At 53.0% G+C, this 141,057-nt stretch overlaps 1 protein-coding gene and 1 long non-coding RNA gene across 17 annotated transcripts; one reads left to right on the top strand and one right to left on the bottom strand.

Moving 5' to 3' along the window:
• Positions 1–21,716: 21,716 nt before the first annotated feature.
• On the bottom strand, positions 21,717–70,260 carry TLE3 (TLE family member 3, transcriptional corepressor). Of its 16 annotated transcripts, none has more exons than XM_082736548.1 (20): positions 69,918–70,260; positions 67,474–69,071; positions 66,808–66,908; positions 66,229–66,292; positions 65,114–65,158; positions 47,550–47,612; positions 45,970–46,044; positions 37,778–37,987; positions 32,700–32,819; positions 31,888–31,938; positions 31,072–31,224; positions 30,541–30,673; positions 29,774–29,958; positions 28,929–29,005; positions 27,921–28,170; positions 27,413–27,660; positions 26,784–26,931; positions 25,642–25,792; positions 24,720–24,796; positions 21,717–23,754 (listed from the first exon to the last, which is right to left on the bottom strand). In XM_082736548.1, exons 2-20 carry the CDS (start codon positions 67,495–67,497, stop codon positions 23,647–23,649), a joined length of 2,283 nt encoding a protein of 760 aa, XP_082592674.1. In that variant the 5' UTR covers positions 67,498–69,071; positions 69,918–70,260; the 3' UTR covers positions 21,717–23,646. The 16 variants fall into 16 exon arrangements, with proteins under 16 accessions (XP_082592674.1, XP_082592667.1, XP_082592677.1 ...); XM_082736541.1 differs by lacking the exon at positions 69,918–70,260 and adding an exon at positions 36,372–36,388 and having other exon boundaries at positions 29,759–29,958; positions 30,532–30,673; positions 37,783–37,987; positions 45,940–46,044; positions 67,474–68,562; XM_082736551.1 differs by lacking the exon at positions 69,918–70,260 and adding an exon at positions 36,372–36,388 and having other exon boundaries at positions 30,532–30,673; positions 37,783–37,987; positions 45,940–46,044; positions 67,474–68,562.
• A 25,145-nt stretch (positions 70,261–95,405) lies between these two features.
• LOC309867978 lies at positions 95,406–113,114 on the top strand. The gene is made up of 3 exons (XR_014313433.1): positions 95,406–95,591; positions 112,445–112,594; positions 112,750–113,114. It is a non-coding gene; the product is annotated as an uncharacterized lncRNA (long non-coding RNA).
• Positions 113,115–141,057: the final 27,943 nt, after the last annotated feature.

Below are 141,057 nucleotides of genomic sequence, written 5' to 3'. Positions count from 1 at the left end.
GTACAGCCCTGCCCTATGGGAAGGACCAGGATCTGGAGCCAGGCACATTGGGACTTGAGTACACATTTCAGTGGCACATTTCTTGGCCTTTCTGAATATCATGCTGCCCTTTATAAAATGGAGATGAAAAACAGTTCCCTTTTGAAGTCATTTAATGATTAAAATAGTATATATAGAAGCAGAATGGTTATTATTTGCAATTCGATTGGGGCCTTAGCACAGGAAGACTATGCATGTTTTCCCCCATATTAGGGTACTTTGTCCTTGCCACATCTCCTCCTTCCAGGCCGGAATGGGGTGCATTAGAAAGGACACGGGACCAGGGTCTGGGGCCTAGATTCTAATCCTGTCCTCACACTTACTGCCTGAAGGACTATTGACAAGTCCCCTCGCCACTCAGAGCCCCATGTTCGATGGTAGAGGAGCAGAGGGGGTAAAAATCGCTAACCTGTGGGGCTGCATGAGAACCATGTAAACAATATGCCAGCAATAGCTCCTGTGTGTCCAGCACTGACTGTGTTCCAGTCATGATCAAGGGCTGAGCATTATTTCCAGGGATCCCCCACAGCAGCCTTAAAATCATCTCTACTCCTAGAGATGTAAAGACTGAGGCTCGAGAGGTTAAGCAATGTGGCCAAAAGCCACACGGCGTGCAAGGGTCGAGATATTCTCGTTTGAACTCGGGCAGCCACTACTTCACTGCTTTACTGGGCAGGTGCCAAGCACATCAACGCTGGAAAAAGCCCTCAAACACCCCTTGTCCAGTCCCCTTGCTGGCAGTGGAGCAGTCAATCTCCCACTCACCTCCCGCTGGGTCAGAACTTCCCAGGGGAGGCCCTGAACCTGGCAGGTTGTCACTAGCCACGTGGCATCCTAGGGAGCCTGGATTGCAGTCCCCTTCTGAAGGATCTTTGCTGCAAAGCCATGTGTCCTGTGCTCTTGGCGGCATTAGAGCCTTTGTTGCTGGAACATGGTGGGGAGGTAGGGTTCCTGAAAGGTTCTGCTTTTCTGAAAGCATCCAGAAATGACCCTTGATACTTTGTGGTCTAGGTTCTAAGGAGACATGGCCAGCGCTTCCTCCTTCTATCCCAAGACCTGTCCCTGTCCTGTTATGGCTGCATTCCCACTGTGCCCCACGCCGGTGGCAGGGACGGCCTGGGTGGCTTAGGGGTGGCATGCACTGCTGGTCGCCTGCTCAATATTCATGCAGATTTCTGTTTGGATGCCCAGCCCAAGTGGAGAAATGTGGTTGGTCTAAGTCAGTTGTGGTAATTCTTTTCTTCTCTGCTAGTGATTAGGCCAGATGGTGGCCAAATGACCCAGTTCCAACCAACATGAGGGGAGGGGGAAATTCCCCTCCTTGAATAAAGAGACTTTTGAGAAAAGAGCCCTTTGGCTTTCGCTCTCTCACCTCCACCTTCCTTCCTGCTGACGACGCTCTTGGGTGAAGATATGATTCCTGGAACCATGGCAACTGCTTTGTGTCCATGAGGCAACATCTGCTCAGGAGGGCAGAGCAGGAAGGTAAAGAGAACCTGGGCCTTCACTGATGCTGTTGAGTCGCTGCTCCATCCTTGGAACTGACCATCTGATCAGGAAACACATGTATGTGTTGGTGATGCCATTATCTGGGATTATGTTATGTGTAGGCAGGATCGTTAGAACTGATAATAATAATAATAATCATAGGATGTACTTCATGAAGTAGATGTTCTCACATCTGTTTTATATGTAAAAAAGCTGAGGTTTAGAAATGATACTGAATTGGCCCACTTTATACAACAGTCCCTGGCTAGTAGTGGGAATGAAATTTACACCCAGGTCCAGCAGATTCCCACATCTGTGCCCCCAACCATCACACAACCCTGCTCTCAGGGATTGCTGGGTTCGACTGGAAGGATGTCAGAGGAAAAAAAGTGATTTCTCCTCCTGTCTTCCATCTGTCTCTAAATTACCCCATTTCTAACTATTCACCGAATGCCTGTGTTGACATGTGTCCTGTCAGACAGATGATGTATTTTAGAGCTGAAAGACAGAGACAACAGGACCAGGCCTGTGTGGGATGAAACCAGTCCTGACCTTCACAGTTGTATGCTTGTCATTAAGGATCCAGGATGGTCACCCCAGAAGTGGCAGAGAACGTCACCAGAAAGAACACGTCTTCTGCTTCCTCTCCTCTGGATCCTTCCGGGCCAGTTTAAATGTGTCTTCTTCCAGGAAACCTGCTCTGATTGTCCCCAGCAGAAGTAGGCCCCCAAACTCTATGGTTTCCCACTTATCAAAGACAATATTTTGAGCTACTTGTGTGCATATTCCATCCGACTGTGAGTGCCTGGAGGGCCAAACTGTGTCTTGGACTCTGGGCCCTCTGGTGCCCAGCCCAGTTCTGAGGGCCAAGGAAGAGTTGAGGAAACGCTTCCTAGCTTGGCATGACATTCAGAGCTAAGCACACACTACATAAGAACAGCTCGCCCTTGTTGGGATCTTCCCCCATTGCCACACACACCCCCAGAGCTCAACATAGGTTCTTGTTCACCAAAGGGAGTGTCTTCCACTAAAATTTGGGGTACTTGTCAGGAGGCAGGTGGAGCAGCAGAGTAATCATGGGAACCAGAGAAGGAACCCAGAACTCAGTCACACTGGGAGGAGTCAGGACTTGAACTAGCCTGGAAGTATGAGCAAGGGTAAGTGGGGAGCCCCACATGAACAAAGGGACAGTAGGGGCTGGTTTCAGAGAGCCATCAAGCAGTGTGAACACGGCAGCTTTCTTCCAGGCTCCAGCTAGGTGACGCCCCCTCAACCCAGGCCTGAGGAATATTCTAGAAACTAGGGATGATGCCCTTTCCCTCTGGCTTTACTCTTCCCTGGAACATCATGGCTGGTGGTTGAAGAGCTTGGGGGTTAGAATTCGAGTAGTAAAGCCAAGGAATCAAGAGCTTCTGGGGGCTGCCCTTAAGCAGTTCCTCTCCATGGGTATTTTTAGTCACATTTAATTTGGCAGCACGGAGCCCTTTTGATTTCCCATGATTAGTTAGAGCTTGTGTGTGCACTGTTTTTCTTCTTCCCGCCTGCCTGTCTCCCCCAAGGGGACTGGGTGTTGTTTTGACTTTTATGTGCTACAATAAAAACTTTCATTGTAGCAAAATGTTTGCTCGTCAAAATTAGCTTGGTTAATTCCAAAGAATTGTTTCATCTTGGCTCCACAGGCACCGGGGATCTTTTCTACAAGACGAATTGGCCACCAGCCAGCTATCTCCGGGACAATTCCTCCGTAGTGTTCCTCCCCCTGGAATTTACCTTTCAGGAGGAAAGATCTGCCTCCGCTTTCCAGCGCCTCCTCCCATGAATCCACCGCTGGGTTCCTGCACCACCAGCAGGGGCTGGGGGTGGGGGGCGGGGGGACGGGGAGGGTGGGCTCTGCGATGTGCATTTTGGACTGCAGGGACCCACCTGAGTCAGCAAGGGAAGTAGTCAGTTATCCTGGGGACCTGGCTCAAATGCCCCCCCCCCCAAAGGAGCCCTGACTGATGCTCTTGAGCCCGGAACCTGGGCCTGCAGCTCTCCCACCTGGGCCTCTCTCCTCCCTGAGCTGAGATCTCTTAGCCAAGGAGGCGGAGGAAGCCCACAGAAGCCTGTGAGGCCAGCAGACCACTGTTGGGTGGGAGTCTACTCAAATGATCAGAGAGACCCCCAAAGCCGCGAGAGGAGCCAGCACACAGCCTGAGGCAGCTTGGAGGCAAAGAGCAGGGTGGCACCGGGAAAGAGGTTCTCAGGGATGCTGGTCTGGTGCACCATTTGGCTTTGGCTCTGGGCCAGATCCTCAGGGCGGGCTTTCTGGGCTATTACATGATGAAAACGCTGTTCCTCCTACCCTCCCTTTGCAGCCTCCTCTTCCTCCTTAGTCTTCTCTCTACAGTGAGTGGGTTTACAGCTGGACAATTCTGGGGAAGACCCAACGGGAATATTCTCTGAGCGTCCCCTCTGTGCCAGGCCCTGCCTAGCATTTCGAATGCTTCAGTCCCATTAACTCAGTCATGTGAGGTCAATGTCTTTCTCCCCTCTTGGCAGGTAGTAAAGGTAGCTGTAATAGCACTCAGCGTGGGCCCAGGAATAGCTACTTTCTCTCCTGCATCTGACGGATGGATGCAAGGCCCAGAAAGGTTCAGAAACACACTCAAGGCCACACAGCTCCTACTGAGGGGGCATGATCTGAGCTCAGGATGGCTCCAAAGCCGGTTCGTTGGCAGGTGTCTTGGAACCACCGCTCTGGGGACAAGGTGGCGTGAGATAGGTGGCAGGGTATGGGGGCAGACTCTGGGCTGCAGGGTGGCCCGGGCTGGGAGCCTGCCCCAGGGATGCTGCGTCTGCAAGGGTGGGAGGGACAGGCAGAGTGGCATTTGGTCGGCCAGCTGGCCGATATGTCTACACAGCTCTGACACAAAGGGTACCAGAGAGGGACCCCTACTACTGCAAAGAGAATCCCTGGTAAGGTCATTCTTATGGAATGCCTGGGTGGCTCAGTCTGCTAAGCATCTGCCTTCGGCTCAGGTCAAGATCTCAGAGTCCTGGGACTGAGTCCCACATCAGGTTCCTTGCTCAGCAGGGAGCCTGCTTCTTTCTCTGACTGCCACTTCCCCTGCTTATGGCCTCTCTCTCTTTAGGAAATAAAATCTTAATAAAAATAAATGCTGCTCTTTTGCTCTCCCTGCCTGCCTGTGCATATCCCCCTAAAAGAAAACTCTCCCCCACCCCCCACACCCTCTCCTCGGAGAAAAGGCATAGCCAACATCTTAAGGGGAAATGGGCCTTTGGGCGATGGATTCATTTGGTAAATTTTCATTAGCTGCCCACCCTGCTCCAGGCCCTGCCGATAGAACAGAGAACAGAGCAGAGCTCCTGCCCTCTCACGGGGCAGTAAGACAACAGTGATAGGAACAGTGATGTCCCGCAATGAGGACAGTAAGGGAGAAGATACACAAAGCCCGCGGGGTGACAGGAAGTGGGCAGAGGGCGACCGTCGTGCAGGGAGGGCTGGAAGGGACCCAGGGTGCAGCGACTGCAGGGCTGTAAGCAGGGAGCCCAGCGGTTGTCTGGGAAGGATGAGGCCAGACCCAGCCATTGGGGTGGATGGAAGCCTGATGGAGAAGGAGGCTCAGTGGGAGCGAGCAGAGTGGTGGGAAGAGCCACCAGAGGCTGGGGCTCCGCCGTGTCAGCCTTCATCTGTAAGCACCGGGGGCCACCAGGAAGGAAGTCAACAGCATCGAATCAGGCCATCTTTAGCTGCTGGTGCTGTTCAACCTAGAGTTTCTGTGGCCAGAACTTTCCGTTCCCTGGCTTAGAGACGAAACCCTCTTTCTCCGTCCCCATGAGGTAAGGGGCTTGCAGAAGCTGCCAGAAAACCCTTCCTACTCTGCTGTGCCAGCCAGGGCTGAGGTCCCAGACGAGAGCTCGGCCCCAGGCCCCAGCTGGGTCAAGGGCAAGAGCAAGACTCCCCGGGATGGAATCCCATGGCTTCCTCTGCCCAACTGCGTGGCCTTGAGTGAAGCGCTGGCCCTTTCTGAGCACCCCAGCTCGCTCTAGTGTCAAACAGAGACGTTCTACCACAGACCCACGGGGTCAAATAAGTAACAGGAGTCTAAGTGCATCATAATACGTAAGAATTCTGCACCTCTGCAAGTTTTTACTTAAAATTATTTCTCCCGTGTTGGGGATGATAGGCAGGCAATGGAGAAGGCTTCTCTGGAAGGCGCTCAGGCCTCCCTCCCTGTCCCTATCTCCTCATTCTCCCCGCGCTCTGGTCAGGCCTCATCCAGGATCCTTCCTCCTGAATGACTAGAAGGCTTTCCCCAAACTGCCAGGTCCAGCCCACTGGCATCCGGTTTCTGACCAGGTTCAAAGCCGCAGCTGAAGAGCAAACCCATTGTGCTCTCTGAGTGGCACGGGAAGGGCTCCCAGGAACCCAGGCAAGACCCTCCCAGGCCTCTTCCTGTCCCCCCCAGCAGCTTCACCTCCCCCACACACCCCGATTCCAGCTTTGGCCAGTCATCCCCCCGCCCCCGCATTCACAGATTACTTTTTTAAAAAGTCAAATGGCATTGGGGAGGGTATGTGCTTTGGTGAGTGCTGTGAAGTGTGTAAACCTGGTGATTCACAGACCTGTACCCCTGGGGATAAAAATATATGTTTATAAAAAATAAAAAATTAAAAAAAAATAAAAAGTCACATGGTTTTTAGGCTTGGGATTGCGGACTCTCCTCGTTTTTCAGATCCTAACGGTGCTTATCCATATGTAAAAGAATAAATGACAAGCAAACACGAAGGCAATGGCTGATGGAAGAACATCAAGGAATTCTAAGGACCTAAAATGCATTTCTCTCCAATAAGACAAAAAGACCCACTGGTGAGTCTGGGCGTGGGGACAGTCACACGCGGGGACCCAGGGCTGGGCCCACAGAACAGACCTTTGCTTCAGAAGGGGGTTACCACCCACTGAGGGCCCCCACCTGCTACCTGGCCTCCTCCTGCCTCCCCACCGGGGACCCTCCCACGCTCGCTGGTGCTTTCTCCCGTCTTCCATTCCCGGAGGCCCTGGTGCAGACAGGCGTGGACAGGGTCCAGCGGAGGTGAGCGGTGCACATTGGCTCCCCTCTCTGGGCCTCTTCTGCAAGGGGAGCAGAAAACAATGCCTTGGCAGGGCTGATCAGAGAAGTCGGGCTGGAACGTCACATCCCCAACCAGGGCGGTGTCCCCGATGACAGCTCAGTGGTCCTCACGTCCCATTCCTGCCCAGCCTGTGTCCTGCGCTGGGCACCGGGGACACGAGATGGAGACCCAATCCTTACCTCTGAGAAGGTCACTGTTCTGTCCCTGGTCTAGGGGCTGGAGGCTGGGGAGAGAATGAGACTCTGTCATGGCGGAAAGGAGCCATGACAGAGGGAGGCTCTTGTCCCCAGGCCCTGAAGGACTCGGGGCTCTTTACGCACAGCCAGAAAGTCCTTTTAGGGCCCTGCAGGGCTGCTCAGAGGCTGCTCAGAGACTAGGACTCAGATAAAGCAGCCGCCTCCATGTTTACTCTTCTTTGTCATCATTGATTAAGCATGTAATAGACCGTCAGTCCGCTAAGGGCTTTACATGTATTAATTCATTTAATCCTCCCGCTGACCCTCTGGGGTGAGTGTTACCGTTGACTTCTGTGGTGTGGGGGAGGACGCTGAGGCACAGAGAGGCCAAGCGTGTTCCCTGAGGTCTCCCAGGTGAGCACTGGGAAAACTGCCCTTTGAATCCCAGCAATCTGGCTACGGAGTCTGTCCATGCTCAGAACCCCTCTACTCTGCTGCCCAGAACTGGAAGGGGAGGCAGGTGTCCGACTCTCCAGGGGCCACACAGCTTTCCTAATGAGAGGGAGGAGAAGTCCATCCCTTCAGCTCAGGCCCTGGGCCTGGCCCTGGGCCATGGGCATGAAGACAGAAGCTGCCAACCTAGAGGGGACAGCAGGGTGGGGGGTTACCGACTTGCTGGCACATGTGGGAGGGGGTGGGTGCTTGGCTATCAGTGGGCGCCCTCAACTAGGCTGGGGATCTGGCCCTGTGACTGTTTCTGGAGGACAGGGGCTATGTGTGTCTTGTTCATCCCCTGATGCCTATCAGAGGACACCTAGCTGTGTGGCCTTGGACAAGTTACTCAACCTCTCTGTGCTTCCTAGTCATCTTCTGTGAAAGGGAGCTGGGCCTAGAGCTGTGGGAGAAGCCAATGACACAGGGAAAGGACCTGGTAGGCTGTCTGTGCCGGCATCCCTGGTGCCTGCGGAGCATCCAGAAACACAGAGACTGGCACCTGGGGACCTTCTGGCTCACCGCCACTAGCAGATGGGACTTTCGATCCTAGAAACCGGAGCAGTCATCAAAAGAGGTTAAAGGAACTGGAAACCCTGAAACCTGGGGAATGTTGTTTACGGAGAACACTTCACGAAAGTAATCATTGTTTTCTGAGAGAAGCGGCTCTCTAAAGGGTACTTGAAATTCCTTACTGAGAAATCCTCCAAGAACAATCACAGTGACTTGCTCTGCAGGCTGCCTGAGATAAGAGGACCCCCAAACTTCGCTCCATCTGGATCTGGAGAGGGGGACGGGGGTCCAAGGCCAAGGACGGTGGCAGCCCCTCCCACAGAGCTTGGCTTTGAGGCACTAAAGCTTCTATTTGTGAACGGATGTTAGTATGTTGGTGTAAAAAAGTACCACAGTCTGTCAGGGAAGAAAAGAAACAGCATAGACACATAGTGTTTAACATATGCTAAGTCTCAAGATATGTTACCTGTAATTATTTCTGGGGCACCTGGGTAGCCCCAGTAGGTTAAGCATCTGCCTTTGGCTCAGGTCAGGATCCCAGGTTCCTGGGATTGAGTCCTGCTTCTGGAACCCTGCTCAGCAGGAATCTGCTTCTCCCTCAGCCTCCTCCCCTCCCCCTAGTCACGTGTGTTCTCTCTCTCTCTCTCTCAGATGAATAAATGAAATCTTAAAAAAATAATTAGGTATGTGTTATAAGTATTATTCATTTATAAATCTAGAAATTCAAAGACTAGTTATTTACAATAATATTATCATGCAGTAAAATTTAGAGCGATGTCCCCAGAAGAGGGCAAGCAGCGATCGGCTGACCCCCACGTTGGTCATCTTTGGGGCGAGATCAGAGCCTCAGAAGGGGAATGCGACGAGGTAAGACTTGCCCAAGTTATGCAAAAAGTCAGCCACAGAGCTAGCTCTGTCCCCTGGGAGGGACCCCGAGGCCACTAGAACAGCAGAACATTCCCTGGGGTCAGGGCTGCCTCTCTTCTCCCCTCATACCCCCGGGGGCAGCAATTTCCCCAAGGCCTCCATCTCAGAAGGTGCAGCAGCCCGCAGGACCATGCGAATCAGGGAGGGTCTCTGGTCCCAAAGCACCCGCACAGGAACTTGGTGGCTGTGTTCCCAGAAGAGGTCTGGTCCCAGCACTTGCTTTCCCTGGACGAACACTATCAGGTTGAAATGCGAAAGAAGAATGTTCAAGTTCTGGAGCCAGTTCTGCTTTTCTGTTGGGCTCAAGGCCTCTGTGGAAAGTGTAGACAGAAGGGTGTTTAAAATCTATTTTATTTGCATCCCGAAGAAGGGGCCAACAGACTCAGACACTGCTGGGTTTGAAACAGGGGAACTCACAGCTAGCTGCTTGAGCTTGGGAGATCCTACAAGCTCTCTGAACCTCAGTTGCCTCCTCTGTACAATGGGGTGATTGCACGCTAGGGATGGAGTTGCTTGTGGAGGTCCCTGAGCTCAGGCTTCCTACCCATGCACTTAGCACAGACTTGAAAGTAGGGACAGTGATGGGGGGAGGGGCAGCTCCTGTAAGCATTTGCCTGGTGAAACTCTGAAAGAATATTCCCCCAAAATGGAAGTGGCGTGGTGGTGTTTATCACCAAAGGGCAGGATTTCAGCCCCTCAAGCCCTGTTCTTTGCTTTTTCTTTCTGCTTATCTGGGTTTTCCAATATTCCACCATGTTCCTGAATTCGTAGTCCTTTGAAAATGTAATTAAGTGCAAAGCAAAAGGGCCAGCCCTGAGGCAGGGTGGGGCTGGGAGCCTGGGGAGCAGCGCCCCCCACCTCCACCCGCCTCCGCGGGGCTCGGTGGGGGGCGACGCCCCCTCCCTGGCGGCATGAACCCCCCACCCTGGCAGGGCCGGCCGGCTGCTCGCTCACCGGGCTCTCGCCTGGCGCAGACAATGCGAGCACACAATCATTCATTATAACTCAATTACAGTGATTAAAGCTGGTGGCATGCAGAGGCAGGAGGGAGTGTTGCCAACAAAATTTACACTCCGTGTCATCAGCGAGAGATAACAGCAGCTGACGCGGCCGCTCGCCTCCCCTGCCATCTGCTCAGCGCGGGGCCGCGGAGGGCCCAGGGCCACGCGCAAAAGGCCACCGCGTACCACTGAGCTGCAGCCACGCTGCCCCCCGCAGAGCGTGACCCAGCCACACGGCGGCCCAGAGACATCCCGTCCCCCCAGTCTGGACAGTCTGGAAGGGGTGAGGGGAGGCAATGGTTCCAGCTGTTCTGGGCTGTCTGGGTTTTGCCCCCGTGTTCCAGATGATAAACTGAGGCACAGACGCTGGAGGGGTCCCGCACAGTAAGCCTGGGATAGAACTGAAACTCAGCCCTGCCCTAGCTCTCCTGGGGAGGATGCTGGGAAGTTGGGGGTCACTCAGGACTGCCGACAGATGGGAGGGGCCAGACTGAGGATTGAGAGACCCTGAGGGACCCCAGAAGGAGGCAAAGAGGGTGACAAGAGGGCCATGGAGACAGTACAGGGGACAATGGGCACAGGGCAGTGTCTCGGGGAGTGGGGGGAGGGCAAGAGATGATCACTGATCAGCAGTCAGCAGATTGGGACATGATGAGCTCAGGACAAGGTGACCAGGAGGGACAAGAGGGAAGAGGGAGATAAACGTCCATGACTGTGGTCTGTGCCACCATGAGGTAGAGGGGTGGGGAGGACGGAGCCACCTTTCAACAGGCAGCAATGACACCAGTCATCCCAGAACACAGCCACCTTTTTAGCCAGAGGGAACCGGACACCAGTGCATTGGCCCAGCACGTGTGTTGGTCCCTGATCTGGAAGTGTCTCCCTTCTGAGCCCCTGTTGACTGGTGGTGGGGTGAGGGGAATGAGGAATGTGGGAGGTAAAGAGAGGCTCTGGTCTCCCTTCCCCTGCTTATTCCTTACTCTCTCATTAAATACGTTTTTCTGGGGATGCCCACCTCTGAGCCAGCAGTCACCGTTGTGGCACCCATGCTGCTCCCTGTCTGACTTTCCCTCCCCCCGAGCCCTGCCCAGTGCTCCAACTAGAGTTCATTTCCCAGTGCTCAAATTCCACCGTAAGTGTCCCTTGTTAAATTGCCAGGGGCTCCTTGGCTTCCTCAGGACACTACTTGACCCCTCAGGGGCTTTCCCTTGAGACTCTGTCACGTGTACCCCAGGGCATTTGCACCTGCTAGTCCACAGACGGACTGCCCCTCCTCCTCTAGGCCCTTATCCCACTTGTCCTTCAGTGCCCAGCTGACACATCCTCCTCCCCAGGAAGCCATGCCTACCTCAAGGCCAGGTGGGGGCCCTCCCTCTGGGCTCCCATCCCCGCATGCTAGAGCCTTTGGAGCTCTGAACATGGAATATTGGGGTTATCTGGGGACAGGTCTGTTCCCCACCTACAACCCTGACAGCAACTTGGGGTCAAGGCTTGAGTCCTATTCCTTTCTGAAATCTTGGGGCTGACTGGCTAGATGCTGGATGTGGGCGGTGGGTGCAAGGCCAGTGGGGCCAGAGACCAGCATCCTCAGAGTGGAGAGCAAGGGAGGGAAGGAGAAGGGACACAAGCTACACCCCTAGCAAGGCCTTTCCCATATGCCCTGGCTCCACCACCCTGCAAGTCCAGACCTGAGCAGCTCACTATCCACTCCTTAGCCGTGGCTCCAGAAGGCTCAGATGTGGCAGGGCTGATGGCCCCCAGTCGGCCTTTGTGATGCTGACCGGGGAGGTCAGAGCGGGCGGAGATGGGGCTGCTGTCTTCTCCCTCCTGCACATCACCTGCCAGGCCACCTAGAGAGTGGGCTGTGACCAACCCCAGAACACTGTGGGGCACTGTAGGAGAGCGTGGTTCAGGGATGGCCACGCCCCCCTGCCCTAGAAACACGGTCCCTGGAATTCCCCGGTGAAGAACCAGTGAAGAACGAAAGAGGAAGCTGAGGAGAGGTGTCTGAAGCCTGGCCTGATGGGGGACTCAGCCATGCAAAAGAGGCTCAAAGTCCACAAGCTGGTTTTAGTTTCACTCCTGGCTCGGGCTGTGTGAGGTCATTCATTCGTCTATTCAGCAAACAGCTTAAGGACCTGGGGAACGCAAGGCTGTGGGACTTCATTACAAGTCACTTGTCCTTGCTGGGCCTCAGTTTCCCCATCTGCAGTGGAGGTGTTAAACTAGCTCGGGTTTCCCAAAGTTGGGTATAGGGGAGGATTTTTTTTTTAAGTGACAAAAGGAGGCATTAACAATCATTGACTCACAGCAGGAAAGTTACGCCTTTTCTTCTTCTCTGTCATTCTTTTTTTATTCAAAAACTTTTTTATTTATTTATGACAGAGAGAGACAGGGAGAGAGGGAACACAAGCAGGGGGAGCTGCTGGCTGGAGAGGCAGCCAAGCAGGGAGCTCCATGTGAGGCTCGATCCCAGGACCCTGGGAGTGTGATCTGAGCCGAATGCAGACCCTTAATGACTGAGCCACCCAGGTGCCCCTCCGTCAAACCTTCTGATGAGATCCGGCAGTGAGTTTCATTTCTGTGCTGAGGAGTCCTCACACCGCTCAAAGGTCCTCAAAAGTCCGCACACCTCCCCTCCCCTTTGGTAACAAAGAGGTACTAAGAAGGGCTTGAGGCATAGCTAGCAAGGTTTGTTCTCGTATTAGGAGCATGGAGATGTTTTTTAAAGCTGGGCAATATCCATTTCAGATGATGATATTGAGTTTCCTTTTAAAATACTTACGTTCAGTCTTAAAAACTTTTTATTTAAAGAGAAACTACAAAGTCACTCAACAGGCTGGTGGGTTAAACAGGACAAATCTCCCTAGACAATCATTTACAAATAACTGATTTTTTTTGCTCCTTGGGTCCAGGGGCTGCTGCCTTGCAAAGGCAGCCGTGTTCTTGTTGGGAGACAGGACTCCGACCTGACAGCTGTGGCTCCTGAAACTGGACCAGCAGGGTCAGGGGAGGGATCCCCACCCTGATAAAAAGGTGATGGCAAGTCAACTGGTAGAATCTTGGGTAACATGGATGCTTGGGGCTTCCTGGGGACTAGGGAGTGTGTCCCCATACATGCCTGAATGCAAATTACTTTCGTTGACAAACAAGCTGATCTTAGTAGTGCATGCAAAGCAGTTGACAGTCCCTGTTGGGAACAGCCCTCTGCGCTCAGAGGCAGCCTCTCTGTTTCCTGAAAGCTGACTCGGGCCCACCGCTCCCAGCCTCCTCCCTTCTCCTCTCACTCTTAGTGCCTGCCCTCCTGCACACCCTTCAGGGAAGACACCTAAGGGTTCTCCAAGGAGTAGTCTCCAGCCCCAGCACAAAGATTTGCAAGATCTTCAGCCATCCAGGAGCAAACTAGCTCAGCACTAGAGAGAGGCAGGCAACTCAGGGGCTAATGTGTCTAAAACACCTTTTCTTTTCTCAACCTGCAAATCCCATGCATCCTTAAATAGCCAGGACAAACCTGATTTCTGAAAGCCTTCATGGGCTTTTACCCTTGTAAAAGTTGCCCCATCCAACCTTCTCATAACCCTTGAAATCTGCTCTCCAGGCCACTATTTATTAATTGCATTGTTTTATCATTTTCTGATCATTTGAGTTTATTTTCCCTACTTGGGTGCATTGCTTGAGGGCATGGACGGTTCATCTCTATATCCCTTGTCTTGTATATGGCCATACCACCCTGAACACACCTGATCTTGTCTGATCTATATCCTTTGTCCCTGGCCTCCAACAGTGGGGATGCTCTATTTCTGTTGAATTCATAGATGGGTGAATAGTTTCCGCTTCAATTTGGGAGCTAGTTTTCAGATTCCTTGTTTTTCTTGAAAGCCTCATTCTTTTAGGTATTCAGTAGTTATTTATTAAGCACCTAGCAGGTGACAGTTATTCTTTTAGGAGCCAGGAATGCAGAATGAATCAAATTTGATCTCTTCCCTCAGGAAGTTCACTGTCAGGTTGGAGAATAAGGCAAACAGCAAATGGATAACAACAAGAGAAACTTTTGAACGTCATTGTCACTTAGCTGTAAGCCACTCAGAATTTAACCCACTTTGTAAGAAAATTCAGATAGAGGATCAAAGAGGTGATGTGGAAACATGCAACCCTGAATTTGAATTAGAAGTGTCAATAGATTTCATGATGTGTTTTATCTTTAATAAATGCGTGCGCGCGCGCGCACGCACACACACACACACACACACACACACACACACACTTCTTAGCTCGCTACTGAAGGGATCTAAAAACAATGACCAAGCACTCCTCGCCCCCAGATTATGGTCTCTAAATACCACTTCCCACTAAAAGGACTTGGAGACATGGCTGACTCCAGGTCCAGGACAGAAAATGTACAAGAGGAGTCAGGAACGTTGTCTTATATCAGAAAGCAATGAAGCTATCAATGACTACCAAGATCATATAAAAAATCTTCAGGAGGCATCTTGAAGAGGATGATTTGAGAAACGATTAGGATATGCTTCCATGCTTGACTGGAGCATGTAAAATATGCCTAAATCCACAATTTCATAATCTTGCCTTTAAAAAAGAAAACCCCATATCGGTCAGCTGTTGAAGATACTAACTTACACTTTAAAAATTGCCAAATAAAGCAAATGAACCAAACATTAATCCTGCATTTAAACTATACATTAAGATTTTCCTATGGTTGAGGAGGAGCAGTTTCTCTTTACAGAAGCATTCAAGCAAGTAGACGGAGGAGTGCCAGAAATAAAATGTCACCATTTTGTAGCCCTTAATGAATTCATGAATCTAAATTTTATCATCAGTGACAGCTAATACACAAATGGAGAAACATCAGTATAGCATGTGTTTCCTCATGGATCCATGAAGTATTCTTGACCCCCCAAGCCCCCAAAATCAAGCCTTGAGTTAATCAAGCTCCAAGATCTAAAAATTTAGCAATCAGCCAAATTCAGTCTGTGAGATGCTCTAAGACCAAATAATTTTTTTTTCTTAATAAATGTGTGTGTGTGTGTGTGTGTGAGAGAGAGAGAGAGGAGGGGGGGGGAAATAAGACATGAAAGAGGAACCTAAAAGATGTAACAACTATACTTGCCCTGTATGGACCTTATTTGGATCCTAATTCAAATAAACAATTTTTTAAAAAATTATGAGACAATTGCAAAAAGTTGAGTACTGATTAGATACTGGATGGCATTGGAAATTATTGTTTTTTAGAGGGGGATCATAGTATTGGTTATATTTTTAAAATAGATCTTAAGATCTTATATAACTTAATAAGATCTTAACTGGAGATACTTAAATATTTACTAATTAAATGTTGAGCTATCTGGGATTTGCTACGTGATACCCCACTGGCGGTGGTGGCCAGTAGAAATGGGTGGGGTAAGATCAAACAAGATGGGCCCTGAGTTGGTAACTACTGAAGCTTGATTAATGAGCACAGGGAGATTTGCTATACTATTCTCTCTCTGTTCAGCATGTCTCACAATGAGAAGCTAAACTAATTTAATTCATGTTGTCTCTGTGTGACATAGTTGCCCTTGCATCCCTACAAAATCATTAGAATCACAAACATCTAGGCTGGAAAGGAGCCAAGGATGGCTTATCTAACCCTTCAAGCATCAGTCCGTAGATGGGAAGACCAAGTTCTGGAGAGGCCCAGTGATCCTGCTGAGATGATGTGGTGACCCGAAGGCTTTGCTCCTCTGTCACTGGGCATGCGCACCCCCAGCCCCAACCCCCCCACTTTTGCCCTATGAATGGTGGTTTCTTATCAGATCCTGAGTGGTCTGGCTTTCCTCATTTGATCCTTAATTATGAAATATTCCAAACACATGGAAAAGATCAGAAAATAATACGACACTACTGAAAAGTCACTACACAGATTTTTAAAATGTGAACATTTTAACTTTTCTCCATGTTTTTTAAAGGTAATAAAATGTGCTAGGTATAGCTAGACTCGCAGCTGACCCTCAGTTTCCTTCCTCCCTTCCTTCTTCTCCCACAGATAACCACTGTCCTGGGGGGCAAGCTGTGTTCTTTTCACTCATGTTTTTATATTTTGATATATATATACTTGAAATTTTGATATATATATACTTGAAATTTAGAAGTGTTTTATATTTATATTTGACATAAGTAGTATCATATCATCTATTTCCTTTTGCAACTTGCTCTTTTCACACAACATTGTGTTTTTGAGATTTATCCAAGCTGATACATAAAGATCTAGCTCATGTATTTTAATGCCCACATATAATTTCATTATAGGGAAGTGCATAGATTATTTTTCTTTATCCATTCCCCTGATAATGGACAGGCTATTTCCAGTTATTTCTGCTACTTCAAATAGTGGGGCGATGAAAACCTCCATGTACATCTCTTTGTACTTGTGTTTAAGAACTTCTCCAGGGTATACACCTGGACGTCGAATTACCAGGTCATAGGGTTGTGTTGCTTCTACTTTGACAAGATTGCCCAGTGTTCTCAAACTGGGTGACTCGAGTACGCTCCACTAGCTGTAATAGATGGGGCTGCTCATTCCCCATCCTGGTGCAAGTTTCGTATTAGGAAACTCATCAAAGACCTGCCCATCCAATGGGAATGAATTGCTTGTTTCCCTCTCTCTCTCTCTCTTTTTTTTTCCCCCAAGATTTATTTATTTGAGAGAGATAGAGAGTGAACAAACACGGGGAGTGGCAGAGGGAGAAAGAGAAGTAGGAGCCCGATGTGGGGCTCGATCCCAGGACGTGAGATCGTGACCCGAGTCTAAGGCAGAGGCTTAGCCCACTGAGCCACCCAGGCGCCCCTGAGAATTGCTCGTTTCTGTCCTCTACTCATTTCGCTGAGTTGTTTGCTCTCATGTACTGACTTGGGAGAACTTATTATGTATTCCAAATATCACTTGTCAGTTGTGCATCCTACATGCATATCTTTTCATGTCTTGTTTTTCCTCTCTTGCTATTGCAGATGTTTAAAATTTTAATGTAATCAAGCCGATCTTTCTTTTTTTTTTTCGTTACAGCTTTCTCTTCTTGTGTCCTGTTCCATAATCCTTTCCTTCTTCACACCACTGAGGTTGTTCTCCAATATTTTATCCTGCAAGTTTAAAGACTTTAATCCCACTAGAGTTTATTTTTGTGTAGTGCGTGAGGTAGGGATCCATCTTCCCTTCATAACGGTGGCCTACTGTCCTCGAACTATCTGCTGAAACACATAATGCCACATGGGTCATAGTCGGATTCTTATTTACACGGGGGTCTCTTCGTGGACCTCATTCTGTCCCACTGGTCTGTTTGACTGCGTAGCTTCACAGTAAGCCTTGGCTTCTGGAGGACAAGGCCTCCTTTCTCACTCCTCTTCAAAATTATACTTGCTATTTTTTGGTCCTTTACTGTTCTGATAAATTTTAGTGTCCGCATATCAAATTAAATAGGAAACATTCCAGCTGGATTTTGTTTACATTCCATTACAGGTTTCTGGAAAAGACAGCATTTGAAATATAATTGGATTTTCTCATCAATGTGTATATATATATATATATATATATATATATATATATATCATATTTATATGCGTGTGTGTGTATAATATATATGAATAATGTATGTATACCTATGTAAAATATAGGATCCATGTAGGTCTTTTAAAAATATTTCCTTCAATAAAATTTTGTATTTTTCTTCATAAAGGTCTTGTGTAGCTTTGCTAAGATCTATTTGTGGGTAGGTTTTCTTGCTATGTAAATGCATTTTTTTCTTTATTTTATTTAATGCATTTATTTATTATTTTTTCTAATTGGTTATTGTTTATGAATAGGAATGTTGTTGATTGAAAAATGTTGAACTTAGATCCAGCAACTTGACTAAACTCTATTTGTTTTGTTTTTGTATTTTCTATGTACACAGCCATATTATCTGCAACAAATAATTACAACTTTTTTTTTTCATTTCACTCATTGTACCTTGTTTATTCTTTTGTCTTTTTACATTGGCTTAAGTCCCCAGAACTATGGTGAATAGAAGCGGTAATAATGATCACTCTTGGTTTTTTGCTGACTTTAAACCAATACTCTTGAAACTTAACCACTATCTATTATCAGGCCACTGGTCTGGTTTAGTTATCCATTATCAGATTAAAGACATTTTCTTTTATTCCTAGTTTGGTACTTTAGGAAGAATCCTGACTGGGGATTGAATTTTGTAAAATGCCTCATCTGCTCCTTTGATTGGTAAAACTAAGTGTTTCGGGTGTTTTGGAAAATAACCTCTGTTCTTCAGTAGTTGGTTGTAGGGTTCAATGGCTCAAGCTTGCAAGTTATGCTACTCACATCTTCTACATCCTTACACATTACTCTTGGCTTGCTCTACCAGTTCCTGTTAGTGGGATGTTAAAGACTCCTGCTCCTCCTTGTAATTTTGTCAATTTTTGCTCTATGTAGTTTGGGATATTATTCTGAGTTTGGGAGCTCCCTATTCTGCCTTTAAAGTTTTAAAATCTATATTAAAGGATTCCCCTTCCTTCCTGCCTTCCTTCCTCCTTCCCTCCCTCCCTTTCTTTTTTTTTTTTCTAGGTAAGCTACTAAAAATGTTCTAGCTTAATTTTATCCATCATGTCTCAGTATCCACATAGTTAAAGGGAAATCTTACTAGCCTGCTATTTCATTTGCCAGAATTAAAAATTCCAGACCTGCTTTTTTCAAACCATGAAAACCTATTTTCAAACATGTAACGCTTGCACTGGACAGCTACAGTATCAAGGCTAGAGAAACGCCCCAGCCCCATCTGACTTTCATCCCGCCTCCACAGTCCGGGAGGTCCCGAGAGCCTACTTTTGAGCCATCAACCCTGCCCTCTCTGATCTGCCTGGGAGAGAGCTGAGTTGGGGTCAGGGCAAGCACATTGGAGTTTTCTGGGTGCTGACACACGGAAGGCCTGAGCTGGGCAGGGTTGGAATTGGGAAGGGGGCTTCTTTTCTTTCACTTTCCCTTCTACGCTCTTCACTTCGAGATCACTGATCTCCCCTGTCTGGGATCAGCTCTTTCCTACCTCTGGCTGAGAAAGTTCTGTAGGCATAAGCATTATGTCTTATTGATCTTTGCATTCCCTAGAACCATGCGTATCATATTAATGCTCATTACATAAATGTTGGTTGGGTGGATACAAGGATAGTTCGACAGATGGGTGGCTGGATGAGTGGGGTGGGGGAGGGATGGTTGAGTGGGTGAGTTCTAGGTTCTCAAAGGAGGCGGCTGGTTTCCATGACTTTTCCTGCCTATCTATTTCCATGAGGAATTTTTTCACCTGCACTGTTTGTTGAAGGGGCAGGAGCCCTCATACTCTGGATTCGAATCCTCCAAACATCAGTCCTGGCCTCCCTGAAAAGGAACTGAGGAAAGGGAGATGTGATTTGGTTGACTCAGTGAGTCTCTTGACCTAACTGTCCCATTCTTAAAATCAAGGGCTCAGTCGAGCTACCTCTTCAAACACAAAAGGTCCAATTTTAGTGTAAGGTTTAAAAATGCTGCCCCGGAACTGGCATCGACTGTGTTTTCTATTGCTATCGTGAAGAAAAATAAAATGGTGCAGAACCGCACAAATTTTTTAAAGATGAATCATGTTTGTTAGCCGTACTTTACATTAAAAATAATGTTCATTTTCAAGCACTGTGTTCTGGGGCGGGGGGAAGTATACTCTATCATCATGAAATATTCGATGGCCAGGTTCTACCATTTGGCAGTCTTGCTAAGGATCTGTCCGGCTGCTGTATCCAGAGATGCGTGTCTCTGTACCTTCTCACAGATGCTAAAATTAGAGGAGTCTCTGCCTGGGTTGGGGTTGAATAGCTGAGGGGTGGGGAGAGGGGATGAGCAGTGACTCAGAGAGAGGCCAGCAGGCGTGCGGCCTGGTCGGCTGTGGCTTGGGATGGCCCAGACACTTGCACATGACCCGATGTGGACTAAAAGCAGGAAAGCAGCCTTCTCACAGCCGTGCCCTCCCCATTTTTAAAAACAGATCTGCTAGCCTTGAGCAATGGAAGAGTTGAAAGATTCCGGAAGGCAGGCCACTTCTCTGCTTCATTTCCAAGCATCCACATGCCTGGCTTCCCAAAGAGATAGGATAACCTCCAGCGGGGGAAGGTTCAACATTTCTTGACCAGGACCGTCCTTAAGTCCTGTATGCTGCCCTCTGGGGAAGCTCGTCTAGCTGGGCAGACAGACAGGTGCGATGATAGGTGGCCAATGCCAGGGTTGACTGGGTCTGGGTTTCGGCAGGGAAAGGTTAGGGGTGACTTTGAAAATAGTGTCAAGGTCTTCTGCCCCCATTGGGGAGGAGGCAGGAATGACCTGGGGGTACTGAGGGAGGCAGGCGTATCATTCATTGCGAGTAGGCCCCTCGCCTTGGACTATTAGACAAACGTACAGAGGCCGTGGGATCACAGAGGGGCCATTAAAATGCGGAGTCAGCTGCAGCAGGACTGGGGTTCCAGGTTTCTAACAAGCTGGGTGGGGAGCAGAGCAGAGTGCTGGGAGAGAGGCCGAGGAAGAGGCAGGAGATGGGACTATCTGCATGGAGGCTTGGCGAGCCCGTGTAAGGGACAGTGGCCGTGACAACAGGTGGGAGGCAAGGCGATTGCGGCTGGGGCCTGGGCGGTGTTGCCAGCAGCACGTACACAGTCAAACCCAGGGCTGTATAAGCTCACCACCATTGACTGTGAGCGTCCATGGTCAGCTCTGCACCCTGGACAGCGCCCAAGACATCAGGTTACAACAGCCTTCCGCGCGTTGCTTCCTCGCCTGAGACAGGTGCGCTGCTTGTCCTCTTGAGGCCTGCAAGCCCAATCCTATCTTAGCACTGGTGGACAAGCCCCAGGTAGGTCCTGGGCATACGCAGACTCTTAGAATCTTCTGGCCAGAGCCATCTGGCCCTCTGCTTCGGTGCGTCAACACAGTGTGCCGGTCTACTCAAGTCCATGAGATCAATACAGAGCTGTTGGCCACAGGTGGCCTCGGCATTCCTCCTCCGACCTGCTCTACCTGCTGGAAGCTTCTCCTCTAGAAGCCTCTCCAGCCGGACAAGCCCTGCGCATGCAGTCCTGCCGTCCTTTCTAGGCTAATAAAGACTGTGCTTTATACTAACTGTAACCCCTTTTTAAAAACGTTACCGTTACTCCCTTTTTGTGTAAAACGACAGTGCGCACCTGTGATTTAAAAGGCCTTGGACCAAGTAAGGAGTTGGAAACCACGTTAGTCCCCAGCTTTAGGACAGGTTTCTCTACTGGGTGGAGGAAATCCCAGAGCCTCAGAAGTAGCCTTAGCCCTGCTTCCCTCCCAGCACTGGCCTGCATTTCCTACCCTGCTCCCCCTTCTGCAAAATACCCCCTCTGAAAGCCTTCACGCGCAGCTTTGTGAACTAGAGACTGAAGTCCCCCGTGTGACATCTAACTTGAAACTTAAGATGGTGAAGGCTTTCAGAGCCCAGACGTTCACAGACACTTTACACCTGAAGTTCTTTGAGTCATTTTTTGCCAAAACGTTTAGCACGGACGGCTGTTTAGTTAGACTCTGGTATCAATCTGCGGTCCTCCCTTCCGGGAACTTGATCCTGAGCAGGCACCTGGAGGAAATCCCGGCTCCCACCCACCGTTCCCTGGCCTGCTGGAAGACGGCCTGGGCAAGTCAGGGAAGAGCACCCACCCCTCACTGTCCCGCGAGATCAGACTTTTAGGGTTTGGGGGCAGTGCGGGGAAGTGCTTTGAGATGCGAAGAGCTTCTGCTGAGGGATGACAAGGGAAATCACCCAGAATCCAGGGCGTACGGACGACAGCGGTCCCCCTCTCTTCTGGGGGGAGGTCTGACAAACAGGTGGGAGGGACAGGTACAGGCAATTAAGACACAACAATCAAGCCAACCTTTAAATAGCAACTTTTAAAAATATAAAAACAGCTCATTACAATGACTTTTCATTTTCTTTTTTTCTTCAGGAATCAACTTTCTTCTACCCTCACCCTCCCTTGTGGCTGGAGCCTTTAACAAGACATGGCAGAGGCATACCTGGGACCCAGAGAGAGAGAGAGAGAAATTCTCCAGACGGCCCCTCCCCACCCTCCGAAAGGTACAGGGCACCCAGCCCGTCTCCACAGTCTCTGGGTCACATCACGGGAGCTGCTCGCCTGGAGCAAGATCACTGAAGACCGGCAGTTTCCACTGGGGCCCCTTCCTTCCTTCTCACCAGACAGAATCACACATTATAAAATAATCCATAAAAATGCAGTATCAAAATTATCTTCCATATGCTACATCCACGGAGAGCCCATCACCAGGACTCACATCGGCCTTTAGCTTTTCCTTAAAAGAAAAAAAAAAAAAAGACCAAGAAGGGAGGAAAAAACAGAAACAAAAACAAAAACAAAACCCAAATCCTAATACCTCAGAACATTTTGGTACCAAAGAGTGGCACCTACAGGAGACGATATTTCTACCTGTAAACTGTTTGGGCTCCAAGGAAAGACTGAAAGCTACAAGAAATCACCACAGTGCCAGGACCGGTGTCCCCACCCAACCCCAGGTCCCTTCAGCCCTGCTGTGCCCCCTGGGGTGGGCCCGGGTTGGGGAGGGGGTGGGGGGGAGAGTATCCCTTCGGACTCCCAACTCTTATATAGGTTGATTACGCTTTTCCCCTCTAGGGAGAGAGGGGGTCAGAAGCAGGAAAGGGGGGAGAAGGCATTTTATAAAGGACATCGATTCTAACTCTTTTTATTCAAATTAAAAAAAAAAAAAAAAAGCACCCACATCAGTTTTGCTATTTTTCTCTGGTAGCTCCCTGAGCTGAGTTGCTATGCTTTCCTCTTTCTGTCCTTTGAAGGTTGTGTCCGAAGATCAAGAAGGTCCAGAGATGGAGTTCCTTTATGCCTCCACCTCTCCTCACCATAACTGAGTGTGCACCAAAGAGAGAGAGAGAGAGAGAGAGGGAGGGAGGCAAGAAGGAAAGAGAGAGCAAGTCAGACCCCTGAGACAGAGGGAGGCAAGCGGAGGCGGCCACAGGAAGTCTGACCTTCGTCAGCCCAGCTGGCCACCAAGCAAGCCTTGCCAGGGTCCTGACAGGACTCGGGCTGTTCCCAAGTCCACGGGGAGGTGCGCTCGTCCCAGGGACCCCCACTTCCTAGTCAGTCTGGTCACGGGCTGCAGCTCCCTTCCTCTGCCCTCTCCACGCCCTCTCCATTTGGCTCCCCCTCCCGGCCTCCCCTTCCCAGGTGGGGATGTCCCTTTTAAAAAAAAAAAAAAAAGCCACCACCACGAGTGGGTTACAAATACAGCAGGCGAAGTACACGGCTAGCGTTTTCGGTAGGAAGGAGCCTCCTCCCCCACTGACCAGTCCGAGATAGAGGAGTCTGTTATTTACATTTTTCACAAACATTGTGCGCTGCACAATCGGGAAAATGAGATTCCCCCCCTCCCCCAGCACAAGCACGTGGTCCACTCCGGCATCCCCGACCCCGGGCAGGGGGACAGAGCAAAAAGAGGGGAAGGAAAGATGGAGAGTCACGAGGGCGTCTGTTGGGGGGTTGGAGCCCCAACCCTCCAAAGAGATCTACTTGTAGCATCTGCCAGGGTTGTGGACGGGGAGGAGGAGAGATATCCACCGGAGTCCTCGAGACACAGGGGTCCATGCCCAGGGGTCTGGACTGTGGCGGGCGCGCCCTCTCGGCCTGCCGGAGCGCAGCCCTGGACCACTCGGCTGCCCGCCGCCAGCCTCTGCCAGCCTCGGGGCCCCTCGCGGGGTCGCCCTGTCACCGCCGAGTCTGTCTCTCCCAGAGTCTGACAGCCCAGTTAGAGTCCTTGTTTAGTAGATGACCTCATAAACCGTGGCCTTCTTGTCACCAGAGCCTGTTACAATATATTTGTCATCCGCCGAAATGTCACAACTCAAGACAGATGAGGATTCCTTGGACTGCAGGAGGAAGGCGAGGGCAGGCAGGAGGGTGGGGGGAGAAAAAAAGGCAGACACTCACTTTCCTGGTACTCAGCATGACTACTGTGCTGTGTGTGTCATGTCCCACCTGCCAGCCCCTGGAGCTCCAACCCTGAGCACACCCAGCACCACCTGCAGAGGCACTTTTGGGTATAGATGTCCTGTCCTCTGGCTTTCCCACCGGGAAAGGCTCACGAGCAGGGTCCAGGGGGATCCTGGAGTTGTATTGGCCGAAAGAGCATGGAAGCACGAGCTTCTCCCCGGAGTTTACAGACAGGAGTGAGCACTTCTGATCAGGGTGTGGGCAGCCACGGGGCCGAGCTAGGAAGGGGACCTACGCCCGACCCGAGGTGTCCCGTGTGACTAGGGAGACTCTGGGGGTTACACGTGGGACACTCTGGATGCCATACAGTCCCAACACAGGTCCCGAAAGCGTCTTGTAGGCTGGGAGCACACTGTGTGTGTATGCATACATGTGCGTGTGTGTGGTCAAGACTGTGTGTGAGTGAGAGCTGTATGTCGGGACCCAGATCTTAAAAAATCACCAAAAGCCTCTCCCCGCTCTCCCATCTCTTTCCAGACCATTTTCTCCTGCCTCACCTCACTCCTCACACTGAAGTGTCGAAACACAAACTTAACTTGAATATCAGGTAACACTTCTCTGGAAAGAGCTGCCCAGTGCACCTCCCGTGAGTGCTCAGGGCACCGGCCAGAACCAAGAACATGACTTAACTCCCTGTTCTAGAAATCCTGTAGAATCTCCACTTAAAAGCCCTCACCCCATGGGTCAGAGGCCACGAGCAGTAGTGTGTGGCCCGCTGATGTGTCCCAGGACTTGGCTCCAGGGGACCCATCCCAGACCCCCAGCACGTAAGGGCTGGAAGGGGCCATCCCCATCCCCGGAAGAGACCTGGGGCAGGAGCCGGGGCTCCCCCGGGCGGTACCTGGAATATGCTGGCTCCGTACGGCGTCCTCCAGGCATTGAGGAGATTGTCTTTCCCAGTGCTCACGAACCACTTGCCTGCAGGCGGGTGGCAAAGGGAACGTTAACATCAGCTCATGGCTCGCTGCCTTGGAAAGCAAGACCCACCCCAGACATGGCTGGCTGCCATGGAGAGGTGGTGTGGGCCACAGCTGGACTCTCGGCTGGTAGGGGGCATTTTGTAAGTGAGACCTGTAATGGACTCACAGACCCTCCCAGAACGAACTCTCGGCAGTCCTGGGCGGAGGCGGGGGGTGGTGGGCACAGCTGGGACGGAGAACAGTAGGATTTGCACTTCATCACAGTCATTGCTCTTCCCCAAAAGATTCTTTGTAAAGCCACCAGCTGAGTGACCCTTCTCAGTTTTACAACTAGAAGGCAGCAGAAAGTGCTAGAAATGGCAGAGCCCTGAGGTCTGGAGACCCAGCCAGCTGCAGGCGGAGATGGGCCGGTGCTCAGGCTCTGCAGGGCTCTGCCTGTGCTAATGCGCTCCTGCTCCCCAAAGTCGCACGGGGGCCCCGGGCCGCTCCGGAGAAAGAACCCCCGGCAGGCGGAGAGGATGGGGGTAGCTGAGGTTTTGCAGCCAGACCAGGGAGAAGGAGCTCCAATCTGGGGCTGTCTGCCACCACAGCCTGCAGTCTTAGCCTGCTGCCATGAGTGCCTGGTACCCTGTGGCCATATCTGCATCCAAGGGACAAGGATGGCGGGGGGGAGGGGGCAGGGGGGCACACGGACGCTGAACATGAATGACAGCAGTCGGGATCGGGAGGCTGGATTCCAGGACGTGGCTGGCACAGAGGCTCTGCCCTGCTCTCAGCTTTGGGCCCCCCTCTGCGCAGAGGGCAGGCCAGGCTGCCCGGAGTTCCCGGCCCCCTGACGCTCACCACAGTAGGCAAACTTCAGTGACAGCACGCAGCTCTCGTGCAAGTGCAGCTGGTACTTGTCCGGCTTGGTGTGGTGCAGGACCTCCACGTTGCTGCTCTCCATGCCCACAGCCAGCCACTCCCCAGTGGGGCAGTAGCCCAGTGAGAAGATCTGCAGGGGGTGGCAGACCAGACTCAGCTCCTCTATCCCCCCACACTCCACCTGGGGCCCCAGGGGCTCCTCAAAGGCCCCGCTCAGGGACCCCAGGCCCACTGCTCCCCTTCCCATCACATCCCCACCTGCAAGGCAAAGCCCCTCTCCTCTCCCTCAGCCCCTTATAGGGGCCAGGATGTAGGGGCTCAGAGAGGTCGCTGACTCTAAAAAGTAAGTGGTAGGGGCACCTGGGTGGCTCAGTGGGTTAAAGCCTCTGTTTTCAGCTCAGGTCATGGACCCAGGGTCCCAGGGTCCTGGGATTGAGCCCCGCATCGGGCTCTCTGCTCAGCAGGGAGCTGCTTCCTCCTCTCTGCCTGCCTCTCTGCCTGCTAGTGATCTCTGTCTATCAAATAAATAAAATCTTTTAAAAAAATAAAAAGTAAGTGGTAGAGCCAGCATTCCAACTCAGAGGTGGCACAGGCGTTTCACTTTCAAAGTTACTCTGTCCCTGGGACTTTAGCCTTTCCTTAAGGAAAAAAGTGAATAGAAATGCTAAAATACTAAATACATATGGTTAAAACATTTCAATAAGTAACACAAACAACAACGAAAAATAAGGCTACCCGATGTCCACACAACATCCTCTACGAGTCGGACTATGGCGAAGGCTTTTAGAGGGACCACTTCAAGGCTCACACCACACCTACAACATAGCTACTACCGTGTCCATCCCACGAGGGAAGAAAAAACTGGAGCCAAAGTGCTCAACAACAAAGGAGCTAAGAATCCAATCACAGCAGCTGGGTCAAGTACATCCAAGTCCAGGGCCTTCCTTCTCCATTCTATTCTATTGCTGCCTCCTCCAGGAAGCCCTCCGAGGTGGCTCAAGTTGGTCACAGTCCATTTGCAATGACCACCTGTGAGGGCTCCCTTGTCCCCTGACCCAGCCACTGGGACCCCCAAAGGGAAGGGCGCACGCTGTCCTGGGGGAGGGGAGGAGCGCACACACCTGGGAGGTGAAGTCATGCTGTTGCAGCTGCCGGCCCTCGCGCAGGTCCCAGGAGCGCACGGTGTTGTCCAGGCCTCCGGTCCACAGCTTGGTGCCATCGTGGGAGATGTCTATGCAGCTGGCGCCGTCTGTGTGACCCTGGAACTGCCTACGGAGGCCAAGAAGGGAGAGGGAATGAGCCCTCCGGACCCACTGACCGCCAAGGCCAGCTGTGTCTGAGCAGAAGAGGAAACTCAGGCTGAGAAGGGGGTGGACCGTGCACCCACGGCCCTTCGGTGAGCTTGCAGTAGAGCTGGGTCTCCTCCCCCGGGACGGGGTCATAATGGAGGCAGGATTCGCATGGGACCGCCACTCCTGAGGCCCCACAACAACCACCAAGTGACACTGCTCCGAACGCCCGGGAGCCCATGCCCTCCTTCCTCAGTTCCCTCCCTCTGCTCGTCTCCAATGCTCTGGATTCTACGCTCCCCTCTCCTCGGAGCCTTCTGCAGAGGTGCCCTCCGTCCCCCACCCACACCGATCACTCGGATGTGACCACCCCACAGCCAAAGCACCCCGGGCGGGACGCTGTTAGGACCAGCGCGACCTTCCCGAGAACGAAGCTCCCCGGCCCCCTGGTGCAGCCGCACCTGACCAGGGTCTGGTTGTGCAGGTCCCACACGGCGATGTTGCCGTCGCTGCAGCAGGAGAAGCAGACTTTGGCGTCAGGGCTGATGGCCAGGGCGTAGCAGGCAGGGGCTGAGGACGTCAGCTCGGCCTTGATGCGGGGCGTGGGCGAGGCCAGGTCCCAGATGGTGAGCGTGCTGGCCTCGCCACCCACAATGAGCGTGCGCCCGTCGGGGAGCAGCTTGCACGAGCGGATGTAGTTGTCCCTGTTCTGGAGGGAGAGGGGCAACGTTGAGCTCTGGCCACCCCTCCTCCCAGGAACCAGAAGAATCCCACCCAGTGACACTGAGTGTCCTCTGGAAGCCGTTCCCTCCCCCCACCCACAACCCTTCAATCTTTTGTGCACGTCTTCACCAACCCTGGCAAGCTCAGTATCATCTCCACTTAAGGATGGTAAACCCAGGGCTCAAGGGTCCACCAGCCAGTTCACTGCCCAGCCAGAGGAAGTATCTGCGGTCCTGGGCCTCTCACCAAGCAGTCCAGCTGGGAGATCGGGCTCTTGCTGCCCGGCTGGCTGATGTCCCAGATCTTCACGCAGCCCTTGCCCCCCGTGTAGACGTGCCGCGTGGGGTTGCTGATGGTCACAGCACACACCACCTCCCCGTGGCTCAGCGTGTTGATCTGCCGGGCGTGGCGGGGGATGCCAGGACCGGCCAAGGCGTCGTGGGGGAAGGGCACGGGCTGCATCTGCCCGTCAGCACTCACGTGGAAAGAGTACGCCCTAAAAGGGAGAACCCGTCCCTTCCGTCATCCCCAATCCTCTCAGTTCCCATGAGTCCAACCCAGGTCAGATGGCACCACCCTGACTGGTCCACCTCTGTACCCCACTCCCCAAATCTTAGGGAACCCGGGCACCCCAACCTCCTTGGGTAGGGTAGGGGGTTGCTTAACAACCCAGCCTGGACTTCAGCTCCTGCCCCCAGATCCTTGGCTCTAGATCTCGTCATCGACCCCACATGGGCCGCGGAATGCCCTTTCCTACCACCTTTAAATCCCTGTGGAAAGGGTTCGGCTTGAAGGTCACCTCTTCCTTTGCAAGCCCAGGGGTTAACAGGGAGGGAAAGAGGTGTGCCCCCCACGATGAATCATGGAGTGCATGTCAGAGCCAGAGGTAAGCCAGCGTAGGTTGTCTGCTGTTTTAGGCCACTGTGGGTGCTAGCTAGGGGTCCTTCCTGCAGCTCAAATCCAGAGGAGCTCCTGAGGCTGAAGTGCTCACATCATTTAGCTAGGGAGGCCCCATCAATGGAGGTGTTCCCCAGCCCCCTCTCAGTTCCCCACTCAGCAGGAACCCCAGGGCCAATCAGGGGTGTGGCCAGGCAGCGGTTTCCTGCGGCTCCAATCTGGTCTCTGCGTACCTCTAGGGGGTAGACACCTTCTCAAGGCCAAGGCCAAGGCCAAGGTCAGGGGCAGGGCCAGGGAGAGGGGTAGGGGTTTGTGTGCCTTCCCCAACGAGCATGCAGTAAGCCAGCCAGAACTTACGGTTTTCCACCAGGAATGGAGGCAAGGCTTGAGGGAAGGCCGGTGGCCCGCATGGGAGGGTGAGGGTCAAAACCAACCTGTAAGGCAAGACAAGGCCAGCCCTTAGTGAGGGAGGCCGCCTCGCAGTCCCTACCCCCAGCCTCTTCCTTCACCATTTCCTACGTCCTGCCCATAGTGCTCCCTCTTGAAAACCCAGAAGACAGAGAACAGCCTATGGTCTCAGAGGAAAAACAGGCCCAGCAGGCCAGGTATCTTGCCCAGGACAGTGGGAGGACAGGGTGACAGTCCAGAACCACCAACTGTGAGCCAGTACCCTTGAGCCCCACACCCCCAGCGCTCCCTGTCCCACCAGGCAGAGCTGACCCGGCCCCACTTCCTTCTCTCCCCTGGCATCCGGTGGGCCCGTCACAGGGAGAGGAGGCCACCTAGGAGAGAAACCGTCTCCTGAGAAAGAACCCCTCTCTGCCGACCCAAATCCAAACCCATTCTTGGTATAGCAAGCAGCCTCATTTACCAAACCCAAGCTATGTGGAAGTGATGGGACTCCTTTTGGGATTCCCATCCCCACGGAGCCCAGAAAGAGAGCAGCCCCACTTTCCAGATGGAAAAAGATGGCCTGGACATGGGGAGGGGCGAGCCTGAGTTACATGAGGTCTTTTGACGACTAACAAGCCAAATGGGGGTAGGTCTGCTGACACCAAAGCTTATGTTCCTTTCTTTTTCTAATAAACACTCTGCCTCAGAGGCAGCTGCCTGACAACCCCCACCAAGTCCCCACTCCTTTCCCAGTCCCCTCCCCGCCAACAAAAGGAGCCAAAAGGTCTACGTACAGCTCCAAAGCTCACCATTGGCGATCGGCCATAGGCAGCGGCGGCGGCAGCCGCCGCCGCGCTCATCTGCGGTGGGATGTTATGGAGGCTGGCGTAGGCGCTCGGGCTGGTGAGCGAGCCGTTCATCTCGTGGTGGCTCATCATGGCAAAGGGGGCCGCGTAGGAGCTGGTAATGGAGATGGGCGTGCGCAAGGCCGAGGCTGCAAGGAGGCGGGCGTCAGATGGGGGGTGGGGGGCACCAGGGGGGAGCGGGCCCACCCCTCCTTCCGGGACAAAGCTCAGGCCACCAGGATGCCTCCCAGCCCCGCAGCAATCCTTCCTGCACTCAAAAGCTGCCTGCTCCAGGCCGTCCTCTTGGACTGAAACCATTTAACTAGGAATCTGGTCCTCGCAGTCCAAAAGGTTCAAGCCGAGAGACGTGCCCGCTTCTTCTTACAGAGCAGGACATGGAGGCCCAGAGAAGGGAGTTGCTGGGAGTGTCACAGAACTAATGACACAATTGGGAATAGACTACAGGTGTCCTGACCTATCTGAAGTGCCTTGCACACGCCGAGTCCAACAGTGGCCTCAGTGAGCCATTGACATCAGTGTTGACCCACCAGGTGTCCATGTCCTCTTGAAACCTGACTGTGGAGTCCCCCTGGAGGCAGGTCCCGGGAGAGCCCCAACTCCCACATAGTGCTCAGAGCTCTGGCCTAGCTGTGCAGCTCCAGCCCTGGCCCGGGGAAAACCCCAACCCTCCAGCGCGGTCGCCCCAGCCCCAGCGTGCCTACCCATTATACCTATCGGGTCCATGCCTGGAGGTTTGCCCGGCATCGACCGGAGCCCTGGGGTCGTGCTGGTGCCTGGAGTCGGGGCATCGTTCCTTGGAGTAGGCGTGTTGGACTTGAGCCCAGGGGTAGAGGACTTGTCGTTCTGAACAGGGAAGACACCAAGATTCCTTTCTCTCAAGAGGCGGGCATCTGGAACCGGCCACACTACCCAGTGCCGACCCCAGTTCTAAATTTTCTGCCCAACAGCCCCTCAATTCTTGCCCAACCTTATTGGGCCAGGACTGTGGCAATCGTTCCCATTTTACAGATGCAGTAACCAAGGCTCGGGAACATTTCACTGGTAGCACAGGGCCCAGCCAGTAAGTGGGAAAGCCAGTGTTTGAACTGGGGCCAAACCCCAATCCACGTTCTTCATACTCCACCCCTCTCCCCTCCAATTATGACCACTCCAGCTTGTCCCTTTTCCAGAACCTTCTCCCTCCACCCCAACCTGCCCCCAGCCCTCCGCTTCTGTGGCACCAGCGGACAGACCCCACATACATGACCAAGGTCTTTGGTCTTGGAGGAAGGTGTGCTGCTGGAGGAGGCTACTGAGGCGGGGCTAGTGGGGGCGTCCTTTTTCAGGCCGCGGGCCTTGTCCAGCCCATTTTCAGGAGGGGAGTGTGCCGGGCTGACCCGGGGCGTCGCGGGGTCCTAAAAGCACAAGGGACGCAGAGATGCACTGACAGTCACAACCAGCCAGGAGTCTTCCCTGTGCCAGGGACGGGGAGGGAGCGCAACGGCTGCCGGGGAGGGGAGCTGGGCTGAGAGAGACCAGAGCCCCCGAAGTGGGGATCTGGTCTCACCCCTTTATCCCACAGATGGGGAGACTGGGGCCTGGTGGGAGGTGGGGGACAGTGACCAGCCCAGGACCAGACACAAGTTCAGGACTCAAATCTGGGGAGTGGGGCCTCTCGGCCTCGTGCAGGAAGGTCCTCCTTCCCTGCTGAGGCAGGTCCCAAGGGGCTCATGACCTCTATCCTCAAGATGCCACGGTTGGGGGATGGGAGGGAAAAACAGAGCTGACCTGGAAGACCATGGGGAACAGGAGCCGGCCCTTGCCTGGGACCTCTGAGGCATGCTTGCGCTCCCTCCCCTGGGCTCCCCGTCCTAAGAACCCAGGCAACCATGCAAGCCAAGCCCTGTCCTCCTCCTCCTGAGCAGCCCAAGGCACCAACACCAGAGGCCTCGCTGCCCTGCTCAGGCTGCCAGCCACACTGGAGCAGCAGCCGAGACACACAGCTCCCAGCCAGGGGATGGGCTGCCTAGAACCACCCCAAGCAGAGCATGCTGCAACCCAGGCCTGTCTGTGCTCACCTCGTTGGAAACATCCACCACCAGATCGTCACTCTTGTCCCCGTCACTGTCCTGCAAGCAAGAAAGAAGCCCGTCGGGGGGCCACTCCCAACCATGCCGAGCCTGAAGCACCCCCTGCTTCTAGCACTGGAGTCTGAACCCGGGGCCAAACCCCACCGTCCGCGCATTCTCCCCTCTGGCCCACCGATGTCAGCGGTCTGCTTGCCCAGCCCCTGGCTCCTGTTGGGATCACTGCGCTCCACGCCCACTGGCAGCCTCACCCACACCTGCCCCATTACACCTGGCTCCTTCCAGCGGCTTTATGGCCACCACCACAGACGAGGAAGCGTGCTAGCCTCATGTCATCGCTTCCACCACTCTCTGTGGGAGGGGTGACCTGCCTCGTCTCCCAGAAACGCAGCCGAGGCCCTCGGGTGACACGCCCAGAGCCGCAAACAGCAAAGCATGGCCTTCCCCCCTGGTCTCAGTTCTCATCCTAACAGCCCAACCACAGCAGATCCTGTGACCACACGGTAGGCTCAAAGCACGGGGGCACTGGAGACAGCCCCCTGGGGCAGACCAGGATTGTGGGAAGGCTACCATGGCAGCATGGGGCACCCTGCTCTGTGTTGGGGGGGCACCCACAGCTCCCCTCAGTTCTCCCCGTCCTGGCCATGGCCCATGTGCTCACAGCGTGTGTTTATGATCCTGACCCCCTGACCAGGCAACCCAGCAACCACCCCCCATGCCTCTGACTCACCCATGAGTCAGGCCTGCAGGTGCTCCCACGCCCCAGCCCCCAGCCCCAGCCGCATGGCGCCCACTAGACGTACGTATCGGCTCAGACTATCCTTCTCCTCGGCTTTCCGCTTCTTGGCTTCCATGCTGTAGTCCGCGGAGCCCCGGTGCTTTTCACTGGCCCGGAGGCTTTCTGAGGGTGACACGGAGTTATTCTGGAAACCAAGAGGAGATTCGGTGTAAACATTTCGTGCACCCTGAGACACAGGTAGGCGCAGGGGTCTCGAGGTCAGCGGAGGTGTGGTGTGTGTCCTCTCATCCTCCCCCCGCGGGATCTTCGCCAGGGAAGCCTTCCCAGCTCTCCAGACAGGGTCTCCATGGTGGGGGGAGCCCTGGGGGCACCATTCTCTTTTGTAGCCATGACGCAGCTGTTCCATAAACAGGCTTGCGCTGAGCTCTCTGCTTCCCAGCCTGTGGAATCTTCCATTTTTTTGGGGGGGGGGTCTTCCATTCTGAGAGCTGGATCACCCCTCCTTCACTCCCCACCTTGGGCCGGCCCTGTGTCTTTGCTCAAAGAAGGGACAAGAGAAATTTGTACTGAGTCTTGAAAGATGGGTCTCAGTGGACACACGGGGGACCGCGTCCAACCCTGCCTAGCTCAACTGGAATGGGGGGACGGACAGGGAGGGAGGATGTCGGGTTGCCAATAAGCCTTCTCTACCCATGGGGGGGCAACTTGGCATTTTGTGTGAACATGCTACCCCCCCCCCCCACCCATGCCAGGCCTTGAGCCACTTCAGAGAAAGTGTTAGAAAGAAACAAGAATTCCAACTTCGTGAAGCCTTTCCCTCTGAAAGCCAGGGAAAGGTGAAAGGGCAGATGGAATCGTGTCCTGAGAGGTTGGGAGACGCGCCCAAAGCCCCCCATGGGGGGCAACATGAAGGAAACCTGAGCGGGGCCTGGAAGGGCTTAATGAGTTCCCCCTTCAAACTCCAAAGCAAGCAAGTGCAGCAACAGTTTGGAATCCAAGGCCTGGGAAGAGCGGGTCAGGGCCAGCAGACCAAGCTGGACCAGCACAGGTAGGTGGAGAGCATCCCATGGAGGATGGAGTCCAGCTGGCTTGGGGCCCCGATGGGGGCCAGGAACGGCCCACATGGTGTGGCCGGCAGCACCGGGCTGGGGAGCAGAGAGGGAGGAGCTACTGGCCACAGTACCTGCCAGGCGGCCTGTGCCCTCCAGACCCGGGCCAGGACGGTATCAGAACCGATGCCCCTCCAGGGGGCCGCTGAGATCTACTCCTTTCTAGGAAACCAAACTACCCCTTCCTTCATCACTCACCACTCATCCCCTGCCTCTCCTAAGTACCCACCCTAGATCAGGCCTGAGGCTGGGTGCCAGGGCTGGAGGAAGGAGCCAGACACAGCCCCTGCTCTCCTGGGGCACACAGCTGGACTGCAGGACCGGGCAAGGCAGGTCTGGCCATGTTCCCCCGGCAGTGTGGACGTGCTGGACACGGCCATGCAGGAAACTCAAGAGAGACATGGGCAGAGGAGGACAGCGAAAGGCCGGGGGCCGTGGGGGTGCGGGTAGGGAATGAGCCTCTACCTCCCATCTCCCCCACTCTCCTGGAGACCAGCGCTGGTGTTTGGAGGGGAGGGACGGTGTGGGAACCGCAGAACTTCATTTCCTTTCCTAAGCCGGTTCCTGGGCAGCCCTTCCCTGCCAAGTTTCTGCCTGAAGCAAATCAAAATGGCAGAGTTATCAAGCCTTGAAGAAAAAATGGAGGTCCTAATGGCAGTGCAGCTCAGCCTTCCCCAGCGCCGGGCGGGAGCAGTGGCGAGGCGCGCACACCGCAATTCAATTAGCTGCTGCGAGCCCGGCCCAGAAATCAGCGGCATTTCATTTCCTCCCACGGCAGCGGCCACCCCGCGCTGGGCAGCTAGGCTCCCGGGCGGGCGGGGAGCGGGGCAGAGGGGGCGCGCGGCTGCTCGGCTTTCTCCCTGCGACCCGGTCTGTGGCTCGGGGAACAGCAAGCCCTTTCTTCTCCTGCAGTCAGGCTGAAAACCCTCGCCGCTACTGGAGAGAGTCATGTCAAGCATTTAGCGGCATCGATCCAGCCCGCCTCTGGCTGGCAGGCGGCCAAAAAACTAAGTATTTTTTATTGCTTCGGCGAGGCAAGGAAATATGAATGAAGCTACCTCTAATTGGACTCCAGACTAACCCCTCCGGGACAGCTTCCAGCCCGCCCAGCCGTCCCCCTCCCGCTCGGCCGCAGCCCTGTCCTTCCTGCGGGGGCCTCATCTGTTGACAACCTGCTTTTGCAAAGGGCTGCTCGCGACAGGCTGCAGGGCCGAGGCCACCACCGCCCCAGGATGGATGGCAGTTTGACTCCTCACCCCCCCCAACCCTGCTCCCGATAGTCTGGGGGCTCGAGGGGGCCCCCCTCTCTTGGAGTCTGCCGAGCACGGGTGTGGACCAGCACTGCGGAGTGAGGAGCTCAGCTCTTGGGGGGGTTCCCCAGGGGATTCTTGGAGCAGAAAGCTTTCACAGACAGGGGCACAAAGCCAAATGCAAACAGCAGTGGGGAGGAGGACGTGAAGACAGAGGGCGTCAGGCGTCAAACCCTCATGTCACTCGGCAGCAGGTCGTGTTAACCGGGTCACCTCCCGGAGGCTGGGCGCGGCTGTGGGGGGGTCTCCTAAGCAGAGAGGCTTGGCTGCACAGGAATATGCCCGTGGCACAGACAAAGAAGCTGCAGCTCAAGGAGGCCGAGAGAGTCACCCGGTGTCCATGAAACCGGGACCAGACCCAGGACTGGAGGGGTCCAGTCCAGCCCCCGACTCCTATCTAGGCCAGCCCAACTCTCCAAAAATGCCACTTTCTGAGGATCAACGCTCAAGCAATCAAAATGGACTTTCAGCTTCGGTTTTCCCTTTCAGATATACCCTAGCCGTTGCTGGGCCCCAACGTGCACCCGGATTTCTGAGCACATTGGCAAGTCGAGAGGGGACGAGAGCGCCACTGCTAACTGGAAGGTTTAAAAAGTCAGCCTGGTGGAGGGCCGGGAGGAGGGAAGGGGGTCGGGAGGGAGCTGCCCGAGGAAGCTGCCGTCTAGATGGTTAGTTAACTGCCTGACCTTCCAAGTCCTACTTAACACGAGGTAATAACCAAAGCCATCCTTGCAGATTAGATGGCCCCAGATACAAGGACAGCGATGAGGAATAAAATAGCTTTGCTAATCGCTGGAGGATTTTTTTTTTATCCAGACTCCACTGCGCTTATTCAGAAGGCTTATTCACTTGAAACAGAACCTCTGAGCCTCAGTGTGATCAGGAAGATTTACGACAAATCTCAGAGCTGGCAGACGCACAGAATGCCTGGCCCTGATGCTCGCTCGCTAGCACTTTCTTAAACCGAGTTTAAGCCCAGAACATGGAGAAACCTCAGGCACTGGGAGGAAGGGAGGAGGATACAGGATCAGACAGGGGCAGCCAACTTGGGAGAAGGGAAGCAACCCTGCCTGGGACACCAGACCCCCAGGCTGCTTGTGGGGGCCCGGGGACTCCACGAACTGGCCAGCTGACCTCTCTGGTTAATCACCACTCATAAACAAGAGGGTTAGGGCTCACTTAAAGCTACTCGTTGGCCAAATGATGGGTGGAAAGCCTGCAAGACCCCCCCCCATAACCCCTGGATCCCACATGGTCCCCCTTCCTTCTCCCCCCCAGCACCCCACACTCCATAGGTTCCAGAGTGCTGACACTTACCGCACTGGATTCTCTTTCTTTGGGGATGGAAGGCCCGGACAGGAGGAGGGTCAGGCGCCCCAAGAGAAAAAGACAAAAAAAAAAAAAAAAAAAAAGGTCAGTCTTATGCAGCTGGCTTTTATGCTTTGCTAGTTGATGGGTTTTAAAATGGGCAGCAGGCCTAGCTCTCTGAGTCACTGTGGGTCAGCCAAGGCAGGGTCAGTAGGTGACACTTCCCACTTTGCAAGTTAACCGCCTCCATTCCCCATGCTCTCTCCCTGGCCACCAGTCCCGGGTGGGGCAGGGGCCGTGGTCCTGCTCTCCCTGACATGCCAACAAGGGGACCCAGATCCCTGGTCAGCACTTTTTAAAGCCACCTATTTGTAAAGGATCTGGGTATTGAGCATGTTATTGTTTCAAAGAAACAAACAAATAAAGGAACTGTGGGATTGTTTTTTTTTGTTTTTTTGTTTTTTTTTTTTTTTAAACTAACACCACATTGTGTGTCTTTGCAGAGAAGCTTCTATCATTCTGCGTGGCCAAGCATAAGCTCCCTAACTCTCCTCTCTGCTGTAAGGACACCCTCTCCTCTGCCTAGTGTGCCAGCCCTCTGCAGCGACACACAACTCCGTCTCTGTTTCCCATACTCCGCTGCTGCTCTGGTGCTCTGGCCTGGGCCAGATGCCCTGGGCAATAGCCAAGGGCCAATACAATTCTGGTGCAAGCCTTCCACTCACACAATTCTGCAGGTCAATTCTATCTCAATAAAACGGGGAAAAAAATGTCTAAGGGCAGACCACACGACATGACAACTTTTGGAAAAGGGCCTGCCAGGGAGCCATGACCGTTCCTTCCCCAGCAATCACGATCTCTGCTTAAAGACAGTCGACTTGTCAGTCTTTACTTGAGTGCCAACGGTGTACCTTTTCCAAGGCACCTGCGTTGGTGAGACACATATGCTAAGTTAAAAGCCTGGAACGTGGCCCCTGTTCTTGAAGGACTGATGCTCTTGGGTGAGGACAAAACACTCTGTAGGGGAGGCTAGAAGGGGACAGCAAGCAAGGGCTCCCTCTTGGGGCCCCAGCTCTTTAACTCTCCTGGAAAAAAGCTGCCAGCACAGACTAGAAGGCATCTTAAAGGAATGGGCCCTTTAAAGATGGGCAGCGGGTAGCTGGGATGATGGAGGCTGCACGAGAGGCATTCCAGGCCAGAGAAGTCCAGGTCCACAGCAGGGATGGAGGGGTAGTCACGGAGCGTGGGGCTCTGGCTTCCGTGTACCAGAAATCTGACAGACGGCCCCCCATCTTTTGCTAACTCTCTCACTCCTGGCCCCAGGGTGACAACACCTGCTGTCCCCCCTCGCCGTGGGACCTACCTACAGGACCCCCACCCCCAGCCCAGCCCTGCCCTCTGCCCCAGCTCTGGGCCGCACCTCTGTGGTCCAGCTCATGGTGGTTCTTCTCGTCCTTCACAGTCAGGTGGGCCTGGCTGCCCAGGGCGCCGAGCGCCAGCAGCCCCGAGCTGCTCCCCGTCACCGGGGGGATCCCTGGAGGCTGCAGGCCTGATGGGTGGGGAGGCAACTGGACCGGGGGGCCATGCGTAGCGTGGGAGAGGTGCTGGGCCTGGAGCTGCTGTTGCTGCAATGAAGTGGGTGGTGAGCACAGCTGAGCGGGGACGGCGGGGGAGGCCGCTGGAGGGCGGGGAGGATGCCCTCCAAAACCCTTACCCACCCCCAGCTCATTCCACATGCTGTCTGGCTGAAGGAAGCCTGTTAACCGATGGCAGTTTAGGCACCAGACTTTTGTCTCCAAACTCTCCACCCATCCCCCCACCCCCGTTTTGGGACACAATTCCTCAGTGTCCATTTCCAAGCCCCAGATAAATAAAGCATGCATCTCAGGACCAAAGAATCATCGGGGCTCCCCCTCGGTTGAGGAGGGCCCATTTTTAAGCCAGCAGTCACACTTGCTCATGCTTGCATGCCTTCAAACATTCGCAGCCGGTGGTTCCCACCCTGAGCCCATATCCTGGGAAGCCTCCCTAATTCTCAGAACTCCAGGCTGGCTGGCTGAGCCAGGGCCAGGCCACAGAAGAAAACTCCCAAGATCAAGAGGACCTTGGGGCCAGTGGAATGAGAGCTGACGTTGCTGGACCTCAGAGTGGAGAACAGAGTGGAGACCAGAGTAACAGGAGTGGAGTCTGGAACTACATGGACCAGTATTCCAATCCTGGCTATGGTGCTTCCTAGCTGTATGACCTCAGGCAGCTGACTCATTAAGTGATCTCACAACAACAGCTAACAAGGGACCCCTACCCAGATTAGCCCCAGAATGTTCTCTTTCCCTGCCACACCCTACACCCTCTGGACAGCCAGGTCCTCTCCCCAGCAGCCACTACAAAATAGCCTTTATCTTACCATTCCTAACTTTGTGCCAAGAACCACAGGAATTGTGGGGTGTACTACACCCCCGCCAAATACCTCTGAGGAGTGGCCAAGGCCTTGGGTATGCTGACATCTTCTCCAGGAACACAAGAGAAGGGGACCGACATTTACTGAAAGCCCAAATGTACGCATGCCACTTTCCAAATATTCTCTCTGACGCTTCCGGCCCGGGTGGCAAAGGAGGGTTTGTGCCCATTTTACAGATGGCAAACTGACACTTAGGGGGCTGGAATGGGTGGCCAGTAATTAGCCGGGTCCAACCACTAGTAGGTGAGACCTGGATTCAAATCTGTCAACCATCGATCTTATCTAACGAGTGTCCCTAAAGAGAGCCCCCCCACCCCGCCATGACTCCTCAAGTCTGAAGAGCTTGGTGGGGGTGACAAGCTTGCCTACTGATGTAAACTTGGCTTTTGGGCCAGGCTGGCAGACAACACAGGGGGAACACAGGGGGAAAGTCTACAGTCTGGTGGGAGGTGAGGCTCTCAGAGGCAGGAAGTATTTGCAATTGGGGTGAAGGGCCCTGCTCTCCCACAACCACGACACAGCAAACTGCAAATCTGGCTCATCTGGAAGCCAATGGGGGAACCCCAGCCACCCCCACACTCCTGCCCCCAACTCAAAAGGGGAGGTGCTTTTTTATCAGCTCTGGGTCAAAGGCTGGGACCAGTGACCATTACTCAGAGCTGAAACATCTACTGTTGGATGATTCAGGGAAATTACTGGTGGGCACTGGTCCCTGATCCGGAACAAAACCCCAGCAGGGGGCCCCATGCAGAAACCCCACCCAACCCAGCCTGCACTCCGGCTCTTCCTGGAACACAGGAGCTTAGAGCAGAGCTCCCCTATTCTTTCTTTTCAAATAAATTATAATTGTTAGGTCTTATTACAAGAAAAAAAAAAAAAAACATGCAGTCAGAAGACACGTAAAATAAGTATGGATTAAAAAGTTATTCTTAAAAAATTACTCTTCAATCCCACGCTCTAGAAGATTCCACTGTTCCTCTCTCTAGAATTTTCCTTTATGAAAATCTACATATTGTAAATGTGTTCCTGAATCAATAGGCTCTTGCCAACCTCACCACAACTGCTACTACTACACAACTGGGTTTTAGTTGAAGACTATTCTGTACCAACCAACACATCCTTTCCAAGGGCTACCCATCACTCCTCGGTGCGGGCCAACCATCCAACTGCACCTACATGAGCGGCCTTCAAATGCGTCTCCGCCAGCAGCCCTGCGGTTTTAGACTGGTTGCTGGCAGGCCGTTTAATTCTGCCAGTGTTAACTATTTAGTAAAATCCCAGAAAGCAAGGAGTGGGGATTTAATCTACTTTTTCACAGGGCACAGCCAGTGAGATCGCTGCAGGGAGAGGGAGGAGAGGCGAGGGGAGGACAGGAGAAGGGCTTCTGGGAAGCAGCTGCATGCGTCCAAGGCTGGCTCCCTCCATGAACAATTCTTTTGCTAGAGAAAGAGCTGACTGCAGATTCCTGCCCAGGGAGAGACACAGCTGAGTAAGTCCAAATACCCCAATTCTTACCTTTCTGCGTAAGCTCTGTCCTCTTTACCCAACCTTTTCGGCTCCCGGCCCACTTTCAAATGCCTCCTCCTCCAGGAGCCCTCCCCACCAGCCTGGTCAGCACAGAGGTCTCCTTTCTGACACTGGGGCCACCAGACAGGCTAAGGCAGACGTGCAGCTCTACCCTTTATCAGCCCTGAGACCTTAGAGGAGTCAGTGGACCTCTCCGGGCCTCTGTTTTCTCCCTGTGCAAGGACCACACACGTGATACTACATATCAAGCAGAGCAAATGCGCAGTTCATGTTAGCAAAAGCTATGAATGGATCACAGCTATAACCATTTCCTTCATCTCTATGGGATGCTTGCCGACCTGTGAGTTTCAGGAAGACAGGACCTTGCTCTATCCATCCCAGCACCTCTAATGGTGCCTGGTTTGTTTGCTCAGTGTGCACTTGCTGGGTAAGTAAGTGATAATGTTGCAAAAGGCAGACATGGAGAGGCTGGAAAGTCAGGCCACACAGTGACTCTGTCTGAAAAGGGCCATCCACCTCCTAGATCCGCGCCTCCTCTCCGAGGCCCACTGAAATACAGCTAGAACAGTTCATGGGGACAAGGAGCTTCCGTGGAGCGTGTCCTGCTTCCTGGAAACGTGAACCCGTGAGCAAGCATCAGAAATCTGGAACAAAGGCTGTGGTAGCTGTTCGGAGAACAGAGGCTTTTCAAAGCTACTGCGCATCCAAGCCTGGGAGGGTGATTTCCTGCCACAGCGAGTTGGACATCAGTGTCCTCTTTGCAACAGAGGAAAGGAAATTTCCCTATACTTCTCATCTTCAAGTACAAAAGCACCCCCTGTGCAGCCAGAAAGTCCCCTGAGGTGTCCTTTGCCCAGTTTGAAGGCAGAGTTGGGAGTGGCCCTGCAGGCTTCAGGAAGTAAGGATGGAAGCCCTGGCCTCCAAGGCTTATCTCTTGGGGCGAGGGCAGATGCTAGCGCTTACTGGGCGTGGGTGGGGTGGGGTCTGCTCATCACAGTCTTGGTTGCAAAAAAGAGATTGAAACAAAAGTTTCTCCCCAGCAGGGCAGGGGTTGCTGGCTGGCAACGATGCACCTGCCTTGCCATTCCGTGTCACCGACCCAGCCCCTCCACAGGCAGACAGGGCAAGGCCAGCTGGCCTCAGGCTGCACTTCAATCCCCTATGGCCCGCCCTGACCTCAGAGGACTTTGTGCTGCAATACACTGCCGTGTGTGTGTGTGTGGGGGGGGGGGTGACAAGCGGGGAGACATGGAATTGAGTCCGCCATCCAAGAAGGGATGGAGCTCACCACTTCGCTTTAGCCTGTTTCCAGTTGCTACTACTTCCAATACCGGGATGGGAGAGGAAGTCACCAGCACCCCCCAACCACCACCAACCTCCAAATACCGGCTAAGTGCCTGGAACCAAGCCCGCTCTGGAGGACTCCTCCCTCCTGTAATATTTCACGCCAGAACACAAGCATGTCGAAGCAGGCGGCCCACGGGCCCTAAGTGTGTGCCTTTCTTCACGTGTGTCAAGTGCCAATGCCCTGGGCTCAGAAGCTAGGGCCGCTTACAGGAGAGGCTGACGGGGCTTCCTCCCCGAGTACGGGTAATTGGATTATGCACATCATGCTGTAATGCCTTTGCTGGCTGATTTAATGCTTCACTTCTCAGGTTCATGATTTGGGTTAAACTTAGTGAAGTTGTCCAAGCATTTCCAAAGCCCAGACCCACTAAGGATACCCACCAGAAGAAACCCAGAGGTCTGTCTGCATAAAATGGACACTTACGGCCTCCCCAGGATGTGGGGGAGCATCCCTGGGCCCTCCCTGTTCCTGCTACTTGCATGGCTGGGGGCCCCCCCACAGATCCGCACTGGACCGCGCTTCCGTGCTGAGATAGCTTTGAGAGCTCCCAACAATGCCTGCTATCCTATTTCGGAGATGGGGACTGGCTCGGGGAGGCAAGCACAGCCCGGACTGAGAGCCAGCACGCCCTCTCCCCTCCACGCCGCCGGCCTGAAAACAAACTGATACATTCTGAAGCATGCCCTTCGCTACCTTCTTCCTCCTGGAAAACTCAGTCAAGTGAATCCTGCCCATCTACATCCCGGAGTGAATGCAAAACCCTCAGGAAGGGCTTTAGAATACCGAGTGTCTGCGACAAGCTGTGATCTCCCTCTTCCTCCCCCTGACCCCCAGCCCCGCCCCATCAAATCAACACTTTAGAACATGTCTTCCCCTAATGAATCTCCAAGGGAATACAGACCAAACTGTCAGTGGGCGGATGGGGTAAAGGCCACGCCGCCCGTCAGGTTCAATGATCTTGGGCCAGCACAGAGCGATGGAAAAGGAGGATTCTGGAAATGGTTGCTAGGGCAGCTCACAGGGTCTATAATCGGCCTAGGGATGCCTTCCGCTAGATGCTGCTCCAGGGACAAGGCTCCCCATGCCCCGCCCCCATGCATAGGGACCTTGACTCTTTGAGGACCCCTGTCATAATAATGTGGATCCAAGACACAGGGCCCTAGCACAGTACGGGGTCGACAGTAACAGATCATTGGGCCCATGGGGAATACCTGAGTTCCCCAGAGAGGGGGTGTGCTGGGCCAGCAAGCCTGAGCTCCCCCCATCTGCCCCTTTGTCCCCCGCTCCCTTCACACCAGCCTGATGGCGGTTCCGAGTCTTCCACCCCAGGAGACCCTAGAAATACTCTACTTCGTGTGATAAATAAGCCAGGACAGGTGCCCACACCAGATACACTGCACTATGGAACCAAGACATGACCTCAGTCTCCTTCAACCCCATGCCCAAGACAGCCAGAAACACCCGACTGAAGCAGGCACACTCTAGGACACTTACCCAGCCCGCCTCCGTCTGGTCACAACTGGAGAAACTGAGGCCTGGAGGAACTCTGGATGGCCTTGCCCAAAGCCATCCTAGTTCCCGGACCAGGAGGCCAGACTACTTCTCCTTCTGGATGGGCAAATCCAACACCACCATGGGGTGAGGGGAGAAGCCACCAGTTGCTATTGAGAGCCTCCTGGGCCCGTCCCTGCACCGCACTTTACCAATGGGGCCAGAACCCCGGCCCTGAGGTGCACCCCCCGCCCCCCACCTCCACCCCACCTTCCCCGGTCAGCTCACAGCAGCCAGCCCCCTCGCCCCACTCCTCCCAGGGAGCAGAGCCGCCCCTTCTTCCCAGAGTGCAGTCAGGCCCGGCTCCCCGGTGCGAGCAGGCCTCAGCTGTCCGTAATTTCTGCCTTGTGAGGCTCTGTCAGGCGCGGCGATGAGACGGCCTCCTGCTTAATGACAGGCCGACGGCTGCATTCACTCAGAGCCGGAGAAGCAATTACCTTGGAAATGGGGGTCACAGGCCCCACTCGTTGGCTTTAATTGAATTCCAATATCTGCCTCAAGCTGCCTTGACCTAACTTGTAGCTTCCTAAATACTACTTAAAGGAAGTGGAGCTAATCCAAGCTGCACTTCCTCCCCAATCTCACTCTTTTCTTAGAATTTAGAAAAAAGTTATTTTCATAAGAGGATTTTAATTCCAAAGAGGGAGGCAGGAGTGGGAGAGGGGGCACCTACCGGGGCCACTGCACAGGCGGGAGGGCTTGGCCTGGAAAGGGGACTGGGACGAGGACCTGGAAGAGGAGGAATTTCGGAGGACAGAACCCACGGCGCACTTCCCGCCCTGGGGCCTCTTTCCACCGCTGCTGGAGAGCCACCAAACCACCACCACGCCAGCCAGCCGTGAACTGGTCCTTGAGACCAAGGCCCCCAGGGGCTGCAGGCGGGCTGACCAGTGAGTGGAGCAGGGAGGGAGCCCAGGGCTGGGAGTCAGCCCTCAGGCCTCTGGCTGACTTTGTGCCCATCCTCGAATCACTGCCCCTCTGTGAAATATGGGCATTGGCAAGATCCGTGAACCAGGGAGGCCCCACCCCTCAGGGACATTTGGCTGACATCTGGAGACATTTTTGGGTTCCAGTGGCATCCAGTGGGTAGAAGCCAGCATTGCTGCTAGACATCCTACATCCTACAGTGCACAGAACAGGCCCCACAACAAAGCATCCGGCCCCAAACTTGACAGTGTCAAGGCTGAAGAGGCTCAGGCTGGCTGATCTCAGGGACAATAAACTTTACGAAAGCACAGTTTCCCCATCAGGGTGCCGCCTCCCAGCCTAATGGCTAAAGGCACAAACCACTTACTCACAGTCCTCTTTCTGGACTCTGCTCTGCTCCCCCCAAACATTGCCAGGCTTTGGACCAGGCGAATGCTCCCATGCCCTCTCGCGGCAGCGTTCAGCGGCCACCACGGGGCTGAGACCAGGACAGAAACTGGTCACCGTCACAGGTCCCCACAGCAGGACAAGAGAGCAGCAGAAGCCACCAGCATCCCTCTGTTCCTCTGCCCCCAGCCTCCCTGCACATGTGGCCCCAGAAGATGGTCCACTCCCTCCTTGAACAGATGCAGAAACTGAGGCCTGGGAAGAGACAGAACCTGCCGAGGTCATACAGGAAAGAACCGTAACTAGAATGTATGTTTCGGGGTTTCTGCCCCAGACCGAAAACCTAAGAGTTATTCTTTATCCCACCAAGCAGAACATTCTGGGACTATCGGGTCCACCTTGAAATCATGACCTCACACAAGAACAAAAGAGAAATGAGGACCAAGCAGGGTCCCAGAAGTCAGTCATTTGGGCCACTGCTTCACAAAAATCTGGAAAACTTCAGAAACACACATTCCCAGCCCCACCCCCAGACCCATGGAAAAGAGCTCCAGGGTGCGTGTCCTGGAGTTTGTATCGCTCAGAAGCCCCCTGACCCTCTTTCACTTTAGGGACAAAAGGTGGAGGAAACACCTGAGGCTAAGAGTTTTGCTCAGAGGGACATGCAAAAACTGTTTGTCCTCAGCTGCTTCTCTTAAATATCCCTAGCCTCACACCAAAGCAGGAGAGAGATGCTCTGTGAATCCACGAAATGCATTCAAGATGCAAGCCAGAAAGGGGTCCAGAAGAGGAGAGATCCGGCTTCCTTCTTCCACGGAGGGGTCCAACCAGAAGTGGACCTCACAAAGCGGTCTTGGGTATTTTTCCCACTCCCGGTGAGACAGGACTCCCAGAATATCCCGGCTGGAATTCACAAGGGCGCACCAATCACACAGTCAGGCAGCTCAGTGCATGGCACAGGAAGGCCCCAACCCAAATTCCACAGCACATTTCAGATCCACAGTACAACAGAGATAATTCTGATCTCAGCTGGCCAAAGAAGGGCAGACCTTTGCCAGAGAGGGGGACACAGGGCAGACAGGGCCCCCCGGGGAGGCCCTGAGGAGCAGCTAGGTCTGACGGTTATCTCAGAGCCTGCCCCCCCAACCACGGGGTGAGGGGACACCAAAAGCTGGGGGAGGTTAGGGCTGGAGAGTTTAGAGGTGGATTTGAGGCATGTCAAACAAGCCGTCCACTTGGGGAGATCATGGGGTGAGAGCCCCAGATGGGTCTAAGCCATGGGAAGCTGAAGCCCTGGGCCCGCCATCCTTTGAGGCCAGCTAAGGTCAGGGTCGATCTCTGGTTATGGTAAATGAAAGGAATAAAAGGGCTATACACACGGTGAGAGGCAGATTGGGGAGTCCACGTACCCCGATGATGGCGTTTAGCTCCGTCATGGTGACCTGCTTGGCACGCTCCACCGCCTGGGCCACCTGCTGCTGGTGCTGGAGGGAACAGGGAGGGGTGAGCTGCACTGTCTTCCCGACCGAAGGGGGCACCGGGGACCGTTGGGGCCAGGCAGGGACGGGGCCCCCACATGAGGCAGAGGAGGCCCCTGAAACAGGTGGGGCCTTTCTACCTTCTGTTTTTAAACACTTTTCAAAGAGCGCGTGTTCAAGCCCCACTTCCCGCACATTGTTTTAAGTTTCAACAGAAATGAGCCCAAACATGCCCGTCAGTCACCCGTCTCCTCTCACCACACGTACAAAAAAAAGTCCTTCCGCGCCTTCAAATGGGAGCCGAGTGGGAGAGGCTAGCCCCCATTAATGTTCTAAATGCGGGAACAGCATCGTCACATAGAAGGGTGTTCCCATGTTTTAGGAGACGCAGCTAGAGTGCGTGCCGAGTCAGGAGAGTGGCACTCTACAGTCAAGGAGTTCAGAAGTGAGGTATGTGATTTTACAGATATACAATCCCTAGCCACGTAAAGAGGAAAACGAAGATGTGTCTGGAGAGAGAGAAAGAAAAAAGTGGCATGGTGAACCCTTAAATCAAGCAGGGACTGGGAATGGTCACAATGGGTCCATGCGGGTTCATCAAGAGTAATAAATACAATGCTCTGGGGCGGGATGTTGGGAACAGCTCTGGACCTTCCACCCGTGGGCTGCTGTGAACCTAAAACCACTCTGAAAAATACATATTTTTTTTGGTGCATTCATTCCCTTCGGCCTTGGGGTAACATCCGCTTCATGTGCACCTGTCTCCCCTACTGGGCTGTGAGCTCTAGGACATCAGTGGGTCGTGTTTTGGACGCCATCATTTATGGGTTGCTGCTCTGACTCAAGAAACCTAGAATTCTGGAAGGGAGCTGGCGGGGTGGCTGGGGCCTGCCCCAGCTGGAGTGAGCTATGCTGGAAAGACAGCTCACCTGTCTGACCTGCCCCAAGGGGACTCCTTGGAGACGCTTCCCTTGTCTCACCCATTAGCCCCGTCCAGGCCTCAGGTGGCGGTCTCTTGGAAGGCATGCTTAGAAGGTAATATGACTGACTGATCATGCCTCCAGGGAGGACCCTCTGTCCTAGGGGCTGGAGTCCCCCTTGGGTACGCATTCCCTTTATAGCGTGTGCCCCTTCGCACTATGTGGCCAGGCGTCTTGCTCCTAGATGTTTTCAGGTGTTGGAGATGGGACAGAGAGATGCAGAGGCATTTAGGAATGCCCATTTGGATGGGGGGGGGGCGGGAGGCAAAGAGGGCACCCACTGCCCATTGCTAGTCCCATCACAGGCTGGGATCCTCCTCCTTAGTCTCAGGAAGTGGCAGAGAACCAACCAGTTCTACCAGAAGAACGAGCAAACACTCCCTCTGATGTGCTGGAGTATTTTCTCTAAAACCCCAGGTTGCTAACTTCAGTCCCTATGAACGAATAGGGGCTGGGGCTCCAGGGGGACCCAGGCGACACCGGGAGGCATTGCACTCAAAAGACGAGAAAGATGCAGAGCAAAGGTCTTACCTCTTGTGACAGAAAAGGCATGATCTGTGCTAAAATCGTGTTCAATCTCTTCGCAATCTCTGTCTGCAAAAGAAGAGAGACGGTGTGAAGTACAAGCAGATACATCGAGTTGCCGAAATGTTGCACAGGGGTCAATGCACACTCCCCTGAAGCCACAGACCCCCCCATCAGGCCCCCTGCCAGGAGACCTTGCTGAATCCGTGGCCCTCCCCCAGCCGGGCTGCCTGGGCTTTGGGGAGCTCCAATTTCCTCAGAGGGGAGTCTACATGTGTGGCTCACACCAGAGAATCTGCCAGCTCTGGATGGAAGCCCTAATTAAAAACAAATACAAATAAATAAATAAAACAAGAACCACTTCCACCCCCCGGTGCCCTCCGCCGTACACCCCAGTAAAACCTATTATCCGAGTTCAGCGCACAGTGGTGAGGACTTGGTTATGCCCAATGGCAACAGCTAGACAGGTTGTCCAGCTCAGATGAAGCAGGTGACCGGAAGTCCCCAGGGCCACAGGTGCCTTCGAGGGCCTCCTTCAGCCCACTCCACTCCTCTCTCGGCCTCTCCCCGACCAGACAGATCCCTCCCCCATGCAGCCTGAAATCCTACCATGAGTGCCTCCCCATCTTAAGGTTACAACACTGCCTTCTTGTAGCAGCTGCTCATGGGTAAGTCGTTGGAACCCCAATCCTTCCTAGAAGTAGATCGTGAGCTGAGCCCTTCTCTGCTCCACCCCCATCATGCCAGCCAAGATCATATTTAGGTAAGTACCAACTGCTTCTCCCACTCCTGTCCTATGTGAACCCCCGATCTCAGATCCAGAGTGGTTTGGGAAAAAAAAAAAAAAAAAAATAGAGCCCAATGGTTAACTTTGTCCAGACAGGAAGGAATAGCCTGACAGACAGGGCTCAGGACAGACTGCCTTCCTCAGCTCCTGCTGAATCCCGAGGCCCCCAGGACCGGGGTCCCAGCGCAGGCTTCAAAGCTCTCATCAGCACACAGCAATCTTCCAGAAACAAAACCATGACAACAGCCTTTAAAAATCTCTGATCATCTGCATGTCAAATGGCTCTCAATGAGAAATCCGGTGCACTTAAAATAAAAACAACACTGTCTGAAGGCTTACAAACAGAGTACGGACCTTGGGAGAATTCCTGGGGCTAGCACCCCCCACCTCTCTCTAGCCCCCCGCCACTAAGGAGGACCTGTCTGGTTGGGGAAGTGCCAAGAGAGGGAATGGGCTAGGGTGGCCCTACATCCTGGGGCTGCCGGCCACAGCAGGCAGGTTCCAACACGGGGACAGTCTGTCTACCCCATGGGGGAGTCCTGGGTGGGGTCCAGGGACTGGTCCTCTCCTGGAACACTCCGATCCTCAGGACAGGGCCAGAGTTGCCCACTGTGGGCATCTGGGGTGGAACAATTCTTTGTTACAAAGGACCGAATGACCCACTGAATCCAGTAATGGGTCCCACTTCCAAATTCCAGGGTGGAGAGAGAGCGTTCCCCTAGCTATGCCCTCTGGGCCTTACCACCCCATTTGCCGTTTGGGTACGCTCCAGTAAGGACACTGGACACCAGGGCTTCTCTGCCTCACTGCTGTTGACATTGAGGCCAGATACTTCTTTGCTGTACGGAGCTGTTCTGTGCACCATCTCTGGGCTTGACCCACTAGATACCCATCATTTATATTGTAAGGAATCTAGGAAGATGACTAAGTAATTACTGTATAAATTATTAATCTAAGTAAGTGGGAAGAGTTCTTCTCTCAAACAGTATCTTCTCTTCCAAACAGGATCCTTCCTCATTTCTGTTCCTCCCTCTCTTGATTGACAGTGGGGAAGGGGAAGGAAACAGGATCAAGGTTGTATCTGGCAGGAGTTCTAGAACAATCCCCTACACCTCAGTCCAAAATTGCAAAGGGTAACACGGTCCTTCAACTGTCAGATGTTCATGTGCCCCATCAGAACAGAAGGACGTATCAAAAACGGGAAACAGACATAAATTAGACCACCCAGGCTCACTGGTCCAAAGGCCTCTTACCACCAACAACCAGCACAGCAGTGCCCGGCACACAGTAGGTGTATAGTATCACTAGCCACCCTGCACTGATTTTCCAAGGCCCCCCTGGGTGCAGATCTGGGCCTGGCCCATGGTGGGCGACATCTGTGGCCAGGGTGGCAGTGGACGGAATGCTGACGTACATACAAGTGGGAGGCGGGGCAGACAGGCACCCTTCACCAACAGGGTGAGGCATGGCCATCCCCATGGGTCTCTGGCTGCTGCCCTCCCAAACCCTGAGCCAGGAAGGCGGGCAGCAGGCAGGATCTGAACCTTCCCAGTTACTCTGGCCTACACAGCAGCTCCAGCTCTCACACAACCTCTGGGGCAGGTGGTTATAAATGGGCTCCCATCTGTTGCTTACTTCCACTAGCAAATAGGTCAAGTGTCAGTCAGGGTCTTGGAAGTTCCAGGCAAAATATGAAAAGGAGCTGGACTTCCCCTTCCCCATACCCTTTAGCCAACATGTGGCCACAGCTTCTGTCCAGGTGGGATCTTCCTGCAGGGTGTGGTCGGGAGTCCAGCATCTTCCAGTTATAAGGAAAAGGGACCTGCTGAGATTTCCTGTAGCTGTGCCCAGCTCCAGCCTTGGCCTCCCAGGCCACCAGGTGGCTCTGAGCAAGTTCCCAGTGTCACCCTTCCACCCCCACTAGAAGCAGTTCCTGCCTCCTTCGCCCACCTCCCAAGACCACAAACATCAGAACCGCTCCACACAGACAGGGAACCTTCTGGAGCCCTGGGATACGGGCATTCGGGCCCTTTCCTGAGCCCAAATTCCAGGAAGGCCTAACTGCATAAGACAGAATGAAACAGGGTTGGGAAGTGAGCAGAGAGTGGGTGGGTTGGGGTAGAGGAAGCATACTTGGCCAGTGTTTATAGTAAACTAGGGCTTCCCTGTCTCTGGGTCCGGGCCTGGGGTGGGCTTTCCACACCCATTCAGTCCCTCCCAGCTGTCACTGCAGGGTGATTCCCCTGCCTTGGGAGTGACACTCCCCTGCTGGCCTCCCCAAACAGCAGAAGCAGGGAGTAAACCTTACCCATCTCTCTGTGACTGTGTGTGGAATGGGCTCCGCACACCAGTGCACGAAGAATGGACGGGACTATCCCCCTCAAGGACTTTTCCTTAACACTGATTTTTTGGAGGGTGGTGATCCCAGAGGGGAAGCTCCTAAAAATGTAAGCTGGACAGACAGAGCCACTCTTCACAACAACAACCATCATGACCGTTACCATGCACCACCCCAGCTGCCCCCAAGCACTTCCCACATGAGAGCTCCTAACACCCTCCAGGGAAGGCCCTTCCAATGAGCAGCTCCACGTTTCAGATGGGGAAACTGAGGCCCGCCCAGCAATGAAGCAACCACACTAAACAACTTCCTACCAAGAAGCCCGATTTGGACATTTTGAGAGAGCTTGGAGAAGTAATTTTGAAAGAAAAACTACTGTCAGGGTTAATCATTGACAGCATTTCCGATTAGAACAGCTGTTAAAACAGCATTTGGTCCAACACAAATAAGCCCTAAACATTCAGTTCCAAGAAAGGGGGGAAAAGAAATTAAGACATGTGACTTCCACAATTAGGACAGGTCACAAATCACAAACTGGAACCAGACCACACACTGGAAAACTCCTCCTGGCAACCCAGGGCACCATGTTATCAATAAGGCAGCTGCATGTGGTCCACATGGGTCGCCCAAAGCCATCGCCTTTGAGTGAGGTCCCTCAGATGCGGACCTAGGAGAAGGTAGGTGCCGGAGGCGGGGAGACCGCTGCCTTTGGAAAGAGGCGTTTGGGGAGGCGGGCACAGACTTTGAATGTTTCTTTTCAAGTGTGGTTCAAAGAAGGCAGCTTGGCTGGTGGGAAAACACTGCTCCTTAGAAGGAGCTAATCTAGCAGACACAGACAGAAGCAGCTCGGAGACATGTGCCCAGAGACCCTGCGAGATTCAGAATCTGTGCTCCCAACTGGGCACAAGGAGTAACATCTGCCCAGCGTCTCCGGTGAAATGGTTAGGCTAATAAATGATGAAAAACAAGATGGGGCGGGGGGCAAGTGACTTTCCCGAGGAGCAATCTGCTCAGTGCGCCTGCCTAGCTCCTGGGCACGCCGTGATCGTCTCAGGAAAGCAGGACCTGCAACCATCTTGCTGGAAACAGAGGGTCCTTCAGCACCCCCAGGCCCTGCCTCTCCTCCCATCACGCTCCAGCCACAGCCCCCAGACCCAGGACGCCAAAAGACGCCAGCCTCAATCTGGTCTTGGTTCTCACCCCCCAGTCTCCTGCTCCTGGGCTTCCACAGCCGGCCAGGCTTTGGCCGCACCCTCCATCTTTCTTTTTCTTGAAAATGTAGCTGACATGCTCAACCTAGTCCACAGCCCCCTCCCTGCACCCAACAGTCTCCCTGCTATTTATTTCAAACTGCCCTGTTGTCTGTCCCGCCGGCTTTGGGGAATACATACATCATTGTAACCTCAGCTCCATAAAAACAAGGTGAGGAAGAACCCTGGCACTTTAAAGAGCATGTTATGACCCACAGCCATGAAGAAGCAAGCTGGCTCCCACCCCCCAAACCCCAGCCCTGCCTCCATCTAGCTGTGTGGCTTTGGGCAAATCACTACCCTCCTCCGGGGTCCCACTGCATTGTCTGCGACACAGGGCGGCAGAGAGGTAACTTGGAAGATCCGGGAGTTGTCCCTGCGTCTCAGCCTGCTAACGGTTCCTGAAGGGCGCTGTGACATGTCCTTCCTCAATACAGCGTAGGAATCGAGAGCACGGCAAGAATTTAAAGGGTGATGAGGAAGGCGAGAGAGGCACTTCACGATGTGGCTGGGCTGCTGCTGCCTGGAGTTCAGTCCCCAGGACCAGGCTTCATAGCACAGAGGGGTCGACAGCAGCGACACGCCATCTGTCAGTCCCGAGCAGCCCCGGTAGGAAGGGCTCATCCTGCTCGCCCGGGACCTTCTCCTCCAGAAACATGCATGTTTGGGGTGGGGGGTGGGACTCCACGGTTCTTGGATTTTAATCAGGTATTACCAGGTTCTCTGACTGAAGCTCTGGGGTATTCCAGATGAGTCTGCTTCATCTCAAATTAAACTGAGAGGGGCACGAGGGGTGGGAGGCGGCGGCCGCGGCAGCCGGGTGCCATAACCACGAAGCAATCAAATGTTCAAAGATTCTGGAACAATGTGCCTGAGTGTTTTTAACTTAAAATATCCCATCGCATGTCCCAGACAATTCTAAATTGATAGGCCCTCAATTATTGGACTAGACCATGAAATTCCTTGCCAGGCAGTTTCTCCCCAGTCAGGGCTTAGACAACTCTGAAAGAAAGCAAGTGGCTGTTTTATCACCAGCGGGAGGGAAGTCCAGGGACAAAGTGGGGTGACACCTCCAGGAAACACCAGGACGGGGTTCCCCAGCCCTGCTCCAGCCCCGCCACAGGCTCTATGGGAAAGGAGCATCCAGGGTCTTAAAGAAGGGGGCAAATAAATGATCCACTCAGCAGCCCAGGGAGATAATGGCCCCTGCTTCTGGAGGGGCCGGGAGGGTTTCCATCACGAATCACTCAATGATAGGTGAGCCTCCATAAAGGCCCTTTTAGCACTGACATATTGATCAAATTATATATAACTACAATGCCATTAAATATTTATGCCTTCTGTGGAAGCCTGCTGAATTCTTTATGCCAGGAGGGCTGGATATAAGAAAAGGCCCAGCCCCGTGTGACCCTGAGGATCTGCCTCCTGAGGGAGGGAACGGGACAGGACACTGGCTGTGGCCAGCCTGGACCTGGCACTTGGCGATAGCCCCCATGCCCCTCACGCAGGTAAGGATGGCAAGGAACATTCGACACACTTGCCCCCACCCAGCTAAGACAGATGAAAGGCAAGAGACTCCAGGGTGCCCGGCTTGGGACATGACCCTCCACGTGCCACCCTGGACGGAATCCCACCTTCCCTTCCTCTGTCTACCAGAAATCTCTGGCACTTTCTTCCAAGAGTCTAGGGAGTAAGGGAACTGGGAATGGTGAAGTCAAGCAAGGAAGGGGAAAGAGCTTGTGGGGAGAGGGGCGGGAGAAGAGGCATCTAGGCCACTGACCCCAGAAGAGTTGGCAAGGCAAAGTCCCAGGTCTGTCCGGTACTCAGGCCTCAGTTCCCACTGCATGAAAGAGGCAGATCGGGGTGCAGTAGTCATCAGAGCTCTCAAAAATGAATTAGGTGTGTGTGAGAGCGAACATCCTGTCCTTAGGAGCATTCAATGGCCACCTAACAGGGACAAGGGTTAGACACCACTCCCTGGGAGGGAACTGGGCTGAGGTGACAGCCCAGTCCCTCCCTGGCTCTCAGACTCCACGACTTTCATTTCTCAGACTCTCAATTTCCATCCACCGGGTTTCCTGTTAACAAGATCCAATAATCTTTAAATATTTGTTCACTTTAATTTCTTGGTTCCCAAACACATTAAACTCTGCTTGCTTCCCACCCCCACTCCAGGGGATGGCCCTCAAAGAGCTTGCTTGTGTAGACAGAACAGGGAAAGCCTTTGCCGATTAGACCTTCCCCCAACACCGCCCATTCATTCCAGGCGCCACCAACCGCCACCCCCCATCCCTAGAGCCCTGGTCCCCTCCCTCCCCTCAGATAACCCTCTGCCTCCCTCCCCCACCTTCCCAGACTCCATTGGCCAACTCCTGCCAGGAGGAAAAATTCTCAATTCATCCCTGTGGGGTTGCCATGGCAACCCCCAGCCACCTAATCCCCCCTTGGAACATTATGCAAATCTCCCTTTGCCCCTCAACAGGCTGTAAAAGTCACATTACCCTTGCAGAGGCAGCTCGTTAAATTTTGGGGGTCTCCCCGTAAGGTCAGCACTACAAATGGAACATTGGCTAGGACTTTGTAAGGACAGAGGCTCACGGGGAAATCCGGGTGGCAGGAAAGGAAAATGAGGTGTCGGGGGAGGGGACAGGTGGACTGTGGGCAGACACAGAGCCCCATTCTAGCCACCCACCACCAAGTTCACAGCCAATAAGCAAGACCATCCCTCTTAGACTGAAAGGGTCTCTCCCCCCAGACAAGGATGGCAGGATCACAGGCCGAAAAGATCAAGATGGTTACTTAGAAATTTGTTCATGGGTCAGATGGGACCGCCTCCCAAACCTCCACCCCTGCATTCAACATCTCGGTTCACAGACAAGGAAAGCTGGGCCCAGAGAAGGCAAGAAACTGCCCTAAGTCACAAAGCTAGACAGTGGCAACCAACTCTCCCAGCTCTCCAGCCAGACTTCTTCCCCTGACACCAAGGGTTCACACCTGGGGAGTGATTTTGCCTCCCAAGGGACCCTTGGCGATGTCTAGAGAACAGTTAAGGGTGTCACAAGGAGAGCAGTGCTCCTGAGAACTAGTGGGCGGAGGCCAGAGGTGCTGCTAACCTTGGGGAACACAGGACAGCCTCACGGCAAAGAATTATCCAGCTTCACATGTCAATAATGCCCATACTGAGACAGCCCAATCTGTGCACGGGGGGCCCCAAAACCTACCCAATTCTTCAAGGCCTTGTCTGGGGTCTTTCCAGGCCCAGAATCTAAGTCCTGAAGCACATTCAGGTGCGTGTCCTGAAGGCAGCCATGTGGGGAGACCATGCCTTGATATGGCCTGGGAGACAAGCGGTCCGGCCAGGAGTGAAACAGACTGAGTTTCTGGTTCTGAACCTGCTCCCGGTCTACTGGGAACCACGAGCCAGTGCCTGACCCTCTGCAGACATCTGTGCTCACGGCTGCATGCAGGGCCAGCCAGCTGCACATGGCAGGGTTCTAGGAAGCCCCAAGGATCTCAGCCTCACACTTGGAGGTCTTCGCAACTTGTGGCACTACGTCCTGCTGAGAGAGGACACTGCCGAGGCCTTCCTACACGCTGGGGACTGTGCGAAACAGTCACTGTATATCCATCACACGACACACACTCCTCCTAGCGCTGCCTGTAACTGAGGGGTCAGACAGAGGAGGTGGGGCTAGTGGTTACTTAAAAATTTGTAACTAACTAAGTCGTTAGTTACGACTCCATGTCAAACTCAGTTCCTCAGGCATGGTAGCCATATCTCGGTTGGCACTGTTCTGGCAGGCAGGGGTTCCCATTCTCCCCCCAATACGAACTGAAGTTCACAGAGGTCCCATGGTCAGCCCCAGGTCACATGGCCAGGGGGTCTTGATGGGGGACTCAAATCCAAGGCTGTCTGACTCCTACGCCTGTTGCTTTGCCACCAGGACTGACCACCTCCTGGCAGCTGGTGCTCAGCACAGGACTGCCAGGACACCCCTCTGAACACCAGTGGCTTCTGATGGACAAACTCGGAATTCAGCACCGGCACAAAGATGTCAGGAGAAAGTCTTAACAGGGACAGGCACCAGTCCCCACTGCGGAGCCTGGGCAGGGGGAAAATGAGGGAACGTCAAGTAGAGGAGGTCCCTGTGGAAATGTGGTCTGACACAGGTGAGAGAACAGAGAAACTCAAACAGTGTGAGAGAGAATGGTATCTAGAAAGCACTGTACCCACTCCCTTTAAGTAGTCCCTACAGGCTGTATACTGCGCACGAGAGGCTGGCATCAAGCCAACACTAAGAGGACTCCAGCAGGAGCAGACCTGCTCTCCAAGGGCCTCAGGGTTGAGGAGGGTGGGACACAGGACACTGGGGGGCAACACCAACCACCAACCTCAACCGCTCTGTTAGGATTTCTGCCCTGAGGCAAAGCCAGGTAAGTACTGGACTGCTGCCCTCTCCAGGAGTGAGGGGGCTCGGAGGAAGGCACGGCTTCCAGGTAAAGCAACGGGGAAGGGTTTAAGGAGATGCTAAAGCTCCTTTGGGCCCATCAGTCCTGGCCCACTCACGGCCTCCACCTGCTGGGTCTCGTGCTCACTCTGTTCCCATAGGCCACCGAGCCCCTCGCTCCAGACCACTTGGGACCACCTATGCTCCGGGGCTCGCCAAGTCTGCCCTACCTCTTCCTGCACAGGAAGTTGGAGACTTCCTGCCCCCCACCCTAGACCAAGGACTGACTCCCATCCTTCACCCACTGGTCTCCCCCAGACTGCCCGGCTCTTCCTAGCAGAAATTGCCACCGGTTCACCAAGCATACCCTTGACCCGACAATCAGTTTGACACTCGGGGTCCGGACGGACCTGTTGAGGGCTCTCCCTAGGCAAGTATTTGGGTACCGGGTAGAAGGCCTCCTCCCTCCTCCTCCAACCTTCCGGTCAGAGACTAGCTGGGTGGTGTAGGAGTCCAGAACCAAAGCCTTCACAACCAACCAGGAGGAGACCCCTTCCCTGCCCCTCCCCTGTCCCCAAGGCGCTCCTGGCACCCCCAGTGCTGCAGGACTGTGGGAAGGACTCTTGCTCGTTTGAGTCTCCTTGCAAGGGAAGATGTCACTTTTGGGGGCAAACAAAAAAGGAACTTCTACCACTGGGCTAGACTAGATGTCGTTCCGTTTTTTAAAAGAATGACAATAACAACAACAAACAGTTGAAGCGTGTGAACAGTGCTCAGCAAGGATTTAAAGGGCAGTAGGATAAGGCTGTGGCACATGGAACTCCCCGGCCAAAGAGATGTCCAAGGCAGGCCAGGCACAGTTTACCAATTTACCTCCGAGCCACTGACTCTCGCCTTCCTGCTACTCGGTTCCTTCTCGGAATCCCAATTCAGCATGTTTTCTCTTCCTCATTCCTTCCTCCCCCATCTCTGCTTTATCATCTTCTTCCCCACTATCTCTTTCCTCACCACCTCCTATCTTCCCTTTGTACAACTGAACTGCCCACAGACCAAGACAAAACACAAAAACAAGACAAAACCCTTAAACTGTATTAAAGACGCATTAACACAAAAGCTCAACAGGACACTTTCATGCTTCTTTTCTCCAATCACAACTTTGCAGCCAACAGATCTCTCTTAGAAGCTGGAGAAAACCTATATCCTTCCCAGAAAGTCCATAATGCTCTACAGAGTCAGGGGAGAACCTCAAACTAGAATGTTGCCCTCCACGAGTCCCCGCAAAACTTACATTGTGCACCCAGTATGGGCCCAGAATCATGCAGGGCTCAGGAGCCCCAATGAATACAAAATGGTCCTACCCCTCAGGGAACTCACAAAGACAGCATTCCACACACACACATACACCCCCCGCCCCGCCAGTCCCTGCTGCCCCATCCAGTTATGAACACAGCCCTCTAGTGCCCCGAATATACCCAGGTCCTCACACCCCATACTCTGATGCTCTCCTCTTGGTGTGTGTTTGTCCTGCTCCCGAATGCCTCTTATCTGGGGTCTCTAAGATGAAAAGGTCTACTCTGCTTTGCAAATGACCAAGTGCAACAGAAATACCAAGAGTCAACAGTATCACAATATTTGGAAGATCACAACGTTCAAACTCTCAGTCCTCCACAAACGCCCTCGGCTGGAATTACTTGGTAGTGGTGGTGGCAAGCTGCTGCAGGACCCCAGGCCCCTGGTGGTGTCACTCACATGGTGGGTGAAAGGAGGACGCCCCTTTGGACACACACGCCAAGCCCATCCACACACAGTCCTGGCCTTTGCCACAGCCGGACTCCAGGCCCCACCCCTGGGAACCTGGTTCTTTCTTCACCCGCCAAGGATGCCACTGGTGAAGGGGAGCTTTGGGGTGAGGGGGATTTCAGCCCAAAGGGCTGAGTGGCATCTTCACAGTTATGAAGTTGGCTGGGGTGGAGAGGAGGGAGATTTTGTTCTCAGGCAAAATCCCCAGGGCTGAGAAGATGGGACCCCTGGTTAAGCCCCCAAGCCCTGCAATGAACCTCCACTTAAGAGCGAGTCCCTGCCCTACGGACCTTCGAGCTTTCTAGAGGGGCCTCTGCACAATGAACAGCCTCCCAGAATCTGATTTGAAAGGGGCCAAGGCCTCCACGGTCCCTGATGTGCTTCTCCAATGAGTGGAGCCTGCCCCCACAGAGGTTCCCCCCCCCAATCCTAGGGACACAGAGGGCCCCTTGGAAGCCTAACCCCACCTCCTGAGGCTGTGACATCCTTAGCCAACAAAAGAACTCCATATCCACACACAGGGGAGAACAGCCCTTCCGAAAAAACCTCCTTCCCCAAGTTTCTCCTCAGCCCCCAACCTGAGGGGGAACATGCCGTGTGAAAGGCGAGAGAGAGGAAAGAAAAAGCCAGGGGACAGGAGAGGCGTGCGAAGAGGAGCCAGCATCTTGGCCCGGAGTCTGCGAGAGCATTTGTTGAAAACAAGATATTGTCCCTTGAAGCATATAAAAACAAGGCCCTCGAGCACGCAGTTCTCACTCTGGTACACAATTATGGGTGCTTTCAGCTGTCTAGCACTACTTCAAGTGCTCTCTTAAACCAGACTGTCAATGGCATGTTGAAAGCTATTTCGCTGGCTGCTATCATTAATAGCAAAGTGGAGAGAGCCGGCTGATGAGAATTAAATATGGGGGAGGGGCGGGTCAGAACCAGTCATTACAGAATTACCCACACGAGGGAAGGAGGCAATGCCACTTTGGGGAAGAAAGGTCAAAGCGGCAGGCGGGGGTGGAGAAGCAGGGCCCAGAGGCCTCCGCCAGCCCCAGGCGTCTGCCCCCCACCGCCTCCACCGCCTCCACCGCCTCCCCCCCTCCTAGTTAGCCCTAGGCAGATGGACATGGGCCAGCCCTGCAGAGCCATATGGGGACAGAGGGAGCCGCTGAGGCGGGAGTGTGAGAGCAGAGAGGCCTGGGAGATCACTTTGCTGCAAAATGTCACCACCTCACCTCACTCCCCAAGTGGAGCCCCACGCCCACCGCCATTCCCAACTTGTGGACTGTGCTTCCGCTGGCCTTTCCAAGAGCTGCTGTCACCAAGAGAGACAGAGAGAGAGAGAGAGAGAGAGAGAGAAGCCGAGAAGCCTCCTCCTCCTCCTAACTCCTGCCCCCCTTTAAGGCTCAGGTAACAGCCCTTCGGTCTAGTCTTCCTGGACCCGAGCTGACTCCCCTTTCCGGGGATGAATAAGCAGTTCTGTCCCGATCCTGTCCTGGGTGCTCCTCGCTCCTGTCCTGGGTGCTCCTCGGGGAGACTGGGCCATATTAGTAGCACTTCCCTCACTGTGCTCCATGACTTCCTGAGATGCCGACTCCCCAGGCGAGGGGATGGTGTCTTATTCGGCTGTGTAACGGGCCCCAGCCCACACCCGGCACATCCCAGCCCCTAATAACTGCTCTGGCAGGCATCCAACCCCCTCATTTTCCTGATGAAGAAGCTGGATGCTGAGCTGTAGGAGGAAGCCTGCAGAGCTGGGGGGCCAACCCGCAATTAAAACCCTCACTTCCTCCCGCTGGGGCTCAGGGAATCTGGAATCCCACCCTCTGAAAAGCTGAGGAATTCGGAGTAAAGGAAAACCAACGTGTTTCCTGAGCACCTATTTCGTGCTAAGTGCGCGTAACAGACCCCAGCCCAGGAGTTTCCTCCATGGCTACAGAAACAAGATGATGAAGTGTGAGAAAGGCAGCCAGAGTGTGCCACAGCAGAGGGGGAAACCCCACTGAGATTTGGCCTTGACCACCTTCTCGCCCCACGTGTCCCAGTATATTGTACAAACAGATTTGGATTAAAAACACTTCCCTGTGCAGGAGGGAAAAGGGAATTCATTCCTTGACCAGCACACTCCTAGGATAAAATGGAAATGAAGGGCCTTCCACACAGACCAGGCCCTTCCTATACTAAGTGGAGGAGGAAGAATCCAAAGAGAGAAAGAAGAGCTCTGTGCCCTGCGGGGGCCACTGGCCTAGAAGAGTTCACTGAAGGAATCTTATTAAGAAGCCAGGTTTCTAACCCAGGCTCAGTGTCCTTGAGTAAGGGGGGAGCCATCCATGTGCCCATCTCCTGGGCCATCCCAGTGATCAAAAGAATGATAAGGGAAAGAGCCAGAGAACCACACCAACCCTGCTCAGACAGCTCATTCGGAGGTGAAGACCAGAGGTCCAGAGAAGACTGGGGTAGAAGGCAGTCTGGGGCCTGGAGCTCAGCAGACCCCAAAGCCGACCAAGGCAGGCCCCCAGGGCAGTGAGAGAACCTGTGGGACTCTAGAAGACTGTCCTGGGCGACAGTGACCAGCCGGGAAAGGTTAGGTGGAAACCAGGGCCTAGGAGCGGTGCCTGGATGCCAAAAGAAAACACTAGTCCAGATCTCTTCTTAGCTCAATCCCGATGCCACAGAGACTGGCACTCCTGGGTGTGGACTCTGTAACCTCGCCACCTGCTGGTTCCCTCTGGCCACCAGCACCTGCTAAAGTGATGGTCACAGAACATCAACTAGTACCTGGAGACCTTCCAGCCAAGGCCCTAATTACTGGGGGGATGGAGTGGGGAGGGGACGGAAATTTGCCATCTCCTTCTTCAGCCCCATGTTCGTGGTTTTCTGTATCCTCGGGTAAAAAGTTCACAGGTTGTACCACTTTACCTCGCCAGCGAACCTTCCCTCTGGGGCTGCTAGTTATGCATTGGGTTTATTATTACGCACATCAAGTCATTGGCTGTGCAAACAGTGGGCAATTCAGAAGAGGACTATGGGAAAAAGTGTTCAGCTGATAAGGTTATACAACCTGAAATGGGGTACTTTGTACTTTCATATACCCAGCTTTGAGCCTTTTGAGATTATAAGGCAGAGAGAAGCAGGAATACTCAGCCACAGAGGGCAATGGCTTAGTAAATATGTTTCACTTCTCAAGTCCTGCTAAACAGAGACCCAGGGAACGGGACAGAAGGCTGCAGAAGCAGCCCCAGCACTAACTCGGGACTGGGTGACTGAGTCAAGCTCAGCTCCCCTCCCGTGCCTCAGTTTCCTCATCTGTAACATGGAAGGTTTGGATGAGAAGCCAAAGGGCTCTCCCAGTTCTGGGATGCCAAAGGAAACTGGGAGGAAGGGTTCCTCCTCCAGGCTTACAGAAGAAAGGGGACTGTTAAGTATCGGCATGGAGCTGCCCCAGAGTTCCAAATGCCTCAAGTCCTCTTCTGAAACCTCAGTGCTGAGTGGGGGAGATAAAGACAGCCTGACCCAGCTTCTCCGGCCTCAAACCCAGCGCCCAACAGGTGCTCTGGGGCGCTCCTTTCTAAGCGGGCTTTGGGAATGGTGGCCTCAGCAGGAACAGGAGGGGAGCCAATGAGCTCGACAGCCACCATCGCCTCCCTGGCCTCGTTGTATCACCCTTGACATTCTGCCTGGAAGCAGGAGCTTGGAGAAGGTGGGTGACTCCCTCGAAGCCTGAGGCCTGGCCCTGGCCCGTGATTCTGTAATCTTTGCTCTACCATACTCAAGGAGATAGGCAGAGGAGTAGGAGGAAAATCCATTTATTACTTCTCTGGGATCTGACAGCTTGGAGAAAGAGCAAGGAGGAGACAGAGAAACAGCCAGGAAAGGAGCTAGCCCCAGTGAGTTTTACCTCTCGGCTGGATACACTTTGTCAGCTGCCCTCCGTCAATAATTGCGGCCCAGCTGGAGGAACCTGAGGTTCCCGACTAATAGGCATTTTTTTCTTTTTCTTTTTTTCTTTTAAGATTTTATCTATTTGAGAGGGGAGAAGGTCAGAGGGAGAAGCCAACTCCTCGTGGAGCTAGGCGCCAGATGCGGGACTCAATCCTGGGACTCCGGCATCATGACCTGAGCCAAAGGCAGTCAGTCGCTTAATCAACTGAGCCACCCAGGCGTCCCAATAGGCATTTCCCATAGAGACAGCAAAGGAGAGCTTTAAAAAAAAAAGTGTGTGTGTGTGTGTGTGTGTGTGTGTGTGTGCTGGCGGTTGGTGGAAAGAGGGGGTGTGGCGCTGCGGGCGAGCAGGCTGAGGACCCCCCCCAGTTCCCAAGATGCTGGCTCTAGACCTTACCTATTACATAAAGGTACACCCAGTCCCCGCCCCCACTGCTGAGCTTAAAGATGAAGAATCCGGTGTGTTTGTTCCAGGCAGATGTAATCACACGAACAGTCAAGTCTAGAGGGCAGGACACTGCATGAATAATTCAAGCACTCCAGTCACTTGATTGTGTGTGCAGATAAAACACCAGTCAACCGCTAAACAGGTCAGCTGATAAACTTGTTTGCTCAGGCCTAACCACCATCCGCCAAATGCACCCAAGACCCACACTACAATTAGTGGCTGGGCTTTCTTCTGCAGAACCCTCACAAGCCTAGGGAGTGGCCGGCCTCATTAGGTCAGGGCTGCCTTTCTCAGCCCCAGTTTCTTCACCTCTTGCCTCTTTGCTCCTCCACAGTCACAGGGCGATTACACCCAACGCAAGACTGTGCCCTAAACCCTGCGAAGGCCTTGCCGCTCAGAGCACACTTGTCCATGCTCGGAAGCCAAATGGAACGAGCTGGAAGGCAAAGGGGAGCAGGGAGTGGGGTCAAAGTGCTCAGTGGGGCAATCCAGAGGTGTGGCCTGGAGTCTCAGCTCTGCCCCACTGGCCTCCCTGAAGCCTCAGTTTCCTGGCCTCTACACAGGGCACAAGGAATCCCATCTGTCTGCCTCTAGCAGCTGGGAGGACTGTGAGACTATGTTGCCAAACCTCAGGCATTCTCCCCCTAAGAGCTCAGTCTGGGGAATCGCCAGAGGTCCCAGACGCACACAGCTGCTCTTGGGGCGAACCCCACCACCGAAGGCCTTCTGACGGCTAACTCTTCCAGAGTTCAGAGTCTCCCCAGGACTCCGGGAACACCTTTGCTCCACCGGCCAAGGTGGATTCTTTGTGCCAAAGAACCATCCACTCACAGACTAGGGAACACCACCCATGCAGACCTCAACATGCAACAACGTATTACACCTTAATTACGAAGCTCTTAGAATAACTGCTGCTATAAATTTTAAACCTGGGTGCAATTACCCTCTTTAAACACACCCAAGATACTAAGCACTGAGGGGGAAAAGAGTGGGGGTGGAGAAAGGGAGGAGGTGGCACCTTGCCTGATACCCCAAGATCCTTGAACTCCTGAGAACCCAGGGCTGCTGCAGGCATTCGGACTGGACGAGTCAGATCCCGCTGGTCCCACCTAAAATTTGTGGATAGAACCTGTCTCCAGTTCATTCTTCTGAAGAGAAATATCCTTACGTACCAAGCCGTGTCTGCTTATGATTTTCCATGGCTCAAGAAGTAAGACCCTGGTAGCCTTCCTGCGCCTTCCTAAGGAGCTCATAATCCCTCAGGAAGCCACAGACTGGCTTCCTACCTTGCTCCAAAAACTCGGGCCCCTTTCTGGCTGCCCTCTACCCAACACTGGGGCTCCTCCAGTACCAAAAGGAAACCACAGATTCAAAAAGCTTTATAGGAAGCCGCTAGAGCAGGTGGCAATCTACAAGCATTCCTGGGTCACCTGCCCTTCTCACCTGCCTGGGTCCCTGTGCACCCCCCGAAGAAAGAACAAAATTTAGACCTTGTAAATGACTGTTCGTTTGAAGCAGAAAATCCATTCAAGTCACGGTCACAAAAGGCTAGAATGAGTCAACAGCCTTCTGAGATTTCAAGAACACCAATTGTTAAAAAGAACAACCGGCCTGGGCCATTTATTTGTGCCAAGTCACTTCTAATCTCTGGCCAAGCCAAATTACAGGCAGCCTCTCCTTGGAACACAAATACACAAACAGGCCTCTCCCACAGCCCAGCCTAGCGCCTGGGACTAGTTACTGATATGCACCGGAGATAAAGGCTGTTTGTATTTGCTAGGTTTGAGGTATACTGTTATTAGAAGAGTGACAATTCGAGGTAGTTTACATATCCATCAAACAGCAGCACACTAGCGAAACTGGTTTGACTTCAGGATTTCAAAGCTGAGCTCAACTACCAGCCATCTCAACAGCCCCCACGAGGCTGCCCCAGGGCAAGTTACTTCACCTCTCCGCTTCAGCTTCCTTCTCGGTAAAATGGGAACCCAGCTGCCTTCAAATGAAGATGGAGAGGAGAAAGCGGCCTTGGAACTGCAAGGTTCCAAGGCATTTTAGCCGTAGTTCATCCTGGATTCCTATTTCTCAGCATTTAGTGGCTTGTGCCCTTAAATTCTGACAGCTCAGCCTGGCTTTTGAGACTCCTGAAGTTAATCTTATCAAGGTAGAACATCAAATTTTCCGCACATAAACACACACAGACATACCCCTCCTGTGTTTCCCCTCAAGAATTTTACATTAAAACATTTCAAAGCAGCCAGCAATCCCCACTCTGGGCTTCAGGAGTTTGTAAAGCAGATCCTGAAGGTACAACTTTCCTTTTGCTCCTTTATCGTCCACCAAGATCCAAAACCGGGACTAATTTCACAAGCTTGATTGCTAAAAACCTCAAAATGTCCAAGAAATCAGCGACGCCTCAGACCCTGCATTTTGGAGACTGGATCTGTTCACTCTTCAAGGGGAAGTAGGAGGAACAGAAGGACTAGGCTCATTTTCAAACAGGAGGGGCTATCAGAAACCCATGGCTTATATGTTTTTAACCATCAGATTTTTTAGAAAGAAAAGCACTTACCTGCTTGTGCATTTCAATGTTCAGGCCGTAGGACATCTCGTAGTACTAAAAGTGAAAAGAATCACCGTTAACAGGCAACACACTGATCTGCTCACTTTCCAAACTCAGCTTTTGGGGCAGGTTTCTGGCCAAGTCATACTTTTATGATACGTCTGCTAAAGGGGTTCAGCCCAAACCCGAATCAAGCTACAGAGATGGGTTTAAGAGCTGACAGTGGGCGAGTGTTGTTCTCTCCTCTACAGGACATTATACATGCAGTAGTGTGAAGAGCAGAGCCCAACCCCTCCCACAAGCATCCCATGTGCCATATATCCTGTTTATACAAGGTTCGGGTTCAACAGGGAATCGTGTGTACACTGGGACCCTCTTGTCCTCTGAGAGTTATTTAGCAATGTGTCGAAGGCCTCTTATGTGAAAAGCAGTGCAGGGAGGCCGCTTAAGTGCCTTCCATGTTCTCTCACAAACGGAAGATTGAAACTCACTGAAACAGACACTGGGAAACGGGTGAGAATCAATCTCCTGCCCCAAGGCTGACCAGATTCTCCAGTTGGGGTATCCCTGAGGAGGGAGGGGAATGGAGGCAAAGGGCTTTCAAAGGCTCCTCCAGGCTCACAAAACCCAGGGGGAGGCAAGGGGGAGGCAGAGAGAGCTTCTGTCCCACTCTGGCCAGATCCCAGGGCTGCAAAGCAGCAAAGTTTCCAAACACTCCCAGGAGGTCTCTAAGAGAGAGATTCCTCCAACCCAACGTGGGCTGATCCAATGCTATCTCACTAGCCAAGACAGGGCAAGCAGCCCTCTGGGAAACCTTGAAAACACAAATGAAAGGGGCATAGAGGTAGCGTCCAAGCGCCCCGCCTGGAGTGGGGTTTCTCTTTCTGCCCCTCCTCTCACCCACCCTCCTGCAAGTGGCCCGGGCTAAGGCGGGGTGGGGGTGGGGGGGGGTAGTGGAGGGGGAAAGCAGAAGTGGAGGGTCGGGGTACACTGCGGCTGACACCGGCTCCCAGAGTTACCCTGCGGCTGGCTGGCCGGCCGCCGCGTGCTGGGGACCCCGCTGCAGGGTCCCCGGACCCCCGCCCTCGGCCTGCCCCCGCCCCAGGCCCGCGGCCGCCTCTCACCATCACGTAATGGCGCTGCATCTCCGTCTTCTCGTTCGCCAGCTTGTCGTACTCCACTTTGAGGCTGCGAGGGCAGGAGGAGCCTGCTCAGGCCTGGAGCCCGCGCAGCCTCCTCCGAGGCTCCAGCGCCAGGGCCTCCACGAGCCACTTTGCTACTTCCTGACGCCCCGGGGGTACCCCGATCATCCCGCAGCCTCGGGGCGGAGGGGGCTCTGCTCCCCGCCGCCGGGAGGGGAGTGAAACAACTTGAAACTTCCCGCGGCCGAGCGCTTGGACTTCTCCAGGCCGCGGGGGACGGGGGCGGGGGGCCCGGCTCGCGACCCCCGGAACCTGGAATGAGCCCCCCGCGACACCGATCCTCACCTCGCGCGGGCCCAGCGGGCGGCCGGGAAAGCCGGGAGGCTGCGGGCAGCAAAGGGTTAAGGCGCCGCGCTCTCGCAAAGGGGAAACAAAAGGCGGAGGCCCGGGCTGCCCCGCCGCCCCGGGTCGGGAGCCCCCACCGTCCCCGCTGGGGGTGGCAGGAGCCGTGGCGGGGACGCCCCTCCCCGCCGGCCCCGGGGAGGCCCCCACCCGCCTTACCTGTGATATTGAGCTTGCAGGAACTGGAATTCGTCTTTGATCCTGTCACAAGACTCAGCCACCGTGAATTTAAATCCCGGCTGCCCGGGCTGATGGGGAGCCTGGAGTCCGCGAGGACAAGACAGGGGAGGGGGCGGGGGAGTCAGATGGGGCTCCGGGCTGCCTCTGCCCCTCGGCGGCTTCTGCCGGTTCCCCCCGCCCAACCCAGAGGCCACCCTCACAGCCCAGAACGTTCCTAGCAAGTTTCTCAGCTGCCCGTCGAGGCGGGGGGAGGGGGAGGCGGCGGTGGACGCCCCATATCCCTCCCCATTGGCGGCCGGGGCTTGCATCCCCTGCACGAACGGGCTCCCATTCCCAAGTAAGACAGGGACTGGGAGACAGCTGGGTGAGTTGGGAGAGGGGGCGGGGGGGCAGCGTGAAAACAAACAGTGCCGCTGGAACACGGGCAGCCCCCCGCGCCACTCGGGCGGAATTAACCTCCTCTCTCAACGGCGCCCCCCCATCCCTATCCCCTTTGTGTGAGCGCGCGCGCGCGCGCACACACACACACACACACACACACACACCCCATAAAGGTAGCAACAAGCAAAATGGAGGTGCCAGATAAACTGCCTCGTTTACCCTGCCATGATAGATGCTTAAATAAACCGAGTTGCAATTACTCACCGGATGTCTGCCTTGCGGATACATGGCAGGGAGGGGTCGTGATTCCGAGAGCGTAGAAGCGCCGAGAGCTCGGGCCGGGGAGGTACGGGGGAGGGGGGAGCCAAGCCCCAGCGGGGGGCGGCCGGGAAACCTAGAGCTCGCCCCCGGCCCCCCCAGCCCGCTCTCGCAGCGAAATCCCAGAGTCGGGCGCTCGCCCCAAGTCGAGACAAAGAGCTGCGGAGCAGGCGGCAAAGTCGTCGGCGGGCGCCGAGGCCGGGCGGCGGGCGCGGGCTTTGTGCGCCTAGGGCTCGGCGGGCTGCGGCCGGCCGCCTTCCCCCAGCTGCGTGGAGCGCTTCAGAGCCGGGCGCTGTGCGGACATCGTCGTCTCCACGGTGGCTCCGGCGCGGGGTCTCGAGGCCGGGGTCCCCTCCTGGGGCGACTGAGGGCCCCCTCCGGGATCACTCAGCGCCTCGCGCCGCGAGGGGGGCGCGCCGAGGCTGCCCCAGCATCCGGGGCGCGCGGGTCCGATCCCAGAGGCGGCGCTCGTGGAGAAGAGGAAGGAGGCAAGCACCGATGTGGTGGCTGGGGGCCGCAGGAGCGCCGGAGGGTGAGGGCGGGAGCCCGGCGCGGGCGCTTCGACGCCCCCCCTCGGAGAGGAGAGCCTGCTGTTCCGTCTGCTACTGCCGCCGCCGCCGCCGCAAGCCCTTCCCAGGGCCGAGGAGGAAACTCCAGGCTCAGTAGGTGCAAATCAGCCGCCCTGGCATCCTAACTCCAGCGGGCACAGGAAGCCTCCGCAAATGGTTCCTCACTGTTCCCAGCTCCAGCGCCGCGTCCTCGGCGAGGAGCGCTCGGCGCCGCCACCGCAGCCGCCTCGGAGCGCACAGGCAGGAGAGCGCAGCCGGAGACCCGGGAGCTCTGCGGCTTCCTTCCTTCCCCTCGGCCTGGCTGTCCTCTCCGCGCCCCGACAAACCCCCCAAACACACACTACCAAACACACACACACACACACACCCAAAAAAGTGCCCCGGACCTGCGGATACCACACACAGACAGGCGAGGGGGACGAGCACGAGGTCTGAACTGCCGCGAGAGCAGTTCCAAATAGGGACTGAAAAGTAACAAAATAATGTGGCAGCTTCGCCCTGCGCTGGCCAATGGGAGTGCGGGGCCCCCACGTGGGGCTACCGGACTCGGCCTGCGACTGGGCGCCGCCGGGCGCGACGTCACAATGCCCTCTTGTGTCTAAAACTATGCATGAAAAGTAGCAATCAGGCCCTACCCGCTGGTGACTTTCGCATGGGAGTGAAAAACAGCGCTCCTCAGATCAGGAATTAACCGAAAGACATATAATAAATAGATATATATTATAGTCCCGGGCTGCTAGACTCCCCCCACCCGCTTTTCTCTTTCTTCCCCTCCCCCCACAATCTACTAGCAAATAATTATTTGGCGGGAGGGGTAAAGAAAGGAAACAGAGGAATAACAACAAAAGAAAAAAAGACAAGCTGTACGGTCCTCAAAACCTGTGGCTGGTAGTAATGTATCAGTTTATTCTGCAGTGGCGGCGAACGATTCCTCCCTCGAATCTCATTAGGTCTGCAAAGCAGCCCAATTAGATACTATAAAACAAACAGAATCACTTTGTCACTTTAACGTTTTCACTTCGCAAGATTTAAGACTGATAAAATGGTGGGTCGCAAAGTTGCCTCCCACCTTAAAAAAATTCGATGGGAACTGAGGGTGCCCCTTTCTTTACCCCTTCTCCTGCCCCCCCACGCCCCCCCCCACGGGCCCCCAGCTTTTCTTCTTTGTTCATTCCTCCTTCTTTTCAGAAAGCCAAATAAACGGCGTCTTTGATGTGCTGCGGCTGCCTGCGAGAAGTCCGAGGAACTCTTGCTCCGGCGGCCAGCGCAGATGGAAGGGCCGGCTGCCGGCGGACAACCCGCCCAGATTGCGCTTTCCCCACTCGGGGCTCCTTCTCGCGGCTCCTCACCGCGCACACAAGCCCGGGGTGCGGCGGAGGCGATGGGGAGGCGGCCCTGCCCTGCACGGGCCCGGGAGCTCCCCATTCCCACCCGGTTTAGCCGGCCTGCTCGCTGCAGTGTCACAGCGTCGGCGGAAGCCTCCGGAGGGGCGCGCGTGCCGGCCCGTGGGTGTCTCGGCCGCCAGCCTCGACGCCCCGGGAGGCGCAGACGTTCGCCCGCCCCCGTGCGCTCCTCTCGTACCCCCACCGCCGCTCCCCCGGGACTCCCCGCGGGGTCGCACAGGCCACTCAGACTGCGGGGACCAGTTTGCCCGCAAACCGGTAGCCTCGATCTGCCGCTCGGGGTTACGTCAGGGAAGACGGGCCAAGGGGGTGGAGGGAAGCGGCCCTGCCCCGGACCCCCTCGGGCACCGCCAGGTGGACCGGCCCCGGTGGGGGGAATCCGGGTCCCTCCCCGGCATCTCCATGAGAGCGCACGTACCCCGGGGCCGGTGGCGGGCGCGAGCGAGCCGGCCGCGCGCCCCCGGATCTATATTTTCCCCTCATTAGGATCTGGAGTTCGCTCTTGCATCTTAATGAGGAGCTGAGAGCGAGCGGGCTCTCGGAGGCCGGTGCGCAGGGAGTTACACGTGAGCGCCCGCCTCGGAGTTGAACCTCCAGCGCCCGCTCCGGCCGCCAGCCCTGAACCGCGCTCCTCTCTTCATTTATTTATTTTCCTAAATAAAAACATAAATCGTTGCGGCGCGCACCGAAGGGGGTGGGTAGGGAGAAGCCCAGCTCGACAGATGCGAGCATCTGGCCGCAGCATTCATTAGACACAAAATGGCTCCTCTTTGGAGCTTCCTTTTCCCCTCCCCCTTCTCTGCCCTCCCCTTTACGTCACGGGTGGGCGCACCCGCTTCCTACCCGCCCCGCCCCTTTCTCGCTCCTGCCCCCCACGTGGGAGCCGTCGACCCCGCCCCCGAGCAAGACCCGGAAAACCAATCAGAGACCTCCGAGGGGGCTCCTTGTTCCTGATTGGTGGAACTTCCGGGAGCTGTCAGTCCGCGGCCAGAGCTGTCAGTCAAAACCACGAGGGGTGGGGGAGCGCTGACAAATGCCGAGGCTTCTGAGCCTCCCGCTTGCAAATAGTGCTTGGAATGGCTGCTTAATTAGCTTTGAATGGCTTTTCCTTCCAGCTCAAACAATCTGTCACTACCATGTGGTATAAAGGAGCCATGCATAAAAAAGTAAGCAGAGGCTAAATATCAATTTGATTTTGTGTATCAAAGGAATATTTTATTTTTCTCCCTAGTAATGAAACGTATCAATTTAAATAATAAAAGGTAAAAAACACACACACACACCAAAAAAGAAAAAAAAAGGGAAGAAAAAAAAAAGGAAAAAGAAAGGGGGAAAAAAAAAAAAACCCTAAACTCCACGGTTCTCTGACTCCTGCGCACGCCCGAAACAGGTAATTTCTACAGCCCACGTTTAGGAGAAAACCTGAAGATTTCTCCCTCCCCTCCCATCCCCGCCCCAAACTTGCGTTGTGTTTTGTTGTTGTCCAGAAGTCTAGAAAGGAGAGATGGGGGAGGGGTGGCCTGTAAAGGGAAAGGTGGGGGCAGGGAGGGGGCAAACTTTAAAGAGAGCCCTTTGAAGCTGCTAATCAAAGTGGAGGGTATTTTAAGACCCCGTAAACTGGGGATCCCACAGCAGGTCTCGATTTGGGAGCCAAGAGGAGGGGGAGTAGCGGGTGTGCGTCTCGCCTGGATTTATTAAACACAATGCCTTCAAGATGCGCCTCGTCCGGCCTCCCTTTCTCGATCTGATTCCGGACTGACTCCGACGGCGCCCGCCCGCAGTCGGCAGACTAGTCCCAGCCCCCAGGTCAGGTCTACTCGGATTGCGGACAGAAGAGCCAGCAGCTCTGTCCCTGGCGTGGGCACGGCTCTTGCCCCGACGTCCGCAATCTCCGAGAACCCAGGAGCCTGGACACTCCCACAGGGAGGACTCCCGTCCAGTTCACCTGTGAGCCCCAGCGCCCGCGCGGGACGCAGCACGTTGGAGGAGTGCGCGGATGCATAGACGGACCTGGTTTTGCAGAGCGCCGCCTCCTGTAGGGCGCAGCAGGAGGGCCCGCCGAGAAGTCAAGAATGGTTAGGGCCCTAGAGCGCTTACTATGCACCAGGCAGGCCGCTGTTAGCCAAGCGAGAACTCTCTCTGTCCTCACCTCAAGCCCTTGGAAAGCTGCCCGGCTGGTAACCCCATTTAACAGAATATAAAAGAGAGGCAGAGAAAGCTCCCAATTTGCCCCAAGCTGGGCAGAAGTGTTAAGATTAGAATCCGGGGCAGCCAGCTCAAGAACCAACCTCAGCCCCTCCTTTGCCTGCGGGAGGAGGATCTGTGCAAGCATTTGCTGAAGGAAAGGCATTGATTCTTTCCTATTCATTCACTCTTTCATTCATTAGCAGCCTTTTCCGAGGGTCAAGCTGTAGGGTCACAGGCCCCTCTCGCCCGCCTCCGGAATCCTATTCGATGCACACCCAACATCACTCCCTGCTCTCCCGAGTCCAGAACAGGAAGAGGGGCCGGAGGTAAGTAACCAGGCCAGCACCCCCTTAGGCTTGCCACCACTCTAACCCGCGCGACACCCTACAAATTAAAAAAGAACAAGGAGAAATATACATTTCTTTTATGCTCGAGAAAGAGAAAAGAAAATAAAAAATCATGTATACAACACCATGTCCAAAGCGCTTGACAATTATTTTTAAAGAAGGAGGGGAGTGGAGAGAAAGAGTTCAAACGTCTCTGTCTCCAGTTCTAATTGGAAACGTTTCAACTGTTTATGTTACAAGAAGTGTCAGGGTCATTTGCTACCGGAGAGCTGACTTTTCATTGGCTGCTTAATTGAGTACCTCGGAGTCCACCCCACGTGGGAGAGGAATTCCTGGCACATTTAAAAAAAAAAAAAAAAAAGTCACCCGGGTGAGACAGAAAGCCCGGCCTGGATTTCCTAAACCGAGTTTCCCCAGCCCCTCATTTGGGGTGCAGGGTGGTTGATGGGCAGCTGTTTGCCAGCTCCAAGAGCTGCTGCTCTGGTTCTTTCAAAATAATTGCCAAACACTTCAGAGAGAGAGTTTTAATATATGTTTTCTCCCTTTCTCAGAAATTAAAGGGTCTGGCTCAGGTCAGCCACCAGGCTATGGTTCCGTGTTTGAGGAACCAATCCCAGTGCTTCAGGTGGAGTTTTGAAGCTCTCCCTGTCTTCCCTTCTTCTGCCTCAAGTGACTTTGATTTTTTTTTTTTTTTTTTTTTTAAACCTCTCCTTTGGACTGCCCAGAGGGAAGAGAAATCTTCATCCCTCTCCCTTTGGTTGATTCTGTAAGGCTACTCTCAGGATTGGCCTTTAGGCTCCATTGCTAAGGCAATCCTGCCACACACCCCACCCCCACTAGTCATTCTAGGCCTTACTCTGCAAGCAAGCACCTGGCCATAGAGCAAGAGGAAAGAGAATTTTTATTTATTTAACAAACTCTTACATAGTGCTTACTCTGCCAGACACTGTTCTAAGCACTTGACAAATATTAACACACTTAATCCTTTCACAGTGAATGGAGTGGGTGCTATCAGGGTCACTCCTGTCTTACAGGGGACCAATTGACGCACTGTGGTAAAATGACTTGCCTAAGGTCACTCTGCAGGCTGCTAGACTTGAACCCAGGCAATTCTGCTCCAAGGTCTTCACCACTAGGAGAGCTTGGCTTCCCCTGGGAATGCAGATCAGGCTTCAGGACACAGCACAGGAAACTGGAGGGCCGCAGGAAGTCCCAAAGGGAGCCCCTAGAGAGCATATCAGGGAGCCACTTCTTCTTTTTTTTTTTTTTTAATATTTTATCTATTTATTTGACAGAGAGAGATCACAAGTAGGCAGAGAGGCAGGCAGAGAGAGAGAGAGAGGAAAGCAGGCTCCCTGCTGAGCAGAGAGCCCCATGCGGGACTCGATCCCAGGACCCTGGGATCACGACCTGAGCCAAAGGCAGCGGCTTAACCCACTGAGCCACCCAGGCGCCCCAGGGAGCCACTTCTTATCAGGGAAGGGGACCAAGCTCTGAGAGGTGGGGTTGGGGGGGGCTTCCCAGGGTCTCCCAACCCCTCTTCTAATTCTCTGGCTGGCCCCAGTTATGTGACTATTTAATCTTGCTAAGCCTCCATTTCCTCATCTGTAAAGTGGAGATTACAATCCTGTCTACTGCCGAGGATTGTTCTGAGGCTTGGTGGAGATCATGCACGTGATGTACTTAGTCCAGAACCTGGCATGTGAAGCAATCAATCACAGTCAGCTATGGTGGCCACGATGGTGATGCAGAACCAGGGGTGATTCAAGTTCTTGTGCATTTTCTGGGTGTCTGCAGAGACAGGAAGATCTAGTGTCAGGGCTCCTAGGGGGAATAAACCAGGCAGTAACCACACTCAAGTGGGAACACCTAGTTCCCTTCCCCTGACATCTGTGGGTGGTCCCCTCCCTCTCTGGAATTCCCATTCTTTATCTAGGCCCTGGGGTGACCTTGGAGACCCCTACTGCCCAAGGACCCCTGAGGGGTATGTCTGTGAAGTAAGGACAGGGAGAGCAATTCAAAGCCACACCTTGGGTGGTGGTGGGGGTGTGATTGGGGGGAATCCAGGCAGAGAGGTCTTATTGCAACAGCAGTGGAGTTTTTAACTTTCTGAGAAGACAAGCCTCAGAGAAAAGTACCTGCATATCAACGTGCAGTCTCGTTCTGTGGTTCTCAGAGGACTTTCAGGAAGGGTGGACCTTGAACTCAGTCCAGAAGGATGGACAGAAGTTCCAGTGAGTGGAAAGGGCCAATATGAACCTTCCTTGGATCCTTTCTGTTTTGCCACCTGACAAGGTGTCTTTGTTCTCCAAGGAAGGGAGCTAAGAGCTTGCTTCCGGAAGACCTCCTCCCTAGTTCCTACTTCCATCTCAGGCTCCAGTGGCAACTGAAGGCTCCCACTTGTGTCAGGAGGCCTGAGGATCTGCAAAACCTGAAACTCCTGGGGTCTCAGTTTCCACTTCTATAAAATGGGAACGGAATAGTGGCATCTGATTGCTCACCTGGTGAGAATGGGCAGAAAACCTACTTTACGCAAGACCCCTTTGGAGGTACCAAAATTTAAGGGAAGCCCTCGCCTTTGGAGTGTAGCAAGGCCAGACAGCTCCTACTTACTTCAAGGCTGGGTACAGGTCCTAAGAGCTATAAAGAGTCTATGGAGGGAAAGAGGATTGGGTAGAAGGATGGAGGAGACAATCGGGGAAGTTACCTGTAGAGCGTGGCCTGTAACATGTCTAAGTGGAGGAAAAGAGGAGAGTTCCAGATAGGGGCAAAGGTGCTCAGCCAGGACACGTGACAGAATGCAGGGGATGGTTTGGTTGGCTTGGTGGCCCAGCTGGCACAGGAGGCCACCACCTCGCTCCAGAAAGCCAAGGAAGCCAGGCAATGATTTATGATAAGCCCCCCATGCCCACCTGGGGCTTTGTCAGGGGGCAGGTGTGCAGAGTAGGCATGGAATGTATTCGCTCACCTGTCGCTGAAAGAGGCATCCTCCAAGCCACCATCCAAAGCCAGGCTGGACTGCATCCGGCGGCTCCCAGGGTGCACTGTGCTGACCCCTATTGACTAACTGCTCGGGGTTTCCAGCCTCATGCTGGAACCGGGTAAATATTTATCGAAGTGATTGGGCGTCCTAATTAAGAGATTTGTGCTGTTTCTTTCTTTTCTTTTTAAGGATTCAAAGCTGAGGCTTAGGAGATTAAGAAATATTTTGCTGGTACTAATGTGTTCGACTTCACAAGGGTGAGGTCCACGCTGCGGGAATTATCCGGGCCCGTGGAGGGGAGTTCTCGGGGGTCAGCCAGGATGATGAAGGCAGGACTTTCGCCCGAGCACACCGAGCATACTGGGTCTTTGCTGGTGGGGGTGGGGAGAGGAGAGAAGGGTTTTGCCTGACAGCTTTGATGCTCATTTCCAAATCTCCTCTCAGTTTATGTCTTTCAGCGGATGAATTTATAAATGTGTATTGGTCACATACAGGCAGTATTATGAAGGGTCTCTTTTTTCCAGTGTGTTCAACTTATACCAGTGGTTCTCAGCTGAGAGGAGTTTTGCTTCCAAGGGGACGGTCATTGGACACTGTCTGGAAACACTTTTGGCTGTCCCCACTCAGGGTCAGGGGACTCCTGGTGCCTAGCGGGTACAGTCCAGGGACTCTCTCAAACATCCTAGAGTGTACACAGCAGCTCCCAGAGCAGAGAATTCTCTGGTCCCCAATGTCCCCAGTGCTGGGGTTGAGGATGGCAGACAACACTGTCTTTGAATCTGAAGAACTACGGTGGCTCCCTACCTCCCCATTTGCAGCCTAGCAAACCTAAGATACAAGAAGGAAAATCTCCCGTGTGCAGGAAGGGAGGGAGGGGCTGTGGAGCTCAGCCCCTCTCTCTCCAACCCTTTTATCAGGGTGGTCTGGCCCTTTTCTTCTTTTTTCTCTGTTCTCAGTGGCCCAGAAATGACATATGTTTTGGCTTCTTTGGGAGTGCCCTTTCTGGAAAGGGGATTCTGCCAGAGGGAGACTGAGGCAATCAAAGAAGTGTGGGTAGTGGGAGGGAAGAGGGGGCTGGGAGAAGGGGAAATTGGAGACTCTAGAGGTCCAGGCTGCAGGTAGACCCTGGAATTCTGGGAACATGGAAAGACAGGGAGGAAGGGGGCTTCCATTGTAAGAAAGGAAGAGATCAAGCCGATAGACCATTTCAGATTTTGAGGTTGGAGTAGAATTACAAGAAAGACTCATCTTGAAAGCCCGGAAGTCTAACTGATTCTGCTACTACTAACCCCCACTGCAAAAAAAAAAAAAAAAAAAAATGCAGAACAAAGCAAGTTATAAACAAAACCCGACATGCCCTTACTTCTTTGTTTTCAGCTTAAAGTACTTTCCTATCTATGGACTCAGAGACAAGAGACAGCACAGAAAGTAGGGAAATTATTCCCATTTGATAGATGAAAAAACTGAGGACCAAAGAGAGTTAAGTGGTTTTGTCCAGCCCCACCACCCAAGCCAATAACAGCAAGTTTGGGAGAGAATTAGGCCTTTTGGCATTGGTGTTCACTCTTTCCATAGGGCCGCAGGGATCCCCTCCACCACTTTACTCAGACCAGCTCCAATTTTTTTTTTAAGATTTTATTTGTTTATTTGACAGACAGAGATCACAAGTAGACAGAGAGGCAGGCAGAGAGAGAGAGAGAGGGAAGCCGGCTCCCTGCTGAGCAAAAAGCCCGATGCGGGACTCGATCCCAGGACCCTGGGATCATGACCTGAGCCGAAGGCAGCGGCTTAACACACTGAGCCACCCAGGCGCCCCCAATTTTTTAAATCTGTTTTATAGGTTAGATTATTTAAAATATTTTGTTTGGGGGAACCAGAGGGGGAGATTCTTGGGCCAAAAAAGGAGTCTTGGAATTACTAAATGACATAGCATCCATCCATCCATTCTCAGCTGTGACTGCAAAATTCTCTCTTGCTCTGAGGGGAGGCCTAGAGACAATGCTGGAGAGCAGAAGGCCTCATGCCATCATCACACTCAGGAGGCCCTGCAGCTCTGAGCCAGCGTCTCCTTGGCTCTTGAGAGATGTCGCAGAGGGGAAAAGGGAGCGAGAGACCCAGGGCCACACTCACCTCCCAGAGCAGGTTGGCTGAGGAGGAAGACTTAAAGTCAGGTCTTGCTGACCTGAGTGAGAAATGGCCCAGCAGCCCAGGAGAGAGCTGCAAGATATTCTGGGCTACTCCTTTTACAGAGACGGGGGGAAAGCAAGGAGATCCAGAAAAACCCAGTGACCTGCTCAAGCCACCCAGCTCATGTGTGATAGAAGTGGGACTCCTCTATAGCCCTGTCCAGGTGCAGAAATGGTGCCCAGGGCCGTGGGGCCACCCTACCCAGCACCAGCCTCATCAACTCCACCATGCCTTCACACTTGGAAAGTCGAGGCACAGACTGACACTCCACTATCTGCTAAGTGGGAGCCTGGCGGTGTATCATCTAATTTATTACCTTACCCCCCTTCCCCCCTCCCTGGGCCTTAATCATCCATTCAACTGTTCCGACCTCCTTACTGGGCCTCTGTTTCAGTGCAGAGGCTGACAACCCAACACCACCCTTTTAGATTCCTTGGCTGCTGAACAAAAATATGGCTCCAGGATTAGATGCTTCCAAGCAGGACTGGGAAGCAAACGTATGGTAGAGACCACCCCTGCTTCCCCAGTTACTTCTCACTGCTGACGTGTCTGCGGGCATGGTGGGTTTCTCTGCACCCAGGTTCTGGTGTCTAGTCACTGACTTCATAAACGTCAAGGGTAAAGTGCGGTGGTCGGGGCGGGAAGGTGCGGTGGTGCCGCTTTCTAAGCTCTGAATCTTGGTGACATCAGATTTTCTCGATGTTAGTCATTTCCCCATCTTCCTACCTGTGCCAGAACGGCAGCCCTCTCCCCAAGACCCCTAGAAGAAAACGGAGGGGAAAAGCTTCATGGCATTGGATCTGGCAATGATTTATTGGACAGGACTCCAAGAGTACAGTCAATAAAAACAAAAATAGACAAATGGGATCATATCGAACTTAAAAACTCCTGCACTTCAAAGGAAACAATCAACAGAGTGAAAAGGCATCCTGTGGAATGGTGGAAAACATTTGTAAATCCCAAGTCTGGAGGGGTACAGGGCGGGGAGGGAGTGCAGTCAGTTAAGGGTTAAGTGTCCAATTGTTGGTTTTGGCTCATGTCATGAGGGATTCTGGGATCGAACTCCACATCAGGCTCAGGGCTCCAGCTCCATGCTCAGCACAGAGTCTGCTTGTCCCTCTTCCTCTGCTTTTCCCCCTGCTCGCTCTCTCCCGCTCTCTCTCTCTGTTCAATAAGTAAATAAAATCTTTTTTAAAAAAATCACACATTTGATAACTGGATAATATCTGAGCTATAAAGAACTCCTACCACTCAACAATAAAAAAAGCAAGTAACTGGATTAAAAAGTGGCAAAGGACTTGAATAGATGTTTCTCCAGAGAAGATGCACACATGGCTAACAGGCATATAAAATGATACTCAATATCATTAATCATTAAAGAAATGGAAATCAAAACCACAATAAGATATCACCTCAACCCCATTAGGATGGCCATTATTAAAAAAAAAAAGAAATGAAGGAAGTAAGTGTTGGTGAGGATGTGGAAAAAGTTGAACCCTTGTGCACTGTTTGTGAGAGCGCAACATGGTGAAGCCAGTCTGGAAAATGGTGTGGAGGTTGCCCAAAAAATTAAAGATAGAAATCAAAAATAGAATTACTGTATCATCCGGCAATTTCATGTCTGGGCATACACCAAAAAACGTTGAAAGCAGGATCTTGAAGAGATATTTGTCCCCTGCCCCATGTTCACTGCAGCTTTATTCACAACAGCCAAGAGGTAGAAGCAACCCAAGTATCTATTTGTGGATGAATGGATAAAGAAAATGTGGTCTTGGGGCATCTGGGTGGCTCAGTTGGTTAAGCATCCAGCTCTTGGTTTTCAGCCCAGGTCATGATCTCCGGATCGTGGGATTGAGCCCCTGGTCAGAGTCCACGCTGGACGTGAAGTCTGCTTGAGTTTCTCTCTCCCTCTCCCTCTGCTCCTTCCCCACCAACACACATGCGCCCTCTCTCTAAAATAAATAAATTAATCTCAAAAAAGAAAAAAAAAAGAAAGAAAAAGAGAAAAAGGGAACTATACATACAATGGAATATTACTCAGGTTTAATAAAGAAGGAAATCCTGTCATACGCTACAATAGGGAGGAAACTGGAGGACGTTATATGAAGTGAAGTAAGTCACAAAAAGACAATACTGTAGGATTCCACTTATGGGATGTATGTAAGGTAGTCAAAATCACAGAAACAGAAAGAATGGTGGCTGCCGGAGGCTGGTTCTGGGGAGGGGAAGGAATGAGGAGTTGTTCAATAAGTATAGAGTTTCAGTTTTGTAAGATGAAAAAGTTCTAGAGGCCCGTTGCGCAACAATGTGGATGTAGTTAACACTACTGACTGTACACTTCAATATGGTTGACAGTAAAGTTCATGTTCTATGATTTTTACCACAGTGGAAATAAAAAAGAGGCAGCCCTTTCAGCAAGGGAGTTCTGGAGACTTGTGGGTTCTGGAGACTTCTTACCGGTCAGCCCCCAACACCATCCCCTGGCCCTCCCAATGGCGTCTCCCAATGGTGTTTCCCAATGGCGTCTCCCATGCTCATTCCTTCCCCTGAATGTTGTCAGTGTCACAGAGCTTGAGGGACTTCTGTTCCTGAACACTGCTGGCTAGTATGCTCCTGCTTCTTCCTGCAAACTTCCCCGGCTGTGCCAATCTCAGGCTGGCTTGGGATTTTGGGGTGTTTTGTCTTTCTTTGTTGTTGACCTGTTGCACGAGAATGGTGACTGAAAATCCAGTGACTCGTGGCCATCCAGTCTGCCCACAAGCAGGTGACTGTGCAGCCTATACTTAAGAACACACTCTACTGTTCAGAGCACAAGTGCTGTTGGTGGTAGACAGAGCTGGGTTCTTATCCCAAGTCTCCTGGTTTTGTTGTTATTGTTGTTTGGGGGGGGGTTGGTTTTCTTTTCTTTCTTTCTTTTTTTTTGTTGTTGTTGTTGTGGAACCTTAGGCCAGACACTTTGCTAAGCTTCCGTTTCCTTATCTGTCAAATGGGGCTGAGTCATACCTCTCTGCGGGGCGGTTGTGGAAATTAAGTGGGGATCACAAGGGTTGGCAGCATGCTTTCCCGGACTGCTTAGTGATTCGCGATGAATGAGGGTACGTGCGCCACTGTGTCTCCATGTGTTCAGAAGCCCCAGCCTCTTTACCGACTTCCAAGCTTAGCCACCTTTCTTCCTAAAGCCAGATTCTCTGCTCCCAGAACTGAAATATGTCTCATGTTAGTGGGAGGCAGGGAAAGAAGGGCGGCTGGAGCCCAGGGGCCGGAATGGCGGAGGTCACTGGTAATCAGACAGCCCCTGGAATCTTTGGAAAGGAAGATAGGAGGTGAATGCCATGGGTTGGCATCTGCAGAATTCAGGGCAGGAGCAGATCTGGCCATCGGATCCACGAGGGGACTGTGAGTGTGCCCCCCACTCCCACCCAGATGCTAAATCAACAGACCGGATTTGGGAAGACTGTCCTAAAAGGAGGGAGATGGACGCAGCAGGGAATTTGGACAGGAGTGGTTGGTTAATGGGCTCCCAGGCCCCAGCTAAGTGACCTGCCCTCAATTCAGAGGATCCCGAAGTCACTACTAAGTGTCAGGTTCAGGCTAAGCTGTTTTACACAACTGTCTCCTGGAACAGGGTAACAACCAGGTCACCGTTGTGGTGATAGACTTCTGCCCTGATGCCCCCTCAGGCCTAGAGCTCGGGTACCCCCACCTCTGAGCTGAGTCCTCCCTCTGGAGCTGCCCTCAGCAGAGCAGATCAGAGCCACCTGGCCGGCCAAGAGTCACACCCCTCCAGGAAAGCAAGGATCCAGTGACAAGTGGGGAGTGGGAGTATAAAGGCCTGGAGCCCCATCTGGTCTCAGTCTGGAGCTGCTCTGAAAGCCAGGTAAGCTCCAGAGTGGGCCCCCCTCCCCCACTCCCCGGATCAGCTGAGACCTCCATGTGACAGCATCACACCCTGCCTTCTCCCTCTGCCCCATCCTGCTTCCTTGACACTGAGAGAAGTCCTCAGTCCACACACACGCACACACACACACACACACACACACACCCCATCCTGGAACATTCTCCCCTTTAGAGTCTCAAGTAAAGACGTAGAACACCCATTTAAATTTGAATTTTGGGGGCACCTGGGTCGCTCAGTGGGTTAAAGCCTCTGCTTTCAGCTCAGGTCATGATCCCAGGGTCCTGGGATAGAGCCCCACATCAGGCTCTCTGCTCAGCAGGGAGCCTGCTTCCTCCTCTCTATCTCTGCCTGGTTCTCTGCTACTTCTGATCTCTGTCTGTCAAATAAATAAATAAAATCTTAAAAAAAAATAAATTTGAATTTTGGTTAAACAATAGATACTTTTTTTTTTTTAGTAGAAGTGTGTCCCATGTAATATTTGGGACATACTTCTCCTTAAAAAAAAAAAAAAAATCCTTCATTGTTTATCCGAAATTCAAATTGAACTGGGTGTCCTATATCTTATCTTATAACCGGGCTTCATCTCAGATTCTCTTTGGGGAATGTGACCTATAAGGAGCCCCAGGAAGGGAGCACTACCGTTGTCCTGTTTTAGAAAGCTGGGCCTCCAAGAAGTTAACAGTTGTGTAAGTCGTGTAAGTGGCCCCGGTTATTAAGGGAGGATCAAACCAGAGCAGCAGTGGGTTTAGGTGCGGGGATGAGCGGGCCAGGGAAGGGGTGCAGAACCTCCCCAACCATTTCCAAAGCCCCTCCTCTCTCCCGGCCAGAAGTTCCGGCGGTGGAACGGGCTCCTGCCCGGGTTTTCCAGCCAGCCTCCGCAGGGCAGGGCTGAGCCACCCTGGGAAGAACATTTTCATCAGCCACCTTGTCTCGGCCCTCTCTTGGCCTTTGCTTTCCTCGTCAGAGTCTGTGTCAATAGCTGGAAATCCAGGCAGCAGCACAAGCAGACATTTCGCTCCTTCCCCAGCAGAAATCTCACAAAGGGCAGGGCTCCCCTCTTTACAAGGAAAACAAACAAGTCCCTGGTCCCCCAGGGGGAGGGGGTGGGCTGGGCTAGGCTGGAAGGAGGGGGAATGGGGGGAGGGGCAGGGCAGCCAGCTGGCTTAGCCTGGCCCCGGCTCCCTGCCCCTCCTCCCCTCCCCAACTACTTCCCACTCCATCTGCCTTTTACGCCAGATCTGGACTGGACTTGGGGGCGACCAGTGCCCTGTGTCCCCCTCTCTTCTGGAGAGTGCAGCTGGCTTAAGCTTCTGTGTGATGGTCAGCTGGGCCACTCCAGTCCTGTCTGGGAGCCAGGCTGACCTCAAAGACAAATCAGGTTCTGCCACTGCCCTGCTCAATACCCTTCCATAGCTCCCCGCAGCCCTAGGCAGCATATTTGCACACCCTTAGCCTTTGCCCATGGAGTCCCAGTACCTTTTTTCTCTGTTTGAGCCAATGGAATCCCACCCGTTCTCCAAGGTCCTTTCGCAGTCTGCGAAGCCCTCCCTGTCCTCCAGTTAGGTCAGAATGACTTAGCAGCTCCTCTCCACCCCTTGACCCCTGCCTGCCCACCAAACACACACACACCTGGGCTCTGGTGACATCCTTATTGTGTCTGACGCCCTCACCCCAGAGTGTCCTGCCCTGTGATTAGCTGGGCATGTGTGGGTCTGTCCCTCTAGCCTTTGACCTTTGCACAGTGTTTATCAAGGCCTTTTCATGTTATAGCTCTCCTGAATAAGTTCCACTGACCCTATTTTAAAGTTGATGCTTGGAGGCCTGGAGTGTTTCCTGTGGTGCTGGTGGCCAGGTCCTTAAGAAGTGCAGAACAGGACTCAGCGATCCTGATCTGCCTAGTTGAATGCCAGGGCTGTTTCCACCAGAGGCTGGTTTCTAAACCTATGTGCAAACTACACCCAGCTCAGTGCTGGGCACACAGTAGGAGCTCATTAAGCGCTGGATTCACGGCAACAAAGTAGAGATTTTGCAAAAAATGCAGAGATGGCTTTCTGTAAAACTGAGAGTACCCCCTTCCACAGCTCTCTGTCCCCACCCCCTGTGCCTGCGTAGGCTCCTGACAGAGTATGGGGTTGGGAGGGTAGGAGTTCCACTTCCAGTTCTGCCCACTTCCTCTTTAACTGGAATGCTGGGCCAGGTGACTGGGAGGTCAGCCTCGGGGGTGGGCAATAAAGAACCCAATCATCATGCCATCCATGGTTATACGAGGGCAACTTGGATTGGGGTCCTGCACTCTGGGAAAGGGGAGGTGTAGGGGGTACTTCCGGCTTCTGGGATGGCCCTAGTATTGCCATCCTACCTGGGGAAGGAGCAGCCCCAGAATCTCCCACAGAACTGTCTCTGAGCATGGGCTGGGGTACGGCTTTTACCTTGGATCCTTCACGTGAACTACGATTTTCTCAGGAACTCATGATGGCTCCACCTTGCCAATAGATCACAAATCCCACCTCTTGTCACCCCTCTGCCTTGACCAGCAGGTCCTAGCCTCTTATCCTGTCTCTGCTGAATGCCTGTAGCAGCCCCAGCAGGAGGTCTCTGTCTTTCTACTTTTCTCTCCCCTTTCCAAAGTGTATTCTTCTCAGAGAAGTCAGAAGGATCCTGTCACTCTGCTTCTCATTTTTCCCTGAGAAAGACCCAAGTCCTTACAGGGAGCACCCCCAACACACAACCCCCCCCCCCGCCCCCAGACCCCCCATGAGCAGTCCTTCTTTCCTGTCTGCCCTGCTCACTCTACTCACCACTCCCCTGCCAGACACATTCCCTCCTGCTGTTTCCAGAAATCCACTGGGCTCCCCCTCTCTCCTCCTTCAAGTTGTTGCTAAGAACCCCACCTTCTCAACCGGTGGACCCTGGCTATCCTCTCTAATAGCTAAGTCTGACCCTGCTCTGTGCCCTACCATTCCTGTCCCCTTCCCTGCTCTGCTTTTTCCATATAGCTTGGTCATCTTCTAACAAATTGTAAAGCTCCCTTGTGAGACCGCTTACTGTCTCCTATTCTGAAAGATCAACTCCGTGAGGCCAAGGACTCTGCCTCCCTTGCGTACCACCATGGCCCTAAAACAGTGTCTCTGAGCACCTGTGATATGCACTCAGTATCTACTTGTGGAGTGGATCAAATCTAGAAATGTGGGTGACAATCCTTATATCACTGGGCTATGTCAGATTTAGATCAACCTGTTAACCCTAGCCACCTGCCTGGCAGGTGATAAGTGTAGGGTGAATGAATGTTGTTATGATTAATATGTTAAAATGGTTTAGAATGATAAAAGGTACAAAGGGGCATCCCCAGTAAAAGACAGAAAGGTGCTCCTACCTTCTGTCTATCTGTTGCTGGGGCCTGAGGACCCTTTCTATGAGTGGGTGATGGAGACGTGGCCTTCACGCCCACGGCTGCCTTCTCAACTCCAGTCCAGCCCAGAGGGTTGGGGTGGGTGGTTTATTGGATGGGGAATCCTAGAACAGTCCAGCTTGAAGCCACCCAGAGGTAAGGGAGCTCCTGTCTTGGGTCTGTTTCATAAAGGAACACCAAGGCGCCTGTGGGAAAGAGGCGAGGCCAAGGTCAGAGAGGACACACCCGATGCCCAGTGGATGTCTCTCTCACCTTCCCTCTAGCAGCTGCAGACTGGAAGCCCCCAAAGCTGGAGTCAGCATCTGGCAAAGGACCTTTAAAAAGACTGACTTGTGAAATATTTTAGCACAGAAAGCCTTAAGCAGGCCTTTTCAATCTCCATTTGGTTGTGTTTATAATAAATTACCTTGGTGCAAAGAATAAAATGATACGGGACTTAAAGCGTCCTGGAAAATCTGAGCTACACAATTGTCTACTTGTGTTTTCGGTTTCAACAGATATTTATTGAGGACCTATTACGTGTAAGTCTTAGAGACTGAGAAATACCAGGTACATTCTTTGCTTTTCCAAAGTTCTGCTGTCGGGAGTGCAAGAGGGTCCAGGACTGCAGGCCAAAGAGCACAATGTGAGAATCTAGCAATCATTCTCCTTGGCAAGGCTCCAAAAGAGTTGAAAGCCTATATCCGCACAAAACCCCGCGCCTGGGTATTTATCGCAGCATTCTTCATAATTGCCAAAACTCAGAGCTAAGATGTCCTTCCGAGGGTGAGCAGATAAACAAAGTGTGATATAGCCACACGATGAAAGAGAGATAAAAAGACATGAGCTAAGAAGCCGTGAAAAGACGTAGAGGAACCTTAAATGCATATTACCGAGTAAAAGAAGCCAATCTGAAAAGGCTATGTACTGTGTGATTCCAACTATATGACATTCTGGAAAAGGCAGAGCTATGGAGACAGTAACAAGATCAGCGCTTGCCAGAAGTTAGCGGGAGGGAAGGATGCATTTCTGGAGCACAGGGGATTTTTAGGGCAGTGACACTCTTCTGAATGATACTGCGATGGGGGATACATGTCATTATACGTTTGTCAAAACCCATAGAATGTACATGACCATGAGTGATCCTTAATGTAAGTTACAGGCTTTAGTTAATAAAGTTTTGGTTCGTCAGTTGTACCAAACGTATCACACTAAGGCAAGATATTAACGATGGGAGAAACCGGGTGGGGGGCACGGATGAGGGGGTAGACAGGAATTCTATGTACCTTTCGCTCACTGTTTCTGCAAACCCAAAAGTGCTGAAAAGAAATAATAAAAGTCTATTGAAAAAAAAAAAAGCACCATGAGGTATGATCATGGAGAAATGAATGGGCGCTGTGAGAGCAATTTGGGGGTGGGGTGGGGAGGGTTTGGGAGCCCGTGAAGGGGTCAAGAACTTGCATGTGAAGTTAGAGTTTCAAATCCTGCCTCTGCCATTTCCCCACCATGTGGCCTCAACCAAGTATCTAAAGTCTCTTAAGCCTCAGCTTACTCCCTCCATAAAATGGGGCTCTGTAACATGAGGCTAGTGAGGCTCGTCACAGGATTGTTACGAGATTTAGGTAAAAGTTGAACAAAGATTTCAGTAAAAGTTGAACAACAAAGTTGAACAGAAGTCGAACGAATGTTGAACTTGGCACTGCTCTTGCCTGAGAGTCAGTGTTCCATGGAAGGCAGCTCTTCCTCCTGCTGCTGGGGGAGAGGAGCCCTCTACCTCTTCTGGCCTTGGCCTCAGATGGAGTCGGGGTGAAGGAAGAGGAGAAAGGCAGAGTCCTGGGGGCTCCAGAAAGAGTGGATGCAAGTGGTTTGAATGGGCAGAGAAGGGCGTGTTGAGGGGGACGGGGTGGGGGGGCTGGATGCTGGCGGCCTGGGGGTCCATACCAGGGAGTTCAGGGATCTTCTCAAGGATGGATGAAAGCCACAGGGTCACTGTTTCTGGGGAGGGCCACAATGATTGGCAGGTTAGCCACAGCCCTGAGAGAAAACAGTCCAGCCAGGGAGATTTGTCTGGGGCTGGTCGAAGAGGCAGAGATGGTTGGGCTGTGAGGTCTGGAGGCCTAGAAGGCAGATCATTGGAAAATGGCTGTAGACACACTAGTTGGCTGTGTGACTTTGGGCAACTCAATAACTGCTCAGTGTCTCAGTTCATTCTTCTGTAAGGAGGCCTAATACCCAGAGAGATCCCAAAGTTGGAAAAAAAAAAAAAGGTGCTAAAGATTAAGAGCCTCAGTTAGGAGAGATGTGGACTGTACTTACACCTCTGACATGGGGAGAATGAAGACAAAACAAGCAGAGTCTACAGGTGCCTGCTTTGGAACAAGGACTGTGGGGCTGAATGAATGCGCTTCATCTGAATACTGTGCCATCTACTTAGGGCTACTTCGCTTCTCTGAGCCTCCTCATTAGCATTTGTAAACTGGGGACAAGCGTATCTCCCTCTCCCGGTTCTGTGGTCCAGTGACCTGAGGCCATTGCCGAGGACCCAGAACCAAGCAAGTGTTCCAAAGATGGGAATGGCTGTCACTAACATCATCAGTGTTATCCTCCTTCAAGGACTAGAATTTAGAATTGTTGTCTCCTTTTTTTTTTTAAGGTTTTATTTACTTATTTGACAGAGAGATCACAGATAGGCAGAGAGGCAGGCAGAGTGGGGGGGGGGGGGACGCAGGCTCCCCGCTGAGCACAGAGCCCGATGTGGAGGATCCTGAGACTCGTGACCCAGGGTCATGGTCCATCACCCAGGACTCAGGGTCCCAGGACCCTGAGACCATGACCTGAGCCGGAGGCAGAGGCTTTAACCCACTGAGCCACCCAGGTACCCCGTTGTCTCCTGTTTTGACCTCCGTTATCAATATGCCGGATATACAGTAACTCATTGCTCTAATAATGAAAAAACTAACACCTTGAGAGAATGAGAAGACAAGTCACAGACTGGAAGAAAATATTTTCCAAAGACCTGTCTGATAAAGGATTGCTATCCAAAATATACAACGAGTATACAACGATAACAAAATGAACCCATTAAAATGGTCAGAAGATCTGAACAGACATCTAGATGGCAAGGAAGCGTATAAAAAGTTGTTCCATATCCTTCATCATCAGGGAAACACAAATTCAAACAATGACGAGATTCCACCACACACCTAGAGCAGCCAAAATCCAGAACACTGACAATACCAGATGCTGGCGAGCATGTGGGGCAAGGGGAGCCTTCATTCATTGCCGGCAGAAATGCAAAATGGTACAGTCACTTTGGAAAACAGTTTAGTTTGGAAAACTAAACAGACTTTTACCATATAATTTAGCAATTGTACTCCTTGGTATTTACCCAAAGTAGCTGGAAACTTATGTCCACACAAAACCTGCACACGGATGTTTATAGCAGCTTTATTCATAATTGCCAAAACTTGGCAAGACATCCTTTCATAGGTAAATGGATAAAGAAGCTGTGGTACATCCAGACAATGGAATATTTTTCAGTGCTAAAAAGAAATGAGCTATCAAGACAGGAAAAGACATGGAAAAACCTTAAATGCATATTAGTAAGTGAAGAAGCCAATCTGAAAAGGCTACACACTGTATGATTCCAACTATAAGACATTCTGGAAAAGGCAGAACTATGGAGACAGTAACAAGATCAGCGCTTGCCAGGGGGAGGAAGGGATGAACAGGCAGAGTGCAGAGGAATTTTAGGCTAGGTTCAGACTGAGAAGATTAGGATGGCCTAGATGCAGGGTGCCGGGTGGGGAAGGAGGTGGGGGCATGAAGTGAGGTCCCCACGGTCCTCTCCCCTGCTCAAGGCCCCTCTACTCATTTCCACCCTTTCCAAGCCTCCTCCTCCTCCTCCTCCTTCCCTGAGTGACTGATCTTCCAGTCTGCTGGGGCTGGAGTGGCTCTCTACCTACCTCTCATCCCCCGGTCCTCCTCTGTCTTGCTCTAGTTTGCTCTCAGATGGGATGGAGAGAGGCCCCATAGTTCAAGAGGATTTGGGACCAAGACTTTGGAGGGGCGCAGGTGGCACTATACCCTACCTTTCAGCTACCACCACTTACACACACACACACACACACACACACACACACACTCCTAGCTTGGCCACTTCGCTGCTGAATCAACAGCCTGTATGTGATCTCAGGCTTGCCATCGAAAGGGAGTCAGGTGCTCCCAGGGGTATCCCGTCCATGGTCACAGAGTACCTGCTCTCCCCCTTTATTTTCTTTTTAAAAAGGTTATATTTATTTTGACAGAGAGAGAGAGAGAGCAGGAGGAGGGGCAGAGGGAGAAGGAGAGAGAGAATCCCAAGCAGACTCCACGCTGGGCATGGAGCTCGATCCTACACCCCTGATATCAGAATCTGAGCTGAAATCAAGAGTCAAATGCTTTATCGATTAAGCCACCTAGTCACCCTGCCTCTGGTGAAAGGGCAGGGTCCTTTGACCAATGACAAAGCCCCAAATGACTTCTTTGAGGATCTGATTAATTAATTCTTTCCTTGTCACTTAACACCAGGAACTCTGGGCCCAGCACATAACCCTACAGAGCTCTGAGGGGACAGGAAGGTGAAACCAAGACCTGGGGTCACAATCTACACAGTCCACTTGCTAGCTGAAGCCCGTGCCCCCTCCAAGGCCAGCAAACCCCCTTGGGTGCCCCTGTCTGGCTCCTGTTCCTTCGGGCTACAGCCAGCTCCCATTGTCTTGACTGCCCATGTTCAGTGACATCATGCATGCCAAGAGTATTTACACCATGGACATGGGCGAACACGGCCAAAGGTCTGTTCCCTCCTCCCACCAGTGCCAGTTATTAGAAATCTAGTGGCACAACAACATATACACTGTTCCTTTTGCCGGGAATACCCTCCCCTCCCCTTTGTTACCTTAGATCTCAGTGCAAATGGGGTTTCCTCAGTGAGGCCTTCTGTGCTTCCCGGGACCTGGCCACACCTGCTATTAAACATTTATTTTCTCTTGTCTCTCCTCAGAGCTGAGAAGAGTGGGGGGGCTCCTACTAGGGCATCTTTAAGGATGTGGGGAGGTGCATAGGGCCAGCTCCATCATGACAGCTGTGAGAAGCGAAGGCGTGGTGTTTTCCTTCTTGGGGGACTTATGTGTAGGGCTCCCTCCATCTGCTATGGTTAGGAATGATGTCTTCCTGTATCCATCCTCACAGGAAGAGTTGATTTTCATTTTTCTGCCTTGATAGCCTCAAATTGCCACCTGTCTCTGGGACAGAGAGGACTCAGGTACTCATCTTTTCTTTTTAGCAATGGGAGTTTCTCCCCAAGCCCCCAAGCCCAGCTTTCTGTTTTTAACCAAGCCCTTGAAAGTTACAACTCACCGTCCTTACCTCTGCAAGGCTCCACTTTCTTTCCAATCCCTCTCTACTTGGGGTCCTCCACGGGGCCTCTGCACTGCCCTCCTATTCCCTCTGCCCTTCTGCTTTCAAATCTCTAATCTCGCTTCCAGGCTCGGACCTGCAGTTAATCATTCACACCTTAGTGAGAATTGGCGGTGAGGCAGTCAGGAGCAACGGGAAGGCGCTGGCTTCCTTTCCCCTTTCATCTTCTGGGGCTCAGCACAGACCTCCTCAGAGAAGTCTTTTCTAAACAACCTCCTCTTTAGTTTTGATCAGAGGATTTTATTTTCGTCACAGCCCTGCTCATAAGCTGGTCTGTCATCTGCACTCTCCCATCCCTGGGGCCTGGTCCATTGGTGCTCAATGCACATTTCCCAACTGCATGATGATTTCTAACCCATGCTCAGATCTGGGCTCTGATCTTCCTGCCCAACCGCATCACCATAAACAACCCCCTTGCTTTTGGGGCCTCAGTGTTTTCATCTGTAGACAAGGAGACTGGGTTTCAAGCTTGTTGGGGCACTAGAGCTTAAGAGACAATGGCTGTCCAAATGTCATCTGCACTCCCCGTATCCCCTCCCTGTGCAGTCAAGGGCTTAAAGGAATTCCAGGCAGCAGCAAAGAAGCAAAAAGAGATTCATAGCTATCTAACTGATGGTAACCAAAGGTTAACACTGGGAGTAATAACAAAGAAACTCTCTAATTCCCAGGAATTAACTCATCTCACCTTAGAACAATCTCATGAGGCAAGTCCCATCGCCATCCCCATTTTATTTACAGATAAGGAAAACTGAGGCTCAGAGAAGTTAAGTAATACCCCAAATAATGCACTTGAAATCAAGTTTCAATTTTTGACAAGACTTTCACCAAATCCCTTCAATCTACTAACTGTCAGTTCAACTGCATGACTGGTGATTGGATCGCTAACAGCAAGAGTTTATTTATTTATTTATTTTTAAAGATTTTATTTATTTATTTGACACAGAGAGATCACAAGTAGGCAGAGAGGCAGGCAGAGAGAGAGAGGAGGAAGCAGGCTCCCCGCTGAGCAGAGAGCCCGATGCGGGACTCGATCCCAGGACCCTGAGATCATGACCTGAGCCACCCAGGCACCCAAGAGTTTATTTTTGCTGGTGATTCTGTCCCTGTGGCACACAAGGGGGGTCCAGAGCTGAGTGGGACTGGTCGCTGCCTTTAAGGATCCCCCAGCCTGTGAGGGAGATAGCGGTGAATGTGCTTCTGAGGTTGGGCGGGGGGGCTTTTTTCCAGTCTCTAGACATTGCCCGTCAGGGAACTCCAGAGGCACGGTGGCAGGGGGCTGTTCCTTCCCAGCTGTGGGAACCTGGACTGACTAAAATCCAAGAACCCCACAAAATTAGCCCCCCCTAGCTAGCTGCTCAGTTAAACAAAAACCCAGGGCTCCACAATGCTGGGTACATGGTGCCCCCACTAAGGGGCATCCCTGTGTGGGGGCAGGGCATGGACCATGCAGGTCACCCCCTAAGGCAACCAGCACAGAGAGGACAGGACCCACCTATGTCCTGGAACCGAGTCGCAGTGTGGAAAGGATCAGACACTGGGGCTCCTCTCTCCCAACCTGGCTCCTTTCTACATTAGCCTCAGGGTCCAGGGATCCTGGCTTCTCCAGGTCTGTGGCCCCTCAAGGGAGGCCTGGTTCTCTCCTCTTCCAGGGACAGCAGCTGGCAATAATGGAAGAGGCCTGGGGGCCTGAGGCTGACCCTGGACACACACTTTTCCCCCTCAGACTGCTGGGGTCCAGGGGGGCGGCTGTGCACTTGGAGGAGAGAGTGGACACCCTCGCCCTCCGCCCTGCTCCCCCGCCCCCCCTCTCCGACTCCCTTTATCACCTTGTTAAAGGATTTTTACTCTCCATTTGGAACCTGGAATTTCATTATTCCGTGTGTGAAGCTTTCTGATAATAGGCTGCCACTTGAAGGCTGCTTTTCATCTTCAGAGCCCTTAGCAGACTGTTAATTAGTCCTCTTGCCTGCCCTTGCCCCGCCCGAGATGGAGGTAAGTGCTCTTGGGCCTGGGAGGGGAACCCCATGGAGGCCTAGGGACCGCTCTGAGGGGCATGGGGCTGAGTGAAAGTCTGAGGAGGACCAGGGGGAGCCCTGAATTCTGGAATCTTCTAATGGACTCGAAGCTCTTGAGCTCCTCCTCCCGTGTAAGGGCAGCAGCTAAGGGCTGAAGGGGGTCGCTCCACCCCCCCACCCCCCGTAAGAACGAGGAGGCTCCAAGTGTCCTCAAAGGCAGATAGCTCCAAGTCAGAACCCAGCCCCCACCAATAGCTTAAGCTTGGATCATTCAGGGCCCCTAAGCCTCTGTTTTCTTCTCTGTAAAATGGGTATAATAATCAAGCCCTCCTCAGGTTGTCAGATTTAGGTATCTGGAACACAGTGAACAAATTAGGAGTTAGGAGTTAGGAGTGAACAAATGAGTATGGGTCCTGGTGAGCTCGTGTGGGAGAAGGTGAGAGGTGCAGAGACGAGAGTGGGGGACCTCAGTGGGAGGGAGGGGCTCGTTTTCCCTTCTAATCCTTGCTCCCGGGACTGGGGGCTCTGCCCAGAGGCCAACCACTATCTATGGCCTTGTGTGGCTGGCCATGGAGGGAGCTGATGTTGTCCGCCTTTGTGAGCCATTGACATTCACGAGCAAATCTAACTTCCAGCCACAGCGAGCACCATTTTGGAGTTCCTGGGTAAAGAAACTCCCACCTGTTCGGCCTCTGTGCCACTGTGAGAGCCAAACCGGATGACCAGCGGAGCACTGGGGGGTTGGATGCAGAGTGCCTGCCCCAGAGGTTCACAGCCTCCTGGGGGATACAGATGAGCAGATGGAGCCTGCCCACAAGGTCTGATCAGAGCTCAGCACCTGGCTAGGATCTGGGCTCAGACAATGAAGTTTCCAGCCCCATAAGCTAGGTGATAACCGGCAGGGAAGAGTGAGAGCTTCCAAGCACCGAGGCAGTGAGCTCAGCGGTCTAGAGGGAAACATGCAGGTCTAAGCAATCATGAATAGTTTGGTGAGGCCCAGTAGGGCAGGGAGGGGCCCCAAGGCCAATGGCCTTGGACGCTGGACTTGATCCTGAGGACAATGGGGAACTATTGGAGTTTGGAGCATGAGAGTGACTCTTTTCCCACTTGGTTAGAATAATCTCAGATAAGCCAACACTGCTTATATTACAGGAAAAACACAGGGATGATGGTTTACTAGATGGGACTTCCACAGTAGAGGAAGCTTGCCCAAAGATAGAACCCTTAGAGGCAACCGGACACAAGGTCTTTGGTGGGGACAACGTCGGTGACCTCAGGTCTGCGGGGTCAAGTCTCACCCCCCTCCACCACCCTGACTTTGCCCTCACTGTTTCAGACAGACCCTGGCTCAAGTTGGGACACCTGTGTCTGGTTGTGCCTATGACCTGGATCTGGGGTCACCCTCCCTATTTGTGCCACAGGCCCCACCTTCCTGTCCCCCCACCCCTCCATCTCTCTAAAACCCCAGTCCTGCCACCTTCTGTAGGAAGCCTGCCTGGGCATCTGCCTGTTCTTGGGACTATTTTGATCTTTGCCTTCGGAGGACTGGAGCAGAGCTTTTCGGAGGCAGTGTTCCTCCTCCTGCTGGGCCATGCAGTAGAATCACCTGTGCCAAGCCAAAGTCTCTGCCACAAGACAACGAGCAATGTGAGGGAGGGGACGATGCTCGTCCCTCTTGAGTCCCTTGGTCTCCTAGCTCTGAGCCTGGCCAGTAGCAGGGCCACATTAAAATATCTGTTGGGTGGGATCCTGTTTCTCTGCAGGCATTCTAGACCTGTCAAGAGTCTAGATTCCTCCTTGCCTGGGAGGAATCCCCCATCCCTTTGCGGCACCTTATAATCCCTCATGGCCTGTCTCAATCAGGGTCCTTATTACATTTGGCCAAAGTCGGTTTTTTTTAATGTGTCCACTCTCCCCACCTTCCTGCCCCTATACCCAGCCCAGTGCCAAAGGCACAGGAAAAGATCAATGTTTGTTGAGTGAAAAACTGAAAGTCCTGGCAGGAGTCCAAGACCACTCCTTAGGCATATTAAATGGGAGCACAATCGCCAATTGAATTTGTTTCCTTCAAAGGGCCGTATATCCTGGAAACTTCATTCCAGACGCCCAGATGGCAAGGCCTGGGAGAATTCCGAGCTATTCCTATTGAAACGGTTTCCTCCAGAAGGTCCAGAGTTCAAAAGGGAGGAATTTGCCACACACAATTGGGCCAGTGTGCAGGGATGTGGGTGGCACTTTTCCAAGACCTTAGTGGGACTTTGAGCAGTTACCAATGCAAGTAGAAGAGAAAGGCTTCTCCCTGGGGGCAAACGTGGTCACCCAGAAATGGAGCCCTTGGCAAAAGAAGAAGGAGAAGAAACCAGGTCAGCCTCTACATGGGGCTGTGGAGAGGCCTCTGGACTTGGGGCCAGGGGGCCCTCGGCTCCCCGTTGGGATCTGGTTTTCAGATCAAGGTTTCTGATCATCTAACTCTAACCTCATTTGCCAGTGACGATTTCTAAGCCAAGAATTAGATGCAAGGCACAGCAAAGGAATGTTTCCGATTTGTGAATTGTTTCTGTGAATGGAGTCTTCAGAATGAAGTCTCTTTTCTTGTGCTTTGTGGTGATACTCCCAAGGAATGTAGGACCCTCCTTTAAAAATTCTACCCCAGTTCAGTTCACTTCTGTGTTCTCTGTGCACACAAGCTTATTTTCCAGACCCTCTGGCTTTGCTCCTGTCTTTCCTCCTCCCAGAGGGTCAGCCCCTGACATTGCAATGCCCCCCAAAACTGGGGTCGATGTTTCCTTTCCCTCTGAAGGCTTTCTCTGATCACTCCAATTTGTAAGGGGGGGGGGGATGGTCTCAGTGACTCCTGGGGGTTATGCTGGAATGTTCTTCCAGCAAGCGTGCATGGAGCAGCTAATAGTGCCTCACGTAGGACTTGCCCCGTGCCAGGTACGGCGCTGATCTCTCTACAAGTTCCATCACACTTAGCGCTCACATCAACCCTGCAGGTTCTTAAGATCCGCATTGACAGTCATCATTAGAATCATGGTCACGTATTTCTGTTACTGAAGGGAAATTCAGATTTCACTTCCTGAGCCTTTTGTGGTTGTGTGGGGCCACACCAAGAGTTCTGGCTGGTCACCGGGGAGAGGAAGTAGCACGTCACTCCAGGTCTGCAAATGTTTCCTTTTCCCTCCAATATGGTGACAGGCCACCAGTGATGGAGAGGGTGACAGTATTATCAGCCTGCTCTTTGTTGAGTGAGTACAATGAGCAGATGCTCAGGCCGACCCATGAGGGACAGGGAGCATAAATAAATTTAGATTGTTTGAAACCATGGAGGGTATGGACTTCCTCGTTACTGTGGCGTAACCTAGCCTGTGCTGACCATGATGCCATCTGACAGGTGAAGAAATCAAGGCTGCGTGGGAGGCATGTATGGGTCCGGAGAGAGGTAGTTAGAATGTTTAGTGTGCCCAGTGCCTGGCCTGCTTGGTCTGTGGTGCAAGGCCTTGAGGTCTAAGCAAACCACTGAACTTCCAGTAGTTATGTCTGGAGTGCAAGAAGGGGCTTGAAAATGGAGCAACACAATCACACTTGGACTTCAGGAGGATCATTCTGGCAGCTGCTCTTGGCTGAGAGGTCAGTCTCTATTTTCCATGTGGAAAGATCAGCCGAGAGCCCCTCCGAAAGCCAGACTCCCAGCATACGTAGGGAAAGGCACAGTGAAGTCCGCAGAATGCCCAAGATCCCCCACCCCAGCACTTGGAGTGGACCATCCAGGCGTCCATAGAATGAGTGAGGCTAGTCAGAAGAGGGGGTTCCCAGGAGGGCCTTCTCCCCATCCAGGGAGGCCTGTTGGCTCCATTGTCTTTTTAAATGACCATAAAATAGCACAGAAATGAATGCCAACTAACAAGGTTAAAGGATCCTTAAAAAACAAATGATGCCATTTTTTCCCCCAACTCACTGCTGAGTAAAAATTTGTCACTTCAGTAAGCATTTTATTGGTAATTACAGAGTTACTTTATTTGCATATTACAGAGCTGCTAGCGGCCCTGTGAAAATGCTTGATGTCGTTGAGCATCTTGGAAGGAATTACTCAACCCAGGGAGGGAGAATTCAGTAATTATTTCCTTAAAACTGGAATTTGCTAATAACTTTGCAGTAGATCACTTTGTGCTCCCCAATACAGCAATTAAATAATAAGCAATTAAGTGCCAAAGTGACTCGGGCATGGACCTACCCCCCAATAGGGGCCTCTGCTAGATTTCCTTTGAAAGGGAACTGAGTTCAGGTTAACCCCTTTACTCCTGAGCCACAGGAAACACTGATTCCTCTAGAAACAAGTTAGGGAGGGCTGGCACCAAATGTCATCTCCCTGTCTTCAGAGTGGTATCTGGGAACCCAAAGCAAGGGCTGTTCCCCTGGTCTGTGGCTAGGAGGGGCTGGCTATCCTCCCTAGTAGCTGGGGTCGTGGGGGCAAAGGCTACGTCTGGGGATTCTGGAATCACACTGCCTGGGTTTGCAAATTGGGCCCAGCCCTTATCACCCTCGTGTCTTGGACAGGTTACTCACCCTCTCTAGGCCTCAGTTTTTTCCCATCGGTAAAAGGGTTCGTAGCGGTATCTACTTGACTTGGTGATGGTGACGGTCCAAACAACACAGACTCAGAACTCAGTAGAAGCTCATTTAAGTATGAGTGACTTTGGCTTTGCCCCAGAGCACAGCTCTTCACCAGCTACATAGGGGAATGGGACTTGAAGGTGAGGTCAAGGGCGGTTGCAGTTCAGGTTGCCCCAGATTCCTTTGCCTTTGGGGGTACCCACACAGTCTCTGAGAGCCCTGGGCTCCTTGCCTGTAAACCGAGGAGAGTGATACCACTTGGGAAAGGCAAGGATGCCAGGCGTCTTGTGTTGAACCACATCCTTACTTCCTGCTAGACAAATTAAAAAAGAAAAAAAATAAATCAAGTGGACCGGGACCTGTTCTTAAAAAGATCATTATAATTTCAGACTTGGTCCGTCTTAATTTCTGATTGACACTTTATCAGCAGTGACTTGGAACTCTTCGGCTTTTTGTCGCTTCCTCTGTTAAGTATTTAATGATTTGAAAACGAACACTGGAGAAAATGCTACCTATGGAGGTTCTCACTATTTCTGCCACCCGAGGGATCCTAGCGGGGTGGGGCCACGGTTCCCCATGACTTCATCTGCCTTCAAGAGCTGCTCAGGTGTGGGGTTCTGTTCAATAATGCAAAATGCTATCCGGTGGAGGGGAGAGCACAGAAATGGATATATTAAAAGCTTCACCTTCCCCTCTCCACACAAGGCCTGACTCTGCTGCCAGAGCTGGAATATTCAGTGACCTTCTGAGAAGGGCTATCAGGCGAGAGAGCAAAGGTCCAGCCCCCAGCACAGTCTCGATGCTCGGGTCTGTAGTACTTGCTCCCAAATGCCAGATCCCAAATGCCATCCCCTCTTATTACACCTGGTTAGTCCTTCTCTTTAGCTTAAGGAAGCGGTCCAGGGTGGGCATGCCTCCCCAGCCCTGAGAGGGTCTTGCTGCCGTTGGACTCGTCCATCTCAACAGACACTTTTGAGATGAGATTCACAGATGTGTGTCCCGGCATGGTCAGGGCCTGACATCAGAGGTGGTAAATACACAGGCTGGACAGCTCTAGACACCAGAGAAGCCTCTGGAACTGAACCATGTCTGCCTTGTGAATACTCCCTCTTCGGCCAACTTTTATCTTCCACTGCCACACAGAAGACAAAATCCATGTGCACTTAGCTTCTCAAGTAAACTCCTGGGGTCAGAATCTCATCACACCTGGGGCACCTGGGGGGCTCATTTGGTTAAGTGACTGCCTTTGGCTCAGGTCATGATCCTGAGGGTCCTGGGATCAAGTCCCGCATTGGGCTTCCTGCTCAGCAGGGAGCCTGCTTCTCCCTCTGATCCTTCTCCTTCTCATGCTGCCTCTCACTCTCAAATAAATAAATAAAATCTTTTTTAAAAAAAGAGTCTCATCATATCTAAACTCCATCAAAAACTGACTTGGTTTTTGGGGTATAGCTTGATCATCTGCTCCTAAATCCATTCTAGTTTATTAATGCCAAACCCCCCAAGCTAGGCTAATGTTCATTTCTCCTGGGCAGGTGCTTCTGATGGACCCATGTGGGAGCCACTGGAGCTGATGGGGTGAGCTCAGGCCTTGTTGCCCTGCCTGGGGTTTGCAAGGAGAGAGGATGGCTGATGGGGCATGCACGTGGGTGGGGGATGGAGAGGGGAGGTTTGAGTAGGTCCGGGCAGGGGTTTACCATGGGTTCTTTAAGGAACTTGGCTTATGCACCTGTCCCGGGGGTCCAGCCAGGGCTTCTAGCAGGGGCTCAGGGGAAATGCCAAAAAGGCCCAGAGGATATGGAAATGTCTTCAGGGCAATAACATAACGGGGAGTGTAGTCCTCCCCTTGAGCTGACCATGGACGACAGAGAGGCGGACACCTTCCTACCCACCCACCGAAGCTAAAGCATGTCTCAAGGGATCCCACTGCTCTTTCCGGACCCCAACATTTGCAGCGAGTGTTGGTGGCACACCCATTGGACAATCTGGCCCATGAGACTATCTCATTTTTTACTTAATCTGTCACTTACGTCTTTCACGGTCATTTAGCTCTTTGCCCTTGGCATCTCTCTAGTGGGATGGGGTCCTTGAGAGCAAATGCCTGCTTTTGACGTTTCTGTGCAGGTCCCTCCAGGGCCCACACCGAGAAGGGGCCAACTGGTGGTTTTCACCCTGGGAGGCTATGGGCAGCAGGCAACAGAGACAGCAAAGTCGCCCAGAAGGAGGGAGAGCAGAGGCCGGGGGCTGAGGCACTGAAAATGTTTCTAGCTTGCAAATGAGACTTCAGGATGGAACCTGCCCTGGGACAGAAGATCTGTGGATTAAAACTCTGACCTCAGAGGGCAGCCGAATGGAAGGACAGTGGTGTGGGGTGCCTGGGTGGCTCAGTGGGTTAAAGCTTCTGCTTTTGGCTCCAGTCATGATCCCAGGGTCCTGGGATCGAGCCCCACGTCAGGCTTTCTGCTCAGCTCCCCTCTCCCCACCTCCTGTCTCTCTGCCTACCTGTAATCTCTGTCAAATAAACAAATAAAATCTTTAAAAAGAAAGAAAGAAAGAAAAAGAAAGAAAGAAAGAAAGAGGAGTGCCTGAAGGGGATTAACAGCCAGCTCTCTGGGGGTGGCAGTTGGGGGAGGGACAGACTGTTCTGAGTGGCAGCATGTGCCCCGTGCTGTGTGATACGCGTCTTACCACGGCCGATTTCGAGGTACCAACCGGCTCGAGGCCACAGACCATGGAGTTGGCTGGAAGTGCATGCAAGCCACTCCCAGAATTCTGGGGGTGGGGAGGGAGTCTGCTTAGCACCCATCCCTTCTGATCTCCTGCTGAGCTTGACCCCTCCCTGGGCCTCTGAGCCTGGGAGGTTGTACTAGTGCTCCTTCTCGCCGGATGTCCTTCCATCCTCCGTGGATCTGTCCTGTTCCCGCCCCAGAGAGCAGTTCTCAGTCTGGCCTGAGAATTAGACTCCCCTAGGGAGGGCTGACTCTCCAGATGCACAGGCCTGTCCCCAGACCAATGACATCAGGATCTCTAGATGTGTGACCCAGGCTATAGTAGTTTTGGAAGCTCCCCAGGTGACTCGAAAATGCTGCCAAGTTTGAGAACCATTGTTTTAAAAACTTCTGGGTGGTTCCTCTGGTTAAGCATCTGACTCTTGACTTTGGGTCAGTCATGATCTCAGCGTCATGGGATCCAGCCCCGCAGGCAGCCTGCTTGGGATTCTCTCTCTCCCTCTCCTCCTCCTTCCCAAAATAAAATAAAATATAAAATAAAATAAAATAAAATAAAATAAAATAAAATAAAATGAAATGAAATGAAATAAAATAACAAATTCTGATGCTGGCTCCCACTCCAGCCTGGTGGAATCCAGCTCCCCTGGCCCATTTGTGTGACTGCCAAGCTTTCCAGATGAAGCCCCAGTGTAACTGTCACTGAGACTCCCCTTCACAGAGGGCCCCCTGGGCCCTGTCTCCCCTCCAAGCACTCACCGTTCTCCCCCAGGGGACCACATCTCCTGTAACATCCTTTCCTCCATCTCCGTTTCTGGCTTCCCGCCTTGCCTTCCCCACCTGCGGCGCCCCAGCTCTGTCTCCCTGTCTTCTCTGTTTATGCAACCCCTGCCTTCACCCCCATCTGGGTACATAGCACTCCCGCCATGCCCAGCACCTGCCTCTCTCTCGCCGTCCACCTGTCCTGGCTCACATCTGGGGAGGTATAACGTCCACGGGTATTGCATTCACGCTCAGCAACCCCTACTGCTCCAGCCTGGGCTTTCTGGGGAGGTTGCTTTCCATGCTCCCACTCCTGCGCTGCCGGAGGTGTGAGCTTCCGAAATCACGCCCCTCCCAGCCGCATGCCTTGGCTCCCCTTGGGCCACAGCAAATACACAGCAGAGACGCCTTCCCCACCTGTCCTCGTGATAGACATCTCTCTTACTCTGTGTCCTTGTGCAGGTTACGTCCCAGCCTCACTCAACTGCTCGCGACGCTCCTTGCAAACACCGAGCATCCCCCTGCCTCTGCTCCCACCGGCCATCTGCCCTCCTCCCTTCTCTACCCTGGAACGCCATGTATCCAGCAAAGACCCTGCTCACACGTCACCTCTTCCGTGAAAACTCCTTGGTCTCCAATCGCAGCAATTAATTAATTAGTTAATTAGTTACTCTCTCTGGTGGAGACTTGGGCCATGTTGTCAGCAGAACTCCTGGGCGGATTTCAATTTTTAGTTCTGTCGCTTTCTCTGGATCATCTTTATAGCCTCCCAGTATATAGCAAAATAGCCAGCAGATCAGAGGTGCCTAGGACATATTGTGTTAGAAAATGATTTAATTAATGCTTTATTATTAATGGTTTATTTAATGATGAATCCACTAACAGGGATTAGGTTAAGTGGAGTCCCCCCCAAAATTCATATGCTGGAGCCCTCAGTACCTCAGAATGGGACTGATTTGGAGGTGGGGTCCTCATGATGGTAATTGCGTGAAAATGAAGTCATTGAGGTGCGTTCTAACCCTGTGTGGTTCGGGTCTTTGTTAAAAGGGGAGATTGGGATGCAGATGGAGACACAGGAAGAATGCCATGGTAAGAGGAAGAAACCAAAGGTTGGGTGATGCTTCTCTAAGCCGGGGGCCCCAAAGATTGCCAACAGGGATTGCCCCGAAGAGGGAAGAGGCACAGAACGGACTCTCCGTCTCAGCCCTCTGGAGGATCCAAACCTGCTGACACCTGGGCCTCAGGCTTGTAGCCTCCACGACTATGAGATAGTACATTTCTGTTGTTTAGAACAGTCACTTGGTGGTCCCCAGTTACAGCAGTGAGATCAAACCCACACGGCCCATAACCCGCAACTCGGGTACCTAGCACTTTGTTTCAAAACTTATAAAACCAGCACTGAGTTCAAAGATCATCTATTCCCCAAATGTTTATTGTGGCTTAGAGTTGACACGGCGCTGTTGTAGGCCCTGGGGACACAGCAATAACCCAAACAGACCAAGTCTCTTCTCTCCTGGAGCTTATTCTCCCGTGTGGGGCGGGCCTGACATAAACAAAGAAGTAAATATCTAATGACAACGGCTGCAAAGGATCCTGGGACATGGACCCTGCTCTCCATGTCTCCCCCCACCCCCACCCCCCGCCGCCACCATATTTGGGTCATGGCAATCAATGGTGAATGTTCCATCTCTGGGTTCTGTGTGCGTGGGGTCCTTAAGAACAAAGTGAGATTTTAATAATCAAAGCACCTTTTGTGTTCTCCTTCTCCTCACCCCTCTGGTTAAAAGTGAGCTCATAAAACAAATGGAACAAACCCTTTATTTGTCTTCTGCATAAAAGAAACCACTGGAAAGCCTCATGTGGAACCATGCGCTCGGCGGGATGCCCGGTGAGAGTGATCCCCCCAGCGCCCCAGGATGTGGTTATCGGATGGCAGAGAGGCAGGCAGAAATAGGTTAACCGTCCCAGAGGAGCCAAGGCAACAGGGGCCCAGGCCTGTGACTCAGGCTGTCTGGGGCTCCGACAGAACTCTTCCCCCTCAAGCCAGGCAGCCCTTCCCTGACCCGGGTTTAGGCGGAACCCAGCTGCCTAAAGAGCCAGGGCAGCAAGGGCGTGCTTCCAAGCCAAGCCTCTGGATAATTTTTTTTTCTGGGTGAAGAATCACAAAGACTCTATTTCGAGAATCTATAGAATCGTAACACCTCATTTAGCTGGGACCATTTGGGAGTGATGAGTTCCACATAAGTGAGTTTTCCAGATAATTGAACTTTATTCCCTCAAGAGCCAAAGCTTCAAAGAAATTAACCACATTGACAGAAAACGTTCTAGAATATGGTACCCAGACAGAGACTGAGCCCCTGCTCAGCAGCCTGGTTGGTGGTCAGGGCCCTGCGTTGGCTTCTGGGATGGGCTGGGTTCCCCTTGTTTGTGGGGAGGTGTTCGGCCCTCCCCTTCCGGGTCCAAATCAGATGGAGGACTCCGAAAAGTCTGATGGCCTGGGCGCCCCCTCCAGACTATTTTCCTCAGCATCTCTGGGAGTTGGAGCCAAGGTGGAGTGTTTATTCAAAACGCAGCTTGAGAATGTGCTTCGTTTCCTGCCGTGACCTCCAGTGTAGCCGTCATGCCACTAGTCTTGGCTCCTGAGTCCAGACACTCAGAGGGTAACCTATGTGAACCCTGTGACCTGCCCTGCTTTTCAGATGGGAAGGAGCAGAACTTTCCACCCTCACTTAGCTAAACGAGAGTCAGGACACCCAGCTCTACCTGATCTGTGAACAGGCTCTGGCCAGCTCTGCCTTGGGAGCGTCTCCATCCTTGGCTTTGGTTGGGTCTTTCCTTCTTCAGAGATGGTTTCTGGCAACACCTTCTCCCCGTTGCTTAAGGGCCTGCCTCTAACCACACCACACCACCCTGAACCAGAGCTTCTAGCCTGCCTGGGGCAGGGAATCCAGGTTGCAAACTTAATTACTGGGCTCCCAGTGGAGGTCTGAAGAGAGGAAATTTTCTGGGGGAAGTGCATGTTAGCTCTAGGCCAGGAGCTTTGGAAATCTGCTTTCTTTGTGGGGGACCTGTGAAACGGCTCTATAAATAAATCAATTCACTTGTCTGCCTTCTGTGGGCTCCTAGGCGGTTGCTCTCCAGGCAGTGGGCACACCCAAGGGGCTCAGTCTCTATTTGGGGCTGTCTGTTCTGCCCCCACCATGTGGAAGGAGGGATGGAGGGTCTTCAGCAAGCTCCAATCTCTGCCTATCCTTAGCTCCCAATCTCCTTCCCCTGCTGACGCACTGGGCTTCTCACCCGCCTCTGAACTTGTCCCAAACATCTCACCTCGACATTCCTGTGCCAGCTTCCCCCAGCTGCTCTTCTCTGTGAACCCTGTCCCTACTTCCTTGCAGCAAACACTTCCCAGAGCCTCTGCCTCTAAGTGAGGCCCTGGGCCCCATCCAGGGAGCCTCAGTGTCTTCATCTGTGAAATGGGGATGGCATCACACATCTCACAAAGTTGTAAGTAAACAAGTCATGTAGAGCACATGACTCAGATGACCACCCAAGGCACAGTGGCTCCTTCTTCTAGGGGACCAGATGACATCCTCAGGTTTTTGTCCAGCTGGCCCTGCCTTCTTCTTCTACCCCACTATATTGGCCCCAGGCTGTTGTGCTAGTTGGTCCCTTCCTATAGCGCAGAGCAGCTCAAATAAACACCCATTCTTCTCAAACTGGCTCTTGGCGGGAGGGGAAGTTTGCACATTCCTGCCAGCAGAGAGGTGGGTGCAGATCTGGAGGGGGAGGGGGGCGGAAGCACTGGGGCCAGGGTTTCTGCACACAACACAGGGGAGGGGGGCAGGAGGAGGTGGGGATTGTTTTGGCTCTAACCCTCCTCTGATCCTTCGGATCCTGTCCATGCACTTGGCTCACCTCCCGTGCTGTCTGGGAGCGTCTCTCTGTGCCTTTGTCCACTCTCCCAGTGCAGGACATGGACCGTGGAGGGCATGGGGCCCTTCTCCACCACAGGCAGCTCCTGGACCCAGCTCAGAGCAGGGGGTTGTGTGCATTCCTGCTGGGGACCTGATCCTGCAACCACGCGGAGCCTCCAGCAGCTCTGAACACAGGCCTTGAGAGACCCGAGCCTGTACGGGCTTCCGAAAGCAAACAAGCAGTGAAGTATTTCAAAACCAGTATTTCACCAGAAATGGCCCTTCAGAGGGGCCCAAAGTACACAGCCCAATGTTTGCACTTAAAAGGGTGGGAGCCCAGCCCCAGGCTCCATGGCCAGGTCTTCCCTATGTCAACAAGGGAAAGGAAAACAGCTTGGCTGTGTCTGGGGCTGTCTGACAAAGGGGTTTTCCGGCTGGGGCTGGAGGAGAGGGAGGGCAGGGAAGGCGGCTGCCAACCCCCTGGGCGCTTCCTGCAAATGGTGTGGGGACCTTGGGGTTTTCTTGCAAGCTCAGGGGAGAACCTCCCAGGGAATTCCCTAGTAAGGGTAACAATGCTTCCTGGTGAAGGACGAGGTGCTGAGCCTTTGTCCTGGGCTGTCCCTTACCATCCTGCTGGGGTCTGCGGCATACATCACCTCCGCGTTGTAGATGAGAAAACAGGTCCGGAGAAGATCGGCTCCCACGGTGGCCATTTCCAAGTGGGCAGGAGCGGTAACATTTGTTTTGCCTTTGTCCCTTCGTCCTCCCTCTTTCCAAGGCAGCTGAGCCCCACCACGGCCGGCCCAGCTCCGAGAAGAGAAGACACCGCATCGCAGAGCTGCCAGTTAGAAGCAGGCCAGCCTTGCCATCGATGAGGAGGACCTGATGGCCCCATGAGGGGACACAGGTTCCTGCAGAGCTCTACTCAAGTGTATTGGGAGGGGGGACAGGAAGTGATGGCCCCTGAGGGCTGTGCCTTGAAGAGGGACCAGCTGAGCCCAGTCCTGAGAAAGGAGTCCCATTTGCCAGAGGGGACGAGAGGGAGAGGGCGCCGCAGGCCGGTGGCTGGCCAGTCCCCACTCCCAGAGCTGTGTTCGTGGGGACATCGGGGTTGGAGAAGGAGCTGGCCACTCACCCTGTGGTCTGGGAGGGGCACAGTGGGGTGAGGCTGGGCTTCAGCAGAAGTCAGAGGACTTGGAGGAACCCAGGGGGTTGAGCAGGGTATCTGCGGTCTTGGGGGTTACACAGGGTCCTGAGGATCCTGTCAGGAGCTATCTGGGCACGTCAGCCCCCAAGAGGACCCCGGTGACAACTTCTCAAGGCCCCACCCAGGCAGTGCGGCTAGTGGTGACGTAGTGGGGTGTCTCAAACGTGCCCCGAGCTCATCGGTGTCACCTTTATGAAGGACCCATCCTCGGGGCCCCTGTGGTGCTGAGAGGAGGATGGTGGGTAGGGCAGAACTGGATTATGTTTTAGGCAACTAGAGTGTTTCGTGATCTTGGGGAGGTGCTTTCGCTTCCCTCGATGGATCTCAGTGTTGTCAACAGACAGTGGGGTAGACAGGATGAGCCCTGAATTCTGGCTTGAACCAAAGCCCTGTGGGGAGGTGAGGGGGGAGGGAGTGTGGAGCAGGGACTCAGCCCTGTCTGCACCAGGAGGCAGGCCCATGACGGAGGCTCTGCTCCGTCACATGTAGGATATGGAATCACAGACAAATCATTTCACCACTGTCAATGGAGATACTAATTCCCCTCCTGGCTCACGTGTGGGGTTACTATGAACATCGAATGAAATAATAAGTGTGAAGTGTTGTTTAAACTGTAAGGTCTGGCACAAAGTGGAATCACCCTCTGGTTCCGGGACCTCAGGGAGTCTTTAACCCAATTCTCTCATATTCCAGAAGATGAAACAGAAGTTCAGAGTGGCCGTGACTTGTCCCACGTTCTCTGAGCAGAACTGAGACCAGTTTCTAGATGTAGTCTCTTCCCTTCAACCACTGTTCTTGCTGCTGATTCATTTTGTCATAGGAAAAAAGTCTAACCACCACCCAGCTGACCCTTCGCGTGGAACATCTCTTTGCGTTCAAAAGAAAAGAAGGAAAAAAAAAAATCCCAACCCCGGCGACCACAGAGCAGTTGCTTCTCAGGAAAAGCCACCGCCTGCTGCCACTAGGAATGTGACAGAACAGAAACCGGCTTCACTGCTGCCACCAAACAAACGTGGCCTGTTCTGGCGGCTCTGTGGCCAATGTCTTGCTGTCACCAACTCCTCCAGATCGCTGTGGGAGGTGGCTTTGATATTTGATTAGCCAGGGAGGGTAACTTGGAGTGCTTGAGCGAGCCGTCTCCAATCCCATCGGGGTGCTGAGTGCCTTGGCCTGTTAGAGATAGCACCATGTCAGGGGGAGCGACAGTGGGCAGGGCTCCAAGAGGGAAGATGAGTGGGCTGTTGGGAGAAATTCATAGGAGGAAAGGAAGTGGTGAATGAAGGCAAAAGAATACAGGGTCCTGTGAGATCCATGACTCATAAGTCTTGATACCTGGGAGTTCTCTGCTCTCCCCTGAGTTAGTAAATGGCTTGTCCTCAGGGTGACCCTTCGGGAAGATTCATGGGTGGGGGCGGGCTGCGAGTGGGTGGGGGGGGGCAGGTGCTGGGAGGCCTGCGTTGTGACTTTTAGGAAGAGCTCGTCTAAGTCCCTGCCCTCCCACAGGAGAGATCCAGATCTAAGATCAGTCCCCCAGGGAAGCTGGGGGCCTGCCTCGTGCAGGGTTCAGGGGAGAAGAGGTGGAGGCAAGGGGCCACCAGGAGGGATGATGGCAGAGTGAAAAGGGAGGAGGGAGACCCAACAGAGGGCACAGTCAAAGCCTGACTTTTTAGCGAGGCTGCTTGGGCTAACACTCGGCAAAGCTGTTCATTGCCAAGAGGGACTCATTACTTTAAGCACCACGAGCCCCCTGGTGTGAAAGATTGTGTCTGCCAAGTGAATTCGTGTCCGTATCTTATTTGTTTGTTTATTTTGTGAATCAGAAATCTCTCTAAGTTCCTGCTTGGAGACTCTGACCAGGTCCCAGAGCGCTTGATTGTCCGAGGAATGGGATCAGCGAGCCTTGCCATGAGGTCAAGTTTAGGTCAATGGGGGACCCGCGCGGTAGGGTTTTGAAATGCTGGAAATCATTGGAGAATCCCACTGCTTTCCGCCAGGCTCAGCTGAAGGTGGCAACTGCCGATCCCAGGCCATCCTCTCTGTCCCTATGGCACCCGGGGAGTCATTTTGGGGAGGTGCTGGCTCCAGGGGTAGAAGGACTGACTGCAAAATAGTTGGCAAAAGGCAGTGGTGCCTCAGAACGCGGGCAGGGGTGTGGTCCCAGGAGAGAAGGGTGGGAAGGATGGGCCAGGCGTTACCTCAGGGGACTTCCTGGAACTGAGGATTGGCTGCCACTGCCCTGTGGTCCTTCTGAGGACGCATCTATGCCTCTTCCCCATCCCCCCATTTCCTCTCCTGCACCTCAGAACCAACCTTCCAGGACTAGCTGCGCTGGTAGTCCCCACTCCGGTTTATATCTGGGGAGACTGAGGCGCCCGGAGGTGAGGTGATTTGTCCAGCAATGATTCTGGGCTCTGAGCCCAGGCTTGTCTGACTCCAAGCTGGGGTTAGAACCACCATGTGGAGGTTTCAGCACACTTTGGGCTGTCTTCTTTGTGAGGCTGTGAACACTCAGAAGGCAGAAGCAAGGTCTTATTTATTATTTGATTTGCTTCATTTTGATGTATTTACCGAGGGCTCGTTTCACATAGGCGCCATGCTAGGCCAGACCAGGTGTGTCGTGGGAGGGGGGGGGCAAGGCTCAAGAATTTCAAGATGGTGACAGTAGAGCCTGAGGGGCAAAGGCCCCGGGTGCAGGGCCTTGGTGAGGGCAGCTCAAGGGGCTGGTCCAGCAAGATTAGCTGCCCCCGATATGCCCTCTGAGGATGGGGCCGGCCAGGGGCTCGGGGCTCAGGGAGAGCAGGGGAGGGCGCCGAGCTCAGTGGGCACTTGGCTCGGGGCCTATGCCTTACATCGTAGATTTTCAACAAGTGCGTGCTGAGAAAAGCATCCCAGTGCACATTCTCTCTCAGCGACATTACGAGGCAGACATTATTTATGTAACAAACCATCATAGTGTGTACCAAGTGCCAGATGTCGTCTAGGGCTTTAGAAAGATTACCCACTTTACTCTTAACAACCTTGTGGTGAGGTTGCATTGTCTCCCCTCCCCCATTTTATACACAGGAAGCTGGTGTTCAGAGATGTTCAGTAAACAGATGGAGACCAGCTAGTAAATAGGATTCCAACCCAATGGGTTTGCTTTGGAATCTGGATGTTTCCCCCCAGAACACCTTTGTACCATCCATGTAGGGAACCTCAGGCATGTGTGGCTATGGGCCCGTGCTGTGGGGGGGTCCCAGACTTGCTGGAACGGGATGGCATGTCCGTATGGGGGCAGGGGGAGAGTTGGTGCTTGGGAGCCTGCTATTGGGGAGGGGCTGAAGAGTGGGTCCCAGGGCCTGCAGGCTGCTAAGAATCCTTGCTTGGAGATCAGCACACAAGGGCCTAGAGTTGGGGCTGGTTCAAATAGGAGTATCACAACTTTCCTCCTTTACAGGAAAAGGACATTGGAAAATAAAATTAGAAGTAGAGAAGGGAAGAGCAGTCATAGTCCCAATATCTAAATCCTGCACCAGCAAATATTTTAAAATCCCCCCTACCAGTCTTGGAAGAATGTGAGGAAGAACATAGTCTCTTATGTTTGGGGGGAAAGGTGAAAGGGTGTAGCCTTTGTGGAAAGCAACCTGGTGACATCTATTAAAATTAAAAAAAAAAAAAAAAGAAAAGAAAAGCGTACGCCTTCCCCTCGGTCATCATACTCCAGGGAAAATAAAAGCCCACAAACATAAAAGCTCCATTAGGTAAAAATCAAAGTACATAGATGCCCGTAGAAGCATTCTTCTTTTAGAAGATTTATTTATTTATTTGAGAGCAAGCAAGAGCAAGCGTGAGTGGGGGCAGGGGCAGACGGAGAAAGAATTTCCAGCGGGCACCTGCTGAGCACGAGCCCAACCCCGACTCAATCATGGGACCCTGAGATCCTGACCTGAGCCAAATCAAGGATCAGACACTTAACCAACGGAGCCACTTAGGCGCCCCTGTTGCAGCATTATTCAAATTGTGCCCATGCGGGCAAACCCGCAGAACAGAGCGGGGGTGGAGCATTAGAGGAGTGGGGGGACGCGTAGATATGTGAACACGGATACATACACCATTCACACACCATGCACGCTTCCACAGCCAATAAAAAGAATGAATCAGCCTCATAGCCATCAGACTGGGGGCAGGGGCTATTAGCAGGGAAAAGCGAGACGTAGGAAAGTGTGTATGACACAATCCAACTTTTCTAAAACAGTGACAAAAACCACCAACCTTTGTGTCTGTGCCTGCAGGTGCCTGTGTAGACATAGCTCTGAATGAGATCATGGGACTATGGGGGTCAACACAGAAGGACACACGCTAAATCGTTAACATGGGTCGCCTGAGACGGGGCGTGGGTCCAGGGGAGGTCACGGAGATGGCACTACAGGATAGGAAACAGGACATGGAATTCTTAGAACAAAGAGTGAGAAAAACAAAAACCGCTCATTTCCCACCCGCCTTTTTTCCACTATATAATCTTGCAGCCAACTCCCCTGTTGCTTCACATGAAGGCAACGCTGGCCTGGTATGAAAATGGGGGCATGATTGCACAGGACACGGTAAGCCTCTAACTCCAGGCCCTGCCGGTGAAGTTTCCAGAGCTCCGGTCTGGGAGGCCACCCACCCGGCAGCTGGGGACCTCTGTGCCTCTGCTTCCAGCCTCCAAGGCTGGCCCAGCCACACAAGGCTGCCTCGCGAGCCACTGCTCACCGTGAGTGGCTGCTTCCAGCTGTCCCCACAGATGAGGGGAGTCCACGAGCTCTCCGGGGCCACACACATCCGTCCGGTGTCTGCTCGGGCCCTCTTGCCAGCACCAGTCGGGGTTCTCGAGCTGCATGCCACGGAAGACAAATTGGACTGACTTCAACAAAAGAGGGAGCCTGGGAAAAGACTGTGGGGGAGACCCAGGGTGGAAGAGGAACAACGCTGAGCCACGAACTGGCTGACAGGAAGCAGGGTAGCCCCACAACACCTCAGGAACAGAGACTTGCTTCTCCTCCAGGCTGGTCACGGTTCATCGGCCCAATGAACTCCCACCCCATGTCCTTCCTTACCTTGGCTCAGGACAGTCCCAGGAGAGAGTCTCATTGGCCAGGGTCCCTTCCTGGCTAAGCCATGGCAGTGAGAGGAAGGCCAGCAAGAGAAGCCTCTCGGGCCCTCTCCTCTCTTCCAGGGAGACAAAAGCATCCTGTGTTTACTATAAATGGAGACTGTATTTTGTGAGGGGAGGTACTCCTCCCAGAGGAAACTGGGGGCTGCTGAGGGAGGGAAATGGATGCTAGAGAATTAAAAAAAAAAAAAAAGTCTTCTCCTCACAGGCCTCCCCCCTACCCCTGCCCCGCCATGAAGCATGTAGGGAGATGGGCCGGGTTGGCTTTTCCTTAAGGGCAATTCTTTTGGGTGTAAGTGAAGGGAACTGACTCCAACTATTGTCATCAGAAAAGGGGGCTTTCTGCTAAGACAACCAAGAAGCTGAGGAATTTGAGGCCTTAGGAAAGGCCAATCCAAGACCCAGTCTCTGGCTTGGCCCGTCTTTCTACCTGGGACTCCGTGGTCTCGTGAGTCGGCTTGCCCGCTAGTCTGGCCCTTTCTGTCTTTCTCTTTCTCCAGACGGACTGCCTGCCCTTCATGCCCGTGGAGTTGGGAACCTTTCAGGCCACAGCTCCTCCATTTACATTTCCGCTACTCAAGAAAGCAGTCCAGCTGTCTGGCTGTCTCTCTGTCTCAATTACGGATTTCCCAGGGAAACTGGACTGGCTCTGCCCAGGTCAAGTAGTTGCCTTGCTGTAATCTGCTGTGGCCAGTGAACAAGAGATGTGGCTTCTGGGAGCCTCACCCAAGGCGATGAGAACTGAGGGAGGAGATGGAGGGAAACTTTCACAGAAGTGTCCAGTCCAACCAACCAAGAACACCTTTAAATCCACAGAAGGGCGGAGGCAGAAAGCCCCCATCATCCCGTTTGGAGCTGGGGGTGGGATCTGGGGCAGAAAGTGAGAGGGTCATGTTGGGAGCAAACAGGGAGCCATGATCTTGGAAACTGGCCGACACAACCCATGGGCTCTGTCATTTGCTTTTAGGGGCTGCATGGGGGCATGCTAGGGGACTAGGTCAGCCTGGCTTCAAGAACCACTCATGGAACTGGCAGTTATGACCAAGCAGTTTTGAAAAATAATCTTTTTTCCCCCTTCTTTCCCAGAGTAACCTATGCACATAGTTCTGGGAAATCAAATACCACTAAAAGGCTTCCTGTGCAAAGAGCTGGTTCCTTATCCCTCCCCTACTCCCACGGGAAGCAATCTCAGCTCCTTAGGTCCTGCTTCTGTTTTCTATCTCCATATACTTCTAAATAATTTGCTAAGCAGCTCTCTCTTTCTCTCTCTGTCTCTCTCTCTTTTTCATTATCTATTGACGTCTTGCTCTGGTCACTGAGGATTTACCTACTTTGAAAGCTTTCCTCCCTCCTTCTCCTTCTACTGCTCTGCTGCTTGGCGTAGCCCACGTTTGGGTGGTGTTTCTGTTACTGGCTCTGAAAATACCGTTTCCCCATGACTCAAGTCAGGTCCGATGATTGCATCCCCCCTTCCGCACACCGTGGTGTTGTTCTGGCGTCCATCTCTTGGCTTTCTCAGTCGCTCGGGTGTCTGTGCTCCAAGGGGGTCACCGTCTATCAATACTGCTTCAAAAGTTGGAGACGGGGCACACACTTCATCTCCGTGCCCCTCCTCCCCTCCCCACTTGTTGGGACCGGCTGCCCTCCGGCCTTCTCTGGGGGCTCCAGACACGGTAGTTAGTCTTCAGTGGGATCCCCTGCTTCCTGCATCCTCCCATTTCTTGGTTCAGTGTTGTTCAGCAGACGCGTAGGTGCTAGTAACTTGCTAAGAAAAGGTGCAAGAGGTTAATTTTTTTGCCTGTCTGAAATGTATTTGTCCCACCGTCACACTTGCTGTGTAGTCCGGTTGAGTATAGAGTTGGAGATGATGTCCCAATCCGCATGCTGCGGCCAAGGTCGTGTTGCCTTCTCCAGTTCCCGCGAGGTCTGGCATTGCGTGGATGCGGGGCAGGGCGGGGAGGGGCCGCATAAGTGCGAGTGCAAGTGCTCCACAGGGAAACCCTCAACCAGGGGCCCCGCCCTCCGCCCTGCACCTCAGCGGGACTTTCTCTGACTCCAGAGCTCAGGGGCCCAGCCCCTTGGGGATTCTTTTTTTAATTTTTTTTTTAAGATTTTATTTATTTATTCCACAGAGAGAGATCACAAGTAGGCAGAGAGGCAGGCAGAGGGGAGCAGGAAGCAGGCTCCCTGCTGAGCAGAGAGCCCCATGCCGCGCTGGATCCCAGGACCCTGAGATCATGACCTGAGCGGAAGGCAGACGCTTAACCTACTGAGTCACCCAGGTGTGCACCCCACCCCTCCACTCCCCCCCACCCCCACCCCCCGGGATTCTGGAAGACAAATCCATTTGATTCTCTTCCGCCCTCCTGCAAGCTCTTGAGCGCGGAGCTTTTCCCACTCTGCTGAGTCATTACCACTTGTCCCTCTGCTTCTCCAGAGTCCGGATATGGGTTGAAATCTCCTATCTCCTGGCGTCACCGGCCGATCTGAACTTGGATTTTTATACATCTCCCCCTCTACTGTCACTTTCATGAGAGGCTGGGAGTGAGAGAAAGCCGCCACGTGTCAACCTGCCACATTTACCTGGATTAGAATCTCGATCTTGTTTCAGTCTATTTTTTTTTTTCCCCCACACTTACAACATATACAGTTTTCCATGTGAGTTTTACGGATGTCTTTCATGATTGCTGGATGATATTGTCTATTCCGTCCAGAAGGTATGGGGTGACTCACTGACCTTCTCCCTTATTACGGGAGTTTCATTTGCTTCAGTTTTGCACATAATAAACACCTTTGTGCATATGCCTTTTTTCCGTTCCTTGGACTGTTTCCTTAGGCTCTATTCCAAAGGATATGGATCTTTTGAAAAACCCTGATCAGCTTTGCCAAATTGCCAGAATGTTTGTACCAGTTTCACCTGTGGGCAAGAGAGAGGGAGGGCCGTCATCACCACCTGGTTGGCCTTCTATGGCTATGCAGAACTTGTTGAAGAATTAGATTTCCTGCAGGCTTCCCCAGCACCGAGTTCCAATGAATCTGTGGAGGCTGACAAAGGCATTCGTTCTTGCTAAGAAGTGTGCCATGCTTGTTTCGACCAGTTAACGAAAACAATGTCAGGGAAGGGAGAAAGGAATGTAGGTTACTTGGTTTTCTTCTTTAGTCTTGCACAGTGTTGTGGCAAAAAGTACAGGTAAAGGACAAATAATTTCTTAAAAAATAGTGTGAGTTGAAACGAGCTGGGACGGCCAGTCACTTGTAAACAGGAGACTCTTACCACTTGGCCTCATTCCGCGTTGAACAAGGGTGTTTTTGTAAACCAGGAGGGTCACCTTCTGAAATCTGGTAAGAGAGACTTGCAGACCTTCTCAGAGGGAGGAACGGGCGACGTCCTTATGTCAGGCTTCATTTTACAGATGAGGAGACAGAGCCCAGAGAGGGAAGGGGGCTGGTCCACGGTCATGGAGCGAGTCAGCCACAGGGCCTTCCTGGAAGAGAGCCCGGACTGCCCAGACCAAGATGCTTCCCTGTAAATTGGGTGAGCCTGAATCGTGGCTAGCATTTGTCAGCATCTCATCTGTGACAAATAGGATGTCAGTGGTGGCACAAGCAGGCCGTGGGCTTTTCCCCAGCACAGCACTATGGAGGGACTAGGACAGCAGCCGCCGAAACAATGTCACACTTCGCGGGGAGCCTGTTGGCAGCTGGACGTGCCTTGAATTGTGGCTCTTGGCTCCTCCCTGCTTGGGGCCTTCCGGAGGGGAGGGCAGCCATCTGTGAGGCTGGCGACGCATCGGATTGGGAAACTTAGGTCCTGGGCTCCCCAAATAGCCTAGCAACTCTTCGGACTTGCTCTGGAAGCCCTAAGCCTCATTTTGACCCTGACTCTTTCTAGACTTCCAGCCGGCCCTAGTGGCAGCAGGACTGAGCTGGGGATTGTCCTGTGAGAGCAGGATGGTGCTGTCTGGCCTTTCTTCCCAGACCCTGGGGCTTCTCATGGACTCTCTGTGTTTCCCCATCCAGCCCGGCTGAGCAGACTGCCTCCAAGTCCACTGTCACAGGCCCATCTCAGCTGGCCACTGGCAGGTATTCCTGGTCTGAGTATGCGGGCACCCCTGAGCCTCAGCTGTCTCCTCAGGAGAATGGAAGATGTTGGGGGAATGGATAAAATTGCTGATTGCCAACCCCTTCTGGCCTGCAGATACCTTTCATGTTGTTCAAGCTGTTGGCCGTCCCTGCTTCATGCCATTTTGAGGATTAAAATGAGAGTGCTCCTATCCCCCGCTCAGCACCTCTCCCACATGTGGTAACCACCTACACGAGGGCTAAGCAGTCTCTAGACTTGGGGTCTGGGCAAGGAACAAGTAAGCAAAATGGTACCCAGCGTCTAGTAGTTTCTAGGTACTTTCTATGTCATATCACTTCATCCTCTCAACAATCCCAGGGAAGGTTAACATGATTATCCTCGTGTCCTGGATTAGGAAACTGAGGCACAGCGATATTTAAATTTGTCCCAAATTACACGGCCAGTGAGCAGCTGAGCTGAGCTTGGAACCTAGAGGTTTATTGCTTTACCTTCAGTCCACGGCCACTTTCCGTGTCCTACTGAAGAAGTCCCAGTGGTGGGGACTGAAATGAGGACAATTCCCCCAAATTTTAAATGAGAAACATAAAAAGGGTATTATGAGTTATTTCCAATGAATTAAGAAGCCTCATGCATATAATGTTTGAGTTCATAAAATAACACGAATCATCATATAATTCCATGAAGGAGAAGCTCTTGTCTCCATTTTACAGGTAAGAAACCCGAGGCTCAGAGAGGTTAGCGGACTGACCTAAAGTCACACAGCAGGAAGCAGAACAGCTGACATCCACATTTAAGTCTGCTGGCTCTCTCCATGCTGGGCAAGAGCCACAGGCTTCTAGCATCCAGGCTGTAGGCTAGCTGGTTCTGTAATCTTGACATCCAGGGGCTCAGGTGGTTTTTCTCCCTTCTGTCCCTGTCTTATATACACTGTACCTGCCCGTGGTGGTGCAGGATCAGGTTGGTGGGCAACAGATGACCTCACTGGGATCACCATGAGTTGCAGCAACGCTGCAGCATTCTTGCAGCTGTCCCCTTCCCCCAGCACACGCACACCAGATCTCAGTGGCCCGGAGGATGGGGGTGGGGGTGGCAGAGGGGGTGGAGGGCCCTCCTGGCTCAAAATAGCTCTGTGTTATTAGCTGCATTTAATTGAAGGTGTTTCGAGGGCAGCCTCCACCGGGCCCAAACCAAATGGAAAATGACACACTGTCAAATTAATGTCCCCAGACCATGATAAATGGCCGGGGTGGTGAGTAATGCTTCCATTTCTTGTTTTAAAGGAGAAGGATGCAGCCAGGCTCTGGGAGTCCGTCCCTATCATGTGGGGGAAAGGTCAGGGGCATCCTCAGGATACACAGCCTTCCTCGCTGGCCTGCCCACCAGGATGGGCCTCTCTGGCTTCTGCTGAGCTGTGCTTTCTCTCTTTCCTGTCTCTGGAGGCTGGCGAGATTGCCGAGCAGCCTGCGAACCTCCAGGCCAATGTCCAGGGAGGAAGGCGCAGGAGATAAGACTAATCCTTCCTCCCCCTGCACCCCCGCCCCCCAGCTGTACTTTATACCTTCCAACCTTCCAGAGCCCAGGCACCTCTGCTCCCTCATTTGATTAGCTGGCATAGGAGGCCTGCTCCTGACCTCCAGCGGCACCTTCCCCACCCTGTCCTTGGCTTCAGCCAGGCTGGTTCCTCGACCCGCCCTGCACCCCCAACCTCTTGGACCACGCGGACCGAATACTGAGCGCCGGCCCCATGCCCGGCCCTGGGCTTGGCGCTGGAGACGCAGGAAGTTGCAAGAGTCCGTCCCTCCCCTAGAGGACACAGACAGCGCCTAATGGCCAGAGCCAGCTTGGCACCCTAGCCGGGCTGCAGTGGTCTCAGAACATAAACACTTCCCCGAATATAAACATCAGGCCACAAGCAAGACAAAAACAAGACCCCTCCATAATGGTGTCTGAGTGCAGACAAAAACAAGACCAGCGTCCAAACCACATAATTCACCGACCATCCCCCTAGCCTGGCTGATGTCAGGGGCTCCCAGGTCTTCGGCAATTGCTGTTGGGGCTTTGCTCTAGTCTTCCCTCCCTGATAAGATTCCTTAGGATGCTGAGTCACAGAACCCCCACTTCCTAACGGCATGAATCCCAGAATAGAGCTCTGCTTCCTCAGGTCCTGCCCAGAATCACCTATCAGTGGCTCGAGTCCTGGGCTCATTCCTACACCCTCTCACGGAGGGGCCCCACCGCTCCCCAAGGTGTGCCTTCTCTTCCCTTGTTGCAACAGGTCATACGCTCCCCTTTGTTCAAATACAGGTGTGTCCCTCATGGTCTTTGGCTGGATGGCGTTGGCACCACCGACCTTGGGCGCAGGGCGGGGCAGAATTATGCGTGAGCTAGATTGCTCCACAGATACTTTGTTACAGGAACAACGGTGCTGGGACCGTTCATTCGGGATGGGGAAACTTTGTGGAGGAGGTAGCAAGAGCTGGTTGTCAAAGGAGGGCAAAATGAACAAGCGAGGCATGGGGTTAGTGGACACCGGGACCCTCCGTGGACACCAGGACCCTCCTCTGTATATCAGGGCAAGTTCTGTTTATCCTTCAGAGCTTGAAGTGCTTGACACTTCCTCTGAGCTGCCCTCCAAGCCTGCCTTGGAGTCCCGTCGCCACTCTGGACTTTAGTTTCCCTGTTTGTCAAGTGAGAGGATTGGACTAAATCAGCACTTTTCCAACTTCTTTTTTAAAAGAATACAACCCTTTGCACAAAGGGAATCTTATCAGCAGCCCAATACATAAGGGACACAAAAGAGAGAAATGGAGCTGCTGTGGTTGAATTGGGGGCTGGGAACCTGCTTCTTAGCATTTTAGTAACTCCTGGGGGTGGGGGCAGGTGTCCTGGGGACTTGGAGGCTCCTCGGTACCAGCGGGAAAGGCGCGAGATGGGAGAGCATCTGTGGTCCCTCTCCTCCATCCTCCAGGAAGCTTCCCACAGACTAGAGCCCGTGTTCTGTTTGGCTCCCTGTCCCTGAGCCCCGTATGTGCAGGATGCTGAATGGATGCTGTCTGTGCCTGGTCCTCACATCACCCCTGCCAGGGTCTGGCTCCTGCATTTTCCAAAAGGCACTGTTGAGGACCCTGGGGGGGCCCAGGTCAGGCAGGGGCAGAGCCCCAGGCCGTGCAGGCTGTGATGTCCAGCCAGAGAGGTCCTGGTCTCTCCCTTCCAGCCAGCACTTTCCCCACTGTGTGGGGAGCCAGTGCGCAAGCCCTGTCCTGTCCATCCATCCGTCTGTCAGCCTCAGTGGGTTCAGGCTCCTCTCCTTCCCCCTGACAGCCAGAGGCAATATTGAGGGCACAACCGCCTCTCCAGGCTCCATTATCACCAACTCCCCTGCTGCTGCCAATGGGCCATCAGTCCCTGATGATACGTCGCAGAAAATTGGTTGTCAGGCCAATAAATATATCCGATTGGATTTTTGACATTCGGGCGAGCCCATTCGTAAGGCATTTGATTAAAGAGCTAAAAGGTAGCGCCGTGAAAGCTGCCCTCAGTCTGGCCTAAATAGGGTGCTGTCTTCCCTCTGGGCGAGCTGCTCCCTCCTTCTCCATCTGCTCTTTCTCCTCCTTTCCCATTTTCATCCTTCACTGCTCTGAAAGCACCGAGCTCCATCAGAGCTCCCGGTGGTGGGAGGGACAGCCTGGCCCAGCGCGCGAGAGGAATGGCCTTCCCTTGGCTGCTTGCTGGGGAGGCTCAGGCCTCCAGGAGCTGGCCTCCATCCCGGCTGGAGCCCTGCCCGCGCCTGTCTCCTGTCAGCGGGCATCACTCACCCAGGGCCAGCCCCTTCCTTTTCCTGGGGCTGAGGGCATAGGAAGAGACCCTGTGGGACAGGCTGAGTTCATGTCTCTGCTCCGCCCCTGCTGGGCTCTCTGAGCTCATACCCACGCGCTTTATTTCTCTATCTGTAAAACGGGAAGAATAACCCGGCCACTGCTTCCATGCACACACTTCTACGGCTTGGGGTAAAAATGTCATGGTCGATTAATGTGCGACACACATTCCCCGACCGCTGTTGGCGATGACATAATCACGGCGGGACACGGCACCCCGTTATTTTTAGCCTGCCCTTACCGACTCCAAGTTGGGCAAGAAGGCGTTGTGATGATTGGCATCACCGTGGAGCAAAGGGCTTTGTTGAATCTGCTTCTTTTTCATTCTGAAATCCTGCCCCTATCATGGAAGTTCCTTTTGCTGTGTTGGGGGCACGAGATGTTGCCTGGGAACTGTCGTCTCACTGTGGCCGGGCAGCTGAGAAGACGGAGGGCCTAGAGGGCCCTGGGCACAGAGCGGATGTGTCCTCCCTCCTCACATCCTCCAGCCCCAGAGCCAGCACCCTTGTGCAAGCTCTCAGTGTCTCTCGGGGGTCTGGGCAACAGCCTCCCACTAGTCTCTCTTGCCTCCCCATTCCATTCCCTTCCTGGCTCCTGCCCAGATCTTCCTGAAATCCAGCCCAGTGCTCTCACCTCCAAGCTGCAGGATGGGGTGGTTCCTGGGCTCCCAGAACACCTGCTTCTAGTCTTACAGCGCTGCAGCTGATGTCCCTTTCAGTTGTCCCCAAGCATCCAGAATATTCTCTTGCCCACACCATAGTCCCCTGAGTCCCACCCCCAGGCCACACTGTCATTTCTCTTTGTGTCCACAATTTCTATGCCATCTGGAGCTCCCTGACCCCTGGGACAGTGTCCTGTGTCTTTCCTCCTCCAAACACTGACCCTTCCCTAGCCAGGCCCTGGCACTTCATAAATTGACTGACTGGCCAAGAGCCCATCTCTGATCTGGAGCGAGAAGAACCGTATGTATTCACTGACGTATTTTCAAGATCCCAGATCTGAACACATGCCTGGCACGGGCTGTGCTCATGACATCATGTGTCTCAAACGGACCCAGATCTGCCAAAGCGGGGCTCTGGGGCCTGTGCTTGCCCTGGAAGGCATGGGGTGCCCGTGCTGGGAGATGGCACTGTGTGTCCCGCCGCTGCACCTAAGTCCTCCTGCTGGTCCTCTGCCTGCTTCCCTGCGCGGTGCCTTCCTGGATGGCCCTAAGTCCCCTTAAGGCTTGATCATTCCAGTTGATGGGGCTGAATTCGCTGGCTCATTGGTCTTTAAGCTGGAAGACAGGCTTGCCGGCAGCTGCCGCCTCCCCCAAACAGGAGGCACCTTTGCCGCAGACCTCCAGCCGTTTTCCTACAGATTCCAATATGGCTGCCTGGTCACTGGTGTCCTTTTGTTCCTTCAGTGGGATGGCAGGCCTCACTTACTACTTTATAGAGGAAAGTAGAAACTGGAGAAGACCAGCTAGGAAACCCCCTCCATTCTACAGACCAGAAGGAGACCTGGAGAGACCAAGGACCCCAGCCCCTGGTGCCCAGGCCCCACAGGGTGTCAGAGGGACAGAACCCTCTGCTTGAGGCTCCCAGGACCCGCCCTTCTCTCCACTGCACTCTCCGGGAACACATTTCCTGCCCTGGCTCTCCACTGAGTCTTCCTCTGCTCCTGGTTCCTGATAACATCATGTGCATGCTTTCCATGCATTACAAGCCCTATGTCCCTTCCTGATGCCGGACCCTCTGAACCACCCTGGGTCTCTGGCTTCCTGTGAGATCAAGAGCCCAGGAGGGCTCAGAGGACCCCCAGCCCCTACTTCGTGACTGTGTCCTCGATGGCTTGGGCTCAGGGCCCAGGGCCTCTGCTTGGAGCTCAGGGCAGACGGGGTGCCGGTGGAACTCTTTCAGCCCTGTCCTTGACAGTGTGCAGGATGCAAAAAGTTCTGTCCCCTCTCCGGGCCTCGCCATTCTCATCTGCAAAATGGACACAATTAAACAACTCCTACCTGCTTCTAGGCCACAATAAAATGAGGGACAAGGGTACCGAGCCAGAGGGGATCCCCGAGGTTCCTTCGGATCCTGGGCATTCTTGCAACAAGAAGGCGCCTCCTAGGAACGAAGCAAGACCTGTTTCCACAGCTAATGCAGATGTAAGAGGAGCCCCTGAACCATGTCATCTCCAAGGCCCGGGCAAATGACAGTGAATGTCTGCTGCCTTGTTTGCCTTATCTGTGAAATGGAGATAATAACACCTAAGACACACCCAAGATCATCGTGAGGATTAAATGGAAACACAGAGGTACACTTCAGAGGGCAGCGGGCTGAGCATACAGAGTGTCCCGGGGGCTAATCCCTGGGGGTTCACAGAGCTGAGTGCCTGGTACAGAGTAGACGGTTTATGAACGTGCATTACCTACAGTGAGAGCCACGGCCAGGGCCGGCTCACCCACAAGTCTCTAAAGTTTGGTGCAAGGTCAGGCCTGAAGGGTGCAGGGAGGCATGAAGGAGGGGAGGTGACCAGAGGCACATCCAGAAATCAGGAAGAGGACAGGTCTCTAAGAGTCACCCGCGAGTGGAAAGGGGGCTGGGTTTGGCATCCGGTAGACCTGGGTTCAAATTACAGCTTTGCCACTGACCAACTGTGTGACCCTGAGCAAGTCAACTTGGCCTCTCTGAGGATCTGATTTGCCTCTGAAACACGAGAGTGAGGAATGTCCTCCTCTCAAGAGTCCTGGGAGGGTTCAACGAGGGGGTGTGCAGAAAATCCCCGGCGCAGATAAGTCGATACCCAGTAGTACCTCTCTTGCCCCCCACCCCCCTGCTTCCCTGGCTACCATATTGAAAATAAGGGGCCACTTCCTGGCCGCAGGAACCAGGGATGTCTCCCTGGAGGAGGTGGGCTGGGCCTCGGCTCCAGCGAGGCCAGGAGAGGCTGAGTGTTGGATCACAAGGCTCTTCTCCTTCTCCAGAGGGCATCTGCATGTCACCGTGCAGGGGGACAGACGGCTACCCCATCAGGCTGCCTCTAAAAATAACCTCCCATCTTGCTCCCAGCATTGGCACATGCTCTGGGCTTCCTCCTGGCGCTGGCCCTGCCCTGGCAGCCTTCTGCCGGTGGCTCTGTCTCTGTGCAGGGCTTCTGGAGGCCAAGACCAGCAGGACCAGAGACCTGGGGAGAGGCAAAGGCTCTTCTCAGAGGAGTGAGTCCCTGGGCCTCAGGAACGCAGGTTGAGGCAGGACCTCGGTGGTCCATTGTTTCGGTCGAGATCTGCCTTTGAACTTCCGGCCTGTTTGTCCGTCCAGGCCCCCCTGTCTGGTGGAGCAGTGGGGTCACTGTGGAGGGGAGGTGGGCGTGCACAGCCTTTGTATACTAGCAAGTGCTTTCCCATCTACCATCTCCCCCACCCCTGACGCCTCCCCGTCACCTGGAAGGGGAGGACTTGACCTTCAAATGTCTTGCTAATCCTCTGGAAGGTGGTGCCCAGTAGGGGCTCAAGGGAATGCGTATGTTGAATGACTGTTGGAAGAACGAAGGTTTTCCACTTGCATGGAGCTGGGGAAGAATGGGCTCCCTGGATTCTCACTATCCCTGGACACTTGGGCAAGCGCCTTCACATCTCTGAATTGCGTTTTTCTCGCATAAAAAAGCTCTCCCTTCTGGGTGAAGCTCTTTCCACGTGCACCTCCACTTAGGCCCATGGGGGAGGCTTTCAGGGGGAAAGTGGGCAGGGTGGTTTCTAAGGAGACCCACGCACAGAGTGGGCACACTGAAAAGTCAGAGGGTCCCACCACCACCCCAGCATTCCACCCAGGTGTGGGGGTACCAGGTGGCTTGTCCAAGGTCACCCAGCCACAGAGCGGGGGACTGACATTGGGCTCTGAACGTCCCCCCCCAAGTGCTGCATCTTTTCCATTTCAGAGGGAAGAAGGGGAAAGCCAAGACTGAGGGGAAGAGAAAGGCAAGGTGGAGTGGAGGCAGCAGGGGAGGTGGGGGCTCAGGAAGTGAGAGAGGGAAGAGGGAGAGAGACAGCCAGAGGGCTGGAGAGTGTCCAGCTGCAGGCTTGAGCTGACTTGCCCAGAGGGGCTCCCCCCGCGGTGCTGGGGGTGAAGAGGTGAGTGGACTCCGGCCTGGCTTCGGGATGGGCAGTGGGCAGGCTGGGAGGCGGCAAGGAGCAGCCAAGAGGATGGGCAGGGGCGGGGGGAGCCAGCTTGGTGGGGTCGGTGGGGTGGGGCAGGGCTGAGGGCTCCCGCGGCTCCTCTCTCTGGAGAATGTGATCACCCTCCCAGCCTGCTTTTCCCTCCAACCCCCAGAGCACCGTGTGGAAGAGCTACAGGGACCTACAGGCTTGGCACAGCCACCGGCCTCTTACTCCTCACTGGGGAAGCTCACTGAGCCCTTTGGGCATCTACTGCCCCCTCAGGTTTGGATGACAGGGTGAGGGTGGGCGGGAAAGCGGGACCACGCCCGGCAGGCATCCAGCAGAGTGAGGCCGCGTGGTGAGGAGAGGGGTGAAGTTTCACGAAGGCTGTACGAAGCAAGGTCATGAACGTCCGGGCTCAGAAGCCAGCACCTGGAGCTGCTCAGTTTATTGGTTCAACAGATCCTGGTCAAGGAGCCCAGATTCAGCCACACGCGGAGCCCAGGAGTGGCCTCCCAGGCAGCTGCTCCCTCTCAGCCCCCAGGGCCCCTACCCCGCCAGCTCGGAGGCACAGCCGTGCCCACAGCAGTGCGTTTGGAGCCCTTGATGAGGGCATCGGAAACATCCGAGGAGGGAAGGGAAAAAGTGAAGGCGGTAATTAGCTGCCGAGGGTGCCAGGAGCGTCGCTCCCCGGCTCCTTCTGGGGCTCGGGGTGATGAGGCACCAGCCCTCGGGGGGATTGGCCCCGTTTGGTCTCTCCTTTCATTAATGCAGTTTCCACTTGGTTGTTCCCACACTGGAGTTTCCACGTGGCCCTTCAGCCTCCCCCCGGGGGATGCTGGGTGCTGGTGCCAGGGCCCCTGCCTCTGAAGTCAGGGGGCCTGGATTCGAGTCCCAGCTCTGACACCTATCCGGGTGTCTCCTGGGGCAGGTCAGCTAGCCTCCCGGGCCCGTGCTCCCTCATCGGGGACAGCTGGGTAAAAAGAGGTGTCCTTTGTGGGGTTGTTATGTCAAGGAGAGGAGACAGCATTTATAGGGAATGAGGCACAGGTTGGGTGTTCGGCAAACCTTAGATTTTGATTCTCCCTTGCCAGGTGCTGAGCCCACTGGAAAAGGAAAGGGAGAGGATTCGCCTCATGGAGGTGGAAGGAGAGGGGAGGTTGCATAACCAGAAGCACAGGACCAAGCAGATAGAAAGATGGAGAGGGAGAGAGACTGAAGAAAGGATGAAAGAGCCGTCCACCCTTTGAAAGAGGAGACTCTGATTCTTGCTTGTCAGGTATCACTAATCTGGCCCATCCTCCCTCCAGAGCGTTTCTGGGTATAGGAGACCCCAGCAGAAGAAGGGCTGGTCCCGCTTGGCACATTGCCCTCCTCCGACCCAGAAGAAGGCTGTGTCAGCAAATCCTAAATCGGCTGCATCTGCCCTGCCCTCAAGGCTGGGGAGTGGGCTCCACGGAGGTCCCCCATCACTGCATCAGACCAGGATGGGAAGGCTGTGCAGGCTTGAGGGGTAAGGCCTGCAGCAGGAATGAGGAAGCCAGGTAAGGGCTAGTTCTCTCTCTGGGTCTCAGTTTCCTCCTCTGGAAAAAAGAGGACAAGCAGCACCGACCCACAGGCCCACTACATAAGTCAACGTGCTCTGTAGCGCTAGGTGGCTCCTTCCCCTAGATGCTCCTTCTGAGGCTTTGGGCTCAGTGTCTTTCTCAGAGGGACTGAGGATGTCAGAGGGAGTAGACAGGCAGGACTCCTGCCACAGTGCCCAGGAGCCCTCATTGTGTAAGTGACCCCGATTCTCGGGAGCCTGGAAATTGCCTTTCTTTTAGGACAATGGCAGGGAATGTTCTGTGCAGGGCTCTATTCTAGACACTTCACATCTATCTCTAGTAGCTCATTTAATCATCACAACAACCTTGTAAGGTGGCCATATATTCTCACTGTTCCCATTTTGCAGAGGGAGAAACTGAGGCACAAAGAGATTAAGTGACTTGCCTGAGATCCCACAGTCAGTAACATGTAGATCTGGAATTTGAAGCCAGAGATCTGGGTCCGTGTCCAGAGACCACACTCCCACCCCCAACCCCACATTGCTTCTTGTGAGATACGCCATCAATATCCAGAGTGCATCTCTGGAGTAAGATTGTGCATCCGTTAGCTACCACGGCATAACCAGTGGTTCTGCTTTTCCCAAGCTTGTGGACATAGGCTGGGCATTGCCTGTGCTGGCTTCTCCTGGGCTTGCTCACCAAGCTGCATTCTGCTGGAGGGGCAGCTAGAGGATCAGCAGGACAGGAAGGTCCCCTGCAGCCTCCCTGGGACGCCTGGTGCTGGCTGGTGGCTGGAGTGCCTTGCTGCCCTCCACGCACCCTCTGCAGTCTCAGGGCAGCGTCCCATGGGGTGAGCGTCCCAAATGCAGGCTGTGGAAACCCTGACTGCAGGACCTGCACAAGCAATATTCTCCCTGCCCCATTGTACTGATCACAGAGAGTCCTGATTCAAGGTGTTGGGGAACCTGCTGCGGTCCGACCCCCTCGGAAGAGGAGCCTCAAAGATTTGATTATTTAACCTGTCCCCTGATGCCTGGGTTTGACTGTTGGGACACTTACGTTGTGACTTTTGGCTTTTTTACTTCATCTGTCTGAACCTCAGTGTCCTCCTCCATAAAATGGGACAGTAGTAATTCCCTCTTGTCAGGTATCACGATGAGGAAGTGAGAGAATGCCATCTAGTCCTTTGCACAGAGCCTGACCTATAAACATCTGCTGTGATTACGGTTAAAAGACTTTGCTCTGGCCAGCCCATGAACTTGGATCAGGAAGGGGCTTTGAGGAAACTCTGGGAGGCCTGGTGCCCTGCCCAAGGGAGACAGTAGAGCTGTCATGGTTACCCTGGTCTCCTGACTCCCTGTCCAGTGCTCTTTCCAACCACACAAGCTTCTGCTCTGAGATGAAAGCCGAAAAGACAAAAATTCCAGTGCAGGGACAGCAAATCGCTTTTCTCACACTTGTTGGCTGTGATCAATTGGTGGTGGCTGCCTCGAGTCCTACATCGAGAAGGGCTGTGGGGCCGGTCCCAGCACAGTGACAGGAAAAGCTGGGATCGATGGGAGATACCTGCCCTGGGAGCCAGAGGGCAAGCGGGCTACACGTGCCATTTAATATCATGCCCGTTCTGGCCTTAGCATTGGCCTTGCCTGCCGATGCATGGAACATGTCACCAAACAGACACGAAGTCCAGAGTGGTTAGGACACTGGCCCCAGGTCAAAGAGTGGAGCCATTCCCTTGTCAGGGACTTTCCTTGTTTCCACTCTTCCCAGCTCCTTGGGGAGCCTGCACAGGTTTGTGTCCAGCTCCCACTGCCCGAGTTTCCAGCCTGCAACCAAAAGGAGAGGAGAATCAGGGCTTCGCGCACTCGCTTGGGCCTCAGGGGTCCCACCAGAGGCAAGGCGGGCCACATGGGGCTGGGGAGACCGCTTCTTGCTCCTTGTCTGGATTTGGATAAGGGCATTTCCAACTTCCTTGAGATTACAGTTCCCTTTGCACCTGAGGATCAATCCTGTCTTCCCCTGGTCTTCTGCACACGTCTGTGGGCGAGAACACCGATGAGGCAGGGGCAGGCTGAGGAGTGAGGGAGGAGTGGTTCTTTCAGCGCAAGGAGCCGGCCAGGTTTGGAGCTCCCTTTCTGAGGCAAAGACATGACACAAATCTTCCCACCGCCCGGCCAGCTCCTCCTCGCAGATCTGCCAGCGGCGACACTCACACCACGTCTGCACCCAGGGCCCGGCCATTAAGGAATTCATTCATCAGAATCCTGTTTACAGCTTTCTGGCAAGCGGTCATAATTCACTGGCTCAAGCCAAGACCCTGGGCCTTCCTGCAAACTGCCGAGATGTTTGGTAAAAATATCTGCCGGGGACAAGGCCAGCCGGGAGGTGTGTGTGTGTGTGTGTGTGTGTGATCGCTGCTGACTAGTGACACAGAGGCCCAACATGGGTCACCCGCCCCAGGAAGGGCTGGAAGCCAGCCTGTCACTGCCTTGAGGTGTCACCTTGGACAAGTCACTGCTCTGTGAATGTACCTCTGTATCACTAGGGGTTGGGGAGGGCTGTCAATGAACGGTAACACCTGCTGCCCGCAGACTGTGTGCTCTGGGGAGGAGCGGCCTGCAGGGAATCAAAAGAAAAACAAAACTGGACATCCTTTAGCAGTGTTTGCAAACTATGGATTTCATGTAAAAATGCAGATTTCCAGTAGGACACCAGATGTGTACTCGTACCTGGCAGTGACATCCAGGAGCTCAGTAGTCCTGGACATGGCTCCGTGGGACTGCAATCTCAGGTTTAACAAGGTTAGCACTAATCACTGCTACTAGGTGTAAGCCCAGGGCCTCTATGTGATGTTGCGTGTGTTGCTCACTGCACAACACATCCAGCTCTGGGGGCAAATGGGGTCTGGATTCCTATAATCTGCCTGCCTGTCCACGGTGGGCACTGGTATAAGGTTTGGCCATTCAGCTGGAGAAAGGGCCACGTTTTTATAGTTCTCACAAAGGCGTCCTTTGGACCAGTGATGACCCTGCCTGGGTGTGTCTGGTGGTTCGAGTTCCCCAGAGATTTGAGGGTGGGGCTTCCTCAGAAGCAAGGACACAGGCTGTCCTGACAGCTAGAGATGAGACTTTGGGGAAGTCCCTTCCCCTCTCCCGGCCAGTTTCCTCATTTAAAAATGAGAGGGTTCATTAGATCATCCCAAAGGCCCTTCTGGTGATAGGGGAGCATGACGCATAGCAGACAAAGAGGCTACAGATTCGGCCACGGGTGCTGGGGGGTAACCGGGCTGTATGTCTTAACTCTGGAGCACAGGTCAGGGAGGCTGGCCACAGGGAGGGATGGGGGCATGGCACAGAGTGGCACAGCCCTGCCATCCCCAGACTCCTCTGGTGGTGCGCCACAGGTGAACTCTGGTTTGTCGGGGAGGCCCTGGATTCCTGCTGCCTTACTACCCCAGACACACAAGGTCACACAGCAAGTCACGGCAGAGCTGGGCCTAGAAACTGGCCCTTCCAGATGCTTCCCATTCAGGCAGTCTACCCCGGTCCTCGTGGAGCACAGAATACAGAGGTGAGGGCAGACCTGGCCCCTGCCCTTGACTATGGTGTGGGTGGAATGGCAGAGGCCCTTGGGAGTTAGGACTGGGAAAAAACAGGCCAGGAGCAGGTAGAGGGTTCTGGGCTCCATGACCAGAATGTAAGTTGCCAGCACGGTGCCGGGGAGCACACTAGTTCTTTCTGCCCCCTCGGGCTTCCTTCCACGTGCCCAGATCATGCCTCCCCTGGTGGCCGGGCTCTGTCTCTTCTCACTGCCCCCTAGTCTCCATCTGACTCTGACATTCTTGAGACCGGGAGATGGCGATCTCCAGCACACAGGCCAAATCAGATTGCTGACTTCTTGGTAAAGTTTTATTGGCACGCAGTTAACACTCCTTGGTGTCCATATCGTTTGTGGCTACGTCTGAGCTACTCTAGCAGAACAGAGTTGTTTCAACAGATGCTGTTTGTGCAGCTGTCAGGGTCAGAACAATGCACTACCCAGCTTTTTACAGAGAAAGTTCACCAGCCCCACCCGAGACCCACCAGGGCCCATGAAACTGGAGTCCTGAGAAAGTGACCAGCCTATTTTCCTTATTTTATGAAGGAAGGAATGAGACACAGAGAGGTTGGACCCACGCTGCACAACTGATGAGAGACGGAGACACTCTCTGAACCCAGAGAATAAGACTCTGGAATCAGTGCTCCCTTCACGAGGAAGGTCACTCTTCCAAGGCACTAGGGTTCCCAACCACAAGCCAATGCCCGGAGTCAGGGCCAGGAAATGGGTATCTAATGGCCTCTGCTTTCTCCTGAAGCCGCTCCCCTTCCCGGAAGGTAGTGGACTAATGTAAGTGGCTAATATAGGTATACCAAGTTGGAAACTGCAGGAAGTTGCCCTTTCTGGTTCTGATGACTAAAGCCCAGCCCATCGAAAGGCAAATGCACCTCTGTCCGGAACACCGTGGTTTACTTGCTGAACCAAATAGGTTCATGTCATTGGAGAGAGTCTTGATTACCGTCAGACAACACGCTGAATACCAGTGAAGTCAGAGATCTGAAAGAGAAAATCAAACTTGTAATTCTGTAAGTAATCTTTGGGCATTCTAGAATCTTCTAGAAAAATCTGGCTTTCTGCACAGGTATTGTTCTCCAGTCTACCCGGCACTTATTCACATGTTATCTCATGATTCGTGTGTCGATGGAGGGCAGTGGACATTTCCATCCCCGCTTCTCAGCCGAAGGAGCCAAAGCCCAGAGTGTCAGGTGACCTCGCACAACAGCGTGATCTCCAGCCCGCTCATGGGCTCCTCAGCGCCATGCTTGCTGGGTGGGTAGCCTCTTCGGTGGAAAGTAACACAATTGTACTTCTTTTCCCTTTGTTTCCAGCTGACATTAATTCTGGGGGCTCCTCCCAATAGATCTAAAAAGAATGAGTCTTGGCATGCCTGAGTGGTGCAGAAGGTTGGGTGTCTGACTCAGGTTGTGATCTTGGGGTCCTGGGACAGAGCTCTGCGTTGGGCTTCACAGTCGTGGGGAGTCTGCTTGAGATTCTCTCCCTCCCTCCGCCCCTTACCACTGCTTTTGCACACACACACACACACACACACACACACACACACTCTCTCTCTCTCTCTCTTCCCCTTTCTCTCTCAAATAAAATAAATAAATCTAAAAAACCCCGAAACTCTCCCCCCCAACAAATAAAATGAATAAATCTAAAAAAAAAAAAATGAGTCTTGAAAGCACAGTCCATGGTCACTTTTTAGGGGACAGATGGGGTTGGGAGTGGGATATTAGGGCTGAAAGGTTCTCCTCCAGAAGGCATTGGAGGGAACAGGAAAGATACTTGGTTTGTGATATTCCAAATCCTAGATCTGTTATTGGCCAAGCTGGGAATCTTGGGGGCTCTCCAGTTTCTTTGTGCCTCAGTTTCCTTACCTGGAGGATGAATATTCTAATGCCTGCCCCATCACTCCAGTAGGAGCATGTGGCTACTGGAAGGTTGAAATGACAAAATATATGTCAGGCTCCTGCGATTTCAGAAGCCACTTGAGGACGGTGATTTATATTATCTAGGCCAGTTCATTTGCTTCTCTGCCCTGGGGTCAGTCCTCAGCTGAAGGACTGTGATGGGTTCCTGAAGATTCTGCTGCTAAACAGAAAGCTGCTAAATGAAAAACACATTTCCATAAATTTTAATGGGAAAAATGATGACCCTTTCTACCCCAGTGCACCGTTTTCCGGCTGTCCCTCCTAATGCAGAGGACCCACACAGGGAGTCTAAAGCCCGCCCAGGCCCCGGAGCGCCCACCTGGCCTGGCCCTCCCTTTCCCCACGGAAAGCCCGAGTCTTCTCCTGCTCCCCTCAGGGCTGCTGAAATGGCCCTTTACCATCACACGCCTTTGCTTCCTGAGCCCACTTGACACAGAGAAATTGAGCCCAAGACTTACTTAGAGCTACCAAGGCGGTAAATGGCAGCGCTCTGGGGCTTAATCCCAGGCCCCGTGCTCTCTGACCTCTGCCTAGGAGTGCACTGGGGATGCTGACCCAGACTTCCTGGAAGTCAGACCCAGGGCTCTCAGGTCATCACCCACCAAGGACCCAAAGTCCCCGCCAGGCCAGTGAGAGCTGTGCTGTGGTGGACAGCACAAAGTGGACACAGCCAAGGAGCCCCCAATACATGGACTGGGCACCTGGCTCATGGTTCCCCCAAGATTTCCCAGTTAGAAAACCCTGGCCTTCTTGCTGTAAACCAGAAGCTATTACTAGCTAGGGCGGCCGGTCTGTGCTTCTGGGACCTCTGCACACCTCCAGCAAGGCATCATCCCAGGAGCCCTGGAGTGGGGAGTGGGGGGGAGATTCAGGGCAGCCCGCTAGACGCTGGGTCTCCCCCAACCTTCGCCCCCTCCCCAGCCAGCTGGGCGTCTGCCTGGACACAGGAGAGCTCAGAACGGGGCACGGGAGACAGCCCTACTGGGCTGCGCTAAGTCCTGTGTGTGCAAACAGGTGAAACAGCCCCGGTCATAACAGAGTTTGTAGTCTTCATGGGGAGAAGGGACTAAAGGACAGGCATGTCTGTGTGTGTATGTACGTCCGCGTGCAGAAAGAGCGCTTACGCGTGGAGCTGTGAGCTGGGTTGGGGAGACTAGGGGAGAGGAAGGAGGGGACTGGAGAAGAAGAGGAAGGCATAGGGAGCTGGGACCAGAAGGATACTTCTGTGATCATTGTCTTGCTTCCCACCCTCCCCCCACTTGGATGCAGGGTCAAGAATATTGCTCCTGGGGGCGCCTGGGTGGCTCAGTGGGTTAAGCCGCTGTCTTTGGCTCAGGTCATGATCTCAGGGTCCTGGGATCGAGTCCCGCATCGGGCTCTCTGCTTGGCAGGGAGCCTGCTTCCCTCTCTCTCTCTCTCTCTCTCTGCCTGCCTCTCCATCTACTTGTGATTTCTCTCTGTCAAATAAATAAATAAAGTCTTTAAAAAAATAAAAAAAGAATATTGCTCCTGTCCGGGGGAGGGCGGGTGGTCACAGGTGCAGCAGGTCCTGGAGGGGCCTGGCCGGGAGAGGGGAGCTCGAGCTGGAGAGGAATCTGGCTAACGAGAGTCTTGTCCACGGGTTTGGGCCTCCCTGCAGCCTCTGCCCATGACTGCCCCATAGGACAAGAGCCTTGGGTTGCCAGATTTCCTAACTTTCCAATCCAGAGGTTGGGTTTCTGTAAAAAAAAAAAAAAAAAAAAAAAAAAGTCCAATTTTCAAAGCCTTGCTCAGGCTCAACGACACGCATCTGTGGTGGTTTAGTGGCCCACCAGGTCTGTTTGCTCAGAGCAGAGCATGGGCCTCAGGGTGCGGCCAACTGAGTTTGCATCTCATCTGCGACCGTCTGATGTGGGGCCTGAACCAGTGATTTCATCTCTGGGCCTCTGTCTTCTTATCTGTGGATAAGACCGGCTATCTCCCGGGGTTGTGCTGGGATTAAAGATAACACTTGCCGGCATCCCCCTGCGGGGGACCAGTGACGAGCACATGGTGAGCGATCCCCCCCTTATCTGGCTGTCTTATCTTCAGCTTGTTCTCCAGGCGGTGTTTTTCAGAAATGCCCCCTTTGGCATCTTCCCTCTTAGAAACCACCCCCCTCGGTTCAGAATGAAGACACGGACAGTCTGTTACTTTGGATCAGGGACAGACCCGATTGCAGCCTGCCGGTGGGACGTGCTTGGTGGTGGGTCTTCTTCTCCAAGGGCAGTATTAAACAGGTACCTGGGAGTACACCCCCAGGCACCCCCTTTTGCAAGAACCACAAGCTGGGAGGAAGGGAAGGGCCCACTGGGCCTCGTAGCATGTTAGTGGCAGAGCTAAGATCAGAATTACAGCTTCATGATTCCCAGCCCTGTGTGTTCTGTCTTTTCTCTTAGCTGTGGATTATTCTTGAGAATTGAGGAGTGAGTTTAGGGAAGGTCCGGTTTCTCTCCCAGAGAACCAGTGCGACTGGACTGCATCCTGGTGAGACACAGCCTGGGAAGCCAGCCCCTTCGGAGAAGTTCAAGCCTGTGGATGTGGCAGGTTTTCTGGCAAGCTCTCTCGAGACTGGGACCATTGAGCTGGGCAGGAGAGCCCAGGAACAGAGTCAGCCTGGGCCATCTCCGGCCCCTGGGCTCCCAGTCTTGCCCGTTCTTCTCCTGATGCTTTGCACTGTTCCCTGCCCCAGGGATGTGCAATCTCTTTGCCTCCTCAGCCAGCGTTCACACTAGTTCAGAGTGTACACAGCAGGTGGAGGGGCAGAGGGACAGGGAGAAAGACTCCCTGCAGAGTGGGGAACCCGACACTGGGCTCGATCCCACGACCCCGAGATCATGACCTAAGCCAGCGCAGATGCTTAACCGACTGAGCCGCCTCTAGGGCCCTATCTTAATCGTCTTGGTACTTAATGGGAAAATCACGTGCCCAGGGGAACTAGTGGGTACCACTTAAAGCCAGCTGAATGCAGTTATGGGGGAGGGGCGAGAGCGGACCACCCCCCCGCCCCCCACCCCAGCCACCAAATGAGCCAATGTAACTTTAAAACCATCCCCCGAATGCCAGCAGGGTGGTGGTGAGGCCAGGGTGTGCGACCACAGCCAGTGGCGTTCTTGTTTCATCTTCTCAGATACACAGTTGCACAAGAGATAAGATACTCCTGCCTTTTGACCTTGTACTTCTACTTCTGGGAATGTGCAGATGACCTCTGTTTCTCTTAGTTCCCATCTTTCTTCCCTGTAGCTCCACCTATGATTTGAACAACCTTTCCCTTTCTCTCCTTCCCCTTAGGGGAAGGCTTCTTAAAGCGCTTTTGCTGTTCTTGTCCAACCTGCTTTTAAAGGAACATTGACTTGAGATCAAGGCTGGCACCTTTGAGCCCTTAACATGTAGCCCTGGGAGTCCTTGAAGCCCCGCCATGCCAGGGGGGGCTGCCTTTCCCTTCTGTTTCTGAGGCTGCCCCTATGCTGAAGGGGGGGGGGGCTGTCCATTGTCCCCTCTGTGCCTGCTCTCTCCTCCCCTTCCCGATGTCTCATCTGTCTCCCAGCAGAAAAGAACCTTGAGGGTCTCAGCTGATTGGGGGCCTGCGATATTTTCATCCTTCGGGAGCTGGTCTCAGGGTTCAGTCCTCTGGGGAAGGAGAAGGGAAGATCTACTGTGTAAGCATCAGGCTCTGGAACAGGAGGCAGGTTTACCTGGAAGGGCAAGACATACATTTCCAAGTAGTTTCAAAGGACGGGGCTGAAATTTGCTGTGAACCGGATCAGCTCTGTCGGGTAAGAACTCGAGACGCGATTCACAGCGTAGCTCACAAGATTTGCCCGGCGTCCTGTCGTCCCCTCAGATTCTCTTGTTGAATCTGGGAAAGCTTCTGATCAGACTTGTGTCTTACAAACCAACCAACAGACATACTTCTAGCCCCCCCCAAGGATTGGTTTTGTGAGGCAGGGTTTTCCCGTGGGGCCACCTAGGAGGCTCCGGGCTCTATGCTGCATGCCCCTCGAGGGCTTTCTTTGCCTCGAGGCCTGCTGCTGAGGGGTTATCGATCTTACTCTGTTTCTCAATTTTTTATAAAGTGCTATTTCTTTTTCTACAGACGTTTCGCATTTGCTTCCCATTGCTAGAGTCTTCTGAAATATACACCTGCCACATCTTTCCTATCCTCTCTGTTGCCTCACCCTTAACCACGGATGTCCCTGTGTAGATCCCCTGCTGAGCTGTCAAGGAGAGCCAGAATCTCCCACTGCCTTGGAGAAATTTGCCCATTAGCATGTTGGTGTTAGAGGGAGCCTCAGACATGACTTCTTCCAACTGGTCCATTTTCCAGATGAAATTTCTCAGGGAAGAATAACTTACCCGAGAGGGAAGTTGACTTGCCTCTGGTCCTCCACTGAATCGGTAGCCAAACCAGAGCGACATCTGGTCTACCTGCTCCCAGTTCCAAGCTTGGATAATTGCAGGAGTGGCAACCACATAAAAGGGGAGCGAGACAAGGTATAGGGGCACACAGATTCCAGGGCAGAGTGGGAGCTCAGCTGGATGGCAGGAAGGGGGACAGATGAAGGTCATAGAAAATTCATGCTCATTTCTCTTATTAAGGAAATGGGAAGCTGGTGCATGCTGCCTGGTTTCTGAAGGCAAGGGAATGCCTTGTGTGTGTGTGTGTGTGTGCGCGCGCGCACGCGCGTGCACGTGCAAGAGAGAGAGAAAGAAAGCGGGTTCTGCATTTCTTCTTGCAAAGCCAGGGATGGCAGCAATGACATTGCTTCCACGGAGGAGAGCACACAAGTGTGGAGCCGGGGCAGAAGGAAGATGGAGAGGAGCAGCCAAGTCAAGCCAGCTGTCCTCCCAGCAGCAAGTGTGGTTTCCGTTCCATGTGCTGCGGCAGGATCGGGAAGCCAGAACTGATTGTGTGTGAGTGACAACTCAGAAGGATCGCTCCTAGACACTTGTCATGTCACCAGGAGATTTGTAGTAAAAATAACAACACAAACTGTGGAGGAATTTGGACTTGTCAAAGGCCCTTCTTATCTCCCATCACATGATTGCTGGTCAGGTTGTAATCTCGTATGCTTTAAAATAAAATCATAAATGTGCTTATGGTCAAAAATCTGAAAAATACAGGAATAATGACGACAATCCAAAACAGTCCGTAATGCTTGAAGTATTTGTTTTGCATGAAATATTAGAAAACTTGAATCTTTCTGTTATATATGAATCTATTTTTTCACCATTTTATGGTCACATTTCCCCTTTACGCCTTCAATGCCTTTCAAGGACATTATTTGAAAGGACTGTATAATACTCCATCACGTGACTACTTTAATTCATTAAACCAATCCCCTGAAACGTTATGTTGTTGAACATTTACATGGTTTCCAAAATTCTGTGACAAGCATTGTTTTACCCACATAAATCTTCGTGACAAAATCTGACAATTAGATTCCTAAAAGGGAATTTGCTGTGTCAAAGGGATTTTTTTTTTTAGAGTTCTTAAAATAAAGCACTAAATTGCTTTGTCGTGGACAATGCTATTGCTCCGTATTTGTGCCCATATAGAGTGTATCATTTTGTAAAGTCTTTGCTAATTCCAGAGTTTAAGCCTGATTTAGAAATTATCTAGGGTACATTTTTAATTATTTGCATTTCTGTGGCCATTAATTGGCATCTGCCCTGGGAATTTTCCACGTGTATTTTGTTCTTTTTACCACTGGTATTTGAATTATTTCCTTATCAATCTGCACTTTTATGTGGTAAGATCAGTCCTCCTGTCTTATTGATTGCAAACACTGTCAAGTTTGTGACAAGTCTGTTTAGTTTTGTTTATCATGATCTTAAGAATTCGGAAGATTTTGATTTTTCTTGAATCCAGTTTTTAATCTTTTAATTTTTGATTCTTTTATGCTTCTAGAGCTTTTTGCCTCCATTTAAAAGAGCCGATATTTACCCCTGTTCTTCTAGATTTTTATGGCTTTGCCTTTCATGTGTATCTCTTTAATCTCTGTGATTTGTTTTAGTATCACGTGTGATGTGACAATCTGAATTCATTTAGTTTTTGTTTTTGTTTCTGAGAGAGAAAGAGAGGGTGAGTTGGGGTGGGGGGGGCAGAGGGAGAGAGAGAGGCTCCACGTCCATCACGAAGCTGGATGTAGGCTTGATCTCACCACCTTGAGATCACAACTTGAGCCAGAATCAAGAGTCAGATGCTTGGGGCACCTGGGTGGCTCAGTGGGTTAAGCCTCTGCCTTCGGCTCAGGTCATGATCTCAGGGTCCTGGAATCCAGCCCCACTTTGGGCTCTCTGCTCAGCAGGGAGCCTGCTTCCTCCTCTCTCTCTGCCTGCCTCTCTGCCTACTTGTGATCTCTCTTTCTCTGTCAAACAAATAAATAAAATCTTAAAAAAAAAAAAAAAAGAGTCAGATGTTTAACCAACTGAGATCCCTGGACACCCTAATTCATTTAGTTTTCTGAATAGTCAGCAATGGCTCCAGTACTAATCAGTTTTTTCTTTCCTTGCTTCTGTGAATTTCACCTTATCATCCACTGTCTTATGTACCTACCACATTTATATCCTAAGGTCTGCTTTCAAGATATTTTTTTCCTTCCATTGACCTATCTAGTAATTCTTATTCTATGATCACACAGTTCTATAATGATCGTCACTTTATATTTTATTGTTTGTTTTTTTGTTTTTGTTTTTGATAGGGAAAGTCTCCCTTCATTAGATTTAATGACCCAAATTTCTTTTAGTCAGAAAGAGAACTATTTTTTTTTCTAGTTTAAGTAAATTGGAGAAAGTAAAGGAAACTTAAAAAATTTTTTGAAAACCTGTATAAGGCCATAACTGTCTTCTAAATGATAGGTAATTTATGCATGTCAGTGATTTATATTAATAAACAGTTGCCTCTTCATTTTTCCAGATGAGATTTAAAATAATTTAGAAATTCAGAAGAACTTGATCAAGGCCTAGAGTCTATGACTTTTTTTTCCCCTCTTCTTTTAATTGCATTACAGGTATATGACTTGGGGGAAGGGATGAACATCACTGTAATACTGAAGTTGTAGCTCCAAGAGTATGCTGTATCTCTCATTTCTTCAAGTCTTTATAGCTCCGAAATGTTCTCTCACTTCTTTATGTTATCCTACCCACTTGTTGTTAAAGTCATTCACCTGCACAGTATTTGTGGGGTTTTGCCATTGGGATCCTCTTTCCCAAATGTTATGCTGTTTCTGGTTCTTGTGGGTACACACAAAAAGTAATATTTAAAAAATAGATTACGTCTTGTCTTATCCAAAAGAGAAGAGGTAACAAGTGTTGGTGAGGATGCGGAGAAAGGGGAACCCTGGTGCGCCGTTGGCGGGAATGCAAACTGGGGCAGCTACTGTGGGAGACAGGATAGAGGTTCCTCAAAAAATTAGAACTACCCTAGGATCCAGCAATCACACTGCAGGGTATTTATGTGAAGAACATGAAAATAGTGACTTAAAAGCTACATATACCTCCATGTTCATCAAAGCATTATTCACACTAGGGAAGTTGTGGAAACAAGAATCCATTGATGGATAACGGATAGGGAAGATGTGGTGTATACATATAAGGGAATTTTATTTAGCCATAACAAGGAATGAAATCTTGCCATTTTCTACAATATGGATGAAACTTGAGGGCATTATGCTAAGTGGAATAGGTCAGAGAAAGACAAATACTGTATGACCTCACTTACACGCAGACTCTTAAAAAAACCTCAACCCCCCCCCAAAACCCCAATAACCCCCCACCCCCACCCCACCAAGCTCAGAGATCCAGAAAATAACTTGATGGTTGGCAGAGGTGGGGTTGGGAGATAGCAGAAATGGGTGAACTGTGTTTTGTTTCTAGTTTAAGTACATTGAAAAGGGGCACCTGGTGGCTCAGTTAGTTGGGTGTCTGCCTTCCGCTCAGGTCATGATCTCAGGGTCCTGGGATGGAGTCCCACTTTGGGCTTCCTGCCCATGGGGAGTCTGCTTCTCCTTCTCCCTCTGTCCCTCCTACCTGCTCGTGCTCTCTCTCTGTCTCAGTCTCTCTGTCTCTCAAATGAATAAGTAACAATGTAAAAATAAATAATAAATACATTGTAAAAAATAAAATTTTAAAATCCCAGGGTCCTGGGATCAAGTCCTGCATTCGGCTCCCTGCTCGGCGGGAAGCCTGCTTCTCCCACTCCCACTCCCCCTGCTTGTGTTCCCTCTTTCGCTGTCTCTCTCTCTCTATGTCAAATAAATAAAATCTTAAAGGCTCTGGAATGAGCATACCTGGCTTCGAATCCTGGCCCTGCTACTTCTGGCCGTGTGCCCTTGGGCAAGTTCCTTCCCTCTGCCCTCCATGGAAATGAGAGCACTTGCACCCTGCTTGGCTCACAAGATGGTAAGAATAAAGATTACGCGAGACCAGCATAGGCAAAGATCTCCAGTGTCAGCCTCACCTAAACGTAATAACCCTATGAGTTAGTTTAGCAAAAGAAGACATTGAGGCTCAGAAAGGTGAAGTAACTTGTTCAGCTTCACACAGCTGGTAATTTGCAGGAGACATATCTACTTATCCACTTGTCCCCACCATCTCGGTAATGGGACCCATTTGCAGTTCCTCAAGAAGCCAGCTTGACGCTGGGCTGCCTTCTATAAGCAACTCCCTTTGTGCTGAAGGACCCTCTTTGCTTTATCTGGAGAACTGCGTATTCTTTAAAACCCAGGTCGAACATCTCCACTGCGAAGGCATTGTTCCTTGTCTCGAAGTTCCAGGTACTGCATCCTGCAGCCCCACAGTATCTCAGACGTAGAGCATCGCACTTGTCACTCCCACTCTGCAGGGGAGTCATCCTCCCCGGGGTCTCGGTGCCCCAAACACGCTGCCTCCCGAGGAGGGTTCACCCCAGGCAGCTGCTGGCCGCCCAGCCGAGAAGCAGAAAAATGCGTTTTGGACTGACCGGGGCCTAAGTCTGAGCTCTGCAAACACTGGCGTCTGGGCTGTTTTTTTCTCTGAGTCTCATTTTTCTCTTCTGCATGTAGGAATCACATCCCCAGCCTTAAGACACAGGTGTGGAGATGCGTGAGGGTCAAGCTCTCCGCTCTGTTCCTGACACATAGTAAGTGCTCAATAAACACCACCCGCTCACCTTGCCTCTTCTCGGACGCACCCCTTCCCCATAGAAGAACCACAGGCTTCTAGAGCAGGAGGAAGTTCTCATGCCTGCCTCTCTGCCTGCCAGTGCCTGGCCCAAGCCAGGCCAGAAATACTTCCTGCCTGAGTGTCTCCACAATCCTATAAGACAGGCAGAGCTTTGGGTGTCCAGAGACCCACATTCCAAGGAGAATACAACTTGCTTGGGATCACAGAGGGGCGTAGCGAAAGAGTCAGCACTGGACCCCAAATTCTTTGACGTGATTTCTTTTCAAGAACATGGGTCCTCCTCCCACCGCTGCCCCAGGAGCGCATCTCCACCTTCCCCCCGGGACCGTGTCAATAGGTCGATACTGAAAGAAGGTTCTCGGGTTAGAATACAAGGGATCAGGGGAAAGTCCTCCTCTGTTCTGGAGTTTACTTACGTTGCCCTTGTGCCGCTGCGGGGTCGGGTCAGGGATGCACAGGGAGGGGGGATCAGCACCTGCATTCTGTGTTAGCCAGTCGTGGCACCCAGTTTTGGCCCTGCCACTTCTTAGCTGGGGATGCATATGATCAGCTACGGAATGGGGAGTTTTGTTGGGCGCATTGTTTGTTTCCCAAACTTAGCAGCGTAGTAATCAACAAGAACCAGAACAAGCACCGACGCCGAGGGCCACGCCGGTCTGAGAGTGTGATGGGATGGATTTCTATTCCTGTGTTACACTTGAGGAAACCAAGGCACCAAAGTGACAAGTAGGTCGCCTGGATTTACAGCTGTGGCACGGAGGAGCTGCTTGGCGAGCACGGGCTGCCTGACTGCAAGAGCTATGTATTTTATTTTATTTTATTTTATTTTATTTTATTTTATTTTATTTTATTTTATTTTATTTTATTTTATTTTATTTTATTTTATTTTTTCCGAGAGCTCAGCTCTAGTTCTGGGAAACCATGGCATCCTTGCTTACTGGCAAGTGTGTCTTCTCTGTCCAGAGTTCACGCGGGATTCTTCAGAGGTCACAAAATCAAACAGCACCAAGGGACTGTGTGTCCCTCTGGTCTGGGGGCCTGGCTTAGGATCCCAGCTCTCAGACTCGTGCTGAGGCCTGGCCCAGGGCTAGCCAGAAACTAGAAACTGCTGGCCTCAGTTTCTTCATCTGTGAAATAGGGATGATCATGGGGTACTGGTGTTACCTTCGACTTCCTTCTGTGTTTCACACCCTATACCCAGTCACGACTGAGTCCTGGCAAGCTCGCAAGGCCGGCAAGCCCTCTCCCCTGCCATCTTCCCTCTCCTCCGTCACCCACCTCGTTCCTGCCAGTAACTTTCCAGGGCTCTCTGCTCCTGCGAATGATCTCCAGATCACGCTGCCTCCTCGGCCAGGATCCCGTTTCCTGGCCCAGGCACTCAGCAGTCCCCACATCCTGCCTGGCCCTGATACCACGCCGGTGTGCACACACATGCACTTGCACATGCACACTCGGACACACATACACAGATGGCTTCGCTTCAGGTTCCTGCCCAAGTGGAGCCCTTGGCAGCCGTGTTCACTGGGGTGGCATCCCGAAGCCACCAGCGGGGAGTGAAGAAGCAGCCTCAGAAGGGCAAGGCACCCAGCATAGACAGGGTGGTGACCACTGCGGGCCCTGAGGCTCCATCCTGCCAGAACGTTGGCCCCTAGCTCTGAGCCATACTGAGCAGCGAGCCTGGGCATTATTGCTCCTCTTTCTGTGGACCATCACCCGCCAGCTTCTCTCAGGGGTGCTAATTCCTGGCACTCCTGGTCTTTCCGTGCTTGGGTGGAGCAGGATCCCGTGGCCACAGATAGCTCCCAGTAGAAGGGATTCTGATGGCAGTGGATGGAAGCTGGAAGGGCTGGGGACAGGGCAAGGGGCAGATAGACAGTGGCCTCACACTTGGGTGGACACCAGCATCCCCTGGAGGCTGTGATAGAACCCAGTTTCCTGGGCTCACTCTCAGAATCTCTGCTTCAATAGACCTGAGCTGGGGCCCCCGCATTTGCGTCTCTAACAAGTTCCCAAGTGCAGCTGTCGCTGTTGGCCCAAAGACCACACTGAGAATGACTGTGCTCCCCATCCCGCCACTACTCTACCGAATCAGGTGCAAATACCTCTGCTTAGTGTTCGAGGCACTCTCTCACCTTCCCAGGCACGCCTGCAAAGGCTCTCTCCCACGGGCCCCCCAGAAACCCACATGGCATTTTGTACTGGAAAGGTTTATTATTTCTGGCCTCTATACATTTGCTGAATCTGTTCTCTGTTGGAACATACTCTCTCTACGGCTTCTGCCTGTTGGGATTGTACCCACCCTTTAACGGCAAAGTCTTACCTCTTCCCTTAGCTGTAACCACCGCCCCAGCTGCTTGTGTGCTCACTCTTGCGCGTGCTCTCTCTCTCAGAGC

This window comes from Mustela nivalis (assembly GCF_964662115.1).
Source record: "Mustela nivalis genome assembly, chromosome: 6".
NCBI classification, from domain to species: domain Eukaryota; kingdom Metazoa; phylum Chordata; class Mammalia; order Carnivora; family Mustelidae; genus Mustela; species Mustela nivalis.
Note: the sequence above shows the minus strand (reverse complement) of the source record. Positions and strands in the feature narration are given on the sequence as shown.

Excerpts from the sequence above, each read along its gene's own strand:
- TLE3 (XM_082736541.1), bottom strand. The coding sequence starts at position 67,497 with ATGTATCCGCAAGGCAGACATCCG. Across the intron at positions 66,293-66,807 it reads CTGCAAGCTCAATATCACAG|CCTCAAAGTGGAGTACGACA; the intron begins GTAAGGCGGGTG and ends CTGCCCTCGCAG. Across the intron at positions 25,793-26,783 it reads AGCATGACTTCACCTCCCAG|ATCTTCTCACTGGGCTACTG; the intron begins GTGTGTGCGCTC and ends CACCCCCTGCAG.